Source organism: Cervus elaphus, chromosome 15, assembly GCF_910594005.1.
Source record: "Cervus elaphus chromosome 15, mCerEla1.1, whole genome shotgun sequence".
In the NCBI taxonomy this organism is placed as follows: domain Eukaryota; kingdom Metazoa; phylum Chordata; class Mammalia; order Artiodactyla; family Cervidae; genus Cervus; species Cervus elaphus.
The window spans coordinates 10,357,003-10,493,462 of record NC_057829.1 but is presented as its reverse complement, the minus strand read 5'-3'; the positions used below and the strand labels follow the sequence as shown (position 1 = coordinate 10,493,462).

Here is a 136,460-nt window from a genome sequence, read left to right as displayed (position 1 = left end):
TGATCTCCTTGTAGTCCAAGGGACTCTCAAGAGTCTTCTCCAGCAACACAACTCAACAACCTATTGTGCTAGTCCCAAATGAAATATTTTTTTATTGCTTTGACTGCTGTCCTGCTCTGGTTTTCCTTTGACCTAGGCTTTGCTCTCACCCTCTGCCCAAGGTCCTTCTGTGTGTCCCCAAAAAGCACAGGGTCTGCAATGCTGCCTCTGTGGTCCCTTTATCATTCAAATGCGTGTGGAATATCTCCTAGCTGTTTCATCTCTTGAAAGTGGACTCAATTCCTCTCTATTTCTTTATTTACTTCATTCCTTTTTCTCACCCCTTTCAGATTCATGTCATCTTTCCCCTGCCCTCTGTCCCTATAAGGCAACGCCCACCCCCACCAGACACACACCTTGTACTCTGTCGCCTAAATGCCAAGCCTCAGGGTCCTCCTGCTGAGTGAGACAGCCAGGCCTAGTGGCTCTGGACACGGTGGGAAACTCGTCTCTCAGGTTGCCACTGCTGTGCTGCTGTCCCAGACTTCTCACCATTCCTTTTCTGTTTTCTTATTCTTCTCGAAGGCCCAAGTCCAGGCCTTCTGTTCTCATCTTCCCTGCCTGAGGATCACCTATAGCAATGACCACCTCTCTTCCAGCCCTTCGCAAATGTGTTCCTTAGGATTCCAAGCAATAGTAAGTCAATGCTGTCCCTCAGGCAGTTGGAAGTCTTCATTTCCACCCCACTTCCAGGGCTGAGAGTGGGGACCTGTGGACTACACTTTGAGTAGCAAAGGTCTAAAAAGCAAAGTGCCCTGCAGAAATCTAAAGTCCCCACCGAATGATGTAATGAGCATTGGGGTTTCCTTGTAGCATCTTCTAAGAGGGGAAACCAGAACTTCCCTGGTGGTACAGTGGATAAGAATCCTCCTACCAGTGCAGGGGACACGGGTTTGACTCCTGATCTGGAAAGATCCCATATGCCAAAGAGCAACTAAGCCCACAGGCCACAGCTACTGAGCCCAAGTGCTGTGCCTTCTGAAGCCCATGAGCCCTAGAGCCTGGGCTTCATAACATGAGAAGTCATCGCAAGCAGAAGCCTGTGCACCGCAACTAGAGAGTAACCCCCACTCGCCACAACAAGAGAAAGTCCAAGCGCAGCAGTGAAGAGCTAGCATGGCCAAAAATAAATAAATAATTAAAAAAAAAAAAAAAAGAATAAGGGGATGGAGGAGCTGGGAAGGCATGTGGAAGAGACGATTGAGAACAGCCACAGAGTGTTCCAACCATGATTTGCAGATGGCAAGGCCCCCACTACTGCTGCCCCTCCCTCTGGTTCAGGAGAAGGTGCTGAGTATACAGCCAGCCACCCTGATGTTCAAGGGCTGGAGCAGCAGGGCAGGCAGAGGGTCATATGCCCTATGTCTGAGCAGCAAATTTTATAAATCAGAGTAGCAGTTCTCTCACTTCACCGTAAAGAAAGAAGCACCAGTGGTGTGTATGGAACAATCTGATCATCTTTTTCCCACTGAATGTTTCTCTCTCTCTGACTTGTCCACATTTTCCAATCATACTTAATAGTAGAGCTATTGTTATTCCTAAATTGCATGCAGTATTTAAATTATACATTAAAAAAGATGTTTAAAAACTTGACTTCTAAAACAATGTGACTTCAGACCAGGAACTTTTGCAAAATACTGACTTCAAGTGAAAGTCTCTCAGTTGTGTCCAACTCTTTGCGACCCCATGGACTACACAGTTCATGGAATTCTCCAGGCCAGAATACTGCAATGGGTAGCCTTTCCTTTCTCCAGGGGATTTTCCTAACCCAGGCGTCGAACCCAGGTCTCCCGCATTGCAGGCAGATTCTTAACCAGCTGAGCCACTGAATTTAAAGAAGCATTTAAATAGAACATCACAAAATTTTAAAGCAGTTAATTATTTCCCCAAACTATTACTTATTCCTTTTAGGTAACCTTTTATTGCATTTACTTATATGATTCTAGAAATTGTAAATATCTGACTCAGGATATAAGTTGAATTTTTAAAATTTCCATTTCAGGTAAGTCAATTAATTTAATTTGTCAAATAATTTAATAAATTTATTTTGATTATAAAAGTCATAAATATCAACACAAAATATTTTAAAATAGAGAAAACATACACACAATGTATATATGAACATTTTCTTTTGTACAGTAATCTTTTCTCCATGCATCTGTGTACATACTAAAAACAATAGTAAAATTATTTCCATTATGTAATAGTTATTTTTATTATATAATAAAAAACAAATGTTACTCTGTAACTTGCCCCTTTCACTAAACAATATTAGGAACATTTTTCTAATTTTGCCAAATATTTTGAAAAATGATTTAATAGTATTTCTAAATTAGGGAATACATAATTTATCCAATCAAACCCATATGTTGGGACTTTTATAAAGGCCAGAAGGAAGGTCCTCAGTAAAACTCACTTCCCGAAACCATATCCCCTGCTGCCCCTGTGGGTAGCTGGGTTTTGTACCTGTGATCCTGTCTCCTTGACTGGCAGCAGGGCAGGGCCAATCAGACGACTGCTTTTAGGAACCTGAAACTGGGACTCACAGACAGGCCAGACAATCTCTGGGCAGCAGAGACTGACAGAGAGAGAGGGGATCCTATTCTTTCAAAATGTGATTTTGAAAAAAAAAGAAACACAACAAAATGTGATTTTGAGAAAGAGAATGTAAACATCTGGCCTTCTATGAGCCATCCCCTTTCTTTGGGGCCTTTCCTAAGGCCTAGTGGTAGGAAGCACAAGGACGGGCTTCTGCCCTTGTAGGAAACTCTCCCCTTTCACCTATGGTTATTAAAGAGATTTCTGCTTCTTTTTTCTATTTTTATTAATCTGTTCATTTTTAACTGGAGGATAATTGTTTTACAGTATTGTGTTGGTTTCTGCCATGCTGTGTTGTGCTATGCGTAGTTGCTCAGTCTTGTCAGACTCTGCAACCCCATGGACTGTAGCCCACCAGGCTCCTCTGTCCGAGGGGATTCTCCAGGCAAGAATACTGGAGTGGGTTGCATGCCGTCCTTCAGGAGATCTTCCCAACCCAGGGATCGAACCCAGGTCTCCCTCACTGCAGGCGGATTCTTTACCATCTGAGCCACCAGGGTTTCTGCCGTGTATCAACTCAAATCAGCCTTAGGGATACATGTGTCCCCTCTGTCTTCAACATCCTTCCCACCTCCCACCCCGAAGCTTCTGTTTCTTGCCATTCAAAGGGCAAAATGACATAAGAGTAAACGTTTTTAAGGATATGACACATTGTCAAGCTTTCCTCCAGAAAAGTTATATTGTATGTTTATTGAATTTTGGTACAGAGGATCTTTACTGGATATAGTTCTTGCTAGGAAGCAAGTCCACTGTTGAATATTAAGTGCTACCGAAGGGAAAGTAGGAAGCTTATCCATTTGCAAGAAGTCAACAGAGCCTCAACTGCATTTCCAGGGATGCATGCTGTCATCATAGTGGACATGTGTAGGCACAGGACCCAGAGTACAAGTGGAATTTTCCTTGTGAGAGGCTGAAGCTGGAGTAATTTTCTTGACTCATCTGAATCCGAGAACCGTTCCTGAGAATTGCAGTAATCAAAGCCATTTGCAGACTGCGGGGCCTGAGCTGTCATCTAAGCTCATTTTAGCAACTAAAGGTTAAATCCTCATTCTCTGGTGAGGGGGTCTCTCCAGAGGAGGACTGAAGCCCAGGAAAGGCAAGGCAGCCTCTGTTGGCCATACCCATGGAACGGCCCACGGATGTCATTACCCTGTTGTTTGTGAGTCCTCATAGTCAAAACTTACATGACTGCTCTTTTATTGACTTGCCACCTCTTGCTTCTCATGATTTCTAACCCCACTGTTTGCTTAGTGAGGGGACACTCTGACTTCAAACCAAGGCATAGTGGAGAAAGGTGATGGAGAGCCTCACGTGCCTCATGGGAGACTGGCTAGGCCATACAGCTCAGCCTGCTTTCCTGACCTCCTTTTGAAAGGAGAAATTCCCCTGCAGCTCTTAGGCCCTCAAGTATCAGTCAACTGACAGCTGGTAAGAACCACGGCCCGTTTTACAAATAAAGATAAAAAATTTTTTTTAAATAAATGATATGAAAATGTATAAAGATCTTCAAAAGTGACACCAATAGTTTGTTTTTACAACTTGTTGCACTAGAGTAAATAAGGGATGAGGATTTGTTTTAGGATGAATTGGTAAAATGATAATGATTGCTAAAGAGGGCTTCCCTGATGGTTTAGCTGGTAAAGAATCTGCCTGCAATGTGGGAGAACTGGGTTCAATCCCTGGGTTGGGAAGATCCCCTGGAGAAGGAAAAGGCTACCCACTCCAGTATTCTGGCCTGGATAATTCCATGGACTGCACAGTCCTTGAGGTCGCAAAAAGTCAGACACGACTGAGTGGCTTTCGCTTCATTGCTAAAGAAGGAATAATTATATGTATACGTGTAGCTGGTTCACTTTCCTGTACAGCAGAAAGTAACATAACATTGTAAAGCAATTATACTGCAATAAAAATTATTTTAAGAAAATAATCTTTCTGTTGCCCACAGTTAGCAAGTCAGAGGATGCCTTTTCCCCAGCCCTCAAAACGAACTTATTCATAAAGTCCCAATATCAAATTAATGAAAATAAAGTGGAACCAGAAGTACCCACCAGGTGTGGACAGAGTCATTTGTCCGCATGGAGAGATGAACCGCCCTTTTCTCTACAGCAATCTCGCTGGGCCTCAGCCCCCAGCCCTTTTCAGCTTTGCAATTCAGATGTCTATTCCCCTGCTCTGTTGCAGCCCTTCTCTCTCTTGGCCATGATTACTGATTTCCTGCAGAGATACCTGCCACCTGCTGAATCTGAAGAAGACATTGGCTCTGGATCACATGGCCAAGGCTCAGATCCCAGCTCCGTCACCTGCTGGCTGTGTGATCTTAGGTGACTTTCTTAAAAAAAAAAAGTGTATTTATTTATTTGGCTGCATCCAATCTCAGTTGTGGGGCTTCCCAGCTGGCACTAGCGGTAAAGAACCCGCCTGCCAACACAGGAGACATGAGACATGGGTTCGATCCCTGGGTTGGGACGATCCCCTGGAGGAGGGCATGGCAACACACTCCAGTATTCTTGTCTAGAGAATCCTATGGTCAGAGGGGCCTGGTGGGCTACAGTCCACAGGGTCACCAAGAGCTGGACATGACTGAAGTGACTTAGCACGCACAATCTTCGCTGAAGCACACAGGATCTTCACTGCATCATGTGCGGCATGCAGACTCCAACTGTGGTGTGTGGGCTCAGTAGTTGTGGCACGCTGGCGCTCTAGTTATGGTGCGTGGGCTTATTTGTCCCACAGCCTGTGGGCTCTTTGTTCCCAACCCAGGGATAGAACCTGCACCCCCTGCACTGCAAGGGCGATTCTTAACCACTGGGCCACCACCAGAGAAGTCCCAACTTCCTTACATTTTCTCCACTTGCATTTTTCCATGCATGTTATTTCATTTCCCCCTCTACGTGTCTCATGTGAGAACTAAATGGGACGATACAAGTGAGTGCTTAGCACAGTGCCTGGACAACAGTAAATGCTCAACAAGTCAGCTCTGATTATTATGGTTGCTTGTCTATTTCCTTAACTCTACTGTAAGTGGGCAGAGATTGTGTCTTTTTTATTTCAGTTCCCCAGCATTTAACTCAGTATCTAGCACTTATGATGGGTTCTTAGTAAACATCTGTTGGTTGAATGGCTGGGATGAATGAAAGGCTGTTTGAACTCTAGACAGACAGGCTTTTGTAAGCAGCGTCCTGTGTCACATCTTGTTCTCCATTTTTTGTGCTGGAAAGACACCTATAACACTGAGAGCCAGGATAGGAAGAGGTTTCCTAGCATACATTCCTCTTCATCCTTATTTGGTGGCCATCGTGTACCTTGTCTACCATGTGATGGCCTGAAAATCATCTTTTCACCACAGTCACCAACAATTTTCCCCAGACAGAAACTAATTACCTATACTTATGACCAAGAAGTTTGAACAGATAAGAGCTATGGGTTAGCTACCTCATCAAAAACATGGTTCTACAGGAACTGTTTCTTCATTATGTAAATAGCTGCAGATATAGCCATGAGTTTGCTCCTTGGAAGAAAACCTATGACCCACCTAGACAGCATATTAAAAGCAGAGACATTACTTTGCCAACAAAGGTCCATATAGTCAAAGCTATTGCTTTTCCAGTAGTCATGTATGGATGTGAGAGTTGTACGATAAAGAAAGCTGAGCACCAAAGAATAGATGCTTTTGAACTGTGGTGCTGGAGAAGACTCTTGAGAGTCCCTTGGACTGCAAGGAGATCAAACCAGTCAATCTTAAAGGAAATCAACCCTGAATATTCATTGGAAGGACAGGTGCTGAAGCTGAAGCTCCAAAACTTTGGCCACCTGATGTGAAGAGCTGACTCATTGGAAAAGACCTTGATGCTGGGAAAGACTGAAGGCAGAAGGAGAAGTGGGTAGCAGTGGATGAGATGGTTAGATAGCATCACTGACTCAATGGACATGAGTTTGAGGTAACTCTGAGAGACAGTAAAGAACAGGGAAGCCTGGCATGGTGCAATCCATTGGGTCACAGAGTCGGACATGACTTAGTGACTGAACAACAACAACAACAAATGAACTACAAAGAAAAAAAATTGTTTTTTTTTTTTTTAGTTATACCAAAAGCATATATAAAGGAGAAACTACTTTAAATTAGCTCTGATTTTTCTGAATCTTCTCAAGTTAGCTACTTAGAGATCATTTGATTTAAGGATTTGTAGTTGGATCACTATACAATAAAATTTTTAAGGCCAAAAGAAACACTGTGGCTTGTTTAGGTTCACACTTTCATTTTCCATACGAATTAATGCCAGAAGAATTAAGTGATTTGGTTGGTGGTAGGCAGCAGGGCTGGTTCAGGAACCCAGGTCTCCTGACCGGATGCTGTGCACGGCTCACGTGGCTGCCTTGGTCTGAGTGCTGTCTCTCGGGATTGCTGACTGAAATCTCACGGGGTCCTCTTCTAAGGTTCTGAGCATGTGCTGGGGTTCCCTACATAAGGCACAGCATGTCTCTGTGTGCTCCCCGAACCGCAGACTCTGTGACACTCACTCAAAGACTGACCTTGGATGTGCTGGGCCATGCTTAGTCACTCAGTCGTGTCCGACTCTTTGTGACCCCATGGACTGCAGCCCGCCAGGCTCCTCTGTCCATGGGGATTCTCTAGGTGAGAATACTGGAGTGGATGCCATGCCTTCCTCCAGGGGATCTTCCCAACCCAGGGATCAAACCCAGGTCTCCCACATTGCAGGTGGATTCTTTATCATCTGAGCCACCAGGCAAGTCCATGAGGTGGCCCAGATTCAGCATCAGAAAGGCATCCTGATGCAACTTTCCCATCAGCTGTCATCCGCGTGATGATGAACTTCTCAGCTTTGGATGATGCAGTTGATAAAAAGAAGAGGTATATTCCAATATGGCAGAGTCTGCAATTTTGAGGTTCATGTTAGTGGTCCATTCTTCATGGGGTCAGGTTTCATCCTTTCTAGGTCTGTCCCAGTTTCCTCAGCAGAGCTTCTCCCAGGCTCTGTTGGCACCACATTTCATGGGCTGTGACCTCATCTGTGTTCTCACTCCTAATAGAGCCACAGGCTCCTTCAGGAAAGAGTTTCTTACTCAACTCCACCTCTAGCATCCAGGATACTGCTTGGCCTCTAATAGTTGCTGGGACCAAATGATGGCCAACTGGGTCTGGAAAGAAGTCACCATGTGGACCAAACAAGAATGTAAATTAACATTCATGTTCACCGAACAAAAGGCCACTTGTCATCAGAGGCACTGTATGAACTCTCATCTAAATCAGAGTATCTTTGAATGAAAAGGGGCACCATTCATAATGACAGTAGGGCAACAGGCATAAATCGAGATGGCTCTGAGCAAACTGGGGTGTATGGCCATCCATCTTGTAACTTAGGTTTGGAAAGTTTCACCTCTGGAAACAATGCTCAGATAGGAAAGATCAATTATTCTAAATACAGATAAAGGTATGACTTGAAACCACTAAGAAGAAAGGTCTGCTGAACAAAATTAAACAACTACATTCTCTCAAAGCATATTGGACAAGTTGCAGATTTTCAGCTCAGCAATGCCCATCCCCCTTTCTGCTGTTACTACATGGTCATCACAGGACTCTACTCTGTGGCCACCAATGATAGTTCCTCTATCAGTGGTCACCTGGCATATCAGAGTCCTTTCCCTGACACCATCCTCAAGTAGTACTGAGAATCATGGGTGTCTTTGGGTCCCCAACACAAAGCCTGGCGCTTGCAGTAGCCCCAAGCCCGCCATGTAGGGAATGAGGGTTTGCAGATAGCTACTGAAGAAGAGAAGGAGAACAGCACCTTCCAGCCCAGCCCTAATATTCTGAGGGCCTGAAACAAGGCTGTAGACAGAAGCCCATATTTCATATGGCTAAATATTTGGAAGTTATAAACCTATTGTCAAATAGAATACATTGTGTCCTTTTATCTTAGTACATTTCAAAAAACAAAAAAGGATAAATATATGTAAGGGTACAGGTTTTATATACTTCAAAGTTGGCAAAATACCAAAGATAGCTGAGTTTAATCATTATTGCATGTCTGGGTGTTCTCCACAGGCTGTGAAGTCTGCCTGAGTAAGAAAGATAAACATGACTCATAAATCACATTAAATCCACAAATTATCCTTCTTGACTTCAACTGAGCAAAGTCATTACGTTTTTATAGCCAGGATTTGCAATAATTTGTGCTCTAGTAATAATCTAAAAGGCTTCTCTTGTTGCTTGGTGGTAAAGAATCCACCTGCTAATGTAGGAGACATGAGTTCGATTCCTGGGTATGGAAGGTCCCCTAGAGAAGGAAATGGCAACCCATTGCAGTATTCTTGCCTGGGAAACCTCATGGATAGAGGAACCTGGCGGGCTACAGTTCTTGCAGTCACAAATGAGTCAGACATGACTTAGCAACTAAACAACAATAATCTAATAACAATAATCTAAAGGATTAAAAAATAAGATGTAATTGTGGTCAATGTACACAAAATTTGGATATATTTTATTATTAAATTATAATTTATTTTATAATTATAATTAATAAATTATAAATTTATTATAAATTAAAGTTAATGTAAAAATGTTTTAAACTTTGTTTCTAAGTTTTTCTTCTAAAATGCTCAAGGTTATCTAATAAAATTAAAAACTATACCAATTATAATTTATAAATATAAATTAAAGTCAAACTTAAAATCAAATGTCTTTAAATAAAGCAGAATTTTTCATTCCATTTTAAAATATAAGTTCAAGTTTAAATGTAAAAATCATTTGCAATACTAGTATTCAATATCCATTTGGTTGCCAGTATAAAGAACTGGCATCCTGCTCCCCATATCTTGTGCCCAGCAGTTACCATGTCGACTCACATACACTATATTGATCATGAGAACATCTGAAATCAGGACACAAAACAAATAAAAAGATGCTCAGCGCTACTGGGAAAAAACATCTCACCTAAATTCATTGCATTCATACCGTTTGAAGGAAAGAATTTGACAAGACCGTTTTTCTCTTTTATATAAGGCATTTTGATTGTTCGAAACAGTTTAGGAGAGGACTTCCCTGGTGGCTCAGTGGATAAGAATTCGCTTGTCAATAAAGGGGATATGGGTTCAATCCCTGATCCGGGAACATTTCACATGCTGTGGGGCAACTAAGCCCGCGAGCCACAACTACGGAGCCCAGTGTGCACAATTAATGAAGCCCACACCCTCGACAGGGTTTCCCTGGTGGCTCAGTGGTGAAGAATCCACCTGCAATAAAGGAGACCCTGGTTCAATTCCTGAGTTAGGAAGATCTGCTGAAGAAGGGATAGGCTACCCACTCCAGTATTCTTGGGCTTCCCTGGTGGCTCAGCTGGTAAAGAATCCACCTGCAATGTGTGAGACCTGCACCCTCTAGGGCCTGCAAGCCTCAGCTACTGAGGCCCATGCGCCAAGAGCCTGTGCTCTTTGAAAAGAGAAGCCACCACAGTGACAAGCCCTTTGATGGACATTGTGTCCCTTGTCTACTGTGTGATGGCCTGAAAAATCATCTTTTCACCTCAGTTGTTACTGCAACAAAGAGTAACCTCTACTCGCTGCAGCTGCAGAAAACCCATGCAAAGCAATGAAGATCCTGTGCAGACTAAATAAATAAAAGTTAAGGAGAAATGTAGCAGTGTGTTATCTCACTGCTTTCTGGTCTCATCCTGTGCCACCAGGGTCTTGGGAAGCTTGGGACTGCTCAGGCTGAACCAGTCCAGGTTTCACCAGGGGAGCTGGGGCTGGGCTACCACATGTGTGCATCACCAGTGTTAGAATACAGGTTAGTTGATCCAAAGGTGGAGAGGAAGAAGATATATAAAGGGAGAGTAGAGAGGTAAGTAACATGGGGATTGATGAAGATAGCTTTAATGAAGACATTCTTGATATGGAATCAATTGCAGAAGACATGATTTTACTAGTCAATAAAGGCACTTCCTGGGTGTTCACTGGGAGGACTGATGTTGAAGCTGAAGCTCAACAATACTTTGGCCACCTGATGCAAAGAACTGACTCATTTGAAAAGACCCTGATGCTGGGAAAGATTGAGGCCAGGAAGAGAAGGAGACGACAGAGGATGAGATGGTTGGATGGCATCACTGACTCAATGGACATGGGTTTGAGTAGGCTCTGGGAGTTGGTGATGGACAGGGAGGCCTGGCATGCTGCAGTTCATGGGGTCGCAAAGAGTCGGACATGACTGAGCGACTGAACTGAACTGAAAGGCACTTAAGCTGCAAATATTCAAAGATCAAGTATTTTAAAAATTACATAGGTGCATGGATTTATCTCTGGGCTTCCTATTTTGTTCCACTGATCTATATTTCTGTCTTTGTGCCAGTACCACACTATCTTGATGACTGTGGCTTTGTAGTAGAGACTAAAGTCAGGCAGGTTGATTCCTCCAGTTCCATTCTTTTCTCAAGATTGCTTTGGCTATTTGAGGTTTTTTGTATTTCCATACAAGTTGTGAAATTATTTGTTCTAGTTCTCTGAAAAATACTGTTGGTAGCTTGATAGGGATTGCGTTGAATCGATAGATTGCTTTGGGTATTATACTGATTTTCACTATACTGATCCTTCCGATCCATGAACACGGTATATTTCTCCATCTATTTGTGTCCTCTTTGATTTCTTTCACCAGTGTTTTATAGTTTTCTATATATAGGTCTTTTGTTTCTTTAGGTAGATATATTCCTAAGTATTTTATTCTTTTCGTTGCAGTGGTGAATGGAATTGTTTCCTTAATTTCTCTTTATGTTTTCTCATTGTTAGTGTATAGGAATGCAAGGGATTTCTATGTGTTAATTTTACCCAGAGGGATGGGATGGGGAGGGACGTGGGAGGGGGATTCAGGATGGGGAACACATGTACACCCATGGCGGATTCAAGTCAATGTATGGCAAAACCAATACAATGTTGTAAAGTAAAATAAATACATTAATTAAAAAAATAAAAATCACAAGTAAATATATAATGCCAATGATTATAATGACAGAATTAAAAATTGGCAGCATGAAGCCTAGAATAAACTTGAGATATTATAAGTTTTTCTCATTCAGTTCAGTTCAGTTTAGTAATTCAGTCATGTCCAACTCTTTATGCCCACATGGAATGCAGCATGCCAGGCTTCCCTGTCCATCCCCAACTCCCAGAGCTTTCTCAAACACATGTCCATTGAGTTAGTGATGCCATCCAACCATCTCATCCTCTGTCATCCCCTTCTCCTCCTGCCTTCAATCTTTCCCAGCATTAGGGTCTTTTCCAATGAATCAGTTCTTCCTATCAGGTGGCCAAAGTATTGGAGCTTCAGTTTCAGCATCAGTCCCTCAAATGAATACATAGGATTGATTTTCTTTAGGATTGACTGGTTTGATCTCCTTTCAGTTCAAGGGACTCTCAAGAGTCTCCTCCAACATCACAGTTCAAAAATGCTCAGCTTTCTTCTTCGGTGCTCAGCTTTATGATTCAACTCTCCCATCCACAAATGACTACTGGAAAAACCATAGCTTTGACTTATATGGACCTTTGTAGGCAAAGTAATGTCTCTGCTTTTTAATATACTGTCTAGGTTGGTCACAGCTTTTCTTCCAAGGAGTAAGCATCTTTGAATTTCATGGCTGCAGTCACCATCTGCAGTGATTTTGGAGCCCAAGAAAACAAAATATATCACTGTTTTCATTGTTTCCCCATCTATTTGCCATGAAGTGATAGGACCAGATACCATAATTTTAGTTTTTTGAATGCTGAGTTTTAAGCCAGCTTTTTACTCTCCTCTTTCACTTTCATCAAGAGGCTCTTTAGTTCCTCTTCACTTTCTGCCATAAGAGTAGTGTCATCTGCATATCTGAAGTTATTGATATTTCTTCCAGCAATCATTGGATTAATCCTAATAAGAAATCACTTATCAAGGGGAACTGGAAATGAAAGAATTCACAAGTTAAGTATAGCCACTAGGAGATCAGTGAAATCAAGAGGAATTCAGGGATGACTGACTCTGGAGGATGTGGGGTTGACTTTACCTGGGAGGAGTGGTAGCTCCTGACCCCTGCTCAGAAGGGAAAACTACCTGGTATCAGTGGGGTATCAAGTTAGCAAACCTGGAACAAAGAGAATCACCATGGACCTTAGAAGATGAAGTCACCCCAACCCAGAAACTGAGAAAGTCAATGATCATGTGCAGTCACACTGGTAAATCCCAAATATGCTGAAGAGGATGGAACAGTGTTATGAACAGAATGATTTGGGAATATTATTCATCAGAGCAAAAGTTGTTTTAAGGCCAAATCATGATGTGCTTCATTTCCACAGGAAAACTTCAAAATCATACTTAGATGTAGTCAACCAGAGTAGAAGATGTAACAAAAGGGAGCCTGCCGAGTTTATTGGAGATGGGAGAGCCTTTCTCCTTGATAATCATGAGCAAATTCATACTGAAATTAAATGTAAGCAAATACACAAAATAGAGAATGCCCATGAATGTACCGAATGTGGAACAGCCTTCCTCAAGAAGTGTTGGCTCAATGAACATAAGAGAATTCATACAGGAAAGAAACACCATGGATGTAGTATGTGTGGGAAAATCTTCTCCAAGAAGTTCAAGCTCACCAAACACCAGCGAACTCACAATGAAGAGAAACCCCACGTGTGAAGTGAGTATGGAAAAATCTTTTTCAGGAAATTTCAGCTTACTGAACAAAAGACTTCTATGGGAAATAAACTTCTTCATGTATGCAGTATATGTAGCGAAGAATTCTTCAGAAAGTTCAAGCTAATTGAATACCAGAGAACTCATACAGGAGAGAAGCCCTATGAATGAACTGAATGTGCACAGCCTTCTGTGAGAAGGAAAAGCTATGTTACATCTGCCAAACAAAAGAGGAGGAAAACCCCATATGTGCAGTGAGCATGGGAAAGATTTCTCCAGAAAATTGTGCTAGTTTTGCATTAGAAAGTACATACAAGTGAGAAATCTTATATATGTAGTGGGAATGTGGAAAAGGTTTCATACAGAAGGGCAATATTATTATATATCAATGAACTCACATTGAAGAGAAGTCCTATGGATGCAATGAATGTGGTAAAGCTTCAGTCAAAAGGCATGCCTCATGGCACATCAGTGATTTCATACAGTCAAGATATAAGTACATATAAGTACTGACTGTGGAAAATCTTGTTTGCAGACATCGGGACTCATTAAACAGAGAATTCACACAGGAGGGAAAGCCAGTGCATGCAGTGATTGTGGGAAAGAATTCACTACAAAGATGACTCTCGTCAAAGAACTCACATGGAAGAGAAACCCTATGGATGCAATGAGTGTAGGAAAGCTTTCTCCCACATGCCATGCCTGGTTAAACACAAGAGGACACACGCAAGAGAGAAACAAGAGAGAAATAGTGAAGCTGGAATATCCCTCCACAAAAAGTCACCGCTTATTAGATACTAGTGAATGAATTCTTGCAGGGGAGAAACCCTGTTAATATGATGACTCTGCAGATGCCTTCTGTGAACCCTCAGACATCATTGCACATCTGTGGGCTCCTAGCAGATAGGAGATGAACAAAATGAAAAGGCAAAAAGATATGACACTGAAAGGTGAATGCCCCAGGTTAGTAGGTGTCCAACATGCTACTGGGGAAGAGTAGAGAAAGAGCTCCAGAAGGAATGAAGAGGCTGAGTCAAAGCAGAAACAATGCCCAGGTGTCGATGTATCCAGAGGTGAAAGTAAAGTCCAGTGCTGTAAAGAACAATATTGCATAGGAACCTGGAATGTGAGGTTCATGAATTAAGGTAAACTGGAAATGGTCAAACAGGAGATGGCAAGAGTGAACATTGACATTTTAGGAATCAGCGAATTAAAGTGGATGGGAATGGGAGAATTTAATTCAGATGACTATTATATCTACTACTGTGGGCAGGAATCCCTTAGAAGAAATGGAGTAGCCCTCATAGACAACAAAAGAATCCAAAATGCAAAACTTGGGTACAATCTTAAAAACAATAGAATGATCCTGCTTTGTTTCCAAGGCAAACCATTCAATATCACAGTAATCTGAGTCTATGCCCCAACCACTAATACCAAAGAAGCTGAAGTTGAATGGTTCTATGATGACCTACAAGACCTTCTAGAACTAACACACACAAAAAAAGAGATGTCTTTTTCATCATAGGGGATTGGAATGCAAAAGTAGGAAGTCAAGAGATACCTGGAGTAACAGGCAAGTTTGGCCTTGGAGTACAAAATGAAGCAAGGCAAAGGCGAACAGGATTTTGCCAAGAGAACACACTGGTCATAGCAAATATCTTCTTCCAACAACACAAGACATGACTCTACACATGGACATCACCAGATGGTCAATACTGAAATCAGATTGATTATATTCTTTGCAGCCAAAGATAAAGCAACTCTATACAGTCAGCAAAAGCAAGGCTGGGAGCTGACTGTGGCTCATATCATAAACTCCTTATTGCAAAATGCATACTTACATTGAAAAAACTAGGGAAAACCACTAAGTCATTCAGGTATGACCTAAATCAAATCCCTTATGATTATACAGTGGAAGTGACAAATAGATTCAAGGGATTAGATTTGATAGAGCGCCAGAAGAACTACGGATGGAGGTTCATAACATTGTACAGGAGGTAGTGACCAAAACCATCCCCAAGAAGAAGAAATGCAAAAAGGCAAAATGGTTGTCTAGCTGAGAAAAGAAGAGAAATGAAAGGCAAAGGAGAAAAGGAAAGATATGCCCATCTGAATGTAGAGTTCCAGAGAATAGCAAGGAGAGATCAGAAAGCCTTCTTAAATTGAACAATGCAAATAAATAGAGGAAAGCAATAGAATGGGAAAGATGAGAGATCTCTTCAAGAAAATTAGAGATACCTTTCATGCAAAGGTGGGCTCAATAAAGGACAGAAATGGTATGGACCTAACAGAAGCAGAAGATATTAAGAAAAAGGTGGCAAGAATACAAAGAACTGTACAAAAAACTCTTAATGATCCAGACAACCATGATGGTGCAATCACTCACCTAGAGCCAGACATGCTGGAGTGTGAAGTCAAGTAGGCCTGAGGAAGCATCACTACAAACAAAACTAGTAGAGGTAATGGAATTCCAGCTGAGCTATTTCCTAAATCCTAAAAGATAATGCTGTGAAAGTGCTGCTCTCAATATGCCAGCAAATTTGGAAAACTCAGCAGTGGCTACAGGACTGGAAAAGGTCAGTTTTCATCCCAATCCCAAAGAAGGGCAATGCCAAAGAATGTTCAAACTATTGCACAATTGCACTCATCTCACATGCTAATAAAGTAATGCTCAAAATTCTCCAAGCCAGGCTTCAACAGTATGTGAACCGAGAACTTCCAGATGTACAAGCTGGATTTAGAAAAGGCAGAGATCAAATGGCCAACATATGCTGAATCATAGAAAAAGCAAAGGAATTCCAGAAAAACATGTGCTTCACTGAGTACACTAAAGCCTTTGACTGTGTGGATCACAACAAACTGGAAAATTCTTCAAAGAGATGGGAATATCAGACCACCTTACTTGTCTCCTGTGAAACTTTTATGCAGGTCAAGAAGCAACAGCTGGAACCAGAAATGGTTCAAAATTGAGAAAGGAGTATGTCAAGGCTGTATATTGTCACTCTGCTTATTTAACTTACATGCAGAGGACATCATGTGAAATGCCAGGCTGGATGAAGCACAAGCTGGAATCAAGATTTCCAGGAGAAGTATCAATAACCTCAGATATGCAGATGACACACCCTAATGGCAGAAAGCGAAGAGGAGCTAAAGAGCCTCTTGATGAAGGTGAAAGAGGAGAGTGGAAAACGTGGCTTAAAACTCAACATTCAAAAGACTAAAATCATGGCATCCGATCCCATCAACTTCATGGCAAATAGCTGGGGAAACAATGGAAACAGTGACAGATTTATTTTCTTCGGCTCCAAAATCACTGTTGATGATGACTGCAGTCATGAAATTCAAAGACACTTACTCCTTCAAAGAAAAGGTATGACAAACCTAGACAGCGTATTAAAAAGCAGAGACATCACTTTGCTGACAAAGGTCCATATAGTCAAAGCTATGGTTTTCCAGTAATCACGTATGGATGTGAGCTGGACCATAAAGAAGGCTGAGCACAGAACTGTGCTGGAGAAGATGTCATGCTGGAGAAGTCCCTTGCACAGCAAGGAGATCAGACCAGTCAATTCTAAAGGAAATCAGTCCAGAATATTCATTAGAAGGACTGATGCTGAAGCTGAAGCTCCAATACGTTGGTCACCTGATGTGAAGAACTGACTCATTGGAAAAGACCCTGATGCTGGAAAGACTGACAGCAGAAGGAGAAGGGGATGACAGAAGATGAGATGGTTGGATGGCATCCCGACTTGATGGACATGAGTTTGAGCAAACTCCAGGAGACAGTGAAGGACAGGGTAGCCTGGCATGCTGCAGTCCATGGGGTAGTAAAGAGTCAGACACAACCAAGTGACTCAACAGCAAAAAGCAGATAGGAACATAGTTTCTATTTACATCTGTATTTCTGGCCACAGTGTGTAGCATGTGGGGTCTTAGTTCTCTGACCAGGGATCGAACCAGTGCCCCTGCATTGGTAGTGTGGATTCTTAACCATTGAGATTCTCAAAAAACACAGTGGAATTTCTACCTAGTATATGGTTGGAAGCAATTGGTGCACTTTACAACTTTCTCTTCCTTCCTCCCTCCCCCCCCCCCCCTCCCTCCCTTCCTTCCTTCCTTCCACCCAGGTCAAATCCCTTCATCCCTGGGCCTGCTATGCTCAAGTAAGTTTTATTTTTCAGTGAAGCATGGTATTTTTCACATTTTACTTCCTTTTAATCCTTTTGCAAAATTGAAGTATAGTTGATTTACAATGTTTCAGGTACAGAGCAAAGTGATTCAACTACACACACACACACACACTGTGTGTGTATATATATGTGTGTGCTTTTTTGGAGTCGTTTCAATTTTAGGTTATTATAAGATATTGAATATAGTTCCCTGTGCTCTGCACTAGGTCTGTGTTGTTTAGCTATCTGACATACAGGAGTGTGTATCTGTTAATCCCAAATTCCTAATTTGTCCCTCCCTCTACTTTCCCCTTTGCTAACCGTAAGTTTGTTTTCTATTTATGTGAGTCTGTTTCTGTTTTGTAAATAAGTTCATTTGTGTCATATTTTAGATTGTACATATAAGTGATATATGATATATGTCTTTAACTTATTTCACTTAGTATGATCATTTCTAGTCCATCCATCATGCTGCAAATGGCATTATTTCATTCTTCTTTGGGGCTGAGTAATATTCCACAGTGTATAGGTACACACTTTTTTTTTACATTTTGATAAAATATTTTTACTTTAGGAATTTAAAGATAATCCATAGCAAGAAATGACAACATACTTTACTATATCAGTAAATCATCTGATTATTTTTAATAGATACGGAAGAGTATTCAATAAAAGTTAACTTTCCTTCACAATTAAACTAGAAGTAAAACGGAAACAGAAGGGAACTCTTTGGAGTAGTATATTTTGGCTGACAATCATTATTTGTCCCATTATTTAAAAAATTAAGCTTTTTTACCTTTATGATAAAATACAAATATTCTGAACATGATAATCAGCTGATTGCAAACAGCTGGCCAGCTAACCACATAAATTTCCAGAGAAATAGTTAGGCAGACAGGTTCTCCTTTGTTAGCTAAGCACCAAACTTTTTCAAGTTACAAAGTGCTCACGACATTCTCTCAAGCACTGTGCCCCACACCTTCTTTTCCCATTAGTCTGTCCATGGACACTTAAGTTGTTTCCATATCTTGGCTACTGCAAACAGTGCTGCTACGAACATTGGGATGCATGTATCTTTTTCAATTAGAGTTTCTATCTTTTACAGATATATGCCCAGGAGTAGGATTGATGCATCATATAGTAACCCTATTTTTCTTTATCTGATCGACTAAATAAGTGGACATATATTTAGGGGTTAAGGTTAACGGTGCTGGAACCCATCCCCACTGCCCCACTGCCCAATAAGTGGTAAGCACTTGGGCAAAATTCAGGAGTTGTATCGGCTAAGTCACTCCCCCATCTGAGCCATCAAAGTGGAGATAACACCGGTGCTTATGTCCTAGCGCTCTTAAGGCTATTAAATGAGCTATGTACAACACTTAGAAATACGTCAACCATAGTAAGTGCTCAGGATCTGTTAGCTTCCACGGGTTCCTCCCCCGCAGGTGCTTCCAGCCCCAAGGAGAAGGCCCCGCCCAGCACGGCTGGAGAGCAGAGGAGCCACAGCGCTCGGGGGAGCTTCCAGAGTGAGTGGACAGGTCAGCCCCATCTGGCATGCTCAGCACAGTCTCCAGTGGCCACCGAAGGGAAGCAGAGGTGGGGGCAGAGCCCAGGATGCGAGCCAGTGCCGGCCAGAGCAGTGATCGCAGACGCAGCCGCTGCCCCAGAGCCCAGGGCACCCTGCACCCAGTGGGGACTGACCACGGGGTGGCAGCTGAGCCGCCGGCGGAACAAGGCAATTTGAAACTGGAAACGCACAGTCACTGTGATTTGGGACGGTTTATACTTTTCATTATTGGTAGAAATTGGAGCCTCTGAACAGAGTTGTATTCAATCACTTACATATATATTTGCATACCCAACGTTCATGGACTACCAACTACACAATACTGGTAAAGTTTAAGCTTACAAATTGTAGAACAAAAGTGATTTTATATTTGTGGGAACATGGCTTGAAGAACAAAAGAACTACCATAATTCTCATCACAATTACAGTATTATTCAAGAAGATACTTGGTTCTATGGAGTTTCATAAAGGGGACAAAAAGAACTCCCAAGGCAGCAAAATGGGTTTTCACGTCCTAGCTTGTTTCTCATGTGTGGTTCCTGGACCACCAGTGTGTGACTCTCTTGGGGGAGGACCCTGACTTCAGGCCTCTCCCCAGGCCCCAGAGGCAGTCATCAGTGGATTCTTCAAGCTGGTGCTGGTGATTTCCTTTCTCCTCTCTCCCATTTATCTCCCTGCACTGCAATTAAACACTGTGGTCTTTACCCTAAATGCCTCAAAACCTGTACTCTTGCTTAAAACCACATGGACTCCCACTCTTACTTGTCTGATGCACAGGTGTGGAGGGGTGGTCTGTTTTCAGGGTAGCAGCACCGTCCAGGTACAACTTCCTGTGATGATGGCCATATCTGCCCAGTCAAATATGGCAGCCACCAGCTGCTTCTGAGCACTTGGGATGGTACAAGTGTGAGTAGGTGCAAGTGTGTACCTTCATTTATTCAACCACTTGAGATTTAAATTTCGGTGTGACAGTGATAATGGCTGGAAAGAGCACATCTGGGACATTTTAGATGTAAACTTGGCTGGACGGGCCAGACGCAAGGATGCTCATGAATACAGCCAAGTCTTGCTGGTCTGGGACACAGTAGGTTTCTTTAGGGGATTTTGCTGATCTCTGCTCTCTCCATACATCTTGCTTGGAAGGCAAACAATAGTGAGCTGGAGGTTATTTCCTGTCCCTCACACTTCAGTTCAGTTCAGTTCAGTTGCTCAGTCGTGTCCGACTCTTTGTGACCCCATGAATCGCGACACACCAGGCCTCCCTGTCCATCACCAACTCCCGGAGTTTACTCAAACCCATGTCCATGGAGTCGGTGATACCATCCAGCCCTCTCATCCCCTGTCATCCCCTTCTCCTCCTGCCCCCAATCCCTCCCAGCATCAGGGTCTTTTCCAATGAGTCAACTCTTTGCATCAGGTGGCCAAAGTACTGGAGTTTCAGCTTCAGCATCAGTCCTTCCAATGAACACCCAGGACTGATCTCCTTTAGGATGGACTGGTTGGATCTCCTTGCAGTCCAAGGGACTCTCAAGAGTCTTCTCCAACACCACAGGTCAAAAGCATCAATTTTTTGGCACTCAGCTTTCTTCACAGTTCAACTCTCACATCCATACATGACCAATGGAAAAACCATAGCCTTGACTAGACAGACCTTTGTTGGCAATGTAATGTCTCTGCTTTTTAATATGCTATCTAGGTTGGTCATAAATTTCCTTCCAAGGAGTAAGCGCAGAGTTCCAAAGAATAGCAAGGAGAGATAAGCAAGCCTTCTTCAGTGATCAATGCAAAGAAACAGAGGAAAACAACAAAATGGGAAAGACTAGAGATCTCTTTAAGAAAATTAGAGATACCAAGGGAACACTCCGTGCAAAGATGGGTTTGATAAAGGACAGAAATGGTATGGACCTAACAGCAGCAGAAGATATTAAGAAGAGGTGGCAAGAATACACAGAAGAACTATACGAAAAAGATCTTCACAACCCAGATAATCACAATGGTGTGATCACTCACCTAGAGCCAGACATCCTGGAATGTGAAGTCAAGTGGGCCTTAGAAAGAAAGCATCACTATGAACAAAGCTAGTGGCGGTGATGGAATTCCAGTTGAGCTATTTCAAATCCTAAAAGATGATGCTGTGAAGGTGCTACACTCAATATGCTAGCAAATTTGGGAAACTCAGCAATGGCCACAGGACTGGAAAAGGTCAGTTTTCATTCCAATCCCAAAGAAAGGCAATCCCAAAGAATGCTCAAACTACCGCACAATTGCACTCATTTCACACGCTAGTAAAGTAATGCTCAAAATTCTCCAAGCCAGGCTTCAGCAACATGTGAACCCTCACACTTAACTCATTAGAAATGTTCCACAAAAAATTCCTAGTTTGCTAACAGGTTTTACCTAGAGGATGTTTTAGTCTTTTGAAAGTTTAAACATGTTGTTGATAGGAGCAATTTTACAAATAGACCTGAGATATTCAGAAGAGTCTATAACAAGTTCAGTTCAGTCACTCAGTCTCAGTCGTATCCGACTCTTTGCGACCTCATGGACTGCAGAAAGTCAGGCCTCCCTGTCCATCACCAACTCCCGAAGTTTACTCAAACTCATGTCCATTGAGTCAGTGATGCCATCCAACCATCTCATCCTCTGTCATCCCCTTCTTCTCCCGCCTTCAAACTTTTCCAGGATCAGAGTCTTTTCAAATGAGCCAGCTCTTCACATCAGGTGGCCAAAGAATTGGAGCTTTAGCTTCAACATCAGTCCTTCCAATGAATATTCAGGACTGATTTCCTTTAGCATGGACTGGCTGGATCTCCTTGCAGTCCAAGGGACTCTCAAGAGTCTTCTCCAGCACCACAGTTCAAAATCATCAATTCTTTGGCGCTCAGCTTTCTTTATAGTCCAACTCTCACATCCATACATGAGTACTGGCAAAACCATAGCCTTGACTAGACGGACCTTTGTTGGCAAAGGTAATGTCTCTGCTTTTTAATATGCTGTCTAGGTTGGCCCTAACTTTCCTTCCAAGGAGTAAGCTTCTTTTAATTTCATGGCTGCAGTCACCATCTGCAGTGATTTTGGAGCCCCAAAAAATAAAGTCAGCCACTGTTTCCCCATCTATTTGCCATGAAGTAATGGGACTGGATGCCATGATCTTAGTTTTCTGAATGTTGAGCTTTAAGCCAACTTTTTCAGTCTCCTCTTTCACGTTCATCAAGAGGCTCTTTAGTTCTTCTTCACTTTCTGCCATAAGGGTGGTGTCATCTGTATATAAGAGGTTATTGATATTTCTCAGGGCAATCTTGATTCTAGTTTGTGTTTCCTCCAGCCCAGCATTTCTCATAATGTACTCTGCATATAAGTTAAATAAGCAGGGTGACAATATACAGCCTTGACATACTCCTTTTCCTATTTGGAACCAGTCTGTTGTTCCAAGTCCAGTTCATGACACAGTTAATTGTCACCAGAGAAAATCATTTGGGATTATTCCTGTGAAAAAGCTTATTCTAAAATCTAATTAAGAACTCTCTAGCTGTACTATCCCATGCAGTAGTCCCTAATGATGTATGGCTACATAAATTTAAATTCATTAAAACTAAATTAAACAGTTGCTCAGTCACACTAGCCCCAGTCAAGTGCTCAGCAGTCACGTGTGGCTGGTGGCTGCCATCCTGGACTGGGCAGATGCAGAACATCCTCATCATTGCAGATAGTCCCACTGGACACAGCTGAGTTAGCTGTGAGGTCCCTGTGGAAGGAAATGCCTCAGAGTGCTGATGGTATACAAGGGGAGCTGGCTGAAGAGTGCAGATGAGGGGAAGAGCAGAGAGAGGTAAGGCTGGAGAAACAGAGGCCACTGGGGGTGGGGGGTAGGGGGGGTGGCAGTACTGGAGGAGACTGGGTTTTGTTTCAGGGCAGTGAGATGCTGTGAGGGGTTTAATCAGACCAGCAGCAGGAAGAAAAGTCGGAAACCACAAAAGTGGTCGAGAGAGATCACAGTGCACGGGGGAGGGAGCAGTGGAGCTGAGGGGGAAGTGGAGCGATGCGGGGAGGGTGTCTTATAAGAGGGAGAGGAGAGCTGGCTTGTTAATGGACTGTATCCTGGATGACGTTTCTGGACCAATCCACAGTTCCCTCTAACACACACTTCAAGTCATCTGAGGGTAAAGGGATACTAAGATCAACAACTAGTAGGCAAATGAATGATTAATATGTGACAAATTTCTAATGGTAATAGTTGAAATACAAGAGAACTAAAATTCAGGGACGCAATTAAACCAACCCACAGAACAGTGGGAACCCAGCCTCTCACACTCAAATCTGACCAGGGGCAGGGAAGCCCCTCAAATCTGGTGTTTCCGGTTGCCATCTAAGCTAAGGGCTGGGGGAGGTAGGCTCAGGTACCACAAGCCTAGCAGGGGAGCTCCTGATTTTTTGCACCATGAGATCAAAAGGATCAGGGCATCTGATGAGATAAAAACCAAACACAGACAAAAGACAAAGAGCAGTTTTCGTTTCTTCAGTGTGATTAGAAGTTTGCAACATGAAATTTTAAGGATAAAGGCAAACCTGATTCTAATTTTAAAAACTTTTTTTTTAAGTTTTAAACAGAGGACAGGGACTTCCCTGGTGGTCCAGTGGTTAAGAATCTGCCTTCCAATGCAGAAGACATGGGTTCAGTCTCTGTTTCAGGAACTAGAATCCCACATGCCACTTGGCAATCGAGCTCTTACACAACTACTGAGCCCATGTGCTGCACCTACTAAAGCTTGCATGTTCTAGATCCCACGCTCCACAACAAGAGAAGCCTGTATCCACAATTGGAGAAAGCCTGAGGAGCAATGAAGAGCCCACACAGCCAAAATAATAAAGTAAAATAAAATAAAATAAAATAAACAGAGGACAACTTGTATGACGGAACTCAGATTTCTAGGTGCAATTTAACAGAAGATGTGATGAGAGAATTTTAAATATTATGGCATAAAAATGCATGCCAAAACTTCATGGCTTTCTTGAGACAAAAACCCTCAACGATGGAAGAGGAGCCCAGTAGACAGTATCTTCTCAGCCCCCAAACAAACCTGCTCATAATGTTCTGTTCAGACCACAGTCAAGTCGGCTCAAGTATTCTGGGACTCAGGCAGAAGATGGAAGGTTTTCCCAGAACATCCTGCAATCACAGAATTTAACGTTTCAGTATGTCTAATGATGCATGCATGCTCGGTCATGATTGACTCTTTGCAACCTCATAAACTGCAGCTCACGAGACTCCTCTGTCCATGGAATTTTCCAGGCAAGAATACCGCAGTGGGTTGCCACTCCTACTCCAAGGGATCCTCTCAACCCAGGGACTGAACCCACATCTCTCCCATCTCCTGACTGGCAGATGGATTCTTTACAACCAAGCCACCTGGGAAGCCCCACATAAGAGTTATAATACTTTCATGAGGAGAAAACAAACTATTTACATAAAAACTGAAATGTAGTAATTTGGAGTTGGTAAACTAAGTTTTAAGGAAAAACTACATTCTAACTTTGGGGTTTGGACATATAGTCAAATTTTAGAAAAGTCAGTTAATTTATTTGGACCATTTCCCTAACTGAAAAATGGGTGTCTCACAATTAAAAATTTTGAAGAGTTGGTGATAAAGTGAAGAAAAACCCTTGAAGAAGTTGAAAGATTTTGACTTTGGGATGATAGGCAAAAAGAGGGAAAAATTTAAAAATTTACTCATTTCTCCTTTGCTGAATCTCTACAATCCCCCTCTCACTTTGCAATCCTGTAGGCTATATCTGGATGGAGGTCAAACAGCAGGAAGTTGAGAGTGCAGAGCAATGTAACGGATCGATGGAGATTTTGCATGGAACAGGGTTAAGTATGCTGAATCTTGAGAAGAACCTGGGAATGAATCATTGCTGCCCTGAGACTGCGGCAGGTCAGGATAGGCCTTGGGGCCAGAAAGGCCTGGCTGGATCCTAGCACCTTGGCTTTGGGGGCACCTGGGAGAGTCATCAAGCTCCCAGAGCCTCAACCCTCTTATCTGTAAAATGAAGACAAAGACTCTGGGAAAGCTGACTGTGGGTGTGAGCTCTCTTTATAAAATGAGGTGTGCCTGACGATCACCATCCAGATGAGAGGAGAACACGAGCCACATTTCGATGTTTTGAAACGCACGTCAGTGCCCAGAACAGCACCTGTCCAAAGGGCAGGTCCTATCTGTCCAAAGAGCCGCCTTCTGCTGTTAACGCTGCAAGTGCCAGTGTGGAGTCTCTGCCGAGCATGGACGCCTGCAGACATGCAGACACTGCTGTGTCCTGCTCACAAGAGTCTGCGAGACAGAAACTAAATAACAGAAAGCAGTGACTAGCTTAACTTTTTAACAGAGAACAAAGAAAAATGAAAATGACTGGAAATGGTGTTTAACTGAACCCATTTATGCACTGTCATTTACCCTGCCTGCAAAAGAAAGTCAGCAATTTTCTGACTGTTCTTATACCTCAAAGTGAAACTGGTTCACAAAATAAAAACATACATAATCCAGTGTCAAAAACTGGTGATTTATAGAAATCACCCCGTTTATTTCTTCCAATAAAGAGGAAAAAAACAAATAAAACATGTTTCAATAATTCAGTGTTTGAGTCACTGGCAAATACTGTTTGTATCATTCAACGTAAGTGTCCCAGGTCATGAGCTCCAGGCATGCTGACGGCCACGAATCTTCCACGGTTCAAACAAAACGGAGAGCCCACACGTGAGGACGATGTCAGTTGAAAACAAGATGCCTTATCACAGTGTGCATAAAAAGGTCTTTGAAAAATATTCAGATCTTTAAAGGAATGAAAACACTCCTGTTTTGTTGTAGCTTTTGTTCCCTTTAATTGTTAATTTTTGGAGTAAACTTTTTTCGCCGTGAGGAAGGAGTCGTATGACTTTGTAAGTGGAAACCAAGAGGCCACTGGCTAAGGCAAATGCCTCCCCTCCCAGACACAGAGCTCTTCTGTCCCCTCAAAACCCTCTTTCATGATTTCTGTTATGGTTCAGAAAGGTAAATAAAATGATTTCAAGTATTCAACTCCTATCAAAAATTGGTATCAAAAGTAATAAAGGACCTAATTTCTTTATAATTCCATGTTTTAAAAAATAACTTAAGAAGCAAGAGGCCCGGCCCTTTACTTGTATAAATACCACAGCGTAACTAGAGTTTCTTAAGACAGCGTGGAGAGGAGTCTGTGTTTAGCACCTCGATCATCGATCTTAATGTTGGGAACGTCTCTGACACGGACGGAAGAGTCTTATAAGAAGGTGAAATACTGAAAGAGAAAAACGCAAAGAAACGGTGTGAAAATCAACACAATTTTACCAAAAAAGGCAAAGCTTACATTATATCAATTCCTATTACAATATTCACTTTGCAGTACTCCACATGTGTGACATCAGACAACATCACATATCAGGGGGACCTGTGAGCACAGCAGATCCTGTTGCAGCAGTCACTGGGGTATCAGCAGGCTCCCATCACGAGATGCAGGTAAATTCAACCAGTCTTCGGAAAGAAAACCAATCTCTGACTTACATAGTAAGTGTTGCCCACACACATCCCTCCGAGACACATGCTAGACATGGAACCTGAAGACACATGTTTTGGGTCCAGCCTTGATCCTTATCAGCTTTAGTGGTTCCTCTCAGACCCACTTCCCTGTATTTGCAGCAAGAAGGACAGTATTCCTAACTCCCAGAGTTACTTACTCCTGGTAAGGAGTATGGAATGGTTGTCAATTACATTGTGAACCTGTAGCTGCACAACATAAGGTGGCGTTGCTATTTTTTCCTCAAAGAGTTGTTGAAAGATCAACACTGTAAAATTATGCAGGAAACAGAGGCAAGGCCTTTGACCTTATGGTCATATTACTAAAACATATGTAAACTAGTAAACCCGAGACAAAAATACACTAGAAGGAGGTGTAACTGTTAAAGGAGTTTTTATTACAAAGCTAATGGAATACTTACAAATGGGACCAAAGTATCTTACAGAGACAAACTTCCGTTTTAAACAGAGCACAGATTATCCAGTGATTTTTAGAGTGGTTGCTATGTTGAACAAATATGGAAAAGCAAAACTGGAAGTTTCTATGATATTAAAAAAAACATGGAGAAGGAGCAAGAGTCAATAAGGTTAAATAGTGAAATGTGCTTAAAGATTAAAGGCAAAAGGAGAAGGTGGCGGCAGATGAGATGGTTGAATGGCATCATAGACTCAATGGACATGAATTTGAGCGAACTCTGAGAGATAGTGGAGGACAGAGGAACTTAGGGTGTTGTAGCCCATGAAGTTGCAAAGAGCTGGACATGACTTAGGATTGAACAACAACAAAATTAACTATGAAAGCACCTGTGAGTTTAATTTCAGCATATATATATACATATGTATATATATGCCCCTGTGGTGCTTTTGAAAACAAGAGTCAGGAAAGATCGTAGTACTGGGCCCTCCCACGGTAACCATCAGGAGTAATTTCTTGCAGCTTTCCCTGACTCCTATGTATTTTGTACCTAAATCACAGTGAAGCACCACCTTCCCCAAACAAAGAGCACAGGAAAAATGCAGCTGAAAGGCAGGGGCCACCACCCAGGGAACTCTGAGTCAGGCCCAGCTCAGCTTTCAAAAATCACTCCTGAATACTGACCCTGCAAGTCTGGGACAAAGGACCAATGAGCCAAGAGACAGGAATATCTGACTATATAAATGAGACATCTGTAACCCTTCCTTCACAAACTGGCTCCCTTATTTTATTCATTATTCATTTTTATCCATACACTCGCCTGTTAAGGGGTCATAAATGACAACAAAAAAACAGTAACCTTGAAAAGCAGATTAAATTCATTATATAATCATAGCCCATAAAAATGAACACAATTCCAGTTTCACTTCCTTTTGTTGACCCCTATCAAGCAGTTACCTTTTCAAGTTCATCCAGCTTTTAGCTATTTTGCTAAAGGCCTCTGAACCAGGAGCAGTCATAGCTTCAAAGTCAACCAACTGAAAAAGAAAGATTTAAGAATGTGGTTAAAGATGGAGGGGAGGTTCCCTTTGGGATTCAGTTCATTTGTGTGTCTTAACATAAAACTCCACAGACTGGGATTGAAACTGTTTCCCTTCTGGCTCCAGCTCCAACATACCTTCCCTTTGGGAATTTTTCCTGCTACTTCTTTTCCACTTGCCATCAGCGCTCCCACAATCACTGAGTAAGCGATCACACTATTCAGATAGAGAACAATTACCAGTCAGTCCAGGCCACAGACGGTTACCACATTAGAGCTCACCATGGATTTCCCATCCTAAAAGATGACATTGTATTTCTTTTAACAATTCTTTGGACATCAAACAAAAGAATATTTTCATTTGTTCTAAAAATATTTGCTAATACACTAAGAAAAATATTTACTGGTTTACTAATTTAGGGGTAAATGTATAACAATAATATTTTTCTGAGACAAAAAGTTTCTTTTAATGATGAGTTTTTTTAATTGGTTTTCCTATTCTTATGAAACACTGAATTAGAAAATGTGCCTTCTTTCTATTATTTTAAAAAATTCATTATCTGCCACATCACATGGCATGTGGGATCTTAGTTCCCCAACCAGGGACTGAATCTAAGCCCCCTGCATTGGAAGCATGGGGTCTTAACAGCTGGACTGCCAGGGAAGTCCTTGCTTGCTTCTATTTTTAACTGCATGAGGCTTGGATTTAAAATGCATATATATAATATACTTTGTAAACGCAAACATATTATTAGAGTTTAACAATAAAAACTTTGGCCCCAAAGAAGAAAAAGAACGCATCTCAGAAAGTACTAACAGACTGGTCTGAAGGCTGGCTATGTGCACTTCCTTCCTGGCATGTCCAGACTCACTCTGGGCTCTGACATTCTTATTATGACGCCAGCTGTGTGCTTTATGAGAGGCACCCCAGGACGGAGACAGCTAAGACAGAGCTCTCGCCTCTGCACGTGGCCACCAGCCCTGCAGCCACCTATCAGGGAAGCCCTCACAGAGGCCATGGACACATGCGCTCTGTCTTTGAAGGCCGTGGGCAGGGCAACAGATGGAGAGGAAAGGGCAGGAAGGGGGCTGGCTGGGAGGGGCAGGAGGTGTGTCGACAAGCAGGGGGTGTGGCAGAGGGGCCAGAGTCAGGATGGAGAGAGGGCAGATGACAGGAAAGGTGACGAGGCCACGGTAAACCAGGGCCGGGAGGAGCTGGCACTGTGCACCACGCCACTGGGTTGGCACCTGAGCCAAGGAGAGGTTTAGGAGGCAGAGTCAAGGAGACTTAGTCAGGGACCGGACAGGTGCGGGGGCTGAGGGGGAGACGGGGATGACTGGACCTCCTTCTCAGGTGACACAGAAGCCCACAAGCTGCTGTGTGAACACATGCATGCACAGTGCCTGCAAGTGGTGGATGAACAGGGCACACGGAGGCCCCTGCACGTTATAGATCTAGTTAGCATTCCTGTAACAGTTGTGCTGAAGGTACAATATTTCTGTTCCGATTTTACTTCAAGGCCACTTTCATTTTGTAAGTTCTAGGTGCACACTTGTCTACAGGACAGAGTGATCTCCACCAGCCTAGTTTCCATCCATCGCTACACAGTGGTGCCCAACTTCCAATGCTTTTTTAATAGTATAAGAAAACTTACTACCACATTTAGGAGTTTTACTTTCTAAAGTATTAGTCAGAGATCAACACACTTAAGTATATGATTTTAACCAAAACATCTTAAATTCAAACATGTGCTAACAACAGCATACGCCATTCACCTGATTCACTGTACATGGTACCAAATAAAAGAGAATGAAAAGAAAGCTCTACAGACACACCCTTGTTTGAATGACACTTGAAAGACTCCTAGTGAATTCGCTAAGTAGAATTCATTTATAACAGTAATAATACTTTGGGATGGTTGGTGATGCAAAAGCATTACACATTAGGGCTAAAGGTCAATTAATGGCCAAAATATGGGGGCGGCAGGGTAACAGTCTGGGCAAACACCAGGAATTAAAGCACAGTGAGCGCATGTGTGCACAGAGCGAGATTTGGATACATTTTTGTGAATGAATGAGCTCCAGCCTGTAAACACCAAGAACCTTCTACCAGAACTACCTTCCAGAATCCTTGATGACGCAGTAGATCAAGGACATCACTTTCAGGTGGACTTTGGAAAAACAAAGGGGGCTTCTCGCCATTGCTAGGATACCTGTACTCACACCCACACTGCAAATGTAAGCAAAAGGCGAGTGTTCTTCACTACAAAACTGTCAGATTACAGGCTATCACCCACCTGGATCCACGAGAGAGCGGCATTAAATTATAAAAATAATAAACTAAGGATAAGATTAAGTTGCAAACAGCATCAGCCTCCTAGGAAAAAAAGATATGTGCTCGTGAACTTAAATAATAGACTATAAACTCATTTTTATGAGGTGACAAGACACAGCAGAATCATTGATTAGGAAGAGGATTATTTCATTCTTCTCCTGCAAGGACGTACTTTTCATATCCCTGAACATTTTATACTCTTTCACATCTTTTTTTTCTAATGAAAGGATATATGTACAGTTTAGTTTTGAGCAGTATGCTCCCAGCTGCCTTCAAAACGGCAACCTTTTTCGGATAAAGGTAGATATCTGTTTTGGTCTATAACATTATTTGCAAAGTCAAAATATACATTAGGATTAAAATAAAACAAAGTGCTTATTAATATTGTATATACTTTCTCAAACTACAAGCCTCTCTACTCCAAGATTCTGATTAGCATCACCCCTCCCCCCACCCTCCACCCCCCTCCCGCCACTGAGATTTAGGTGATCAGTATACTTAATTATATATATGTGTGCATGCTAAATCTCTTAAGCTGTGTGTGACTCTTTGTGACCCCATGAACTATAGCCCACCAGGCTCCTCTGTCCGTGGGATTCTCCAGGCAAGAAAACTGGAGTGGGTTGCCTCCAATTATATGTATAAACTGAATAAAATCCAGAGAAATAAAGGAACTTTCCAAAAGCCATGGGCATCCATTCCAGAATGTGGATGGAGCACCCCACTATACTCTCCACAGTGACAGCTACAATCATGCAAGTGACATTGTAGCTCCTTGGGAGCAGGATGTAGCTCCCTGTTGAATCAGAAAGCAATGGTGGAGGAGGTCGCAGTCCAGGAAACAGTCCCGTCCATCACGGACAACCTATACACTTAAATATTGACAAGGCTCTAATTTATGATAGTATAACACAGTAACTACATACATTCCACTTTCTCAGTTTCTGTAGTTATTAAATACAGGAATTGTCTCTATAAGAATGTTAAAAGAAATGTTTAAAGCTTATTTCCTTTTACTTCTTATTAAATAAAGGTTATTTAAAGCTGATTTCAACCATAAATGTACGATTCCAATGAAAGAGGACAAAAGAATCATAAGCAGCGTGGATAAAATGAAGACAAACAGAAACCTACCCCAAATTCTGATGAGAGAATCAGTACTTTTCCTTTTGCTGTTAGATCTTTATAAAGTGCATCTATTTCGGCGTGATACAATTGTGTTCTCTCTTCTGTGGTTTGAGTTTCCACAGAAAATAGTATATTGCCAACCCTAAAAATACAAGAATGTATGTCAGAGGCATGTACTATACAATTATAAACACAGGGGGTGGCGGGGTGTGGGGGAGCAGCAGGGTGGCACTCGGGGACGTGGCAGGACACGCAAGGCGTGTCGGCGCCTTTCTGAGCAGACTGCCGAGGCATGGCTCCTAACAGGCGGCTTATTCACAAACAGGTTTTGCTCAGTTTAACCATATGTACTTTTTAAAAAACACATGCTTTTAATTTTAATTTTTAATTGGGGGATAATAGCTTTACAACGTTGTGCTGGTTTCTGCCATACAACAACATGCGTCAGCCGTAAGTATGCGGACATCCTCTCCCTCCTGAACCTCCCTCCCACCACCACATCCCACCCCCTAGGTCACCGCATGGCACTGAGCTGAGGCCCCTGTGCTCCTCACCAGCCATGTTTTACACACGCTGATGCACACAGGTCAACGCTACCCTCTGGATTCGTCCCTCCCTTTCCTTCCCCTGCCGTGTCTGCAAGTCCTTGCTCTATGTCTGTGTCTCTGTTCCTGCCCTGAGGACAGGGTCATCAGTGCCACCTTTTCAGATTCCATATATATGTGTGTTAAAACAAGACAGCTGTTTTTCTCTTTTTGACTTAACTTCAATCTGTATAATAGGCTCTAGGTTCATATGTACGTCTTTTACGAGCTTAGGCCAATGGAGGAGGAAATAACTACACAGAGTACAACATATTTCAATGTGTTTCCATTTTATCAGACAATCACCCTATTACATCAGAAGAGCAGGAGCCGGGGCTGTGCACAGAAAACAAGCTCTGGGCCTCCACGCTTCCATTGTTTAAAGCTCTGCTGCACGTGCAGCTCCATGTGAGGCCCTGTGGAGGATAAAACTTCCACGCAACAGGTATTTACTGTATAACACCAGTACCAAAATGCTGAAGATAGTCCTTAGATGCTTTGAAGAACAACCAGGCAAAGCAGCTGTCTTTATCGAGGAAAGGAGGGGGAAACAAGGTCACAGATTATTAGCAGTCCATGCGTAAGGCCATAACAGTTGATCAGAGGTTCAGAGGAAAAAGTTGATCTAATTTGGAAGATGTGGAAGAAAACAGAAAATGCTTTGTGGAAAAAGGGGCCAGAACTTGGGTCTTCAAGATGAGGATGTGAGTGAAAGAGACCCAAGAGGTAGGAGGTGACCTCGGGGAATAAGTCATCGAGGCAGGCCTGGTTCTGGCAGGAAAGTGCTTCAGGTAAAGCAGGAAGTTATTGTTCGAGGCCATTACTATAAAAGGATTTGCCTGTCTGGCAGGGGAGATGATTTCAGTGTCAACAGGCAATGGCAGGGTACGGACTAGGGAGGGATTTTTGGATCCAGGGAAACACCCAGTGGGGTGCAGCCCACTGAAGCACTGGTCAGGCACCAGGAGACCAGAGATGGAGATACGAGTCATGAGTCCTTGTGGGGGTCAGAGGCCCCAAGCAAGACTGACAACAAATGGAATGAAAAGAGATGGCTGAGGAAGATGCTACGTTTGGGGGAAGGATTTATGTACTCTAACTTAGTAGTTCCATTTCAGCTGGGAACTTCATCATGGGTGGGTGAACAGGAAGGAGAAAATAATTTTACATCAGTAGAAAACCCTGGAATTCCTTTTATGTGAGGAGAACCATCTTTATTGGGAAGGTGCTTTGATAAGTGGCTTGGGGTAGAGATGGAGACCTCAAAGAAATGGAAGAGTCACAGCATCTTTGCTAAATGATGTTTCTCCCTGAAGGCTGGTGTGAGTTCTGACAAGGAAGCAAGAGGCCAGGAGGCAGAGGGGCTGAGAGGACGTGGGGCCCAATGCTGAGCTGCCAGACACCCCTGAGGCAGATGTGCTGGAGCTCAGGGCGGCAACCGAGGAACACGTGTTGTGAAGGGGGCAACGACTGGGGAGGGTCAAGATCATTCCACCCAAGCTCAAGGATGTGGAGGCTCCGAGGTGAAGTCTGTATTTCAGACGGACATAAAATGATTATTAACACAAATTTTCTTTTGGTGCTATTATATAAGCTGAAAGAGTGGGAAACATCCTAAATGATCAGTGACAAGTATCCCCAAAATAGAATACTATGCAATTTTTAAAAATGCTTTTAAGAATAAGGTATGGGAAAACATTCATAGCAAGGGTAGAAAAGAAACAGGTTATAAAACAATATGTACAGTATAATCTCAGTTTTTAAAGGGAACAATGATTTAAAATTTTTTCTCTTTGCTTATCTATATTCTAAATTTTTAATAAAATATACTCCCACAATGAATTAAAACTATACTTAAAATTCGAATAACAGCCTTCAATCTGCCAATCTCTCATCTTTTTTTCACTTAATTGGTAAAAGTCTTCCTCACAACAAGCTTCAAAAAAGCCGGTTCTAGTGATACACTGGACCTTGATAATCTCCATTTCAGGAGACAGCGAAAGCCCAGAATGTCAAACCTCCTCTGGCAACACCAGGCGTCTGCACGCTTTCTGACGCCTGCCCCCCCCGTACACCCACACTTAGGAAGCACACATACTTGTCTCCTGTAATCGTAATCGTGAAGCCATCATATTCCTTCCCTTGGTCTTTGAGGCTGGGAACTTTGGTGTTCACAGTGAACCCATCCTTTGTTTTAGTATTAAACTGCTTTCAAGGAAAAAGAAAATTCACATTACTAGTGAGATTCATTGTAAATTCCCAATCTGCAGCGCCAACTCTGACTTTGATGTTTCTAAGAAGGCTCAGAGAATGCAAGACATCGTGTCCTCTGTCCTGGCAGTTAGTGTCCAGGATGCCTACGCCTGCCCGTATGCCCCCATCCACTCTCTCAGCCCAAGTCACACTCCCCACCGCCCCTGCCAGAGGCCAGAAGAGAACCTCAGAGCAAAAGGCACATAGCCTTCCTTCAATGGCAACTCTCACTCCTGAGAGCTCCCTTTGGGTCTTTTCTCTTGTTCATCTTAATTGGCAGAAACTTTTGACACTTAGCAGAATAGCCGTATTCAACATCCTACAATTCAAAATAGCACCATGTATTTTTGCTAGTGCTTCTTCCAAGTAGACTCCTATCTGTCTGAAAAGTACTCAGAATTTTGTCAACCGAGAATTTTATACACACACATGCACATACCCCAACTGCGCAGACCACAGAGTAACAAAGCAGAGTATTCTAAAGGAATGAGAGGTGAGAGTGGCTCTTAAGGGTGATGAGTATGAACACAGCTTTCTGTTTAAAACACTTCTGACAAACTGAAAGCCAATAAACAGGTGTTGTCATTGCTCCAGAGACACCCTCCCCAAATTCGGTTACTGAGTGTAGCTAACAGTTTTTAGGATTGACAGACTTGAGTAAGAGAATCGATGGTAAAATAAAAACAGGTTGTGCTTCACAAAACACACTGGAGGCAAAGGCTGTCTGAAAACAGCGGCCAGCGGGCATCATTAAGGTGCAGGGAAGGGTGACGATGTGTGGATGTGGGCAGGACGGCTGGCAGCAGGGGCTGAGAGAGATGTCTTTGTATGGGGACAAGGGCTTTCAGCGGCAGAACGTGCTAACACTTAAGGGTGTGCGTCAATTCTCTCTAATGCTCCCAGCATGCCTATGAGACAGGCCACGATCTCAACCTCACAGGTGAGGAAACCCAGGTGGTGAGATGAGGTAAGCTGAGGTCCTGCCTGAGCTGCACATGGAAACAGGGGTCCAGGCCCTCAGGACATCCAGTCCCCTAACTCACTAACCAGTTGCCCAGAGGGGAACTGAGGTCCCTCTGAACTTGGCTGTTTGGCAGAAGCACATCGTGTATCTCAGAAGAACCTGTCAGGGCATCACATTCAACAAGCACTTTAAACACAAAGGCATATCTTTATTTACTTCTGTGTGTGCCTTTAGGAGCACCAGGACACACGCAGCCTGGGTGGAGGCACGGCGTGCAAGGCCACAGTCAGATGGCCGTTCCCAGATACAGCCACACCGGCAGAGACTGCGCTGGGAGCCGGACACTGGGTGGGCGGGCGATGCTGGGCCCCGAGCAGCTCTCCACACAACTGAAGCCATTTGCGCATTATGCTTTTCTTAATACACACACACACACAGACATACATACATACATACATACTATGGGCTTCCCTGGTGGCTCAGATGGTAAGGAATCTGCCTGCAATGCAGGAGACCTGGGTTCAGTCCTCGGGTGGGGAAGATCCCCTGGTGAAGAGAATGGCAACCCACCCCATTATTCTTGCCTGGAGAATACCATGGACAGAGGAGCCTGGTGGGTCACAAAGAGTGGGACATGACTAAGAGACTAACGCTCTCACTTTTCACTTTCATATATATGTGTTAAAATATCCCTGAACAGATTCTGTATTCTGCCTAATATAGTAAATTTAAATGCTGAAAATACCCATGGGAAAGCTAAAGACTAAAATCTGAGTCAGGCTCCAGTTTCTTTGTCTGGTGCATCTAGCAGTCCTTGGTGGGACCATTCTGCCCCCTGGGGGACATTTGGGGAATTCAGGGGAGAGTGTGGTTACAAAGTGCAAGGAACAGTCACACGGGCATGACTCCCACTGGATTTGCACATGGATGAAGAAGTTGTTTATAATGTAATAATTACCTAGGCCTGGAATCAGACTCCATTTTACACTCAAATGCTAAATATTTGTTACAGTTGAAATACCCACTGACTTTTTTAGAAATGCAAACAGCATATAAACTGAGGAAAGTATATCTGTATATTGTACAGAACTTTATTAAGTGTGGTTAACCATTATGGAAAACCATATCACCAAAGTCACAGCTCATGGTACTTGAGTCAGCAAATGACAGAGAGCTACAGGGCTGCCTCTGGAGCCGTCACACTCACCAAGACTTCACACACATGTGCAAGCAACGGGCTACTTCTTTGTGGCTTCTCATGAAGACATGCCTGAATGCTGACATACTGCTTCTTGCCTATAAACAACTTACCTTCCAGAACTCCTTTACAGCATGTGGTGACTTTCCAAAGGATTTTTTGAGTATGTGGGATACATTCTTATGGATTTGATTTTAGTGCAGTAAAGGGGCCATCTGAACATGTTTGCTGAGTTAAGACAGGTTTGAGAAGACTGAGAGCCACACCTCAGTTCACGAGACCCTCAAAATAACCACGTCGGCCAGACTCATCAGCACACAAGAACCTGGAGTAGAAGCACGAGAGACTACCCAGCCCAGCAAGCAGGCTGCACCCGGGGCGCGGGGTCAGCTCGTGGCTTTGTCCATGAAGTGATGCCTCCTGGTTATTCTTTAGAAATGCATAAGCCTTGTCACGCATAGAAATTTCTTAACATTCACTCGATGTACATCAGTCTTATCTACTATAGCTACAAGGAGAATATTATTCAAGTTTTATGCTAAAGGTCAAACTACTAATTGAGAAAAATCAAATGTACCTGCTGTGGGCACATTTTGGGTAGTTTGGAGAAAAGGTTCATAAAGTTCTAATTTCTTAATGGATTATACTTTTAAAACAATATAATTATTTCCCCCTGATGGGCCCTTTATCTTCAATTCAAATACTTCTGATACTGATATTGCCACACCTGCTTTTCTCCAGTAGCATTTACCTGGCCGACCTTTCAGCCTTAAACTTTTTGAATATCATCTTGTTGCAGGTGTTTCCAGTGAACAGAACACAGTTGGGTTTTCAAACACCGATCTGAGATGCTTGCTCTTTCAGGGAGGGAATCCAGTCACTCAAGACACATCACCCATTACACACATTCCCTCCTTATCTTAATTTTCTTCCTTCTCTTTCTGTAAACCTTTAGTTGAACTGACTTTGTTTACTTTATTGCATTTTCTTACCTTCTAGGGTCTGCTTTAATTTTGGTTATTATTCTGGTTATTATTCAGGATGTGTTTTTATCAGTGTTTTTAAGTGGCACACTTTATAAAACTTAAAATACTAATAACATTAACAAACATGCCTCTAATGATAATGAGTTCTTTCTTTCAAAGAGTGCTAATTCTTTCCCCTAAAAACACCTACTGTGGTTTTGATGATAAATTTACCTTCATAATTGGAAGGAGGTCTTCCACTTTGTGGACCTTTTCCAGAGCTTCTCTAACTTCCAACAATCCTTTAGGATTATTAGCTCTTTAAAGGGGAAAGAGAGAGAGATAGCAATTAAAATTAACACAGAAATCAGTAAATTAATTATGCTATTACCTTTAATTTAGATAAATCCTTAATTACAACTGGCTCAATATTCAAAATGGTGGACCACAACCAAAGTACCGAAATACTGGAATAGCTTAATCTAGTAAGTATTGGGCTACAGATGAGAATTAGGGAAACAGCAGTCTGTCCAGATGTGAAACAGGGAAAACCAGAACGGATGGACAGCCAGTGTCTATGTGGACACACATGGGTCTGGGCTTGGTTAGAAAACTTTTGATTCTCCTATTCCAACTATGAAATTAGAAGTGTACGTTTTTTTATTCCTAAAGTTGCTCAAATGGAAGTATACTACTAGGCTTTTATGCCAATTTTATATTTACTTGGTGACAACTAACCTTCAGAATCCTTTTTCCCCGGCCTTTTGTCCACTGTCCCATCTACACTGCACAGCCTCTCAGTTGAGGGAAGAATGAGTATTAAGGTGGAAATCCACCATTTAATCCCTAATTAAGAAATTTAAAGAAACATCCTGCTTTCATTGAATTCAAAGACAGGAGAGAGGCTAGAAAAGCCACAGCACTTCAAGATTAAAAACACTCAGTTGAGGTCCATGGATTTTGTAAAGCTATTAAAAAGGAAGTTGATAAATGATTATGAAAGGCTTTATGATTCTAAACACTATGTAAAAATGTGATATATTTTGTTCAGTCTGTCAATAGGCATGGTTTTCAAGTTTCATAAATATAGTTAATGAGAAATATATAAAATCTATCCATTACCATGAAAAAGAAAATTGAAAGATTACCCATGATAAACTAGAATTCTATCTTTAATAAAATGAAGAATTTTCTCAAAATATTCCAGGTATCTCATGTTGATCACCTGACCCCTGTTAAGAAAAAAATATACGTTGAGAATGTTTTTACATTGAGATATGTTCATTGCAACATTAACTCAAAAGGACAGTAAGAGAGCTGTGAGAATAATGTAGCCAAGAGGTTTGGGGCATTGGTTTGCTTGCAGTCAAAGAATGGGAGAAACAAACGCCTGTCTGAGCAAAACTGATGGTCAGCAATGGAAAGTACTCTGGAAGAAAGGTAAAAAAACTCAGTGCCGAGATGCCAAAGCAGGAAGAAAAGTTCTCGAGTGCTTCAATGAGGCTCAGGCTTATTTGCCACTTTACAGTTAAGAATCCCTTCCCTTTACCAGCAACATGCCCCCTCCCTGTCCTGCCATATCACTGTTCTCAGTGTTCCTGACAGCGTTAGCTGCTAACAGTCCTTCTGACTGTGTAACTCACTAGCTGTCTTCATCCCCTCCACCACTCTAAGTAGTATTTTCCTCCCATTTCTACCCCAACCTCCATTTTCAAAACTATCCCAAGACTTCCCTGGTGGTAGAGTGGATAAGGATCCACCTGCCAATGAAGGGGACACAGGTTTGATTCCCGGTCTGGGAAGATTCCACATGCTGCGGACCGACTAAGCCCGTGTGCCACAACTACTGAGCCTGTGCTCCACAACGAGAGAAGTCACTGCAATGAAAACTCCGTGCATTGCAACTAGAGTAGCTCTCACTCGCTGCAACTAGAGAAAGCCAGCCTGTAGCAATGAAGACCCAGCGCACCCCAAAAAATAAATAAATAAATTATTTTAAAAACAGCAGCAACAAACCCTCCCAGAACCTCATGTAGAGCCAACACGCTGACGCATGCGTCCAACAGCACACAGAGCCAACTACTCCCTGGACACAGCTCCCTGGGCTCCCCACTGGTGCATCAAACATCAGGTTCAGGAATTCACTCCAGCTCCCAAACATGTTCACCTGCTTTTTGCCCTGGGGCTTCCTGGCCTCCTGGGGCAACCACATCCCTGCAGCTGCATGCTCACCCCCACTTCTAACCCACCACCAGTGCTCCAACTCTGCCTTCTCGTGTTCACTCGTCCCCTCCGGCTCACTTTCACAGAGCTTTCCAGACCTTTGCACCAGTGCACCCAAACGTTACACAACTTTCTAACCACTCCCTATCCCTCCAAGGGAAGTCGCTGCCTTTGCCACCTGCGGCCAAAGTGATCATCCAGATGTACGATTCTGTTCAGGTCACATCTCTGCTTCTGAGCTCTGAATGGCTATCACTTCCAGACAGAAAGTGACTTTGCATGGGTATGTTAGTTATTTGTTGAGGGAAAAAAGCTATTTATGTTTTGGCTACTGCTTATCTTTCTAGGGTTGATTTCTGACAGTCCCCTTAATCATAAACTAATCACAGTTGTACTTCCCTGACCATGCCTAACTCACTGGTGTCAGGGTTGGCGGTGGGGGGTGGTTGTTCACGTGTCATCCACCTCTCTCTGTTCTCCATCTATCCAAACAGCATCACCTGAGGCTGGACTGGGACCCCCGGCACCCTGTACACATGAGCAGCACAATCTCAGCATTAAAGGCAGCTCACTGGCCTGCCTCCCTCACTGAACTACGAGTCTTCTGAAGTTAGGAGCTGTACTTCACTGCCATATCACCGCCATGCAGCACAGCACATGGGGAGTGGCCTTCGGTTAAAGCTAGTTGAGTCTACCTGTTGACGTCACAGATTATTCTGTAAGAAACATGAACACACAAGTCACAGGGGAAAGGAAATTTATTTTCTAGAAATCAAAGCAATAAATATCCTAATAACATTTCCATTAAACTCAAATGTTGAAGTTGTGTAGTAGAATATTTTCTTGATTCAGGCTTCTGGAATTAGAAGCATTTTAAATGTGATAAAACTACCATACTTGTAAAATTTAGCTAAAATTAAATTCAGTGGGTCCCCTTGGAACTGCTGCTCTTTAATATTTGCTCATCATTTATTGAGAGGGTGGGATAACAGGGTGAACACTTCACCCACACGCCCAACTTGTCAGAAGCCTCTGGACAAAACAAAAGCTCTCCAGTTAACCTGGCTCAACCTCCCAAGAAGGCAACTTAGCACCCAGTGTCTTTGAACCAAACCCTTTTGTGTGTTACAGGGCGGCGCAAGGGGGAGGCCTTCCCCTCACTCCAACAATTCTTTGAGCCACAATATTATAAGTATATAATATAATGGTATTGTAATGTCGTCCATCTAAGTCTTTCTATGACAATAGATAACTTTCTAGGGCCATTTAAAGATGGACATCTAGGCAAAAATCTGGCATTCTACCCTTCAACTGAGCTCTGCATCAAAGAGATTGGAAAAGGGGCACAACATTTCTTTTTGCAACCAGGCCAGTTCAAAGGAACGCAAGCAGGACCCTGCAGGTACAGGGCTAATTTGTGTCCAAAGGTCACCAAGAAAGGAGAAACGGGTTGCCTGCAGTCTCTGTAAAGTGATTATTTAAGATAATAAATAATCCTTTATTTAATTATTTTAAATTAAATTTTAATTTAATTTAATGTAATAATTTTAAATTATTTAATTAATGAATAATCCTTTATTTAATTATTTTATTATCCTTAATTAAAATAATCCTTTAATAAAAAAAATCTCCTTGGGCCTCCCTGGTGGTCCAGCTGTTAAGAATCAGCCTGCCAATGCAGGGACAGGGGTTTGATCTCTGGTCTGGGAAGATCCCACACGCCTCAGGGCAACCAAGTCCACGAGCCACAACTACTGAGCCCTCTTGCTGCAATGACTGAAGTCCGCACACCCAGAGCCTGTGCTCTTCAACAAGAGAAGCCACTTCTCACTACAACGAGAAGCCTGGGCACCACAACTAGAGAGAGTCTGCATGTAGCAACAAAGACCCAGCACAGCCAAGACTAAACTAATTTTTAAAAAACTGCTACGAAAACAGGAAAGATAACCAGAATGTTCATACCTGATTAAATTGATGTGGTTGTTAAAACCTCTGCTGAGACTTCGTGCTGGCATTTGATCCAACCAGAGCACTGGTTGGTCTGGGTCAGCAATCCTATAAAATACAGTTTATTAAAAATGAAGACCTTATAAAACCTAGAAATGTTCAAAAGCATTAAAAATAAAACATGTACAAGTCTTTGTGAAAGTGGGGAGAAAACAACTTCTCAGCCCATTACATCTAAAAGTATGAAACATAAACCTGCAAATTCCAAAGATATTCCAACTGGACCAAGTAAGAAGTCAGTGCAGGTTTACCAGTAGAGCAGTGTTTTTCTCATGAAAATGAATACCAGCAGGAAACATAACTTATAAGGTCTACTATTAGTTAATAAAGGAGGAGGAAATAGCAACCCACTCTAGTATTCCTGCCTGGAAAATCCCATGGACAGAGGAACCTAGCAGGCTATAGTCCATGGGGGATCACAAAGGGTCAGACATGACTGAATACACATGCACACACATTAGTTAATAAAATGGGATTCAGAATCCACTAACTAGAGGAGATTTAACATCATACTACATTGATTAGACTTCTGGTTTATTTTCATTTAAATGCCAGTTACCGTCTCCATTTTACTGCGATGTCAAACATGTCTCTCCACTGCATCAGCCGTGTTTTCCCATTCATTCGAACCTTTGAATTTGTCCACGTACGCTGTACAGCTTGCATGACTTCTAATGCTGCCAAACCCATGGCTAAAAGAAGGAAATATGGGGAAACAGAGTTTGTAAGTACCCTTTAGAGGGAATGATCTTCACCAACAACTCAATGAACAACTCAGGAATCATTATATTAAAAGAGAATTACAAAAAAAAAAAAGAGAATCACAAGTATTGGTAATTCAACAAGACCAGAGATGCATTACCATCATGACGGCCTAACTAAAACTCAGCTCTATTAGAGGAAACTGGAGACAAATGCAGACTTATCTCCTCTCAATCCTGAAGGAACTGAGGTTCAAACCCCTCCTCACCCTACAGGAAGGAGATGGCTTTGGTGGATGAGCTGTCTGACTTAAAGCAATAACTGACGACCTACGTTCCACACCTACACCAAAGCAACAGCCTAAGAGCCAAAGCCAGAAGCATTCTTCCCTCAGAATTCAGTATGAATGAATCTACTCATTTCTGTTCTTGTCACATGGAGATTTTGAGTAAGCACAACAAACGATTCTTTTTCAAAAGTACAACACAGTTTAACCATCCTTGCTCCATTTTCAGATCATTTTAAAATACCTCTGTGTATTCTCTTGTTTGGCAGGAAACCAGGAGTTTCGTATTGCATCAGGGATCCCAAACGATCAGCCACACAAATCAACTCCTGGACCTCAGGCTTGTAACTCTCAAAATTCTGATGTAACACATCTCTGGAAGAAACGTTACGTACACAATAAAGACAACAGATACCTGGTTATCCAATTTCATTTGAAAAGCAGTCATTTCCTCCAGTGGAAACATAATTGAGAAAATTCTGACCACATCATCTTTACTTCAGTGCTCAGTACCCAACCAGACACAAGTTAAAAGGACTCTTTATGACTGTGTGCACAGTGACTGTCACAAGCTTGTTAGTAATGCTGGTAGCTAGTTTGCAATCAATTAATTATTTTGTAAACTGCTCCAGAACACATAACCTGCACGGACTGCCTCTTCTGACAAGTAACCAATCAACCCCGACTAAGTCCATCCTCTACTTGGGCTCCAAGTTATATTATGCCAAGTGTACCTGAGGGTGTATGTGGCTACTATTGTTTAACTGTCAACCTGCTAGAAGTTTTCTAACAAAGTCGGCAATTCTAAGTTACAGGCTGTGTTGGGGTCTCCAAGACCCCCCTGGGTTCAGTAATTCACTAGGACTCCCGGGCACTGTGAGAACGCAGCACAACTGTCAGAGGGAAAAGCCATGGAGAGGGAGAACGGGGAATGAAGGCTAGAGGAAACCAGGAACACTTTCAGGACCCTGGGGAGACACAGGGCGCTAATTCCCCGAGTGAGATGCTCATGAGATACTCTGTACCGGGCAGTGATCATGTGAACACACCTGCCCGGCAGGTACCCCAAGTCCCCAGAGGAGAGGAGATGTTCAGTGTGAACCACACTGCTCACACACAGGACGCAGGCACTGGGGAGCCACTCTTAGCTCTGGGCACTTAGGGTGGGAGGAGATTCTGAAATCCCTGTTTCCAGACACCAGCCTGGGGCCAGCTTGCTGACTGGCTTTCATACCTGCTGCTTTCCTGCACCGTGTGTTTCTCTAAAAGGGGGTGCTGGAGAACATATATAGCCCTTTGAGCAATCTATTTTGTTTTTATTATCTTAATTATTGAAACTTACAAAAGCAGACAACCTTATTAGTCAACCGAAGAACCAGAATAATTATGTAGCTCCACCTATATGTGTACGTCACGTTACTATCCTATTCTCCTGCCCCCCAGCAAGAAGTTACTTACGTTGAATTTTCTGTTCACAATTTCTTTACCGTTTCCTTTTAAAAAGATAGGTTACATATGTATATCTTTATTCAATAGTTTTGCTTATGAGCTTTATGGAAAAAATGATGTGACATTGCAATGTACCAACTTGCTGTTCTTACTCAACATTATGTTGCAAAATTAGTCCACACTGTTACTCGGGTCATTTGTTTATACTGCCGTAGAATACCACACCGTGCAACACTGCCACATGTGCCCATTTTTCTGCTCATAAGCATTTGGGATGATTTGGTTTCCAATCGTGAACAAATACTGCTATCAACAGGTCTCCAAGTAGTTATGTGCACAAGCATATGGTTCTGTCCTGAATATACAAAGGAACAGAATGGAAAGACTGTAGGATATGCAAATATTCAATTTTACGTGATAATGAAAAGTGCTGCTGGCACTGAATGGAGTAATCTATAGCCAAGTATATAAAATTTCCCCTTGATCCTGCTTCTGGTCAATATTACTATTATCAAACTTTGCAACATTTGTTTACCTAAGCGGGTGAAACATCTCATGTGGTCTTATGTTTGCCATTCATGTTTTCCCCTTGGTAAGATTATACCTATTCATGTCTTTTTTTTTAAATTTTATTGGATTTATTAGTTGCTTTACAAAGCTATGTTAGTTTCCACTGTACAGCAAAGTGAACCAGCTGTATGTACACATACATCCCCTCTTTTTTGGATTTACTTCCCATTTAGGTCACCGCAGAGCATTAATTAAGTAGAGTTCCCTGTGGTATACAGTAGGTTCTCATTAGTTATCTGTTTTATACATAGGATAAATAGCATATGTGTGTCAATCCCAATTTCCCAATTCATCCCACCCTGCTTTCCCCTCGGTATCCATACTCGACGTCTGTGTCTCTACTTCTGCTTTGCAAATAAGACCATCTATACATTTTTCTAGATTCCACATATATGTGTTAATAAATGATATTTTTTTTTCTCTTTCTGACTTCACTCTGTATGAGTCTCTACAAATGAATCAATTTCATTCCTTTTATGACTGAGTAACATTCCATCGTATATATGTACATCTTCATCCATTCTTCTCTTGATGGACATTTAGTGCTATAGTGAACATCAGAGTGCATGTGTCTTTTTAAATTATGGTTTTCTTGGGTATATACACAATAATGTGATTGCTGGTTCATATGGTAGTTCTATTTTCAATTTTCTAAGGAACCTCCATACTGTTCTCTGTAGTGGCTATATTAATTTACATTCCCACCAACAGTGCACGCCCTCTCTAGCATTTGTTGTTTGTAGATTTTTTGATGATGGCTATTCTGACCAGTGTGAGGTGGTATCTCATTATAATTTTGATTTGCATTTCTCTAATAATTAGTGACATTGAACATCTTTACGTGTATTTGTTGGCCATCTGTATGTCTTCTTTGGAGAAATGTCTATTTAGGTCTTCCACCCATTTTTTTATTGGGGTGTTTGTTGTTTAGATATTTAGCTGCATGAGCTATCTGTATATTTTGGAGATTAATCCCTTGTCAGTTGCTTCACTTGCAAATATTTTCTCCCATTCTGAGGGTTGTCTTTTCATCTCGTTTATGGTTTTCTTTGCTGTGCAAAAGTTTTTAAGTTTAATTAGGTCCCACTTGCTTACTTTTATTCTTATTACTATAGGCGGTGGATCAAAAAAGATCTTGCTGCAACTTATGTCAAGGAGTTTTTCTGCTTGTGCTTTCCTCTAAAAGTTTTATACTGTCTGGCCTTCCATTTAGGTCTTCAATCCATCTTGAGTTTATTTTTGTATATGATGTTAGGGAGTGTTCTAATTCCATTCTTTTACATGTAGCTGTCCAGTTTTCCCAGTATGACTTATTGAAGAGGCTGTGTTTTCTCCATGGTATATCCTTGCCTCCTTTGTCAAAGATAAGGTGCCCATAGTGCATGGGTTTATCTCTGGGTCTTCAGTTCTGTTCCACTGAATCTATATTTCTGTTTTTGGGCCAGTACCATACTGTCTTGATTACTATAGTATAGTCTGAAGTCAGGAAGGTTGATTCCTCCAGTTCCATTCTTCTTTCTCAAGATTGCTTTGGCTATTTGGGATCTTTTGTGTTTCCATACAAATTGCAAATTTTTTCATAGTTCTGTGAAAGATGGCATTGGTAATGTGATAGGGATTGCTTTGAATCTGTAGATTGCTTTGAATAGTATAGTCATTTTCACAATACTGATTCTTCCAATCCAAGAACATAGTATATCTCTCTGTATCATCTTTGATTTCTTTCATCAATATCTTATAACTTTCTACATATACATCTTTTGCCTCCTTAGGTAGATTTATTCCTAGGTATTTTATTCCTTTTGTTGTAATGGTAAATGGGATTGTTTCCATCATTTCTGACCTCTCATTGCTAGCGTACAGGAAATTCAAGAGATTTCTGTGTATTAATTTTGTACCCTGTCACTTTTCTAGATTCACTGGTGAGCTCTGGTAATTTTCTGGTGGCTTCTTTAGGTTTTTCTATGTATACTATCATGTCATCTCAAACAGTGACAGTTTCACTTCTTTTTCAATTTGGACTTCTTTTATTTTTCTTCTCTCACTGCCATGGCTAGGACTTTCAAAACTATGTTGAAAAATAGAGGCAAAAGTGGACACCCTTGTCTTGTTCCTGATCTTAGAGGAAATGCTTTCAGCTTTTCACCATTTAGAATAATGCTCGCTCTGGGTTTGTCATATATGTCCTTTATTATGTTGAGGTAGGTGCCCTCTACGCCCACTTTCTAGAGAGGTTTTTCTTTTTTTTTTTTAAATCATAAATGACTACTGACTTTTGTCGAAAGCTTTTTCTACATCTATTGAGATAATCATATGGTTTTTATTCTTCAATTTGGTATCTCACACTGATTTACATCCCTAGGATAAATCCCACTTGATCATGGTGTATGATCATTTTAATGTGTTGCTGGATTTGGCTTGCTGGTATTTTGTTGAAGATTTTTGCATCTATGTTCATCAGTGATACTGACATGTAACATTCTTTTTGTGTGTGACATCTTTGTCTGGATTTAGTATCAGGGTGATAGTGGCCTTGTAGAATGAGTATGGGAATGTTCCTCTCTCTGCAGTTCTTTTGAAGAGTAAGGATAGGTGTTAGCTCTTCTCTTAATGTTTGAAAGAATTTGTCAGTAAAGCCATGTGATCCTGGACTTTGCTTGTTGGAAGGCTTTTAATCACACTTTTAATTTCATTACTTGTGATTGGCCTGTTTATAATTTTCTGATTTCTTCCTGGCTCAGCCTTGTATGTTTCTAAGAATTTGTCCATTTCTCCCAGGCTGTCCATTTTATTGGCATACAGTTCCCTGTAGTAGTCCCTTTAATCCTTTGTATATCTGTGATGTCAGTTTTAAGTTCTCCTCTTTCATTTCTAATTTTATTGATTTGAGTCCTCTCCTTTTCTTGATGAGTCTGGCTAAAGGTTTAACAATTTTTTTTTTTTTCTTCTCAGAGAACCAGCTCTTAGTTTTACTGATCTTTGCTATTTTTTAAATTTCTATTTCGTTTATTTCTCCTCCGATTTTTATGATTTCTTTCCTTCTACTATCCTTGGGTTTTATTTCTTCTTCTTTCTCCAGTTGTTTTAGATGTAAGGTCAGGTAGTTTATTTGAGATTTTTCTTTCATGAGGTAGAACTGTATTGCTATAAACTTTTCCACAAACTGCTTTTGCCACATCCCATACTTTTGGGCAGTTGTGTTTTCACTGTCATTTGTTTCTAGGTATTTTTTATTTCCTCTTTGATGTCTCAGTGATCTCTTGGTTATTTGGTAGGAAGCTATTATTTAGCTTCCATGTGTTTGTGTTTTTTACAAATTTTTCCTGTAATTAATTTCTAATCTTATAGTGTCACGGTTGGAAAAGATGTTTGATATGATGTCAATTTTCTTAAATTTACTGAGGCTTGATGTGTCACTCAAGATGTGATCTATCCTGCAGAATGTTTCATGTGCACTTGAGAAGACAGCATAGGCTGTTTTCAGACGGAATACCCTATAAATATCAGTTAAGTCTACCTGGTCTAATGTGTCATTTAATGCTTGTGCTTCCTTATTAATTTTCTATCTGGATGATCTTTCCATTGGTACAAGTGGAGTATTAAAGTGTCCCACTATTATCGTGTTACTGTCTGTAGATTTCCTCTTTTATGGCTGTTAGTATTTGCCTTATATATTGAGGTGCTCCTATGTTGGGTGTAAAAATATTTCCAATTGTTACACCCTCTTCTTGGATTGATCCCTTGATCATTATGCTGTGTCCTTCTTTGTCTCTTGCAGTAGTCTTCATTTTAAAGACTATTTTGTCTGATACGAGTATTGCTACTCTAGTTTTTTTTAATTTCTATTTTCATGGAATATCTTTTTCCATTCCCTCACTTTCAGTCTGTATGTGCCCGAGTTCTGAAGTGAGTCTCTTGTAGAGTGCACACACACAGGTCTTGTTTTTGTATCCCTTCAGCCAGTCTGTGTCTTTTGGTTGGAGCATTTAATCCATTCTCATTTAAGGTATTCATTGATCTATATGTTCCTTTTAACATTTTCTTAATATTTTGGGTTTGTTTTTGTAGGTTTTCTATTCTTGTGTTTCCCACCTAGAAAAGTTCCTTTAGCAGTTGTTGTAAAGTTGGTCTGGTGGAGCTGAATTCTCTTAGCTTTGGCTAATCTGTAAAGATTTGATTTTTCTATCAGATTTGAATGAGATCCTTACTAGGTAATCTTGATTGCATATTTTATTTTTTCATTACTTTAAATATGTTCTGCCACCCCTGTCTGACTTGCAGAGTTTCTGCTGAAAAATCAGGTGATAACCTTATGGGGATTCCCTTGTATGTTGTTTTTCCTTTTCTCTTCCTGTTTTAAATATTTTTTCTTTGTGTTTAATTTTTGTTAGTTTGATTAACATGTGTCTTGGGTTTATCCTTCTCCTAGGGTTCTTCTAGGGTTTATACTACATGACACTCTCTATACTTCCTGGACTTGGGTGACTATTTCCTTTACCGTGTTAGGGAAGATTTTGTCCACAGTCTCTTCAAATATTTTCTCAGGCCCTTTCCCTTTCTCTTCTTCTGGGAACTTTATAACTCAAATGTTAGTGTGTTTAAGTTGTCCCCTCTGAGACTGTTTTTATTTCTTTTTTTTTTTCCAGGTTCATAATTTATTATACAAATTGAGTATCACATGATGAGTTGACATTAGCTTCTTCAGGCATGGGAACTTAACAGATAATGTACAGTTCAGAATCTGTTTATGTTGCTTTCACAGCTGGAGTTTTTTTAGACCTTAACTTGAAGTATAAGACTATCAAAGCAATACTTCCATATGTGGCCAGCACACAACTCATTCTCCCTGTGAGAGTGTAAGAGTTGAAATATTTTTTGATACCAGTGAAATGGAACTGGGCATCAGCTTCTGGACCTGCCATGATTTCAATCTTTCAAGGGGTTCAAACTCCACGGCCTATGTCCTTCACCGTACGCTGCTACCCCTCGACCCTGCCCTGTTTTTATTTCTTTTCATTCTTTTTTCTTTATTCTGCTCTCTGGCAGTTATTTCTACCACTCTATCTTCCAGCTTACTTATCCATTCTTTTGCCTCAGGTAGTCTGCCATTGTTTCTTTCTACTGTATTTTTCATTTCAGTTATTGTGTTGTTCATCACTGACTATTCTTTATTTCTCATAGATCATTGTTAAACATTTCTTGTATCTTATCGATAAGTGCTTCCACTCTATTTCCAAGATCTTGACTCATCTTTACTATCATTACACTGAATTCTTTTCCAAGTAAGCTGTCTATTTCCTTTTCCTATTTATTTGGTCTGTTGGGATTTTATCTTGCTCCTTTGTCTGCAACATATTTCTCTGCCATTTTATTTTGTCTAACCTGCTGTGCAGGGTGGCTGTTCGTTTTGCTTCTGCTGTCTGCCCTCTGGTGAGTGAGGCTGGTCCAGGGGCTTGTGCAGGCCTCCTAGTGGGAGGGGTTGAAGCCTGTGCTCTGGTGGGTAGAGCTGAGTTTTTTTCCCCCCTGATGGGCAGGGCCATGTCAGATGGGTGTTTTGGGGTGTCTGTGAGCTTAGTACAACTTAGGCAGCCTGTCTGCTGATAGGTGGGGCTGTGTTCCTGTCTTGCCAGTTGTTTGGCATATCCAGCATTGGAGCCTGAAGGCAGCTTGGCATTGAGATGGATACCTCCTGGAGAGTGCATGCCAATTACTATTCCCTGGGGTCAGGAATTCTCTGGTGGTCCAGCATCCAGGATTCAGCACTCCCACTCCGGAGGCCTAAGCTTGAACCCTGACCAGTGGACCAAGAGCCTGCAAGCCATGCACTGCAGCCAGAGAAAATAGAAAGAAAAAAGAAGAAAACAAATAACACCCAAGACAAATAGCCAAAACCAAACCAAACACACAGTACCGACAACACAACACACACACAGAAGAAAAAATAGAAGAAAACCATTAAACAGACACACCAAACCCAAGACAAATGATAACAACAAAACCAAACAGAAACAAAGAGGCAGACAGAAAAGAATAAAAGGGAAAAAAAAGAGAACAGAGAATTAAAAAACAAGAACAATCAATAAGGACTAAACTAATAAAAACAGAAAAAGAAAACAAACATAGAAAGGAAATAAACAAAAAACTGAAGATAACATAAAAGAAACCTATAAAAACAATCAAAAAGAAAGAGGAAAAAAATAAAGGAATAAACAAAGAACCAAAGAAAAAAAAAACACAAAACATCAAAAAAGTAAAAATGGAAAATAAAAGTATATATTAGAAAAATTGGTAAATAAAAAGAAAACACTATCACCAGCAACTGAGCAAAATGAAACAAACAAAAAAAGAATAATAGTAATAAGAATATTTTCCTGGGGCCTCCTCTGTCAGTATCCTTATTCTCACAGTGGGCCAGACCCAGTCCCTGCCTCCCCAGGAGGCCCTCCAATACCTCTAGGTAGGTCTCTGGACCTGCTGAGGGCACTGTGGGGCTAGCTCAGACTCTGACCTGGCCTGACTCCTACATGTACTTACCCCCAAAGTCCACTGCTGACTGACCTCATTTGTGGGAAGAGTTGCTGTCTACTCAGGTGCTCCACAGACACGGGATTTACCAAGCTGATCTCAGGAATTTAATCTGCGGCTTGGGCATCTGCACAGAGAGATTTCTGCTCCTTTGCCTTAGTTGCCCCGCCCCTGGGGCTCAGTTTTGGTTTTGGCCCCAACTCTGAACCTGTGCCACCCTCTCACATCTGTTTCCCGCCTAGGTGAGAAGGAAGGAAAACTGGCTGATTGGGACACACTCCTTCAGGCTGGTGAGGGGTACAGCATCCACAACTAGGGTTTGCATGAGTTGCCTACAGTGGTAGGGACCAGAAGGCAGTTGCCACAGACTAGGGTGCAGTCACTCTGGTGGGGGTCTCTCCCAGTGCTGGTGGAGGCAGGGGCTGGCATGTGGGGGGAGGTAGCAGGCCCACTTCTTCCATGCCTCTCAACAATGATGCCTCGTTTCCTAGGCAGACCATGCTTCCGCTACGGCCATTCCCAGCGATGGAGCCCCTCACTTCTGTCCCCTGTTGTATCTGCTCAGCCAACAGTATTCCTTTCCCCAGGTCTGCTCTCTTTTTAACTCCAAGCTTTAGCACTCAGCCTCTGCCAGCATTGGTGGATTTTTGTCTCAGGCAGGAGCACCCAAGGAGGCTTTGGCAAGGGTACTGCTTCAGACCCCAGAGCCTACCTGGGCAGAGGAGGCCTTGGCTTAAGGGGTGGGCCAGCCTGCTCAGATGGCTGCCCCTTCCAGTGCCTGCAGAGGCATAAGCCAGCAGGTACGAAAGGGGGTTGTAATGGCAGCCCTGCCCCTTGCACGCCACTCAACAATGAAGCCTTACTTCTATGGTATCTTGGACATGTTCCACAAGCTTTCCCAGTTTTGGAGCCCATTACTCCTTTCCCTACAGGCTGTCTTTTCAAAGACAACAGCTGTCCCCTCCCTGGGTCTCCATTCCAAACCCTACTTTACCGCATGCATGGCTCACAACCCAGGCTGGGAGGTGCAAAGCTGCCGCACAGGCCGCGCACGCAGTTCTTACTCTGTCCTCTCTTCGACAGACCATCCGTTGTCTTCTCCTTTGATCCCCTAGAGGTCTCTTTCTCTTCCCAGCTGATTTCCCCACCATGAGGAAATTTGTCTGAGTGTGGGGACTTCCCCTCACCTTCAGCTTCCCACCAGGGTTGCCAGTCCCTTTTTTGATTCCTCGTTTTTTTTTTCTTTGTTCTTTCATCCTACTTGGTTGTAAGGGCATTTTTCCTGTTCTTTTAGATGTCCAAAGTCTCTCACTAATGTTCAGCAGGTGCTCTGTGAGAACTGTTCCATTTGTAGATGTATTCTTGATGCACTTGTCAGGAGCGACAAATTGCATGTCCTTCTATTCCACCATCTTGACTCCCTCCTACCTGCTCATGTCTTTTGCACTTTTTTTTAACTGGAATGGGTTGTTTGACTTTTATTTTCTAATTTGTAAAAACTATTGGTGTTGAAAGGTTTACAGTCAGTCTAATAATTGACCCTAGGTGATACGACTTTCCTGTTTTTAAGGTTTTTCTCTTTACCCTAGGTGTTCTCCAGTTACCTATCATGTATCTGAATGGATTTCTTTGTATTTACTCCATGTTTTAAAAAAACTATAGATTTACTAACAAGTTTCCTTTGTCCTGAAAAATTCTTGGCTATTATTTCTTCAAACATTGCCTCTCCTCTATTTTCTCCTTCTGAAGTTTCAATTAGATACATGTTAGCCCTTCTTACATTTTACACACCTTCTCTCTTTCAAGTTTTCTAACTCCTGGACTCTCTGTGCCCCACTCTGGATACTTCCGAATGTTCTATCTTCCAGTCCTGCAATTTCTTCTCAGCTATAGCTAATCTGCTTTTTAGTCTGTATACTGAATTCTACATTTCAATAACTGTATTTTCTATTCTGAGAGCATCTAACTATTTTTTTTAATATGGTCTTTTATAACCTCATGTTTCTTGCTCATGTTTATGATTCTCCATAATTTCTTTAAGCACTTCATCTGGAGTTATTGTAGAGTCTGTATTTAACAATTTCAATATGTGAAGTCCGTAATGGTTAATGTCTATTGTTTGTTGCTTCTGTTGATTCTCACAAATGGCTTTGGCCATCTTGGTTTTGATTCTCATACTAATGATCGTAAGCTGTGGGAATACTTGAGGGCACAAATTGGCACCAATTTCTCCCCAGGAAGGATTTGTATCTCCTCCCACTGAGATCCTGGGAATGCCTCCAATACTGGATCACTTTAGCACCTGGAAGGTCAGCAAACCCATCCTGCTCATGCTTCAAGGCACTCCACTGGATAGGATATCTTTTTCCTTTAATATGTGTTTACCACCCATCACTCTGGTCTGGATATCTTCTCTTTTTTTTTAAGCAATGAGGGGGCTGATCTTTATAGATTTTTCCTAATTTTCAAGGCAGCTAGACACCCAGGAATTAGTTTCTATTCTAAATCTAATTGTTCTAAAATGAAATAGCCTTTTAGCAGATCTCTTCTGCCATACTGCAGCAGTATTGGCCAGCACTCTAATTTCAAACTTTTAATATGTTAAGAAATTTGTTTTAAAGTAATATGGTAAAAAAATTATGCATATCAAAAGCTACCAAGAATTATAAGTGCATCTGAAGTCTGAAAGTACCCTAAATTACCATGGAATGTTGGGCTAAAAGAAATCATATTTGCAGCGCAGGAACAGAGACAACAGACGTAGATAAAAGGACTTATGGACACAGTGGGGTGGGGAGAAGAGGGTGGGATGAATTGAGAGTAGCACTGACATATATACAATATAATGTGTAAAACAGATAGCTAGTAGGAAGTTGCTATTATAGCACAGGGAGCTCATCTTGGTGCTCTGTGATGACCTAGAAGGGTGGGAGAGGGGGTGGGAGGGAGGCTGAAAAGGGAGGGGATATAAGTATATATCAGCTGATTCACATTGCTGTATAGCAGAAATCAATACAACATTATAAAGCAATTATCTTACAATTAAAAATTTAAAATTTTTTTAAAAAGGAAATCATATATCCAAAGGTAAACTGAAAGAAATATTTCCAGACATATCAAATTCAAAAATAAATTCATCAGAAACATGGATAGAAAGCTATTATCGAGCAAGAGATGTTATGATGAACTTAACAGCTTGGTGTTAAAAAAGAAAAAAAAGTCTTCATTTAAATAACTCACTTTATGTGGGGTTGCAGCCCTGGCTGCTCTTCATAGTCTTCTATGAGGAAAGGCAGATTCTTAGCCCAGTGGTCTTTAAAGCTTCCAGGCAGATCCACGTCAATGTTATATTCCGTTAGGGGAGTATCAAGATGTGCATGAAGATATCGAGAATACTCTGCAGATAGGAAATGAGATCTGACACACCCAAATATGCTGACACAGTTTTTACAGCTAACTATAATTTTTATAGCCAATCTGTACAAAGTACAAATACTTCATAACAAACTGTTATTTAATTACAAGAATTCTAAGTGGAATCTCCAAATTTTAGGAAGTCACTATTATATGATAATGGAGGTAGCCTGCCGCTGACTTAAGTTATTACCAGGGGCAAATACAAACCAGTCCATCTGGGTCCACTTTGCCTAAATTTTAACCACTTTTCCATAAGCAATACGAAAGATCTCACTATTCAATTCCAGAGTCTGGGAATGCAAGTTCAGTGTTAGACAAAGCCTGGTTCCTTGTCAACTGATAGATGTAATGACTATGTATGCAATTTCATCAACTGACTGACCAACTGCTGCTTATCTATAGGGAAGCAGTGTACAAAGAACCAGGATATGGAGCACCCCCATCTTCAGTCTATAGCTCACAAGTCCAAGTTCTCCTAAACCAGGAAAAATGAGGGAATTACAACTTAAGAGTAAAGAGCTGTGCTGTCCAAAAGGTAGCCCCTAGCAGCTGGCTATTGAGATCTTGAGATGTGGCTGAGAAACTGAACTTTAAATTTTACTTAACTAGAAATTTAACCTTAAAACTGATGTTTTATTCAATTATTAGAAAACTGCAGTATGTTTGGAATAACTTGCATATATCAGTCTACTTTTCTAATTTTAAATTTTATTAAATCTAAATTCAGACCAAGTATTTCCAATGAAAATTTAGCATCCAAATTGAGATGAACTATAATATATACTGTATTCAAAGACTAGTACAAAGAAATGTAAAACAGCCGATAAATAGCATTTTCATAATAATAATAATAATATGCTGAACTGATATTGTAGAGGTACTGAGTTAAATAAGACAGTATATTATTAAAATGAATTCCACCTGTTTGTTTTTACTTTTTTAACATGGCTACTAGAAATTTAAAATTATACACATGGCTTGCAATTTTTTCACTTGGACAGTACTATAATAGAGGGCTAATGAAAAAGGAAAGTGAAGAAATAAAAGTAAATATCTGAGCTTTATATGAGAAATAAAAATGTCTATGTATAGCAGAAAAAGGGTAAGACTGACTAATAAAAGGATAACTCAAAGAGTTGCTTTCTTTTTCATCTCAATTTAAATTCTCCAAAATATGTGAGAATTCTGATATGAAGGAATGACAGATCAAAGATACTAAGTTCTTATTTAACAGTGAAAACTTAAGATTACTTTCTTGTCATTCCTATATTTTTGGATGAGATGTGACAAGACAAGGATACCCAGATGACTGTCATATTTAGTTCAAAATACATTGTTTTGGCATAAGTAAAATTTTTTAATTTTAGAAAGAAAAAATGTGAGAAAGGGCAAAAAACAAACAAACCAACCAACCAAGACTGGCCTTTAAGAGATATGGGCTCTCTCTAGTCCAGATACCACCACTAACCAGAGGGTGGCTGGGGGCAAGTCACCCAGCTTCCCTGAGACTCAACTGCCTAACAGGTAAGACCAGAGATGAGCAGTATGGTTCCTGCAGCTCTGAGCACTCACAGAGTCAACAACTGCAGCTGTCGGACCTACCTCGGAGATACTTCACTTTAAGGTACTCTGGGCTGGCCTTCTGGCCTGGGAGAGGGTCATTTAGCATAACTTTAGTTTGCGCTTTTATCCCTTCATAAAACTGTCCCATTGCCACGTGGCTGAGTCCTTTCATGTACTGGCACACCTCGTTATATGGCTCCAGCTGCAGACATCGCTGAGGCATTGAAGGAAAAAAGGCTGTGTTAGAATCCAGACAGTTTAGGAACCCTTAAAGTGCTTTACTCTTTCATCTTGAATTATAAACTGGAGTTAGGAAAGTTTTCCCTCCAGGTTAAATCAGACCAAATACATACTCTGTAAATCAGTCTGTTGGTCAAGGCAATGGTTCTTTCCTCTTTCTTTTTGTTGAAGTCTAAGCACTATTCTTGCCTGACCCCAACGACTCCATTCATTTCATGAACCTTTGTAGAAGAATAACACAAAATTGCAGTTCCAGTGCTTCTCTCTTATGGATGCTCACCTTGAAGTTCTTAAGGGCTTCATGTAAGCTGCCATGGTGATAAAGCATCATTCCGCGGAGCTGGAGGGTCTGCACGTGATTTTGGTTGAGCAACAGAGCCTTCTGAAAGCTTTCGGTGGCTGCTTCAAAATTGCCCAGTTCCCTAGGTATTTAACAACAGTGATGAACATAATACAGGCGTTTTAGTCAACATACAGAATTAAGTTACCCTCAGAATTATGATCCAATCTATAAATAAGATACTTTAATGTGGGTGTTTGCTTTTTTATTTTACCAAATTCTTAGGTTTAAAATTTATTTTTTCTGTTGTTTAAGTTACTTCACTTAAAATCGAATAAATCATTATCTAATTTAAATTTAGAAATAAGAAGTATGTTTTAGAATTGTGGTTATTTCAGAGTGAAATGGTTATTACTGACCAGCCTTGTCTTATTTTGTATATTAAAAATTTTATAAATAATAGAAGCTTTAAAATATCCCATGTCAATTTTATATAAACAATAAGTACATAAAATATATATATAACACCCACTTACATTTATACAGCACTTTACTATTTGCTAGGTGTTTCCAGATCTGTTTTCAACTTATATTCCCAACAATTCCATGGGACAGAACAGATAAATACCATCCCTTAAACCTAGAATGAATCCAAACACACTTTCTCCAAGTCAGTATAAGAGACTTTTTCTAACTATGGAGTCAGACAAAAAGCTCTTGAATTAAATCCTTTTTGAGTAAGGCACCTAACAGTTTCACAGGAGATTTCTGTCACTATCTTTCTCTTTCCTAACATTTATAGTACCTTTATACAGGTCACAATGCTAAAAAAATTTTTTAAACCAAAAGTCAGAATAGCTTTGATGGTAGTAAGGAGGCCAAGCACTGCTGCTTATAGAGATGCAACATACTTGTAACATTTCCATCCCACAATTCTAGGATCTTTAAACAGATCCTAGTGATGTGGGTATTAACATTAGTTACTGCCTTAAAAAAGAAGTTATCATCTGTAACTCAACACCTTAGAATGCCATTATTCAAAGCACCTACGTTTGAAGGACTAAAGTTTTCTCGGCCAATATATACAGACCAAGGCTATTTTAGGGCACAGTAACATGCATTATGGTATCCTCTTACCCGTGTTTTTTTCTATGCCCAGAGAAAATCTCAACAAGTATGTGAACACCTATGTGATTTAGAACAGCCATCTCTTTCAGCTAAGAAGCGCATTTTTAAAAACCAGATCCCTATTACGAGAGGCTATCCCACTATACACCCTCCCTCCTACCCCAACTATTAGTGTTTTACTCACCTGTAGGCCTGTCCCAGGCTTTTATACGCATCAATAAAATCAACTTTCTGCTTCAGAGCTTCTTTGAAGGATTCAATAGCTTCCTATAAAAAGAACACAGAAAATTATTTCATTTGCTTAACTGTTAAAATTGAGTTTCTCTCAAATTACTAAAGGACTAATACAGTATATATAAAATACATGGTCTCTGAATGAATTTTTCAAAATAGGAGGATTTAAAGAGAGAGAGAAACTACAATAAACTATGAGTCAGGAGGATTTAATTTCAATTGTAATCAAATACATTACTATGAACAACAGAGCCTTAAGTTTCTCCTTTCAAAATGGGAAAACAGCTTCTGTTTCTCATTAGAACTTTGACTACCAATAACACCTTCATTTTAATAATCATTTACTTGATAAAGACTCTATGGAACAAAAGTAAGCCTAACAGCTCCATGAAATCATCTAAAATGATCACAACTGACAGCATTTGAAATTAAACCAACAAGACAGACAAAAACGCAAGCCCAACACGAAATTATTGATAAAACAAGAAAACAAGCTCCTAGGATAGCTACTGAAGGATTCCCATGATCTACAAGGGAACAGAAAGCATAAAAATAAAAGAGAAACCTTCAGGTTGGGGGTGGGGGGGCCTGGCTCCTCCCAGCACAGCTCCAGGAGGCACTGAGGTTCCAGAACTGCCCATACTATGCTCTTGTGGGAAGCCCTGGCTGCAAAGGGACTCTGTGGAAACCGGTGATAAAACATGCCACTGTTTCAGAATAAACATCCCAGGCTTACACTGGGTGTTCAATGTCTTTTCATTATTATGTTATTTATTGTAATAAAAAATTACACAGATATTTCACACATTTCCCAAGGAAAAGACATATTTTACTTAATGGCTGTAAAATATCACAACTTCTAAGAGCTTTAATTGAGAAAAAACTTTAAAACCTCTGGGATCGATCATTTCAACCCAATTAGATAATTCATAGCAGAAAATCATTAGAGATATCAAATGCCTTGCACATGGTAGGCACTCAATAAATATTTAATGCCCTGGTAGGCACACAAAATAGTTTTGCAAAAGTTATACAATATTGAGTCTTTTCAGAAAGTCATTTATCCCCTGCTTCTTGATTTTCTCAGGGGTGGCCAGCAGGGCAAGAGAGACTGGCTTGGAAACTCTTCAAAGGCAATACTGGTGACAAAACCTCCTCATTAAGGAATCTCACTGCATAGCTCTGTTTGGGAGACAGATGAAAATGGGTAATTTTTTAACATTGAAGAAATGTTAAAGACCACTCTTAATTAGGGCTATCTGCTGTGACATAGTCTTGTCTTTCAGGATTTTAACAACTGCATTTTTAATTCAACAAACATGTATTGAGCGCCTGCTATGTGCCAGGGACAGCAGGAGGTAAGGGGACATGAAGATGGGCAGGTCATTCTCTCTGTCCTCTAAGAACTCGCAGTATCATTAGAAAGCCAACTATGTAACCAGGTTACTAGAATACAAACTACCAACTACAACAGCGATATGAGTAAAAGTCTCTGGGAAAAAAAGGGAAAGAAACAACTGACCGAGCCTGGGAGGGCAGAAGAAGCTACAGGGAGGAGGTGACAGCTGAGCTGGGTCTCAAAGCACAAGGAGCTTGGTAAAGAAAGACGGCATCTTGGACAGGGGCGGTGGGACCACACAGGGGTACAGGGCGCTCGCTGAGGCGGGGAAAGTCAGAGGGGGAGGGGCGCGGGGTGCACGAGGCCAGAAGGGAGGGCCTCTGCCCTGCTCCGCAGTCTGCGTGCCGCCCGGAAGCAACAAGGACTGAGGGCGGTGAGGAGGGGGCCACCTCACAACGTTTACTCTTCATAGAGGTGAGAACTGCTGGCCAAAGCAGAAAAGACACACTGGAGAGGTGGGAGGATGGAACCCAGGTAAGAGGCGCCTGTAGTGGTCCAGGCAAGAGAGAATCAAAGCTCAGACTGAGACAGTGTCTCTGAGGAGAGAAAAGGAGGGTCGGATTCAGGAGAGATTTTTAAAACGGCACACTAAGACAGAATGTGGTGGCTATCTGGGGATAAGGGAGCAGAGCGGGCAGGAAGAGCTTAGGCTGGGAGCCCGGGTGTGAGGAAGTCTCGGAAGACAGACAGCCGTGGGGCGGGGGAGGGTGTGAGTCCACTGGGATGTGTGAAGTCTGGAGCATTTGTGGACGTCTACTGGAGATGCCCAGGGGACATCTGCTGCCCACTGCACTTACAGCATGCTTGGACGCCACAGTTCTTCAAAGTCTGACTTCTCTTCAGCTTTTAAGAGTCTTTGGTTTCGGGGTTCCTGTCTAATCACTGCACAGCTCTCTACCTCATTCTGCCAAAGAGGGGACATAGCAGAATCAAGATTTTAAGCCATTGGGAACAAAGAAACTACGTTTGTTGAACCTATCTCTAAGCATGTGAACTGGCTCTGAAGTCGTCTGCATAGCAAATGCAATCATCACCATTTAAGTCGCCATCTTCCTTACTAGCTGGGACCGTTCAGCATAACTGAACAGAACCATAACAGGTAACCCTCAAAGTAAAGGCTTATAAAAATGTGTGTTCAGAATATACCATTTTTGAAACATCCTTACAAAATGAGTAGAATTCAACAGAAAAGTTTCTGCTGTTTTTATTACCTAGGAATATCAAAAATGTCTGATATATCTACTGAATTGGACAACCGGGAAATTTGTCATGTAATATACCCTAATATATTTCTAATGTATTATAATCATAAATTAAATAAGCAACTGTCCACTTAACTTCAGGACTACTGACCTGGAGAGACCACCCTTAGGATACAAAAATAGCTCAGACTGGTTGGTCCATTTAATACTTTGTCTCTACATTTAACAAGAAAAAGACAGATATCTAAACTAGGTTCATTAATTTAATTAAGGCATTTCACCACTCAGTTTTCCAATCTCTGTAACGGGGACACCCTCTGCTCCTTCTATACATCATGGGGATGCCGTTGGGATGAATGAGACAATACGTAAACACTCTGACTTCCTCGGACAGCAGATCTACAAAATGCAAAAAGAAAGTTCCCGTCTATTACACACATCACGGCTGTGTTGGTGAGCGTGGTGAAAAGCAGGAGAGCCCAAATCACTTGGTGAGACTGGATCACCAAGGGGCTTCTAACACTCAGAGAACGAAAGCATTGCTTCTAGGTTTTCATCGGTAGATGTGAAATAAACCAAACTGAATTTTAGTCCATGTTCAGTTTCTATTCAGTGTCTCTATTACCACTCTTTTCTGAAAAAATTCTTTTTGAAATAACACAAAGGGCCCTTCTTGCCTACATTCCTAAATGTGGCTTAAAAATGAAATCAACTGTTTACATTTGTTTACTTTAAAAAAATATTTTTACCCTCTCAGTACTGATAATTGGCATTTTTCTATTTCAAATTTCTTTCTCCTTCATGTGATACTTGAGGGATAGATTCTGAACACAGTATTCTAATTCTGAATTTTTTAATTGAAGGTGACTTGAAGGTGAAGAGAATATGAGAGGAATACAGGGCAGAGACAAAATTAACTGGAAGAAATCATCTGGCAGCTGCTGAAAGCACATTTTAAATAACTCAAAGCCTGCACCGCCTGTCTGAATCCTGAGGGGACAGAAAGGGTCCTTGTTAGGACCACCTCTACACACTTGCAAAAATGGAGATGAAGTATATGAAATAAGATTTGCAAAATTAATTCCTTCTAGTTTGGTTTTTAATGGATGAGAGTTTTTTTTTTAGAGTCTATAAGACTTCGATTAAATCCTCACATGGAAAATAATCTGTAATACCAGATTCATGTTTACAGTTTATAAAGGACTCTCACACATTTTATTATATGTAATTCTCACTTCCACTTCAAGAGACAGAGAGTAGCGTCATCTCTACCTGATAAATGTGGAAGGAAAGGCTGAAAGAATTGAAGCAGCATGTCCAGCCGTGCAGATAATAAGATTCAGAGCAAGAGCTCAGGCCACGACCTTCCAATTCAATGCTCTGCCCTTGAAATTTACCCCACTGATACTTATTGAGCACCTACTATGTGACAGGCACTGTCTGTAACATAGAGGATTTACAACTTGTGGCCTTTTAAAAGGTAAACCTTCTCCCCACCCTCCAAGTGAGTGTGTTTATGTGTGTATCAGATCCTCAGAGCTATTTTCAGTAACATCCATGTATTCTTCTCTGCTATGTGCTACTGAAGCTCTTCCCACCTTCCAAAGTTCAGGTTAAGTGCAACCTACTCTGAATTCTCCACCTCCTGGTCAGAATGAGTGTCTTCACCTAGCCGGGCGGACTGTCTGTGGCTCTCAGGCCAACCTGTCTTCAATCAGGCAGTTTGGAAGTGCCAGGCCTGGGGTGAGAGCCAGATGTCCACCCTCAGCTGTGTTTCTGCCCCCTGCCCTGGCAAGAGGGAAGCTGCTGCAGGACAGGCTCCTGGAACAGGCTTGGAGAAGGCAGAGTCCCAACCAGAGGAGGGGCGGGCAGCTGGTGGTGACTTTCAGCCCCACTCAGCTGAGACAGAGCATCTCCTTTGTCCCTCGACCCCTCCTCCCGACAGCAGTCTTCAAGCAACAGTGCTGGGACCCCTCCTGCAGCCCCCAGAGGCCCCCCAGGCCGTCAGGCCACTCCTGCCCTGAATGCGGCAGCATCTCCTGGTCAGCCCCCGTCCCTACCCTCTTCAGCCACCGCCATGTCAGCAACCATTTCCTTAGTACAAATTGAATCTCAACTGTCTATTTCCCCCAAATCTAGACTTCAGAACTCCTCCAGGCCTACCAGCTAAAGTCAAAATGCTCAGCAGAGCACTCTTGACCTTCCAGGACTCTCTTCCCGCGGGGGGCCCAGCCCCAGTTCCTCACATGCGTGGGTGTGTCTCCCAGGTCATTACTCACACCTTCCTCTCAGCCTCAGAGTCCTTCTCCTCAGCCGTGCTCTGCTTTCCAAGTCAAGATGATGTCCACTTATTCTCTGGACCTTCCTAACTCCTGAGTTCAAATGAGAGCTTCTCACCATGGCTTCCAAAGCACACTGCTGACATTACTTTCTTTGATTTATTCACCACGTGATAAATTATATGTGGAGAAAGGCTTTGTAAACTGTGTCTGTCCTAAGTATAAAGCATTATTTCTCCCTTATAACCTTTCATCCTCTCCCCTTTCACACTTTCCTCTAAGTACGTATCAGACAGTAGGAGCTCAATAAATTTGTTGATTCAAACTACTGTCTAAAATAAACCAACTGGACATGTGAGATGTCATTTTAAAACCTGCCAAACTAAACCCCGGCTCAATTCCTCCCACCACGAGGGAGATCTAGCATCACTGTAGGTACACATACTGCACAGCACTTTCACCTTCAGAAGTCCTCTGTGAAAGAAAGTTAAACCTTTGTATAGCATAGCTATGGGCTGGTTTTTGTTCAGTTCTAAGGACTGCTGAAAGTCTTCGTGGGCTGTTGCATAGTCCTACAAAAAGGAGAATGAAAAAAAAAATAAAGTAGTATTCGTTAGATATTGGACATGTCCTACTTTTGATTGATAGAGGAAAAAAAAAAATCCCAATTTATTCTGCGCCCTTTCTGGCTTTAAAGAAAACATTTCATGACTACCAATATTAGAAGCATGCTTACACTGTTGAAAGAGTTGATTTTAATTGATGAGAGAAACTCACAAAGGTTTAATTTAAGCATACTGTCTCAACCACAAAAGAATGTTATTTTAAATACTATTAAAGTCATAACCTGCTGTAGATACTTTACAAATTATTTTAGTACTAACATTACATTATTTTGAAGTCTAAAATAATTATGATATAGATCAACCTTAAAATGTGTTATACTGAGGTTTTTTAAAATTTTCTTTTGCAATGGAAAATTGTTATTGAAATGACTGTAAACCAACAAAAATAGCTATGGCAATTATAAATACCACTCATAATAAAAGGTAATCTTGCTAGGTTGAGAAGCTACAGTCTGGGAAGCCACATTAGTTCAGGTGATGATTCTTGGGCTGTGATACCCAAAGAAATTCAAACTGTACCCCTAAGTTGAATGATCACATTGATAACATGCATACCTGCTTCTCTACGCTGACATTCCCAAGAAAGGTTAAGGTATAATCTTTAAACCCAATTTTTCTTCTTCTGTTTCCACTCTTTCTTTTTTCCCCTAGCCCAGAATTAGTTACTGCTGACAGTTCAAGCAAGAAAATGTGTTTCTGGTACTTAATATTTCTCCACTGGGTTCAATTTCAGCTACAGAAAATGCTTTCATAATTGTCTTATACCACAAACTATTAATCTACAGCCCCAAACCCCAATCTACCAAATAGTAGCTTTCTGAAGTAGAAGGAAAGCTGAAATTTTTACCACCATGAAAGGACACATTTCAAGGCAAAAGTAATTCACCTCTGATATGAAGTAGAGGGTCCCACGATGTCTGTACAGCCGTGCTGAGGGCTGAAGTTGAATAGCTTTAGTGAGATCATTCACTGCTTCGTTAATTCGTCCCAGAGGGGACAGAATCTATAAACCCAAAAACGTAATTAGGGGAGAAAAGCCCCAGCGATTGCCCCTACAACTGCCAATGCTTTTGACTTTTCAAGTCTGCTTCACCACCCCACACTTACAGTGCGACTCTCTCAGCAGCCTAGAACCCTTGACTCCACATCCTGTGCAGTGAGACTCAAAGTCAACAGCTGCGGGGCTGCTGACCTTGTCTAGTCAAGGGGATGCTGAAGAACTGTGACCATGGCAATTGCCTTGTCACCGTTTCATGTTCTGTGTCATAATAGATGTTGCTTTTCTTGAAGTGTGACCATTTTTCCCTAACCTATCATTTACCTTTCGGAACAAAATTTGGCATGTCAAATTAATCTGAAAGTTAACTCTAAACCATTAAAATAGAGGAATTGATAAACACAGATTGGAGTCCCCCATGGCATCTAGTTATGCCATCTGTGGTATTAAGTGGTGAATGGCAATTTCTGGGATTCCAGGTGTTGTGTAAGCCCTCTGATGTGAACAACTCTCAACTCATCAGTTATGATCTGGAAGGCAGTGAAAAAACATCTGCAGGCCTGTTCTGAACACTCTTTTGATCCAGCAATCAGCTGTGTTCAGGCAACAATGACAACACAGAAGACAGCTCAGAATGCAAAAGTTCACCCAAAAGATGTAAGATAATCCAAAATGGGTATCAGTATTCATGCAATCAAGCTCAAGCAATTCATCCGGAACAAATGTTCTTAAACTACGGTTAAATCTGTTCTTATAACAGGTCATTTCCATCAAGTTTTACTAACTGGTTTCCTCCTCTGCAGGACTTAAAAACCAGCAAGAGAGAAGATTGAGGCAGGCACACCACCAGTTGCAAGAGAGACAGCTCAGAGAGAGGAAAGAAATGGAATATGTGCCCTTAGAATTCAAGAAGCGTAGTGGTCTAGGGTTATATTTTGGAAGGAAAAAATCCTGACCTAGTATATTAGTATTAACATAACTGAATTATTGCACCCCAGCACAAAATCAATATGCATAATAATGACCAGAGTAATTAAAAAAGGTTAAATTACATTCATTAAATATAGACGATTTCAGAAAGTATAAAAGTGAAAAGTTTCTCATAAAACAATTTCTGACAAACAAACAGTATACTGTAATTTAGCTGGAAAAATCACTATATCATATTATTGCCTGATAATATGAAAAGGGGATATTGCTATATATTTTTAAGATCATTGGAAATCACTTTTCTGATTACCAATATCATTCTGGGTATACAATTAGCTTTTTATTAGATGTAAAAATTTTCCAAAGCTGCCAAATCAGTCTTCTAAGTGCACTTAATTAAATTCATGCTTTATCATAACATTTCAGCAGAGCATCAGTGTGATAGCAGGGAAAAACCCAGCACCCACTCCCTGGAGCAGAGTATCACCAAGTGAGCTGCCCAATGCTCACCCTAAAAACCAACAGGCCTCTCATGCAGCAGTGAACAGATTATAGTCATTCAACCCTTAGGGTAGCAATCCAAAAGAGACAAGAGATAATGAATTCTTTCATTATTTGAGAAAGAATTTCTTTCAGAAAGCCAAATCCCCAATAAAACAAAAAAACTCATTTTAAGAAACTGAACTGTAATTTAACACACTATAATTTTGAGAACAAAAGCATCACAAATGCAGTTTTAAAAATACTAAAACATTTAGCCTTCCCTTTGCTTGTTCAGCTTTCTCCCTCAAAAGAGGGAGGAAAAGTCATTTGTCCCTTTAGTCCAACTATGAAATCCCACCAGAACAGATAATTAAAAGTTAAGTTCTAAATCAGATTGAAAATATTAACGTAAATTCTAAAGCTCTTAATATGGTTAAATGTGCAATAAAATAAATACAATATGAAACTTGGACAGTTTACTATTGTTTAATGAAAATGGTAAAATGGACATGTTTCCTTTAAAAACATTAGAAGGGGTGCCTTGGCACACAGTCCTTTCTCTGGCCTGAAGACCCTTCTCCACTTTGTTCCCCAGGACATGGTTCCTACCAGCTCCAGCATCACCTCCTCAGCGAGGCCTTTGCAGATGCCGCCAATGCCTGTCCCCTTGCCAATCTGTCCCGGGGACCCAGCAGACCACGTTTTTCTGCTCCTGAACAAGCACCCCCTCCCGTGGTGTCCACTGTCACACACAGTACCTGGAACTGTCTCCCCTTGAGTCCTAAGTTCAGGCTATGGTCACCCTTCCCTAGTCTACATCTCTATGTAGATAGGTGTATCCGTAAGAACTAGATACAAGTGAGCGCGCACACACACAAACACGCTTCGAAAGGCTATAGACCTCGTTTGACCATACTGTCATACTGTTTTGCCAAATAAAGTATGTCATCTACACGGTAAACACGTATGTCATATTTTTCAGTGAACATGGACAGTGGTGGTACACATAACTGTATTTTTAATACTAAATGTTACTATTACATGTTAAATCAGCAAAGATTTAACATGGTAAATCAGGAAAGAGTATCACTTGGCCCATAGTTTTCTAGTAATTTCAACTGTTTAAAGGCATTATGTACCTATGGAGGAAAACACAATAAGTATACGGGAGGCTTAAAATTTATCAGCAATAAAATAAAAGGAAAAAAAAAATCTGAGAGTTTTTAAAATCCAATAACAACAGAGGGAAAAAGAAAACCACACTCACTTCTGCTCGCTGCTCAAATACCTCTGGACGATCTGGTTCCAAGGTAATTACTCGGCTCAGTTCGAACAGAGCAAGCTCAGCATTCTTAATGTCCTTGAAAAGGCATTAGCTCAGTATGAGATACACTGTTACTCAAAACCAGCTTGAACAGACTTTCTGAAAAAACTAATAATTTAGTAATGACATAGCTATTTATTTAGAAATAAACAGGAACTTAGCTTCTATGTAAGAGATCTGCCAAGTTAAGTAAGCTGTAATCATTTAACTCGCTCAAGTCTACCTACCCACACTGGACTTGGCTACCTAGCACAAATTCCACAGGTGGCAAGCTGTTTTCTCAATTTAACCTATTTAAACAGTACATCAGCCCATTTTAAGGGATGGGCATGTGGACACCAGTGTGCTAACTAGTGGCAATGTGGGAAGAGAGGAGCCAAGTTAGTGTCAGTCAAAACCCCTCTAGGCCTATACACCTACTCCTACAGAAGCCTAGGTAACCCTGTTCTCTTTAAAATTTACATATTATTTTCATATCAAAATACATGAGGATGTTACTTTTACATTAAAAGTACATTAAAGATACAAGCAAATTTCACATCAAGATATAAAATGAAAAGAGATGAGAATGAGGAAGAAGCAGTTTATCTCTAACCTTTACTAGGGTAACTTTGATCATTTACTGATGCCCTGAACCTAAGTAGGGCTATTTACTGATGCTCCCTTCCTAAACATCTTCGTCATTTCCAAATCTGTGTTCCTGTGCAGTCTGCTTTCTCATGTCTCAGAAGTATACATTATACAAGATTTCTCCAATAGGCCATCAGGCAACTAGGACAATTGCTTTTTAATTCACAAAAATACAAAGTGACATTTCTCCCTCAAAGCATAATTTCATTTGAATATTTTTAATATAAAAGAAAAAGGTTCATATATAATGTTTAAGACTGAAAATTTGGACATCTGACCTAGACCACTTCATTATTTACTATATAATCTCAGGAAAGTCTTCATTTTTACACCAAAGGGCCTTTGTTTGACCCAAAAATATATTTATTATAACCTTCTTCCCCCACTCCTCAGAGAAATAAGTGGAATAAGGCTCCAAAGATATATCTAAGAAAGAATAATATATAACAAATTTAAAATAATTTATTTTTCATAATATTTTACAAAAAAACTTCTGTTCTTCTATGCGACGTTTAAAAATTGAAAGATTCTAAGTACTGTAAACTGTTGATACCCAGTCTCTCTCTTATACCAATGAGTATTTCTCAGGGATTCTGTCAAGGTCTCATGCTTTTCTTGGCTTATGTTCAGTTCATCATGAACTAAAGTTTAGGCTGGCAAAGGCTGTCCTTTTGGAATAGAAAGTCAGGTGAAACTGACCTCAGAAGACCTGGGCAGAAATCCCCAGCCCTCTCCTTTCCAGCCACTTGACCTTGAGGAAGCCCCCTATGGCCACTGTCTCATCTGTGCACTGGGATACCACCACCGCTGTCCCATCAGAGCTGCGAGAGCAGGGAGGGGCTCCATGGAAACCCTGGTCTGAGTCCAGTCATGTAGACACTGTGGCAAGCGTGACTATTCCATACTCACATGAAGTCCCTTCTTTCCATAGGCTATCCCTCGGCCATAAATTGCACTAACCAGATCAGGCTCCTCCTAGTCAGACCAAAACAGAGACACGTCAAAAACTATAAACAAAACAAACAAATCAGTTTCTGCTTAAAGCACGTTAATGCTGCAAGTGACAGCTCTATGTTATGCTACCATCACTCGTGTCGATCAATACACAGTCCCCGACCAAAAGGGTCTACATTTTTAAAGCTCATTTGAATGAGGCATGAATAAGAGTTTTACCTTTTAAAACACTGAAAAAATAAAACCAATGTTACTGAGCTTTGTGCTAGTCTCTTTCACACAGTCATCTTACTTAAAATGTAATCCTCTCAACAACTCTATACCAGCAGCCACAGGCCAGAGAGAAAACGGATGCTCAGAGAAGCAGAGATAGGAGTAATGGACTGGGTGATGCCTCTTTCTGGTTCATCTGTTTTCAAATAGTCATGAAATAATCTGAGAAGGAAAGAAGCCGTCAGAGCCAGCTCAATGAGGAACAAGAGATGAGTTGGCTCCACAACCTATCAGGTATTAATATAACACAATCCTTTATTCTAATGGGTCAGAATAAGAACCAAACCTTTCTTGCAGCCTGCTCCCGTGTGCACTGGATAAAACGCCTCTCGGGCCCAAGGACAGGGCATCTGCTGCCCCTCCATCAAGTCCCAGACGCCGGCCAGCGGTATGCACTGCCTCCCTTGCAGAGGGAAACACCACCTGTCAGCACGTAACCCGTGCCACTCTTACCCTCCTCTTTGAACCCTTTCCTATACATTTGAGAAAGAAGAGTACATGGCCTCCGGCTATCAGGTCCTGAGTGAAGAATTTAACAGGACTATATCAGATGATGTATCTTGCATACCAATCTATAATCAGTTTTGAATCTGAGACTGAGTGTCTGCCAGTATTGCAGAAAAAGACACATCAACTTAAATGATGAGTAAATGGGAAAAAACAAAGGATAAGATGCTATTCACGGAAAAACAACGCCCCCCAAGAAAGGCTACCATAAACAGAATCAGGTACACCACATTAAGTAGTAAGTTGGTGCATCATTGGTTGGGGCTTCCCTGGTAGATCAGACAGTAAAGAGTTTGCCTGCAATGCATGAGACTCGGCTTCAATCCCTGGGTCAGGAAGATTCCCCTGGAGTAGGAAATGGCAACCCACTCCAGTATTCTTGCCTGGAAAATCCCATGGATGGAGGAGCCTGGCGGGCTACACCCCATGGGGTCACAAAGAGTGGGACACGACTGAGTGACTAACACACACAAAGCATCACTGGTTACAACCCAGCCAGCAGATGGACCTCACAGCCATTGAAAAAAGTCACGTAAACAAGTACAGATTTCTAGCTTCTCTTGGAAAGTAAAAAATCCAACAATGACAGACTCACATTTGGGCATGAGAATGTGAGAAAATGACAACAACAACAACAAACCCAACTAGCGCCAAGTACTGGTCGCCTATTTAGAGGAGGATATGTATTCACCGGCTTACCATGAGCCTCTACACTCCACCAAGTCACTTTGCTCATTTACTTTGCTTCTCTGGCTCCCACATTGTCTTGGATCTCTGATTTATGACATGTGTGTAACTGACATGAAAGGCTGCCCATGCTATTCACTAAATGGAGAAATGTACGAGTTACAGAACGACAGAAGAATGGTAGTCACCTCCTATAAATAAGGCTTGTATATGATTATGTGGGTCAGGATGTGCATAGAAAAATGCTCTCCAAAATACTAACAGTAATATTCTCTGGGAAGTGGGATTACTAGTTATCTTCCTATTCTGCTTAATACACTGATGCATTCCTTTTAATTGTTTAACACACACATACGTTTATAATCAGAAAAAAAAATGTTAAGTAAAACATATTACAGAACGTAATAGAAAACTTTACTATAGTTGAAAATATTGTATTTAAATAAATTAAATAGAAAACTTATTATAAATTATAGAAAATTTAGAAAATGAAGAAAAGCACAAAAAAGAATGTAAAGGGCACCCTGTAATTCTGTCACCTGGAGATAAAACTTCAACATTTGAATATTCTTCCTGGCTGAAAGAAAGGCAGAGCAAGTAGTTTGGGAGTGGGATCCAGGACCAGAGGGTAAGGAGAGGCAGGAAAGAGAGTTCCCCACTGAGGAATCAAACTGAGACAGTCTTCACGTGTTTCCCTAGGACCAGCACCTGCCAGAGGACAGCAGAGTGACAGAGCAGCTCCCCGTCCAGGCTGGGGAGCGGGGGGCGGCTGATGATCCCATGCAGCTCACGCCCGCTGAGGACAGGCTCCAGCGAAAGGAAGCTCTACTTTCAGATTTGTCTCAAAACACACCATCCAAGAAGCTTTTCTTCTCAACTGAGAAAACGTTTATAATAAATGACAAGAGGTAAATTAGAAAAAGATATGCTTAAATAAAGAGTTATGGTACTGATGACCCTTTCTGTGGGGCAGGAATAGAGACACAGACATAGAGGATGTACTTGTGGACACAGCAGGGGAAGGAGAAGGGGATGAATCAAGAGAGGAGCACTGACATATGCATACTACCATGTGTAAAACAGGCAACTAGCAGGAAGCTGCTGCAGAGCACGTGGAGCTCAGCCTGGTGCTCTGTGATGACCTGCAGGGGTGGGATGGGGAGTGGGAGGGAGGATCAAGAAGGAGGGGACATACGTATATTTATGACTGACTTGGGTTTCCCTGGTGGCTCAGCTGGTAAACAATCCGCCTGCAATGCAGGAGGCCTCAGTTCGATTCCTGGGTCAGGAAGATCTCCTGGAGAAGGCATAGGCTACCCACTCCAGTATTCTTGGGCTTCCCTGGGGGCTCAGATGGTAAAGAATCTGCGTGCAATGCGGGAACCGTGAGATCGATCCCTGGGTTGGAAAGATCCCCCGGAGGAGGACATGGCAACACACTCCAGTACTCTTGCCTGGAGAATCCCCGTGGACAGAGGAGCCTGGTGGGCTGCAGCCTGGGGTTGCAGAGAGTCGGACACGACTGAATGACCAAGCACAGCACCGCACACATGGCTGATTCGTACTGTACAGCAGAAGCCAATACAACACCGTGAAGCAATTACCCTCCGGTAGAAAAAAATGAAAAATAGTTATTCTTGTTTGACTGACATCTCCATATACCCTGTGGCCACACCAGCCACTCTAGGAGTCATCCTCATCTTCCCCGGCAACACACCTACTCAAGAAATCCTGGCAGTTTCATCTCCTGACCCAGCAGCCACCTCCTCTCATGTGGCTACTGCAACGGCCTCAACCACTTCCCGTTTCTTCCCACCAGTCTCCAGGCCCATATTCAGAGTTAACGAACACTAAGACTGATCACGACACTTCCCTGGCTGAAACTATTCATTGGCTTCCCAACACCTACAACAGCAAAATTCAAACATTTTTCCTTTAAGAAATACATTTTACACTGTAACCCAGTACACTCATACATATACACATAAATATACACACAAACACATCAGAAACAAAAGTTTCACTAAGTCTCATCAAGCCTTGCTGTACACAATGTTATCTGATATTTCCTTATCAGGTATATTTCATTTAAAAAATGTTAGTCTTGACTCACCAATTAATTTCAGTGCCTACTAGACGGCAGCACCTCAGAATTTGAAACACAGTGAGGTGACATCTAAATGCCTTTGCAAAAATCACTGATCACTTTTCTGCATCACCATTCACCTCCTTTCACTCCCCAACTCCCAGTTCGTACTCTAAAAATTGGCATTACTTAATAGTTCCCTAGATGCAACACAGGCTCCCAAGCTGGGTGCATTTGCAAATGCTCTCATCTGCCTGAAACACCCACCCACTGTCTCTATGCCCAGGAAAATCTTTCCATCCTCCAAGTCTCAGCTCAAACACTCCCTCTTCTCCAACTCTTTACAGATGCCCCTGGAAAACAGGTATGTTCTTCTCCTCTGTTTCCCTATATATCATATGGATGTTAGTCATTCTTTTAACAAATATTTACTCAGGGCCAGCTATGAGCCATGCTCCATCCCATGTGCTACAAATACCACGGTAAGAAAAACCAATACAGACAGCAAAAGATTCTTGCCTTCTTGGAGCACAGCTGAAGAACCACAAATGTAAATGTAAAGTTACACCCTCAATAAGTGTGAGAGAGATAAATGGTGCTTTATAAAATGTATAAAGACTTAAATACCTGGACTGAGATCTTAGGGGGTAGGGGAATCCCAGAATGACTGGTCCAGATGGTGCAAAGACTCTGAGGGAAGCAAGGAATACAGCGTCTCCAAGCTGAGGTTGGAGAAGCAGGTAGGAACCATATTAAAGATTTTTAGCTCTAACCTAAAACCAACAGCAAAGTATACGAGTGTTTAAAGTACATGTTTGTATGGTGTGCACATGTGCATGTGTGTGGAGGGTGTGAGGAGAGAAGCCAGGAAACGTTGGCCCCATCTGTCATCTGGCAGATCAAAGTGGCTGGCCATGGTTTGAATAGAGCTGGGAGCAGCAGATGGATGAAGGAGATACTTAGGAGATATACAGACAGAGCTGGTGATGAAGTAAGCAACACACATGTGTGTGAAGCATGTTGTAACCCTATGGAGGGCTGCCATTCATTGAGCTGGGCGACACAAGGGTACAACTAGAGATTCTTTTTCAGTTGTGGGTGGGGGGATGTGGCAGGTTCAGGGGAGAGCATGCAGTTGATTTGGAACCCGTAATACTAGGCTATAACTATGATAACAATCACAATAACTAAACATCCTCTGTGTTGTTGTAAATTGAATGGAGGAAACCTAAGTACTTTACAGATCCATGTTACTCAGGTTTCCTCTAATATTCAACTTATATTTTTCTTTTAGAATTCTCTTCCAACAACATAAAAGAATATATAATTATTGTGTATGGCGTACTAAGTTGCTTCAGTTTGTGTCTGACTCTTTGCAACCCGATGGACTATAGCCCTCCAGGCTCCTCTGTCCATGGGGATTCTCCAGGCAAGAGTACTGGAGTGGGTTGCCATGCCCTCCTCCAAGGTATCTTCCCAACCCAGGGATCTAACCCGCATCTCTTATGTCTCGTGCATTGGCAGGCGGGTTCTTTAACCACTAGCGCCACCTGGGAAGCGTCATATAATTATTGTGGCTGCTGTCATACCACAATACAGTCTAGTATAACAGGTTCCTAAATTTAATTGGTAGATTTTATTACTTTTTTGATTGATACAACTTTATTATTTTATCACGGGCTTTGGATGTTAACAACAAGACAGAATTCTTTATGAAATGTCACAATGAACTATTTTTTCAAATAAAAAACGTTTATTTCTAAAAACAAATTGAGCTCAGAATATCATTGTGAAGTATTTTTGAATACACAAGTCTAATAATATTTACACTTTATAACCTTTTCAGAATTTTAAATGAATTAAACTAATACTTCAATTGTCCAATATTATTCACTTTATGCAAATACAAAATCATGGTATAATAAGATAGTTAGCTTACTGGAGTCAGGTCCACTTAGATGTCTCAAATCTCAAGAAAATAAATTTTTTTAAACCCATAAAGGTCTAATTTACCAGCTTCATTATATTATTTACATAGTGATTTTAAAATTTACAAATATTCATTTTTCCACCGCAAGGTTGGCTTTTTGTTAAAACCTGCAAGTCACTGGATCGAAGACAAAGAAGTCAAAAACGACACTGCACAGCCATGTGAGGAGGACTGAGTTCTGTGTGAGTGGCAGGTGCACATATGTATGTACATAAAGTAAGGCTACAAGGTCACGAGCAGAGGAATGTTTTACATTTTGTCTGCTAATGTTAAAAAACAAATGAAGTTCTTTCGTGAATTCAGTTCCATTACAACCAGATCAGAATCAGATGAGTTCAAAGTCACACAACTAATAGCAAAGGTCAACTGCCTCATTGAACATCATCACAGCACTTAGGTCACCCAGCCCCGCATGAGCATCGAAGCAGCAGAGAAATCAGGAGAGTTTCCTGCTTTCAAGAACACGATGATGGGGGCACCAACACGTGTAGGAAGGACACAAAGACATGGACATGGAGACAACACCGACTGATAAGCTTTTAAAATCAAAAGTTTCCAACAAAGATGGACAGATCTAATGCATCTTGAAATTGTGTTCAGTTGGAAACTGTGATGCTCAGGGAATATTGTCTTCCTTTAGAAATGTGCCAAACAATCCATATTTAGATAAATATTAAAGTGAACACTTGAAACAACAAAGATTAAGGAAATACCCCGTAAGTTTGTTCTCTAATACTGCAACTAAGCCAAAGAGAAGGTATAAAAGCTTTACATCAAAAGGTCATTCTGGAATACAAGCATCCTCGTGCATAGATCCAAATTTCATATTAAATGATCTTATATACACGGTAAATATAATAAAATCCCAGCACCATGGCCCCATTTGTCTTAAGCTTTCTATGAATGGAATCTGATCCCGTGCATTGTTGCTTCATACTGGAGCTTGCAGGCTGTCCGAGAGAAACATTTTGTCAAGAGTTAACGAGCTAAAAAGAAAATGGCAACCCACTCTAGCATTCTTGCCTGGGAAATCCCACGGACAGAGGAGGTGGGCAGGCTACAGTCCATCATTTTGCAAAGAGTCAGACAAGACTTAGCTACTAAACAACAACAACAAACTAAAAAAACTGGAAAAGTTTGTCTGTGAACAGTTATCACTGAAGATCTGTTAAGGTATGTTTGTGTACTGGGTTAAAAATATAGAATTTGGGGGACTTCCCTGGTGGTCCAGTGGCTAAGCCTCTGTGCTCCCAACACTGGGGACCTGGGTTCAATCCCTGGTCAGGGAACTAGATCCCACATGCTGCAACTAAAATGTGATGCAGCCAAAAAAAAATACAGGGTTTTTGCACATGTAGAAGGTCCTGCAAGGAACAGATGGACATCTAATAGTTGACACAATGTATTGACAGAAATGACCCTCGAGTGATGCTGGGTTGAGTCCTAAGGAGGCAACTCTCCATGCCTGAAGAAATACTCTTCTGAATACTGGACAATAAAAATAAAAAGGACTGCTGGGCTGAAAACCAACTTCATGACTGCAAGACAAAGTACTGCTATATTTGCCAAAGAAAGAAAAGGAAGAGCACTTAAAGAATGGTTATACTGTAAAAATACAATTAAAGAGACTGACATGTAAATTCTGATTCATGGTAAGAAAAAGAGTTTCGATCAATTAGAGAAGTACCAATAACTGTTCTTTGGACATTCACTCCCACCTTGTTGTACAGTTCCTTGATGAGACTGGCTATCAAGAATTTGAAGAAATCAATGAAAAACTCTTTAGTAGGAATTATGTGCATCAGTTTCAAACATAAGGCCTAATATAGAAAAACTACATCCAGAAAAGCAGGATTAAGTCTTATTAAAATTTAAATAAGAATTTTATCATTTAATATCAAATCTTTGTATTATATAGTTATCACAGTCATATAACATAAAGAAAATGTGACAGATTTTCACCAAGCTCTACCTTGATGCCTTTAAATTTGCTCCTACTTATTATTCCAGTGTCATGAAAATATGATTTTCCACATGTCTTATGATGCAGAAAGGACTGGGAAGAACCAAAACAAAAGGGAAGAGAGACATCACCAAGAAGAGCACCAGCAGGAAAGCCAAGGGCACTGAGTTCTGTGTAAAGATGTGCTATGAATGATGACCCACCCAGGCCTGTCTTCCATGGGCCTGGAGCATCTGAACTTTCTGCTGCTCCCCTGACTTCCATTCCTGTCCCATCAGTAGTTTGGATTACCAGAATCAGCAGTCCAATTTATACTCCACACATTCTCAAAGAAAAATCTATCAGCTGAAAGCAACCCAATGTAGATTTGATGAAAATACCATATCAAACTTCAGTATACTAACATCTTTTCTTAGTACAAAGAGAAAAATTCTGATGTCTTTCTGAACACAACTGCAAGAGAAGTTTTACAGTAATAAATGGACACCAGACACAGAGTCATTAAAATAATAACTGTAGAGAAACATTGAAAAAATTTATAAAATTAAGTGAAAAAGTAATACAAAATAGTATATATATTCAGATTATATAAAAACAAATGCATACTTTGAAAAGGTCATAAACAAAAAAATGATGTTAGAGTGGCAGAATTAAGAAGTTTTTTATTAAAGTATTTTATTTAACATTGTTATATTGCCTTCAACTAGACAGATAATATTTTTCAAAAAGTTGAATGAACTGATAATACATCTGCAAGCTCACACTGTTGTCTTCTGGAGGCTATCATAAATTAACTGTTATGTGCTCTTATAAATGTATCAAAGTCCCCCTTTCAAACCAGCGCTTTCTTACCTTCTAAAATACTGCAATGCTAAACAAAAGGACGATTTTTAAAACTTTATAATCTACCCATTGTACTTTAAACTCCACTGAGGAATATTATCCCATACGACCACTCAAACACACAGGCGCTTAGATGCAAGGACTTTAATGTAATAACTATGAAAACATCTTATTGATTATTTGAGAGTGAAGACAAAGTTATCAACATAATTAATCCTACATTTAAAAAGAGAAAAGAAGAACAAAATCTTCAAAACTGATGTTTTAAAATTTAATCTGCCTGCTGAACTGTAAACTATCTATTGACTCTTACTGTATTAGCACAGATGAATATGCCAGAATGGTACTTTGAGTAGCTGAAATTAACTCAGCATGTACTATATATGCCAGGCATCTAGTAAAGTACTCTTTAAGATATTTCATTAAAACTGAACTAGAATATTTTTGGAGGTAGTTATTATTATGTCCATAATCCAGGAGGTTAAATAACTCTCTAGTGAGCAGCAGAGATAGATTAGAACTCACATATTTCTAACCTTACTTGACCGTCCTGAACAGATAATGGATAATAGCCAAGCATCTACCAGAATACAGTTAAATAATGACCCAAGATATATGGACAATGTCGTCAGGCTGCATTTTACAGGTCTCCTATGCAGCTCTTATACTGAGGTATTTAAGCACTTGGTCTGAACCAGACTTGAACACAGCCATCAATCAGTCAGCAGAGCTCCAATGCTCCTACTAAAGAGTCTTAAAGACGGTGAGAAACAAATCCATGAGTGGACTTAACCATGCAGATCAGCACCTGCACAGAGAGTAAACATCCGTAATTCCAAGAATTTCCAGTGTCTGTATCTCATGAGAGATATCAAGGTGGAGAGGAAAATGAACTGAAGCTAATGTTCGTCTTTCTGAAACTTGCATTTGAACCTCATCTCTGCCTGCTGATGGTGGGGAGACTTCAAGCAAATTGCCTGATGTCCTTTAAAATAAAGTAACACTGCAAAGATTAAATGAGAGCACGTTATGAGGCCTGCACCACCAAGAAGGGGCTCGGTCAGGGCTGATTTCCTTTACTTTCTTGTAAAATCTTAAAATTTATGTTTTTTTGCAGCACTTTAGTTACACATAAGTCCATATTTTTGTCATTACTATAAACTTGCAGTTATACGATTAAGAAGAAAAATTACCTGAAGCATTGTTGAGAAATGTCTTATTGCTTCATCATAGAGACCACTGCCAATCAACACATATGCAATAGCTAGGACAAAGAATACAGAAACATTAAAGGAATGAATAAAGGATCTCAGACTGAAATAGGCAACTAAATTCTTTACCAAATCTTAAAAGGCAGCTCCAAGGACTAGAAGCAGTTAAAGGAAACTTAGATTTAATATGATGTAACTGAATTCTCCTACCATTTGGTATTTGCTAGTCAGTCTTGCTCTATCTAGATTTAAATTATTAAAGCCATCTATAAAACATCTGCCTGCAAAAAGCAATTATCTTTGTCTAAGCCCATCACTCACTTTCAAATACCAAATAATCTTTATGGTATTTCCAATCTATATTTCAGAAGAGCTAGTAATAAGCCTGCATAATATCCATATAACACGGCAATGTGACTTTACTATGAACATTAGAAGAAATACCCAAAGAGCATCACGTATCTTGATATATGCAGGTGCTCAATTTACTGCCAATTACCCATTAAGAACAAAAAGAGAGGTTCTAATTACTGTAGCAATATATAAGTGTTAATATAATGCTTAACTGTAGGTATAATTCACACCACTGCAATATGCAGTTACAGTCTTTTCCCTAGTTCTTCTATTCAAAATATAGTCGAAACATTACTCAAAATATACTCTAAAGATCATAACAGTTTTTAATCAAACTGCTTATGTCAGTGGTATTTTGAAGTTAGAGTCAGGACAACCTGTTAAAACATGGCAGTATTTTGACTAAACTTTACCTGTCAAAAAAAAAAAAAAAAAACCCAATAAATTTTAATATTCTAGAATATATTTCCATCTGCAATATTTGCCCTAACACCCTAAAGCCCCAAATATTTCTGAAAAATTATATCCTTAATTCAATATTTGATCTATTTCTTTGCAAAAAATAAAAAGCATTATTGTGACCCTCTAGTTTAAGGACATAAGTGTTCAAGAAGATGGGCAACTGAAACTTTTAATGTCATTCAGTTTAAATTCCCTGAAAGTAAAAAGCAGTAAATACATTAAATGCAGAAAGAGATTTTATAACTAACCTCAGAAAAGTAAAGTTCAAAACACTGAGCATCATAATACTACAAGAGCTCTGGGGTGCATTCTTCAACATGAAAAGAGGTCTGCTTTCATCCTAATTTCTTTGAAAAAATAATTAAAGTCAAACTCATATTCAGAATAACAGGAGTGGATACTATTCAGATAGTTGTAGCAGATAATGGGCTAGCCAGAGACCTCTTTGGTGGGAATCAGGAGCATTAATAGTAAAAATAACAATAACAGTAATACTAACATGCACTATATTCTTAATAGGTGCCAGGCACAATCCTAACCATTTACATGTATTGTAACTCAACACTCCTTAACTGCAGTGAGATAGGTACAACTGTCACCCTCATTGGCAGACAAGGAAGTGAAGCATTTAAACTGTTGAACGACAATATGCAGTGAGACAAGGGAAGCAGGCTGCCTGGCTCCAAGACCACCATCCTAACCAACATGCTACCCTGAAAAATCAAGGATTCGCTGAAACTACTGTGCACTGGGCTGGACTCAAAAACGGTTTGAATCCCTTGAGACTGGATGAAAAGGGACTGAAACAGAAAACTATTTTTTTTGCATGCAGGAAGATACTTGAGAAAGCCGGGGTTTGGGCTCAGACTCTGGCCCTGTCACTCACTGGCTGTGTTACCATGGGGAAATTGTCCTCACTGGGTCTTGCTTAACGAGCCTGTAGAAAATTTTCTTAGATTCTTTCAGATCTAAAAATTTCAGAATTTCCTCTCTATCTTTTCATAATCTATTGAATGAACAAATGAATGTGACCCATGAAAACAAATACAGCTTTAGGGGATAAATATTACACTTAGGAACATGCTTAAATTGTTACTCATGGCCAAGGTGTTGAACTCCTTTCAAATAAAATCAAATGCAGCTCTCAAATCTTTCCATCTAAAAGTAGATTTTTTTTTTTTCTTGAGAAAACCCCAGGTAGCGCAGTGATAAAGAATCTGCCTGCCAATGCAGGAGACGTAAAGAGAAACAGGTTTGATCCCAGGGCTGGAAAGATCCCCTGGAGAAGGAAATGGCAATCCACTCCAGTATTCTTGTCTGTAGAATTCCACAGACAGAGAAGCCCAGCCGGCTATAGCTCAAGGGGTCGCAAGAGTTGGACATGACTAGCACATATATATGCATTGAAAAGTAATCTAAATCTTATACAAAAAATTTCTACTAGGATCTAAATTTGGTTGTGGGAGTTCAAAGACATAAAGTGAAAACTAGGATAAATGGAATCTCCCAGAAATTGTTATTAACCAGCAATTCCACATCTCCTTGTAACATGTATGCTTACAGAGGTCATTTTTCCAAGAAAAAAAAATAAATACTGACATGCAGAAGATCCTAAACCAGCTTAGAGCCTATACTATCCCAGGATGTACTAGGATTACTCTTAAGAGTACCAGGACAGGCCTGGTACATATTACGCTCTTAATTCATTATGTAATAAATGAATAGAAGACTGAGTAGAATCCAAGGATTACGAAGGAGACCAAATCTGATGCCTTAAAGGATAATTAATTCTCAAAGCTTACTCAAAGAATATAAATAAAAGGTGATTAATATTTTCAAAATAGTGCTCAACCTTAATATAAAATGGATATGGCAGCAGAAAGGATAAAACTAATTATGTGTAAATCAGACAGAGAAAAATTTCTTCAGGTGCTTTGGGCTACCAGGAGCACACCCTTCTGTGAAATCTGTCCAACGGCACTCTTCAGTCCTATATTCAATTTGTTTCCACTCGTTCAAGTGCAAGCTGATTAAGCAATGATGGAGACATACCCAAAGCATATCAGACACTGGCGAAACCAGGCTGTTTTAAGACATGCCTTGAACAAGCCAAACAGCATGACCCATTTGCAGATCAGAATGAACTCAATTTTCTATACCCATGAGTTTGGACCAACAATAACTGACTGGCCCCATGAATAAAACTAATCAAACCTAGTGATGTTATGACACAGAAGACTAAAGAAGGTGTGGTTCTCTTCTGCTTTCACTTCTTTATCGTTCATATTTGATGACAGCACACAAATAATCTTTTAATGGATGCTAATAGTTAGAACTCATACCATAATTATTAATTTCCATAGAAACACTGATTCCATCCAGACCTTTCATGACATAATAAATATCAAACCCTCACAAGGGCTGAATGACCTACCCAGGGTCAAACTGCTCATGCTGGCAGGGCCAGGCTCTGTGTCCTTTCTGCCTCACCATCCTGCCTACCCACTCTGCATCTAATCATAAATTCTAGGCAAATGCCCCAAGAAAAGTCCCCAAGTCAAGTCTCACCTAACTCTTCATTTGTGCTGTCATTATCAGTAGCAAATGGGAATCTCTTTTGTTCAGCAATAGACTTGGCCTGGCTCTGAAATAAAGACAAACATACATTTTAGCTTATCTCAAATGAAGAGAAACTTAGAGTGAAACCTGTATTTAAAAAAAATTAAAGTTACATTTAATTTATATGGAAGCAAGAAAACACTGACATTCAGTCATATCCATGATGTACTTTAAGACACATTTTGTGCTGTAACCGACTTGCTTCCTCCCCTTATCATGAGTGGTTTTCAATTTCCAGGAACACCTATCTTTTTACTTTCATGAGGATTCATCTTCCTGGCTGTTTCAAAGCTCCCTCCACAGACCATTCAATGACATCGATCACGTTACAAAGATCACATTCTAGTGACTGGTCTCCAAAGTGGCTTGACAACAGAACACTGCTTTGTAAACTGTAAAGAACTCTTTAGAAGTAAGAGACACACGTTGCACAAGGATGATGCCATAATAGGGCCAGTAAAATCTGACCAAGAAGCAAGATGCGCTTAAACAATGCATAGCAGGCAACGAACATAACCATCCTGCCTGACACAGTACAAGAAGTCACGCAGACACAACATATGCACACTTGGCAGAACAGCTAAAGTAAAAGTGGAAACTAGGGGAAAACAAAGTAGAGTTAATTTAGTAAGTGGAGTGATTTTACAGGCAGTAACGGTCCAACATACAAAATGATGGCTCTGTTGTGCTTTGGAGACAAATCATATCTGATGATGCAAACAGCCGTCACTTTGTCAGAAGGTTTTACTGTCGATGCTGTGGTATGATATGCTTGGCCTACAGGACACAGATTAAAATGATAACTTCATACCAGATTCATCTAAGATATGATTAAAACTTGAACACATAGACAGACAGGAAAAGCTAGGATAAAACTAAAGATGTTGTTTTTGGCAAAACTTCAGGATCAGAATTCAGCGACATCTCAATTATTTGAATTCCTCTTTTTTTTTTTTAATCTATCATATCGATGCCTACAGGCAGGTATGACAGTCAAATAATTCCCCTTGGGTGACTCTTCTGACTGATGGGTATGCTCTTTAGCTAATGATTGGTTCTCATCAGCTGTAGTCGCTTGGGCTTCACTGACTCTACAGAATAATAGGCATTTCCACCTATTTTCCCTATACTCTTGAAGTCCAGACTAATGTTCAGATACAGAGTGGTTTTTGGTTTGCCTACAAAACAGGTCAAGAATAAGCTACCTCTACTTAGAACACAAGCTAGAAGATACAGGTCAGAAAAGCATCCCACCTCAGAGGATTCGGGACTTCATTCCATTCAGGACCCCTCAATGGGGTCTCTCTACTCCTTTGGGAACATTTACACTTTATTTCTTCCAGTAAAAGCTTGATGGCTAGAGAGGAACTCTGTCAGCTCTCTCTGGCTTTGCTCTACAGCTGGGAGCTCCCATCCATGGGAACCAGATTCCGTTTCTTTTAGAAGCGACAGGCTGAGCACCGCGCGAGGGCAGCACAGTACTGCATGTGCGGCCAGGTGCGCCCGGACACAAGCCCTTCCTCCTCACAGCTGCTGACACACAGACACACAGGCGTAAAACATTTCTCTAATAAATAAATTGTGTAGGGTCAAGGAAAGCAGTCTATAAACAATGCTTTTTAATACTTTAAAAGCCTTATTGTTTCATCCAGTATTCAATGAGGGTCTACCATTTGCCAAGCTTTCATGCAAAAAGATGGGATGAGAACAGAAATGAAATCTCATGAAAGTAAATCATTTACCAAGCAACTGCCTGAATATACTGAAGTGCACACAGCGGAGCGGCGATGGGGGCACGCACTGTGCGAACCGGAATTTAAAAAAAAAAAATATACATATATATATATATATATATATATATATTTATACTGAAGAGCATATCTGAGTTTAAAGTGTTTCTATTTTATTCTATAACAGAAGCGGGCAGGAAAAGTGTAATATGGACAAATTATTTTCCTGATCAAAAAAGAATCTCTCCCACTTCTAATATCATACCTATAGATATCGTCTGTGGACAAAGTGGGCAGCTATGATCAAAGTAGTTTACACACACAACCCCACACTGTAGTAGGTTAATTTTAATCCACCTTCCAGGTCCCTATTTATCTTTCAAATCCTGAAAGCTGTCTTGCCCGATTTCCTTGATATCTTCAGGAATACTGACCCTTTGTTTTTACTTCATATGATTTGCACAATCGTATTTCTATGTTTATTTGTATAATTATTTGATTAGTAGCTACAGGAGCCCTAAGTCCTGGGGCCAAGGCTATTGGGCTTACCATTCTCTGGCTAAGGACTTACTTAGCACAATACGTGGCACATATAGGTACAAAATAAATATTGAATAAATGAATAGTTTAACTCCCATATTTTCAACCTAGGGAAAATAAAAGGCCTAGATTAATAAGCTTTCTCCCATAGGTTTCTAGCTAGTGCCATCTTAAACTGGAAATGCAACTAGTAAATAATATTTGAGTCAGCAAGAAGGTCCCTAATAACTCATAATCTAATCACTTCTCCAAGATGGGGATTAACCAGTTTCTACTCAAACATCTTCAATGATGGTTAACTCACTACTTCACAAGTTAGCCCACTCTAATTTTGGACATGATTTTTCCTATATCAAGTTGACAGCTATGCAATGAGTTAGGTATAATCAGTTGACCATTCACTAATTTGCAATTTCTACCCATATTCTGCAGTTCTTCCATAGTTCTTTCCAGAGCTTTGTCTGGAAAATAAAGAGTATACTAAAGGGAAATTCTGAAGCAAAATAAGCAAACAATCTATGTGGATGTTGAAGGAAAAGGTCTGGAGGAAACATGTCAACCTTGGGCACTGAAAGGAGAACAGTCGCCCAGAACTAAGAGTGAACGAATACCCCTTGAGCCCTGAGGCCGCCGGGCTGGAGGGGCGCACACTAGCACAAACAGGCACACAGTGCCAGGGGCTCATCTCCGGAATGGAGAGCCTCTTGTACAGGTTGGTTGGTACTGATAAAAAACAGACATAAAAGATACACAGGCAAAGGCTAGAAAAATACTACTACATCATACTACATACATACTACTACACACATACTACATACATACTACTACATACTACTATATACTACATCATACCACAATCATACTACACCTGCAAATCAAAAGGCTCCTAGAAATAAGGTTATTTATTTTTTATTCCTTGGAACTTAAAGGTAAAAAGTCCTAGGTCCAGAATGACCAACCATCCAAGTCATAAGACATAATGACTCAGTGTGACTAAACAACAGATGACCTATCTTTATCTTATGCAACTGGATTCAACTCCTGGTTGATAAACAGAGGCCACCTTTGCCTTATCATATTTCTATGTTTATTTGTATAATTATTTGATTAGTAGCTACAGGAGCCCTAAGTCCTGGGGCCAAGGCTATTGGGCTTACCATTCTCTGGCTAAGGACTTACTTAGTATCACAGTTTATCACTGTGTTTCCAAAACAGGAGGCACAAAAGATACGTACCAGAATCTTTTCAGTGTTAAGGGAAAGCAGAGAGTCACAGGGTGGTGATCCTTTGGGTTCACAGTCGGAGTCATGGAAATTCAAAAAGGATGACTCTGAAAAGCAAACAGTCCTTGTTATTCTCCTCACTTTAGATGTATGGCTCTTAAGCACTTAACTATGCACTGCAATGTGAAGAATCCAAAACCAAAAAAATGACAAGCATAAAAACACTGAAAGGAGCATCCCATCTTTCAAAATCTTTACAACTGGGTAACATTTCATAGTTTCCAAGAATCTTACACACACATCAGGATTGTCCTCACAACAAACACAGTGGTTAAGATTCTAACATGGAAAATCCACTATTTGGCAGCATTTACCAGAGGTTAAAAAAAAAAATCACCAAGAGGAGAGCAAAGTTAAGCCAGGAAGACCTAACGTTGAAAGATATGCGCTAAGGAAATTTCACGGTGGTCCAGTGGTTAAGAATCTGCCTGCCAGTGCAGGGGACAGAGGTTCTATCCCTGGTCCAGAAAGATTCCACATGCCACAGAGCAACTAAGCCCATTTACCACAACTGAGCCCACACTCTTGAGCCTGGGAGCCACAACTACTGAGCCTGTGTACTGCAACTACTGAAGCCCATAGAGCCCAAACATCAGACGAGAAAGGAGGCCCCACTCACCACAATCGGAGAAAGCTCACGTGCAGCAATGAAGACTCAGCGCAACAAAGAAACTAAATACATAAATTTAAAAATTTTAAAAGATATATACTAAGGGTCTAGTATCTAGAATATATAAAAAAATTTTTTTAATTCAACAAAAAAGGACAATCCTATTTAAAAATGAGCAAAGGACTTGAATTGGCAACTCTCCAAAGATATACAACCAGTGAGTACATGAAAAGATGCTCTGCATCATTATTAATCAGTGAATACAAATCAATGAGATATCACGGCACACCGACTAGGATAGCTATAATTTTTTTAAATGGGAAATCACAAATGTTGACAAAGATAGAGAAATTGAACCCTTGTGCAATGTTGATGGGGATGTAAAATGGTGTGATCACTGTAGAGTTGGGTGGTTCCTCAAAAAGTTAAACAGAATTACCACCTAGTCCCACTACTCCACTCCTAGGTGCGTACCCCAAAGAACTGACTAGTGGGACTCAAACAAGTACACATATGCACATGTTCATAGCAACACTATTTACAATAACCAAAAGGTGGGAACAGCCTAAATGTCCATCAACAGATAATGGATAAACAAACTGTGATATATACATACAATGGAATATCATTCAGCCTTAAAAATGAATGAAGTCCTGATACATATTACAACATGTAAGAACCTCCAAAGCAAAAACTAAGTGAAAGGAACTAGACACAAAAGGTCACATAGTGTACCATTTATACGAAATACCCAGAATAGGCAAATCCACAGACACAGACTGCACCTTGGAGGGGAATGACGTGGGAATTTACTTTGGAATTATGGGAAATGTCTTAGGGTAACTGCACTAACCAGTGAATGTACTAAATACCACTGAACTTGTTCACTAGAGAATGGTTAATATTTTGTTATGTGAATTTTGCTTCAATAAATTATTTTTTTAAATGTGCTCTAATTCAGCAGTCATGTTCAAGGAACCACAGGACCCAGTTTAGCTGAAATCTCACATGAGCCCTGGTGGGGAGCGGAGACTGAAGCCGGAATATTGTCTCACAAATCACAGTGGGGTTTCAAGGATGGATGGGTTCAGACTGGGGTGCAGAAAGGGGAGGAGTATTCCAGGCAGGAGGAGTGGTATACAAAAACAAACTGGCAAGCAAATGCAAAGGGGCAGTGGACTGACAACCTTAGCTAGGAGGGGGCTGCTGGAAAATAAAACAATGTGAGTTTAAAAGGTAAGTGGTCAGACTAGGCTAAGTAATGGACCCAGAGAAAGACTTTAGTCTGACAAGAATGAAGAAGCAGTAATGCTTGTTCATCAGTAGTTGAGTATGCATTAATTTATAACCTATCTCTCCTACCTTTTAAAAAAGGTACAATTTGAGAACTTACCACCCACTGAGCACTGTGCTAAAGCACTGCATAGAAAATGGGTGTATTCTAACAATCCCTCCACTTTGCAGAATTCTTTTCAGTTTCAACAAATAAACATCTATATAATTTAAAACAGCTATACAGCATTCCATTGCATAGAATTTAACCACGCTCCTCACATTGAATATTTAAGATGTCCTTTCTTATTTCCTTAATATACTGTTTCAGTGAGTATCCTTGGGCTATATTTTTCGCAAATTTAATTTACTGGGCAATTAAAGTATAACATGTGTAATTGCTAAGGCAAAAATTTTAACACTTTCCATTATATTGCTCCATTTCCATCCCAATACTTAAAAGTAATTTCATTCCCATTTGCAGTGTATAACATCACTCTCTCTCTCTACTTAGAGTACTGCCATTCTTTTTATCTTTTCCAATCTGAACACAGTACTTGTAAGATTAACCTTTTGATTTATTGGCCATTTGTAGCTCTTTGTAAATTGCTTTTGTTGTTGTTACTGTTTAGTCACTAAGTCATGTCTGACTCTTCACAACCCCATGGATTGTAGCCCACCAGGTATGAAATCCACAGGATTTCCCAAGCAAGAATACTGGAGTGGGTTGCCATTTCCTTCTCCAGGGGATCTTCCTTACCCAGGAATTGAACCCACACCTCCTACATTCATAGGTGGGTTCTGTACCACTGGACCACCAGGGAAGTCCAAATTGCATATGTCCTTTGCTAATTTGTAAGTCATATGATTTATCTGGCCTAAGATATAGGGAATAATTTCTAATTATCTATTTTCCAAATGGTTAGCCAGTTGCTTCAGCGTCACTTATGAAATTATCAATTTGAATGCCATCTTTGTAAGACATGTAGACACTGGGATCTATTTCTAGACCAGTGCTGCTGCTAAGTCGCTTTAGTCATGTCCGACTCTGTGTGACCCCATAGACAGCGGCCCACCAGGCTCCTCTGTGCCTGGGATTCTCCAGGCAAGATACTGGAGTGGGTTGCCATTTCCTTCTCCAATGCATCATGCATGCTAAGTCGCTTCAGTCATGTCCGACTCTATGCTACCCCATAGATGGCAGCCCACCAGGCTCCCCTGTCCACAGAATTCTCTAGGCAAGGATACTGGAGTGGGTTGCCATTTCCTTGCCCAGGGATCTATTTCTAGACTTCTTTTTTACAAAAAATCTTTGAGATGATTTATGTGAAAGTCACTCAGTAGTGTCTGACTCTTTGCGACCCCATGGACTGCAGCAGGCCAGGCTTCCCTGTCCATCACCAACTCCCAGAGCTTGAGAGTAAAGGCAGATCTAAACAAAGTTAAGGATTTGACAGGTGAAGGTCCATGGGAGACTGGCAGGACTGGGAGAGCAGTCCAGGCAGAGATACAGCATGCTGTCAATCTTTCGTCTTCTTAATTGACTAGAGGTGAATATTTTACCTCCACATTATTATTATTTTTTTTTTTACCTCCACATTATTGAACTTTTAACTGCTCTATTAATGTCTTACAGTGGATCACTATATCAACTACACATAATTGTATCAAAGTCTTTTTAATATTTATACTCACTTAGCATCTTATTGTACTGGGTAAAACCTCCCCAAAGTGCTCAACAACACTAGTGATAAAAGGCACGCCAGATTATTCTTGACGTTAACACGTCATTTGATGACCCAGAATTTCCTCAACTTCTGAAAATAATACTTTTTCATTTAACATTTTTAAACATCCAGGGGGAAGCTGCTCTATGTAGCTATTTTGAGATTGATATATTTTACCATATAAAGGAAGAATTCTCTGCTTCACCAAAAATTTTAAATCCGGAAAGGTGACTGAAATTTATCGGGGTTTTTTTTTATATTTCTCTATGCTAATCATATGATTTTTCTCCTCTGATCTATCAAGTGATCAAAGTGGAATGTTCTTTTGTACTTCTAGAATAAATTAATTGATCAAGGCAGATTATTCTTTTATTTGCTGGCTTTAGTCTACTAATATTTTACTCAGGACTTTTATAACTATGTTAACAGCTTTCTTTCCTTCCCCCACTTCCCAACTTTATCGGATTCTGGCATCAGTGTTGGTGGTGGTTTGGAAAGGTCTGTGATAGGAAAATAGTTTGTTCTAGTTGTAACTAGAGTTGTCTGGCCTAGGAGATTAAATTTGTTCTTTAATTTAAAAATATTTAATTCACTATGGAGTCAACTATCTTCTAATAATAACCTAGCTATATTTAAATGATATAGATTTCCATGAAATTAGGAAATGTCTATTTTTCTCATTGTTCAGGTCATACAAGTAATTTAACTGTGATTACTGCAGAAATATTCTCAAAACAAGAATCTCATCATTTTCTTCCACATCATTTTTCTGAATATTTCTCTATTGCTTCATATTTTTAACCTATTAGCAGAGATTTCTCTGCAGTTATCTCTTAATTCTAATGGCTTCTCCAGTGGTGCACATATCCCCCTCATTCATTACAGACAGTTGCATCTGCTCCCTATTCACATGTTGGCCTTCTCAGATTGATCTATCTTATTCTTTGTTTGAAGATGCAGGTCTTGGATCTATTGATCAATTTCACTGTTGCTCTAATTCATTTATTCTGGCTATGTTTTTTTCAGTCCTGCAATTCCCCTTATTTTCTCTTCTAGTTTCTCAAGCTTAGTATCCAGTTCATTTATTTCCTTTCCTCTTTAATACTAAGACGCCACAGAAAGCTTCAGCAGGAAGATCCCTGATGGTGGTGACAGGAGGCCTGGAGACTGGAGCAGGAAGGCCAGGTGGAGGCTATGACCAATTAAAGAGCAGGGAAGTCCCAACATAGGTAGAGGCCACTGGGTTAAAACAGGGTCATAGTCTAAAGAGATAGGAAGTAAAAAGGACAAGGCTTTTTGAGTAAAGCTGAGCTCGGGAAGAGGAAAGAGGCACTATGCCCAGTCTGTGCAGCTAGAAATGCGGAGCTGTGCCAGGAACTGAAGTTGGGAGTTTAAGAGGAGGAGTGCTTTTAGAGGGGAGTAAAGCGCTAACTTTGGATTTAAGCAAGTGTTCATGAGATGCTAAACCAGCAGCTGTCTTGTGTGTAGTAAGGAGATTTCAGAGAAAGAGAGAGCTACAGATATAAATTTGATAATCATTAATGGTGGATGATTAAGCAGGTGGGATCTCTAAGAAAGCTTAGGAAGCTTAAGTTCAATGAGAAGAAAAGAGCTGACCCTGATGGAGACAAGATATTTAAGAGGCAGAGGGAAAATAAACTTGGTAATTTACCTTTTTCTGAGGAGGGATCTTAGAATTGTTTCTTAGAATTGTTCTACATCTTTGTCATAAAGATATACGGAGTTACAATGATTCCTAAAGGGAAATACAATTGGGTCAGGGGTGCTGATCCTCCGTGCAGTTAAAAAATGTGTGTGCAACTTATAGTTAGCCCTCTGAATCCGCAGTTCCACAGTCAGATTTACCAACCACAGATCATGTAGCACTGCAGCATCTCCTACTGAAAAAAAATCCATGTGTAACCGAACCTGCACAGTTCAAACCCACATTGTTCAAGGGCCAGCTGCACTTGTTTCTTCTCATTTTTCTTGATTAGCCTTGCTAAATTAGTCTCTAATTAATGTCTGTATTTTCAAAGAATCAGCTCTTCTTTTAATATTTAAATCTACTCTTTCCCTGACATCAAATGTAATTAATTAGTTTGGCAGCAAAGTAAGAGTGGTTCAGAGCACAGGATGACTCAGATTAGATGCCTAACTGGCTGTCTGACTTTCGGCAGGTTCTTGAAATTCTCTTAGCCTCAGTTTCTTCATTTGTAAAACAGGAATAAGTACCACCACATACCCTCATAGGGCAATTGTGAGGAATAGACATAATGCATACAGTTCACAGAATCACTGTGAAATGTTAGTATGTACATCTAGGCTAAAATTGCTGGTTCTTTCCTGAAAATTTCTTCCTCCTGCTTTCCTGAAGTTATTTTGATCTCCACAGTACTTTACAGCTTTCAAAATAATTTCACAAACTTTTTTTTTTTTTTGATGCTCCACTCTCTGAAACTGGTAGAACATATTTTGGGCTCATTGTACCCAAGCGGAATGACGATCAATGTTAATGGACACGTTCAAGGTCACAAAACAGAGAAACAGTGAGACGAAGATTTGCCACAGTTACGCTCCAGGATACTCCATGGACAGAGGTACACAGCACATTTGTCATCACTCATCATACCAATGCAGGGTCCTAGTAAAAATTTACTGCAGCAATGCCATCCAACTTCTTTCTTTTTCCTCCTAAACCTAATACACAGCCGACTTTAATAAGAGTGTCTCTGGTGAAGATATGGGACCTGACTGTAGGACAGGGAGACAGTGTATACAAACATCTTCTGTGAGCAATTCTGCGGTGAAAGTAAACAAAGAGATGAGGTGGTGGCTGGAAGGACTCAGTGGTCCTGTCTTTATTGCAAGATGGGAGCTATTATAGCCATTTGTATGCTGATGGAAGATGTGGAGAATGCTGCACGAGGCAGAGGCACCCTCCAAGACAACCGGACCGCAGCTAGGACGGTGGGAAAGTGTGGAAGTTCTCTCCTGATCACTTCCTTCTCAATCCATAAGAGGAGAGCGTTACCTCCTGCTGAGGGGAGCCGTGTCACTGGAAGGAGAGCGCATATGGCACACATTCCCGTCCTGCAAGTAAAAACTGAAAGTGTGCCAACAGCAAACCCCACGGCCGATCCCTGCAGGAAAATGTTTTATAAGGAATTCCACAGCTGCTGCCATGCTCATCACTTGACCTCTTCACTCTAGGTGTAACAGATGGTGGGCCTGGTTCACCTGAACACGCGGATGACTGGGCTTTTCCCATGGAGGAGCTAGAACTTGGAAGTCAAGTGCCAGACATTTATTGACAATTGTAGTCCCAACTGTAGGGTAACCTGTGGCTGGAGGAGCTTCCTGAAGGCCAAGCAGGTGCTACATGGCATTAACTTAAGAGTACCTTTGCTTTTATCAATTTCCACATTTGTAAGACAACCACTGTTGAGGATGAAATTGGGTCCCCCTAACACCAAGTTGTCCTGCCAAGTTTATGATTAACCTTTCTATTCAAAACTTTATTCTCTTTCTCATTCTGCCCGTTCCCCTCAAGACTGAGGAGCATCAAAGAAAAGTGGGAATTGTTGAAACCAAGTACAAAACCAGGTACAAAAGCCCCTCGATAGCCCCTTTTTCTTGTTTGTAGAAAAAAGGCTTTAGCTCCCTAGGCCTTCCCTGAGTTTCAAAGAGCAGATGCAAGCAGCAACCATGTAGGGAAGTGAGGGAATACAGAAACTAACAAAAAGCAGTCAAGCAAGGAAAGTTGTTGTTGTTCAGTTGCTAAGTTGTGTCCAACTTTCTGCAACCCCATGGACAGCAGCAACTGGTTTCTCTGTTCTCCACTATCTCCCTAAGTTGCTCAAACTCATGTCCACTGGGTCGGTGATGCCATCCAACCATCTCATCCTCTGAGGCCCCCTTCTCATCCTGCCTTCAATCTTTCCCAGCATCAGGGTCTTTTCCAATGAGTTGGCTCTTCACATCAGATGGCTAAAGTACTGGACCCTAAGCATCAGTCCTTCCAATGAATATTCAGGACTGATTTCCTTTAGGGTTGACTGGTTTATCTCCTTGCTGTCCATGGGATCCACAGAAGTCTTCTCCAGCACCACAATTCAAAAGCGTCAATTCAAAGCAAGAAAAGTAATGGTAGCGTAAATAATAGTTCAGCAATAAAAGTCCCAGTTCCTCCTGAAGGGATATACATAACAATCTGATGCATATCTTGGAGATGTTCTGCAGAAGGGGAGAGCCCACCCAGGTGGAGGATGGTGACTGCCTGCTGACCACAAGCCTGTAGCCCCAGGCTGGCTGGAACCAGAAGGCTGATGATTAAGATTCTCAAAACATCACCTAATTACCTCACCATCAACCAATCAGAAGAAAATCCACAGCCTATAACTCTCATCCCAAATGTTGTCTTTAAGACTCTTCCTTGAAAGCTTATGGAGAGTTTGGGTTTTTTGAGCATAAGCTGCCATTCTTCCTGGCTTCGTGCCCTGCAAATAAACACTGAACTTTCCTTCACGACAACCCGGTATCAGCAGATCAGCTTTGCTGTGCTGGGGGCAAGCAGACTCAAGTTCGGTTCAGTATCAGAGATGCTGTATATTAACTTCCTGGATGGTCCCCAGTGGTACTTTTCTTTCAGACCGTAATAACAGGAAAAGTAGTAACTGGGAAAATTCTCTTCCTCAAGAATTTATATGTTTCTTTTATTCTAATATTATTTATCAGTACCTGAGATGTGTAAGTTATCATAAAACAAATTGAAAATAGAGGCTGCCCACGGAGAATTAGATTACAAAGTCAACATATATAATTAATCCTCTAGAACAAGGATCTGAAAAAGCCATCTTAAAGAGACAATGACTTTTTAGCAAAACATGAATATAATCTGATTGAAGCTGTATTAACTCACATAAAAGTATTAACACATGTACAGAATGTATAAACCCAAAAGAAAAGGAGCTGGTCAGCTGCACATAATGGAAAAAGAAGCATGGAAGCAAATTATGCAGCACCAACTCAAGAACAGAACTGGGTGGCGGGTGCTGCAGGCCACCGACAGGGCAGCCGGCCTCACCCGCCAAGGCTGATCATTTAGCCTGGAGCTTAAGCTGGACTGAAAACACATCCGATGCGCAAAGTGTACTTTTACGAGCTGAAGACTTGTTCATAAGCCCACACCTACTGTCAAACATCATCATCTCTACTGGGGAAGCTGAAGCAGATCTAGGCAGTGATGTGAAACCATTATTGACAAGGAAACATGGTGTCACTTAGAACATCCCAAACACAGGCAGAAAAAAGTCACAAGAGAAGTCAGCTGATCTCCTGTGCGGAAGTGGTGCCAAGTAGAGGACAGACCTCCTTACACAGGACCCCGGGTGTCCATGTGAAGAACGCCAGCACCGAGCAGAGTCCATGCACTGTGACAGTTCCTGAGTCAGAGATGAAGCCACAGCAAATATTTCCCAATAAAACCAGGGTGACACAGAATAAGACTATCAACATGCTTAAGAACAGATAGCAGTTACTGGTTTGGGGTCCTATCTGATTAACCTCCATTACTCAGTTTGGGAAAACTTCGGGAGCTTTATACTTGTGATAGAAGCATTTTTCTGCATATGTCATATTTCAATAAAGAGTGAAAATAAAAAAGATAGCAGATGGAAAATGGTGGAAAGCATTAACCCAAAGTGAAAAGTATTAAAATTCTGCTTTGATAAATTTTGTACATATTCTGTCTGCAAGATAACAAGCTTAAACAAAAAGAAAAGATGACCTCTTGGAAACACTACATTATGAAAAGGAGATGCTGTATAAGTTGGTTAGTCAGCCAAGTATCTATCAAGTGCAAAGAAGCCAAGCCGTCTCTACACACTGTCAAAGACACTTCTTGAAAAGTTTTTACAGAGAAAGTGCTCTGCCACTTCGCGTAGTCATGCTCCACGCAGTTAGAGTTTAAAAGCCAGGCCATGAATTTTTTGCGGGCGTCCAGGGGGGAAAAAAATAACCCTTGTCATCCAAAAGTGAAAGTGTGAAAATGTTAAGTCACTCAGTTGTGTCTGACTCTTTACGACACTGTAGCCCGCCGGGCTCCTCTGTCAATGGATTTTCCAGGCAAGAATACTAAAGTGGGCTGCCAAGCCCTCCTCCAGCGGATCTTCCCAACCCATGGATTGAATCCGGGTCTCCAGCAATGAAGGCAGATTGTTTACTGTTTGAGCCACCAGGTCACTCAAAGCAGAACACATCTACCAGCGTACAGAAACTTGTAAAAAATAAAAGTAGTTCTTAATGACACCAGCTCTACAAGAAAAACCTAGTAAGTATGAAAACACCATTTGCAAATACCACAGTGACTGTAGCCATGAAACTAAAAGATGCTTGCTTCTTGGAAGAAGAGCAATGACAAACCTAAACAGCATATTAAAAAGCAGAGACATTACTTTGCTGACAATACTTTGCAGACAACGGTCCACATAGTCAAAGCTATGGTTTTTCCAGTAGTCATGTATAGATGTGAGAGTTGGACCATAAAGAAGACTGAGCTCTGAAAAATTGATGCTTTTGAACTGTGGTGCTGGAGAACACTCTTGAGAGGCTCTTGGACAGCAAGGAGATTAAACCAATCAATCCTAAAGGAATTCAACTCTGACTATTCATTGGAAGGACTAATGCTGAAGCTCCAATAATTTGGCCACCTGATGCAAACAGCCAACTCATTGGAAAAGACCCTGATGCTGGGAAAGATTGAAGGCAGGAGGAGAAGGGGATGACAGAGGATGAGATGGTTGGATGGCATCACCAACTCAACAGACATGAGTCTGAGCAAACTCTGGGAGATTGTGAAGGACAGGGAAGCCAGGATAGCTGCAGTTCATGGGGTCACAAAGAGTAGGACATGACTGAGCAACTGAACAACAAATGCAAATACCATAGGATATCAGCTTCACTGGCTGCTCACTACAAAGAACCACCCCTAAATCAGATGATTTTCTGAAAAAAAAATTTTTTTTCAAAAAAAAAAAAAAAAATCACCTTCCCAGTGATCAGTGGCCTGGGCTGGTGAGGTAACAATACACGGATCTCTTCATCATTCCAAGCCTCAACCTCTGTGCTTGAAATAAACTAGCTCCTTTACACTGGCAAACTTGTTTGTGTGCTTTAAAAAGATCAGAAGAGATCAGCCACAAAACTGTGTATGATAAATAACACTGAAAATCAGGGCCAAGGGAAGAAGGGGTCAAGGAAACACTGCAACTGAAAGAGTTACTTACAGCTGCCATGACTGGGCATAAAACTTGGCTCTCAACTTCCCCGCAGCCAGAATAAAAGAGGAAACGGCTCTCATTATAGAAGCTTCCCTCTATTGATTCCTTACCACCTTGAAGACACGGCCATAATTTAAGGCTGTGAGCAATAAGATCAATTTCATGTATTTAAAAAACCAATTCCTCAATTAAGAGAGAGACCATAAATACTGACAATCTTTAAGTCTGTCTGACTGTCGAAAACACAGAGCTACATTCACAGCTACTTCCTTGTTTATCTGGCAGTTAAAACTCCCAAATCAGACAGACATTAATATTCAGTTCTCCATAAAGAACAGTGAGAAAATGAAATAAACTCAAATCTGGGATTATTAATTTCAACAAACTAAAGAAAATTACTTCAGGTTGTAAATTAATCACTGGATTTGATCAAGGCATTAAGCATGGATAGTTGCTAACACCACCAGTTGGATGAAGGTGGCTATCTGAAAATGACCATAAAGACATCAAGGACTAAACCACCTCACCTAGGAGTAGACAAAAAACTCTCAAGAAGACAGTAGCAAGAAAAAGTCACATAAATTTACTGTTCTATTAATACATTTTCAAATAAGGAAAACAAAAGTATTTTTGAAATAAGTACTAGAAATGTATACGTTTGAAGTAAAATACACCTGGGCCTTCTATAAAGAACATGTAAAGACATATTTAATACAGATGAATGTCGCATTGGAATGAGATGCAGCTTAACTTTGGTTGGAAGAGCAGAAATGAAAACCTGGTTTCTTGAATCAATGGACAAGTGACAATTTAACTAGACCTTACTTTACCAGATCTGTGACTTCAGGGTGTCAGGTTAAGGATACCGCGGTTCCCTGATGACTCAGATGATAAAGAATCCACCGGCAATGCAGGAGATCCGGGTTTGATCCCTAGAAGATCCCCTGGAGAAGGGAATGGCTACCCATTCTAGAATTCTTGCCCGGAGAATCCCTGCCAGGCAAAAGAAGCCTGGCAAGGCTACAGTTCATGCGGTCACAAAGAGTCAAACAGGACTGAGCGACTAACACACTTTTCAGATTTCTCCAAGTCTCACTCCATCTGAGCCTCTGCTCCTGTCACCTTAGCGGAGGCCTTCCCAGGGCTTCTCAAAGAAGCATCCCCACACGACTCTGTTCCTAGAGGCACTTTTCACCAGGCCTATCGCATGCTGATTCCTTATTCCAGCAGAACACAGGCTCCATGGAGGAGCTCGAGGAACTGTGCTGTAACCCCAGCACCTACGACACTGAGGAGCATCCACGAGGCAAACACGCAGATTTTCAGTTAAAGAACACACCAGTCCCCTCTACAGTCCAAAACGTTAGACTCAGTGGAGCAACCCTGCACATATGTAAACGTAAAATCCCAGGACAAGCCACCTAAGAATGTAACTCTCAACAAACAAAGCTAAAGGGCACGGGACTTTATCAATAATATTAGTAAGAAGGTGGCACTAGTGGCAAAGAATACTTCTGCCCATGCAGGAGACATAGGAGACACATGTTCAGTCCCTGGGTGGGGAAGATCCCCTGCAGAAGGGAATGGCAACCTATTCCAGTACTCTTGCCTGGAGAATCCCATGGACAGAGGAGCCTGGTGGGCTGTAGTCCATGGGGTTGCAAAGAGTCGGACACAACTGAAGCAACCCACACAAATTATACTAATATGCAAATATTACTGACGAGTAGTTCACAGACAGGCCAGGTTCAAACCCTGGCTTGACCCTCTACTGAGTAACCATTCTTAACTTCTCTTTGCCTCGGTTTCCCCCTATGTAAAATGGAGACAAAAACAGTACCTGCTTCAGTGTCAAGCACTGTGTTAAATAAGGATGCAGTGTTGACAAGTATAGAACCAGAGGAAACAATTCGGGGTGAACTTCTGTTCCTTATTTCTTCCCACAATTCCAAACTACAAACAGGGCAAAGATAACAAGGAAGGGGAGGAGCATTTACTTTTATTTTTAAAAATATGTACATTACAGTATTCATTTTTTAAAAGAGTAAGATGATTTTCACCATAGGAAAACAGAGTATCAAGTTTGTGGTTACACATGCTATTCAAACAAAATGCAAAATGTAAAAACGTGCTAGAGGAGAAAAAGTTGAAGGGGGGCTGGGGAACAGGAAAGCCAGGCTGAGTCCCATGGCACTGAGACCATTCAAGCTTGTCATCTGGGCAACCGGGCCTCCCGAGGCTGCTCCCTGGGGCCTGGATTCCAGCCACTGTCCTCTCCAGACCGACAGCTCCCACCAGCCATTCTCCTCAGCCCTACACTCACTGAAATTTCTGTCTTGAAAGAATACGTACACAGCTCATCCAAAGGTGTGCAGATTCAGGCTCATGCAGCCACCAACTCAGTTATTTTTATCTAGCAGTAGTGGGAAGGCTCCTGAAAAGCCACTGTGTGGCTGTGTCCACCTTCTGAAGAGGGGCTGGCTTCATTTGGGGCTGGATAGTCCAGTGACATGATTAATAGTTGGTGAGGTCATATCTTGATTTTGAATAACTGATTAGTTCTGGATCCTGGCACTTGCTTAGATCTGATCCTGATCATCTAGGAGCTTCGTTCGGATGCAGAGCATGAGCCCCTCAGGCTATGTCTGGCTCACTCTAAATCCTGAATTTGTTGCTGCATCTGTTCTTCCTGCAACAGAGGGACTGAGGTAGGTTTCACTTGCTTCTACCTGCTTGTCTAGGACAAGGATGGAGAAATAAGAGAAACATTTGGGCGAGCTTCTACCACAAAAGAGAGGGCTTCTGTCACATACTGCAGCCAGTAACACTAATGGGAATGCCTGGGGACCCAGAGAGCATAAGCAGCTGACCCCGGCAATTACTTCCTGGGGTGACAGCGGCAGCAGCCACGCCACTCCAGCTGCTACTGGAACCTTCATGTTAGCCCAGGGGAGGCTGTCTGGAAGATTGAGAAAGTAAGCATTACACAGAGGAGATAAAGAGAAAACTGAAACATTTAAATAATGCTTAAAGCCTCTGTTCATCCTCTGAAGCAGAGAACATTAGGCTCTGTATGTGAAGGCATGGAGGATGAACAGGATTCTTCCAAATGCCCTGGTTCTGAAAACCGACATTTATCATTATTTGGGGGATAAGCATAATACAAGTCAGAGTTGGCTCCAACGAGGACTCTTAACCATTGGAAAGAGCCTGATGCTACAAAATGAAAATGTGTCATCCAGATCAACAAAATCAACTGATTTCATAATTAGATTGATTTATATCCTTCACTGCCTAGAATCAGGGTCTCCTTTAGTCACTGAGCACCATATGAATACAGGAGGGAAAGGAAGGGAAGGTTTATACACTACTTTCTCTATGCCTGTAAATATTACAAATGTGTTTAACCACTGAGTGTTTCAGACAAACTCTGTCAGGAGTCTGACTAACTGGGCTCCTCCCTGTCCTACTGTGGGCCCTCAGGAAAGTGATGATTTCACTGTGCCTCCGTTTTCTCCTCCTAGAAAAGGAGCTACCATCCAATGGCATAGTTACCGGGGCTCTAACAGACTAAGAGAACTGTCTCACCAACTTAAAGTTCTTAAAACAGCACCTGGCACACAGCAAGCACTGCATACGTGCATGACAGCTATTCCTCCTTTTCCTCACAGCATCCTTGTGAAGAAAATGAAACCCTGTCATTAGGGAACAGTCTTCAATTTACAGAGGAGGCAATTATGCAAAGACAGGCAATTAACCTGATCAGAGTCACAGAAAGTGACAGAGGTAAAATCTATTCTCTTTCCACTGTGCATTTATGCTGTTACTGGCCATGGCCTACTACAAAATACAGAAGTCACATAGCCCTCAGCGAGTAAGACTTCCTCAAGGAAGTCAGATTGTGCTGAAAGGAAATCACACTGTGCTAATCTCGACATTTCATCTCAACCAAAAATACTTATGGCCTTCCTAGGTACACAATGCCAGACGGCTGTCAGACCATAAAACCAACCAGCCAGCTCCTATGAGTCAAGCAGACCCTGACGTTTCAAAAGCAACCCTTAAGGGAACTCACACAGGCCAAGAGGAAAGAGGAAGGAGAAGGGAGGGGACTGAAAGGTAAAAATGCCCACGAAGTGAAAGTGTTAGTTGCTTAAGTTGTGTCTGACTCTTCGCCACCCCATGGACAACTGTAGCCCACCAGGCTCATCTGTCCATGGGATTCTCCAGGCAAGAATACTGGAGTGGGTAGCCATTCCCTTCTCCAGGGTATCTTCCCAACCCAGGGACTGAACCCAGGTCTCCTGCATTACAGGTACCAGCGAACCCAAAAAGGACCCACTACAGAACTTCAAAAAATGGACATATGTACCCTGCCTCTGAGGAATAAACTGAGGCCAATAGTGCCCAATGTAAATGAATGAGCTGGTCCAGTGCCAACACACACACACTGCTCTGACATACACGGGCGCCCGCAGGGCTACTTTTACTCTCTGTGAGACACCGGAGAGACCACAGGTCAGTCTTAAACAACTGGAAGCAAGATGTCAGTGAACAGATACAATGAGGTTACTCTTCTGTTCCCTCCTTTTTTTTTTCCAGGGATCAAATTCTCGGAGGCTATGTATAATACAAAACATCAATAGGGAGGTCAGCAAATCTGATTTCCAGACCTAAGATGAGCCAGACATCCCCGCTCCGGGCGCGGGTCCGGCCCTTTTTGCTCCTTCCCTCGCTCACACAGCACCCGCAGGGGGCCGGAGCGAGACTGAGGCTGCCCCGGGCCACCTGCCATCTCCTCCTCCACCCTTTCAAAAGTTGCTAGGGCTGCAGAGAGCCCGCCCCGGCCTCGGGAGAATGCTGCCAGCTTTTTTCACTATTCACTGCCCTCCCCAAGGCGGCCTCGGGAGGAGGGCGCGCAGCGGCGTGGGTGCGAGCGGCGGGAAGCGGCCCTGGCGCAACATTTCGAGAAGCCGGCTCCCGCAGGGGTACACGCCGCGGCCGGCTGCAGCGAGGCCAGGGCGGCCAGCACCGCCGCCAGGGCCCGCAGCCCCTACGGCCCAGCCGCGCAGGCGCTCCGCCGCAACCCCGACGCCCGCCCGCCGCCCCCCACTCACCGCCGCACTCGGCAGAGTACTGGTCCCCCCAGTCCCCAGACTGCGGGCTGCAACCGCCGCCCGCCGGGGCCTCCTGCTGCTGCCGGTGCTGCAGCTCCTGCTTGAGCAGGGACAGCGGCGAGTAGTGCTCGGTGGCTAAGGCGCCGGGTCCCGGCCCGGCAGACAAAACCCCCAGCAGCAGCAGCACCAAGACGCGCCGGGCGGCGTCCGCGGCGGCCACAGCGCCGCCCCAGCAGCCGCCGCAGCAGCAGCCGGCAGGTGCCATCTTCCCTCAAGGCGCATGTGCGGCGGCCCTCACGGCGCGCGGCGCCCTCCCAGCCTTAACCCGCGGCGGGCAGGTGGGCTGTGGTAAGGGGGCGGGAGAAGGGGTGGTCACAGCACTGCCCGCTGGGAGTTGTAGTCCCAGCTCAGCCTAGCCTGAGAGCCCCCTTTCGGTGCTGGGACTGCGAGTCCCAGCAAGCACCGCCCGGCGCAAGACTTCCGGTCTGCCGTCTGACGTCTTCCCCCGCCACTGAATCGGAAGTTCTGGCTGGCAGTTGCGTGGAAATGGGCACCGGTGGGCGGAGTGGGCTTCGGCCTGGCAAAGGGAACGCCGAAGGGGTGACAGCGGGAAAGGGGAAGACGGATGAGGCGACAGTGACTTCGATCACTGCTGCCTCGGCCTCCTGCCAGTACAGGTGCATCGAATGCAACCAAGAGGCCAAGGAGCTGTACCGAGACTATAACCACGGCGTGTTGAAGATAACCATTTGTGTGAGTTGTCAGGTGTGGGGTGTCCTTGGGGAAAAAATGGCGCAGCGAGATCTGGGGGCCGTGAGATGCCGTGGAATCTTTGCCAGCTTTCTAGGGCGATCAAAAATCAACGAGTTTCAGAGTGCTCTAATACAGACTTCAGTTCGATGCTTGACATTTCCGTTCCGGCTCAGTCGAACCTTTGCGTGAATACCTGTAGTGGTAGAGAAGTGCTCCCTACAGCACTTTTCTCACACGGCTCGTGTTTGCTGACCCGGGCGAACAAATCCTCCGACGGAGATGGATGCATGCGTTGTTCAGAGAAACTTAAAGATCGGATTAGGCTGACATTTGGGCTCCCGTCAAAACTATTTCATTCTTATTCTCCCTTTGATTAGACAGATGTTACCGTCTTAACACTTCATCACCTACAGTAAATTCTCCTAGAGTATTTTTTCAGGTTTCATGAATGTACACTATTATGTACGAAGCACTATGCTGGACGTTGATGATATAAAAACCAAAAGCGAGGAAGTGAAAATTCTGTTTTCGAGGTGTTCCGTAGTCTATTTACAGAGAATATGTTTTTAAAAAACACACAATTGGAGGTTCTTTTGGGGGGGCCATTAGGAAAGAATCTGTCACAATATAGGCAGTCAATACATTTTTGTCCCCTTTCTGATCTCCTGATGACTTTTTAATAATTCTCATTTCAAAAACATGGCAAGAGTAATTTGCAAGGGAGTCAACAGTGTGAATGTGTATCTGTTTCTTGTCAACCATTATGTTAATATTCTTGTGCCTGCACTCTCAATTTCCTGCTCTTCTTTCAAGTTGTTTCTCTCATTTGGCAAAATTGAAACATATTGCCTATCTGACCCTACACCCTTGCTGCTGAGCTTTGCTGGGGAGAAAACACCTTAAATTCATGACCGCTAACCTCAGGTAGGCGTTGATACCATCTGTTCATCATGATACACTTCACTAGTCCATTCATGTTCCCACTCCTCTGAACAATACCCTGTCTCTCCTCAAGTTTCACATATATCCTCTCCTGCTTCACTTAGAGAACTTCCACAAATTATGCAACCACATAAACCCAGTACTAGTGTTCGAAATGCATCTGGCATTAGGCTAACAAAAACAAAATCCCTTTCAAACCATCAGACACTGGCTTCTCTATACCTTTATTTATGTGAAGATAATTATTGGATAGCTATTTAGGTCAACAGCTATACTATCACCCACTTCCCTCCATCCCCAGACCCCCAGGATTACACTTTCTCACCCAGGAGACAGATTTTAGAGTAATATTTGGAATATTGAATGGTGGTATACATTTTGAATTATTGTACACAATCATTCCATAATGAGATGGAGTTTGTGCTAACCTTGTTTATATTTCACTAATGCTTAGTAATATGCATAATTGCATTACTCAGAAAAATCATTCATTTGGTGCCAGACTCTGAAAATTAAACCATAAAATAATTAATTTTTTAAAGGATGTCCAAAAGTCCTGAGATTAAAAGTAAAAGAGTTTTAGATATCATGCTGTTTTTTATATATGATGAAGTTACAGATTTTTAAAAAAATTTTTATTCTTTACTTATTTGTGGCTGCGCTTTGTCTTCATTGCTGCATGAGGGCTTATTTGCGGTGAATGGGGGCTATTCATTACAGTGAGCGGACTTCTCATAGCGGCAGCTTCTCTTCTTATGGAGCATAGGGCTCCAGTAGTTGGAGCGATTGGGCTTCAGTAGTTGGGGTGTGCAGGCTTAGTTGCCCTGCAGCATGTGGAATCTTCCCAGACCAGGGATTGAACCTGTGTCCCCTGCATTGACAGGCAGATTCTCATCCACTCTGCCACCAGAGAAGTCTAATATCATGCTATTTGTTGTGGGAAAAGTATCCAGTTTCTAGGTGGTTACAGTCAGTAACTAATACTAATACTTTGGTCTCTTCTCTGCTGAGTTTGGAGTCAGCAGTATACTCAACCTGATCACCTACCAGTATTTTTCATTCTAATCTCCCTTCCCTTTGCTCTTCTTGCTTTTCTCTTGCCATTCCTTCCAGCTTGCCTATCTCTGTTTCTCTAATTTTTTCTAACGGAAGCATGTCCCTTGCTTTTAGTCACTCTCTCTGCTTCAGCATCTCACAATTTATTATAGTTATGTTAAAGATACTGTACTTTTAATATCCTGTAGAGCCTGACCTATTTTAACTGCTCAGATATTTGTTAAATCCATTATGGTAACAAAACAAGACTCCTTTGACATTGTCCCAAGTTTTAGGACAACAGGAGGCAGCTTTCACCCCTGGTTGCTGGGTGCAAAGATGAATGACAGCACTACCCTCGCAGGAATGTAAAGTTTCATCGGTTTCACTTTTCAGATATGTGCTTGCTTATTGTGGAGCTAAAGTTAAAGAGATTTGAGAATGAGTGGGGAAGGGAATTGTCCTGGAGATGATGGGAAGGAAGAAGCAGCAAGAATATTCATGGGGGAAAAAAAGTGACCAATTCATATTCTGAAAGAGATGTGATTCATTGTAGAATTAGAGAGCATAGCAGCAGAAACTAAGTCATATCTATGTGAAGACTGAGCTGGTGGAAGCAGTATTTGAGTTTCCTGGGTGTTCATGGTCCCTGTGCTGTAGGGATTTCTTAGAGGACAAACTTCTCTTTCAGGATACTTGACTATTAATAATGATATAGAAGGGAGCAGTTTTGCCAGAATCATTCAGTTCAGTTCAGTCGCTCAGTCGTGTCCAACTCTTTGCCACCCCATGAACTGCAGCATGCTAGGCTTCCCTGTCCTTCACCAACTCCTGGAGCCTGCTCAAACTCATGTCCATCGAACCAGTGATGCCATCCAATGATCTCATCCTCTGTTGTCCCCTTCTCCTCCTGCCTTCAATCTCTCCCAGTATCAGGGTCTTTTCCGGTGAGTCACTTCTTCGCATCAGATGACCAAAGTATTGGAGTTTCAGCTTCAGCATCAGTCCTTCCACTGAATATTCAGGACTGATTTCCTTTAGGATGGACTGGTTTGATCTCCTTGGAGTCTTCAACACCACAGTTCAAAAGCATCAATTCTTCGGTGCTCAGCTTTCTTTATAGTTCAACTCTCACATCCATACATGCCTACTGGAAAAACCATAGCTTTGACTAGATGGACCATCATCAGCAAAGTAATGTCTCTGCTTTTTAATATGCCGTCTAGGTTGGTCATAGCTTTTCTTCCAGAAATAAGAAAACGTATTTACTCAATTTAGCTATCTCCCCATAAGATGTTTTACTACATTTGTGTGTGTGTGTGGTTTTACTCATTACATTCAAGGTGAAGGAAGCACTCAAATGAAAAGCAAATAATAGAGGCAGAACAAGGAAAAAATTCAGCCTAAACTGATAGGGAGGGAACCAGCAGACTTAAATGAATTCTCAGTATTTCTAAAATCCTCAGCATGCTAGGAAGGGAAGCTGAGCATAGCACATAGCATGTCACGTGATACCAGCAGTCGCCCCTTCTGTTTGGTTTATGTCACCTGCTTACTCCACTGTAGCACTTTTAGTAGCATGTTTATTTGCCTTCCCCTTCTAAACTGTCTGAGCCACCAGGACAGCACTTCCTGGGTAGCTCAAAAGGTAAAGCATCTGCCTGCAGTGTGGGAGACCTGGGTTCAATCCCTGGGTTGGGAAGATCCCCTGTCGAAGGAGATGGAGACCCACTTCAGTGTTCTTGCCTGGAGACTTCCGTGGACGAGAGGAGCCTGGTGGGCTGTAGTCCATGGAGTCTCATAAAGTTGGTTGACTGGCCGACTTTCACTTTCACTTTCACTTTCTAAACTGTAAGGTCCTTGAGATTAGAGCTTATGTCTCAGGGTAGGTATCCAGCACTGTGGAAATGCCTGGTGCATAGAAATGGCTAAGTAAAGAGAGCTATTGCTCTGAGTGTAATAGTCATTCCAAACACATTTGTCAGGTAAGTGATTGCAGGAGGAATAGCCACGCTGCGCTGTCCCCTGCTGTTGGTTTCTGCCTCCCTCCTTCTAAAATACGTCCAAATCCCATCTTAGACTTTTGATGCTGTCAGGAGATGGGTTTCAAAGAATTTTTAAAGGACAGAGAGAAGGTCCCTGACCAGTCTCGGTTTCATCTTGAAATGAAGTAGCATCTCTGGCCTTCCATTCTTATTTGTATAAAGACAGGACGTGTTCTCCACGTGAGTAGCACAGGGAGAAGATCTAGAAAACCGCTGTGTTGGGTATGTATAATTTCTGATTCTGTGGCTTCTGTTTAGACACTGGCTTTCTCTTTGCTCAGCTAAAAAGCCTAACCTGTTACACCTCAGATCTATTAGGTGCATTTAAATTTGGGGTAATAGCACATCTCCCTTCATTGTTTCACATGATGACGAGACAAACATACGCACTTCTTGTAATGATGTGAGTGAAACGGAGAAACTTGAAATTGGAATTGAATCTAACTCGTTATAACACTGGGAGTGCAGGGTTACTATTCTTCAGTGCACTCCATTTTTCTTCTAGCACTTAGATGTAATCAAAAGGTCCTCCTAGTATGTTTGCATATACATCACTTCTTGTATTTCTCTTTTATCCTCTCAGAGTTTTGAAATTGTTTTGTTTTTTTAATTGTAGCCATTAGTTTATGCCTTGACTAGTAGCCCTGCAACTTTGTAGCTAATACTGATTCAGATGTTGCAATTCTAATGAGCTTGTTCCTATACCTGCATTTTGTATGTTCTAATGGCCCTGGGATTTCATAACATTGTAATCACGTATCCAAAAAAAAAAAAAAGCTATTTAATAGGAATTGCCGAGAGCCCAAGGGCCTTGATTTGGGCAACTCAGAACCAGGCAGCACAACGCAGTTCCTTACATACAGCCAGAGGTCTCCAGGGTCTACTGTAGCCCAGAAAGACCATTTTCTTGCCATGTTCTCAATGGAGAAAAAGAAAAAGACAGGCTCTTTTTGGTAGGTGCCATCCCAGGATTCCTGCCCACCTGTAGCTCTCAGTTCTAGGTGTAGGGTTACTTTTTTGAACCCCTTTCTCCAAATCATATTTCAAGAAGCACAAAGTTGGGGCCATCTAGTCAACGGGCAATGAAAGTACATTCTGAACTTATTTATTTTATAACAGTTCCTACAAACTGAAAGTAGCATTTTCTGAGATATTTTCCTGCCTGAAATGTCTTTAAATCAAATATCTTTTTTAGCTTTTTAATATGAGGTTAAAAGATTAATATTTTTACCCTAGAAGATTATATTTACTCATTTGAAGCCAAGGCTTGCATAGATGAACATTTTATATCTGAATGGAAGTTTCCATAAATGCTCATGCTTGGTCGCTCAGTTGTGTCTCACTCTTTGCGACCCCATGGACTGGAGCCTGCCAAGCTCCTCTGCCCATGGAATTTTCCAGGCAAGAATACTGGAGTGGGGTGCCATTTCCTTCTCCCAGAAATCTTCCCCAACCAGGGATCAAACCCACGTCTCTTGTGTCTCCTGTATTGGTAGGCAAATTCTGTTACCACTAGCGCCACCTGGGAAGCCATCTAAATAAATGCTGATACAACCTGATTGCTATATAAATCCAAAATACAATCTGCTGCTTTGAAATCCTCTAAAATTTCAGAATGTATAAATATATTTTTTCTAATATTGTCTTGCATTATTTCAGAAATCCTGCCAGAAACCTGTAGACAAATACATCGAGTATGATCCTGTAATCATCTTGATTAATGCTATTTTATGCAAAGCCCAGGCCTACAGGCATATTCTTTTCAATACCAAAATAAACGTAAGTTGTGATAATTTTTTTTATTTTCTAATTTTACTTGATGATTTTGCATTTTGAAATAATAACACTTTTGAACAGAATTAAAGAATATTATTTAAAGAAAGACATTCTAACAAGAGTGAGTCTTTTATCAACAATGTCTGGAAATTTCTGGAAATAGCAGGCATTGCTTTTTAAAAAGGTATGCAATGTCTAGTGTGTATTTAAGAATATGGTCACTGGCAGGAAGTTGATAGACCATCACCTGGATTTCCTTTTTAGTAGGTTACCTTTTGAAACAGATATCAGTAATTTTGAACAGAATAAAATTAAATATAACCTGGTAGGGAGAGAATTATCCCTAAAAGAAGTAAGCAAACATTAAAAGAAAAATATCTTTAAAATGTAATGTATTGCATGGTATACTCTACTGTTAAGGGAATGGCTGATTGGTTTAGTTGCTATGTCTTGTCGGACTCTCTGTGACCCCACGGACTGTAGCCCACCAGGCTCCTCTGTGCACGGCATTTGCCAGGCAAGAATACTGGAGTGGGTTGCCATTTCATTTTCCAGGGCATCTTCTTGACCCAGGGATCCAACCCACATCTTCTGCATTGCAGGTGGATTCTTTACCACTGAGCCACCAGGAAGCCTGTTGAGGAAATACATGAGATGAAAACTCAGAAAAGTCCTAATAGATACAGTTGAATTTTTTTTTTTTTTTGAAATGTACAATTTAATGAATTGACTTGTATACTCTTAATAATTTGGCTAGGATTGACAGATAAAATACAGGACAATTAATTAAACTTGGAAGTCAGATAAACTGATTTTTAGCATATGTTCTAAATATTGTGTGGATCATACATACACGAAAAAAGTATTTGTTGTTTATCTGAAGTGCATAGTTAACTGGACATCCTGCATTGTTATTTGCCAAATCTGGCAACCCTAATTTTGGGCTAACAGGGACAGTAACAGTGCAATTTATTATCCCTGTCCTCCTTCCCCCGAGTTAAATAACCCAGGCTGTTTTGTAATCTAATTGAAGTCTCAGACTTGACTACACATTAGAAACACCTAGGGGAGTGGGTGGGGGCAGCAGTTAATTATTCCAAGCTGAGGCCTCACCCAGAACCAGTTAAATCAGAATCTTTGGCAATGGGATCCAGGCATCGGTATTCCTTAAATCTCCCTGCTGCTGCTAAGTCGCTTCAGTCGTGTCCGACTCTGTGTGACCCCAGAGACGGCAGCCCACCAGACTCCCCCGTCCCTGGGATTCTCCAGGCAAGAACACTGGAGTGGGTTGCCATTTCCTTTTCCAATACATGAAAGTGAAAAGTGAAAGTGAAGTTGCCCAGTCATGTCCAACTCTTAGTGACCCCATGGACTGCAGCCTATTAGGCTCCTCTGTCCATGGGATTTTCCAGGCAAGAGTACTGGAGTGGGTTGCCATTGCCTTCTCCGTAAATCTCCCTAGTGGATGCCAAAGTGCAGCCAGGAGAACCAGTGTGCTAAATGGGGTAGCCTTAGAAGCTCACAACCATGCATATCCCTGGACCACATCAACTTTGCACACAGTTTCTCTTCCCCACTTTACATAGATAAATTTCAATGAGTAGGAGAAATATATAGAAAAAAGCCAGTTTTTGTTGCCTAGCATTTTCTGTTTTTGCCAAATTTCAGACTCTTTTTTTAAAATTTCCAGAAGATTTGCCACCTTTAATTGCTGTCTTTCACTATTTTAGTTTATACTCATCCAACCTAGAGGCATTTTTTTAAAAATTCATGTTCAGACTAATAGTATCTTATGAGGTGTCATGAAATCTTCAGATTAAATGTGTTTATTGCTGCTTCCACCCATCCTGAGTCACATAAATTCTTGCTTAATTCTGTGTATCAGACAAATGTTGAGAATATAACAGGATGAAGTGAACTGCTATTTAAAGCAGTGATTCTTAACTAGGGGTGCACATTACAGCTCACCCTCTGCCTGAGTGTTTCCCACACAGTATGCCTGCCTGGGATTTCCTTCCACAGATTCTGAATCAGGACTGGGGCCTAGACATTTGTATTTTGAAAAATCTCCCCATGTGATGCTTCTGCTGAACACTGCTGATTAAGACCTAGTGGTTATAGACTGAATACAATTTGCATTTAACTGGGCAGTTTCTGAATTTGAAAAGCTACTAGATTGGACAGTCTTCAGAACCCACAAAAGTTAGCTCTGTCTGTGCCTCTTGATATTAAGTAGTTGTTTCTTTACCTGATTGAATGGCAATGTCTTTTGACAGATGCACGGAAAGCTCTGTGTATTTTGTCTGCTTTGTGAAGCGTACCTGAGGTGGTGGCAGCTCCAAGACTCCAGCCGAAGCATTGATCCTGACGACTTTATCAGATATGCTAAGGAGTGGGATTTCTACAGAATGTTTGCGATTGCCTCTCTAGGTAGGAAGAAGCCATATATTATTTGACCGACTATTTTGATTTTAAAATTAAGGTGCATGGTTTTAATCATTGGTAAGAGGAGCTAGCTAGAGGATTTGAGACTAAATTTCAGCTATGCCACTAATCTGCTAGGTGAGTTTGTCTAAATTACTTGCTTTCTTACTTTTATTTGTTTCTTTTCTTTTCTTTTCTTTATTTTTAGTGCTTGCATGGCATATATTCCTCCTTTACTTTTTTTTAAAATTAATTAATTTATTTATTTTACTTAACAACATTGTATTGGTTTTGCCATACATTGACTTGAATCCTCCATGGTAGTACATGTGTTCCCCGTCCTGAACCCCCCTCCAACCTCCTACCTCCCTCCCCATCCCATCCCTCTGGGTCATCCCAGTGCACCAGCCCTGAGCATCCTATATCATGCACTGAATCTGGACTGGCCATTCATTTCACATATGATAATTTACATGTTTCAATGCCATTCTCCCATATCTTATCCATTCACCTGCTGATGGATATCTAGGTTGCTTCCATGTCCTGGCTATTATAAACAGTGCTGCAATGAACTTTGGGGTACAAGTGTCTCTTTCAATTCTGGTTTCCTTGGTGTGTATGCCCAGCACTGGGATTGCTGGGTCATATGGCAGTTCTACTTTTTTGGCAGTTTTTTAAGGAATCTCCACACTGTTCTCCATAGTGGCTGTACTAGTTTGCATTCCCACCAACAGTGTAAGAGAGTTCCCTTTTCTCCACACCCTCTCCAGCATTTATTGCTTGTAGACTTTTGGATAGCAGCCATTCTGACTGGCGTGTAATGGTACCTCATTGTGGTTTTGATTTGCATTTCTCTGATCATGAGTGATGTTGAGCATCTTTTCATGTGTTTGTTAGCCATCTGTATGTCTTCTTTGGAGAAATATCTGTTTAGTTCTTTGGCCCACTTTTTGATGGGTCTTTTATTTTTCTGGAATTGAGCTGCAGGAGTTGCTTATATATTTTTGAGATTCTTTGTCTGTTTCTTCATTTTCTATTATTTTCTCCCATTCTGAAGGCTATCTTTTCACCTTGCTTATAGTTTCCTTTGTTGTGCAGAAGCTTTTACTTTTAATTAGGTCCCATTTGTTTATTTTTGCTTTTATTTCCAATATTCTGGGAGGTGGGTCATAGAGGATCCTGCTGTGGTTTATGTTGGAGAGTGTTTTGCCTATGTTTTCCTCTACGAGTTATAGTTTCTGGTCTTACATTTAGATCTTTAATCAATTTTGAGTTTATTTTTGTGGTGTTAGAAAGTGTTTATTTTGTATGGTGTTAGAAAGTGTTCTAGTTTCATTCTTTTACAAGTGGTTGACCAGTTTTCCCAGCACCACTTGTTAAAGAGATTGTTTTTTCTCCATTGTATATTCTTGCCTCCTTTGTCAAAGATAAGGTGTCCATAGGTATGTGGATTTATCTCTGGGCTTTCTATTTTGTTCCATTGATCTATATTTTTGTCTTTGTGCCAGTACCACACTGTCTTGATGACTGTGGCTTTGTAGTAAAGACTGAAGTCAGGCAGGTTGATTCTTCCAGTTCCATTCTTCTTTCTCAAGATTGCTTACCTAAAACAACTTGAAAAGGAGGAATTATGAACCCCAGGGTTAGTAGAAGGAAAGAAATCTTAAAAATTAGGGCAGAAATAAATGCAAAAGAAACAAAAGAGACCATAGCAAAAATCAACAGAACCAAAAGCTGGATCTTTGAGAAGGTAAATAAAATTGACAAACCATTAGCCAGACTCATCAAGAAACAAAGGGAGAAAAATCAAATCAACAAAATTAGAAATGAAAATGGAAAGATCACAACAGACAACACAGAAATACAAAGGATCATAAGAGACTATTATCAGCAACTATATGCAAATAAAATGGACAACTTGGAAGAAATGGACAAATTCTTAGAAAAGTACAACTTTCCAAAATTGAACCAGGAAGAAATAGAAAAGCTTAACAGACCCATCATAAGCATGGAAATTGAAACTGTAATTAGAAATCTTCCAACAAACAAAAGCCCAGGACCAGACGGCTTCACAGCTGAATTCTACCAAAAATTCAGAGAAGAACTAACACCTATCCTACTCAAACTCTTCCAGAAAATTGAAGAGGAAGGTAAACTTCCAAACTCATTCTATGAGGCCACCATCACTTTAATACCAAAACCCGACAAAGATGCCACCAAAAAAGAAAACTACAGGCCAATATCACTGATGAACATAGATGCAAAAATCCTTAACAAAAGTCTAGCAGATAGAATCCAGCAACATATTTAAAAGATCATACATCATGACCAAGTGGGCTTTATCCCAGGAATGCAAGGATATTTCAATATTCGCAAATCAGTGTAGTACACAACATTAACAAATTGAAAAATAAAAACCATATGATTATCTCAATAGATGCAGAGAAAGCCTTTGACAAAATTTAACATCCATTTATGATAAAAACCCTCCAGAAAGCAGGAATAGAAGGAACATACCTCAACATAATAAAAGCTATATATGACAAACCCTCAGCAAATATTATCCTCAATGGTAAAAAATTGAAAGCATTTCCCCTAAAGGCAGGAACAAGACAATGGTGCCCACTCTCACTACTACTATTCAATATAGTTTTGGAAGTGTTGGCCACAGCAGTCGGAGCAGAAAAAGAAATAAAAGGAATCCAGATTGGAAAAGAAGAAATAAAACTCTCCCTGTTTGCAGATGACATGATCCTCTATATAGAAAACCCTAAAGATTCCACCAGAAAATTACTAGAGCTAATCAATGAATATAGTAAAGTTGCAGGATATAAAATTAACACACAGAAATCCCTTGCATTCCTACACACTAACAATGAGAAAACAGAAATTAAGGAAACAATTCCATTCACCATTGCAACGAAAAGAATAAAATACTTAGGAATATATCTACCTAAAGAAACAAAAGACCTGTATATAGAAAACTATAAAACTGGTGAAAGAAATCAAAGAGGACACAAATAGATGGAGAAATATACCATGTTCATGGATCAGAAGAATCAATATAGTGAAAATGAGTATACTACTCAAAGGAATCTATAGATTCAGTGCAATCCCTATCAAGCTTACTTTTATTTGTTACCACACATAAGGCATGGAAATGATTATGCTTATCAGATGCAGGTGTTTCATAAAGTATTTTGAGACATAATATCTTGGGTAAAATTCTTCACTTTAAGTTATGATTATCCAATCTGAAGATTCCTTGAATCTCATCTTTATTAAAACAGATTAATAACTGCCAGACATTATTCAATGTATTGTACTAATTACTATTATTACTAATTATAATAAAACTAATTATTATACTAATTACCTACTCATATACTAGGTGCAGGGAAAGGGCTACTCCCCAGAATTCTTTGAGTTCTGAAATTGTTTTTCTACAGAATTTGAAATTTGTGACTTAGGTCAGAATTGGGTTGAATTAATTTCTGTGACTATGTTATTACTTACTGGTTTCCATGCTTTTCTACTTCTAAAATCTTTTTCCTTATATTGAAATATTTTAGTACTTAAGTCTCCATGCCTGCATGCTAAGTCGCTTCAGTCATGCCCCACTCTTTGTGACCCTATGGACTGTAGCCCGCCAGGCTCCTCTGCCCATGGGATTCTCCAGGCAAGAATACTGGAGTGGATTGCTGTGCCCTCCTCCAGGGGACCTTCCCAACCCAGGGACTGCACTCAGGTTTCTTACTTCTCTTGCATTGGCAGGCAGATTCTTTACCACTAGTGCCACCTGCACACCTCTCCAGTGTCATATTTCTGGACTGTGTCCTCTTTTGTCCCTCATTCTTCTCTGGCTGCCCTCATTTCCTTGGCCCTCTCATCCAGTCCCAGTGGTTTTAAAATTCATTTGTCTGCTGAGAATTCCCAAATGTACATAATATTAAAAACTTCCTTGAACAAATCACCTAAACCAAGAGCTAGAACCTAATATAATTTTAAGCTTTAAAGCAAAGCCTCTTAAAATTGCTTTGTGTGTATAATTTAAAAAAAAAAAAAAAAAAAAACAACTAAGCTTGTTTTCAAGTAGTTTGGAATTTCTGTAGCACTTAACTCTATAGTGGCTGTTTTGACACTTGAGCAGAAATTTTTTCTCCTATTACATTTATATGTGTCTTAATCTAATCCCTAGTTAGGTTGCAGATTCCTAAAACAGCTTATAAAGAATGTGTTATACAAATCCAGCATCTTATAACTTAAAAACTGTTTTTACAGTACCATCAACTCAGTTTTCACAACCATCCTCTTTGGTAGGTAGGTTGGGTTGCCTTCCCCATCTGCAGTTGTCAAAGCACAAGAACAAGAAGGGCCCGTGGTCTCCCTGAAGTTCCCCCAGCAGGTTAGCCTCAGTGCAGAGCTGGGGAAGGTCTCCCAGGGCCCCATCTCTTGTTTTCCCCACTGCGGCTCTTTCTCCACTGCTGCTCCTCCTGAACACATCTGATGTGTGAGAGCTCTAAGGGCGAGGGCTCTCTAATACCTGCCTAGGAAAGGCTGTGTGGAGCCCAAGGGCAGGTGCAGCTTCCTCAGTCTCCCAAGTTCTAAGCTAGAAAGGTGTGTGATGTAGTCTGCTGTCCTCTCCAGTGCAGGAAACCCTTCTCTCTTGATTCCTGCAAGATTGTGTCTCCAGTGACAGGACTGTCATTTAACAATAACCCACCACTGTTAGATGGTTCTTGTGAGGAAGTTCTTTATTTTTGTTATTCTCATTATTATCAGTTAAAAACCCAGGCTATATAATCTGCCTGTTTGAACTGATCCTTGCAGTGGACAAGCCCTTCAGTCATTTTGAAGGGAGATGGTGTGTCTCCCCTGAAGACTATATCAAATTCCATGGGGGCTAACCATCCTAAATTACGTTTATGGATCCTGAAAGTGAACGTCGCTCAGTCGTGTCCAGCTTTTTGTGATCCCATGGATGATACAGTCCTTGAAATTCTCTAGGCCAGAATACTGGAGTGGGTAGCCTTTCCCTGTTTCAGAGGATCTCCCAACCCAGGGATCGAACCCAGGCCTCCTACATTGCAGGCAGATTCTTTACTAACTGAGCTATCAGGGAAGCAAACAATCAAGAAGGTCCCACTGAGATGGGATCCTAGTTATGGACCTTAATTGACCCATATGAATCCTAATTATGGATTATGGATCCTAATCACCTATATTTGGAACCTCTTTATTTTGGCTAGATTCAGTTATAGAACATTTTAGAAGGAATACAGTTATTTCTCCTATGATACAATACATGTCTTCCAGAAAAGAAAAAAAAAAAAACGTGATCCTGTAGAAAGCTTATAGGAGAAAATCTTTCTGCCTTTTCATAATATGTTCATGGGAGTCTCAAGGCAAGAGTGCTGAAGTGGTTTGCCATTTCCTTTTCCAGTGGACCATGTTTTGTCCACTTTGATACTTTTGAACTGTGGTGTTGGAGAAGACTTTTGAGAGTCTCTTGGACTGCAAGGAGATCAAACCAGTCAATCCTAAAGGAAATCAATCCTGAATATTCATTAGAGGGACTGATGCTGAAGCTGAAGTTGCAATGCTTTGGTCCCCTGGTGTGAAGAGCTGACTCATTGGAAAAGACCATGATGCTGGGAAAGACTGAAGGCAGGAGGAGAAGGGGACAACAGAGGATGAGATGGTTGGATGGCATCACCAACTCAATGGACATGAGTTTGAGCAAGTTCTGGGAGATGGTGAGGGACAGGGAAGCCTGGCATGCTGCAGTCCATGGGGTTGCAAAGAGTCAGGCATGACTAAGTGACTGAACAACAACATAGGAGAAAATAGAATTAGGGACAAACCAATCAAAATGTATGCATCTGGGTAGTCAGAGCACTAACAGTCTTATTAATAACAATCTTAATAAAATAATGCAGTTAAAAGATATTGTTAAACTCCTAGTTGGGAACAGAACAGATTGCAGTCTGTTCTGACTGTGGGATACCACGGGAACTATTGCTTCTTTTAGTCTGGACTCTGTCTCTGCATACTTCCTGAAGGATATGGAATTACACTCAAAAAGTTTGTTAAGATGAATAGGGGATGTTTTTAATTTAGGTAACAGACTATTCAAGGTCTTTTGGCTAAGAGGCAGTCCATAAAAAAGTAGGTGAATCAACAACGAAAAACACCTTCATATGTAATTCCTAGGCTGTGTCCCATATACCAGATTTAAAACCTTCCATTCTCCTGTCCGTTTTCTCTGTGGAGATCTCTAGGAGTGAAAATGCTTAAACAACCTGATTTCCTAAAAGGAACTTCAGAAAGTTGATGATTACAATTCTCCCAGAATTACTTTTTCTCCAGAGAGTGAAGTACTTCATGAAAGAATTACCAAAATATGTTTCAGAAATGATACCAGCAGGATTTGACACAAAAGACAGGGGTTACTTAAAAAAAGAAAAAGAAAGTTTCTTTTTTTATTATTAATTTTTTTAATGACTGGTTTTTAAAATTTAATTACTTAACTTCTGTCTGTGCTGGGTCTCCGTTGCCATGCGGGCTCCTCTCTAATCGCAGTGACGGGGTCTGCTCTCTTTGTGGGTGGGCTTCTCGTGGCAGTGGCCCCTCTTGTTCCTGAGTGTGGGCTCTAGGGCACAAGGGCTGAATAGCTGCAGCAAGTGGGCTCTAGTCATGGCATCTGGCCTTAGTTGCTGCATGGCGTGTGGGGTCTTCCTGGACCAGGGATCAGACCCACGTCTCCTGCTTTGGCAGGCAGATTCTTTACCAGTAAGCCACCGGGGAAGCCGTTGTTATTAATAGTAGTACTTCCTATTATTTTGGTTGCACTGGGTCTTCGTTGCTGTGCTTGGCGGGCTTTCTTGAGCTGCGGCAAGCGAGGGCCGCTCTGCATTGCTGTATGTGGGCTTCTGATTGCTGCGGCTTCTCCTGTTGTGGAGCACAAGCTCCAGGTGCCCAGGCTCAGGAGTCATCACACACAGGCTTAGCTGATCCATGGCAGGTGGGATCTTCCCAGACAAGGGATCAAAGCCACGTCCCCTGCCTTGGCACCTGGATTTTTATCCACGGCCAGGGAAGTCCAGAAAATTTGATCCTGATAAAGCATTTCTTTTGTCATTAGCTGATAGGCTGTATTTTGGAATTGTGGTTTATTTGTTTTTAGGGGCCTCTGGTTTGGATTGAGACATTTGTATCTTTATTTTTCCATTTCTTCCTTAGAACAGACTGCCTATTTTATTGGCATTTTCACTTTCCTGTGGATAGAACGACCCATAAAAGTGAAAGAAAAACTCAACTTCACTTTGCTGCTGAAGGCATTATTGTTATCTAGCTACGGAAAACTCTTGCTGATCCCAGCTGTGATTTGGGAACATGATTACACACCCCTGTGCCTCAGACTCATTAAAGTGTTTGTCCTTACATCAAACTTTCAGGCAATCAGAGGTATGTTTACATCTTACTGTTTTCTCAGCTTTCAACCCATATACTATCTATAAAGCCTTGTTTCTAGGGTACAGTTTTTATATAACCTATTAAACACTGGAACTGTTTGTAGAATAATAACAATGCCTAACATTTTCATAGTGCCTTATCCATGGCACATGTTCAATATTCGTTCAGTTTAATCACATGGTACTTTTTAGTTTTCAAAATGGTCCCTTATACATTGCATCCATCCTGTGGGGTCAGTCATTGTTGTTTAGTCATTCAGTCATATCCAACTCTTTTGCAACCCCGTGGACTACAGCCCACCAGGCTCCTCTGTCCTTGGGATTTCCCAGGCAAGAATACTGGAGTGGGTTGCCATTTCCTTCTCCAGGAGTCTGCCTGATCCAGGGATCGAACCTATGTCTCGTTCATTGGCAGGTGGGTTCTTTACCACTGAGCCACCAGGCAGGCCCTGTGGAGTCAGTAGGGCAACTATTATTACCTCCACTTTTTGAGTGAGCTCTTGGCGACTTGTCCAAAGTTACATGGCCAGGCAGTTGTCAAGCCAGGCTAGAATGCCAGGTATCTGCCTCACAGCTCAGGAGAATTCTTACGACATTGACGAAGGGTAGAGCAGCCCTGCATGTCGTCACTTATCCCATACATTGTGAGAAGTGCTATTGTAAATGAACGTATTAATCTGATATTTCTTATAATGCCTATCATCTGGTAAACCATAAAACCAAGAGTATCCATTTTTTTCTGCTATTCTTTTTATAACCTTAAGATCTAGCTTTTATTTTCCTGTTTAATATTCATGTGAATCTGTCTTGATGAGAGCAGGAGAAGTTTGGTGTTTTTGTCATCAGCAGATGTTTTGGTTCTCCCAAAAGCTTTGTAGATGGAAAAGTAACAACGTAGATTAATAAGAACAAATAGATTTTCTAAGAAACAGTTTTACAAAACCATTCCATTCACACTGCCACACAATTTACATGCCAATATCATTTAAACTCTTAAGAACTTATCAGTTGCCTTTTCTTTTTCAGTGACCCTGAACATCAACCGTAAGCTCACCTTCTTGGCCATCTTGAGTGGCTTACTGGTGGAGAGCACCATGGTCTATTTCTTCCAGAGGATGGAGTGGGCTGTTGGAAGTGACTGTGCCATCTATAAATCTCAAGACTTTTGAAGAGGTACAGAGCATGTCTCAGTGTTCTTGCACCCAGACAGGTGTCCTTCTCAAACCAGACAGATGTCATTGCAGCAAACATAACGCCCCCACCTGCCCCCCAGCACCTGGGTACCTCGAGGTCACCTCTGGGTACCTCGAGGTCACCTCTCTCTCCCTCGGGGACCCTAGGGTTCTGCATTCTAGTTCTGTTGTCAGCCTCAGTGACATCAGCAGCTATGTTTTTGTTGTTTCTGGGTCCCTGTTCTCACAGTTCTCTAACACCTCCATTCCAGCTCACTCCTACCAAAACCTCAGACGCTGAGGTCTGTCCCGCTGACCGCTGTCTACCACCCTTTCCAACCATTCTGCTGCCTCCCTCCCACCACCTCTGCCTTCTGCTGCCTTTTTTACCTCTCTCTCCCAAACCTCTTACTTTCCTTTATTTCTGTCCCATTTGCCTCTCTCTTAACTGTGCCTGGAACTTATAGGCAGCTTGCGTCACCCTCCATTAATGCCTTGAAACAGCTGGGTCCCTGCCCTTCTATCAGCCTCCCCGTTGGAGCTCTCGGGGTGAGTCCATCAGCTCTTTTCTCTGCTGAGCTTGGCAGGTCGCCCCTGCGTCTGCACAGAGCACAGCTGAGGGTGCTCCTCTGTCTTGAGGTCACCTCTACGGACCCCTTTCCCTCCCCCAGCCCCCACCACACACACAGTGGCCTTGGGGCAGTTGTTCCAAAGTCTTCCCCGCCTTACTTCCCCCTGTGTCTGCTCTCACTTTGCTGAGAATGGAGACTTACCACAAACTCCCTGAGTTTCCTTTTCCACTTCAGCACTTGCTTGGTCATCTGCTTTCTTTCTTCCTTCCCTCCCTTCTGTTCCTCACCAGAGCTGAGTACAGCCTGAAGGTATCCTCCTGCCTGTAGTCACTGTCAGGCCTCTGGACCACTGCCAGCCCCCCACAGTCTGTGTTGGGGGAATACGTGATCGGGTAGACTTGAAGGAGTGGCAGCTGGTGAGGAGGGGAGGGAGCAGGCAGGGTAAGCTGAAGCAGCTCTCGGGCACCCTCCTCATCCCACAGGCACAGCTCTGAGCCTTCTCTGCCTCTCCTGGCGCCTCAGCAGCCCTCCTGCCCTCCATGCTCAGCTCACCCTCTTCCTCTCCGGGTCCTCAGAGACACCGCTCCTTCCTCACCCTCTCTCCTCTGCAGTGACTCCTTCCCCTCTGCCAGCACACATGGGCAGCTCTTTACTTTAGACAGGCTGCTCTGAGCCCATTTCTTCACTGCCTCTCCTCTTTGTAAAACACACTTTCTGCCCAGTTCCCCAAGCTGGTGCTCCTGAAAACAGAAGGCAGCCAGCCCCCAGCTCTGCCAGGGCCCTGCTCGCTGCTCTGCTCTGGAAGCTGCTGCCTTCCCAGACAGGCTGCCTCTGCCCTTCCTGGCATCAGACCTTCCTTGTCCACTGACCCTGTCTGTCTCCCATGTCTTGCCTCAGCCCTCCACTTTTCTCTCCTGCTGTGCAGACACTTGGCTTTGGCAGCAGCATGGCTTGATCCATCTAGGGCAGATTGCTTCCAGATCTTTCCAGACCCAATACCTCCAGTCTTCCCCCTCTGCCAGGTCACTCATGCCCTTCCACTGCCTTCAAGATAATTCCAGGATGGCCTGGCTGTTACCTCTAAAATTGAACTCAGTATCCCCAGCCCTCACCAAAACAGAACCTTCCTGATAGCTTTTTTTGTTGTTCTTGGTTTTGTTTTGCTTTTCTAATATTTATTTATTTTTGGTTGCACTGGGTCTTCTGCTGTGCGTACAGCTTTCTCTGATTGCAGCGAGGAGCTACTCACGGTTGCAGTGCTCGAGCTGCTCACTGCGGCCGCTTCTCTTGTTGAGAGCTCAGGCTCTAGGTGCGTGGGCTTCAGGAGTGGTAGCGCTCAGGCTCAGAAGTAGTGGCGCACGGGCTTGGTCGCCCCATAGCATGCGGAATCTTCACGGACCAGGGATCTAACCTGTGTCCTCTGCTTTGGTAGACAGATTCTTATCCACTGCACCACCAGGGAAGTCCCCTGCGAGCTTTTCATCTTGTCACTCAGCCCCCAGCTCAACCTTCATCATCTCCTGCTTCAAAGTTTGTAACAACCTCCTCAGCAGCCTTCAGCCTATCTTCACAGAGCACCACTTCTGGTGCCCCTCTGGATTTTCCACCACTTCTTATTGTTGGCCAGAGTTTCAGTCTCTTCCTGAGCAACAACTCTCTTCCTGAGTTTTCTCTGAGCGTTAGTGCTCATTTCTCCTCTGCGGGCAGGTTTCTGCCCACGTTCTCTACTGCCCTTTCCTCATCTCCAGATATATCACACTCTTCTCCACTAACCAGATTCAGTCACCCCTGCTTCTCTGTGGAATGAAGACTTGCCAAAAACTTGCGTCTGTCACGCTCGCTCCTTCCATTGAGCCCCCAGGGCCCAGCTCAGTCACATTCCCAGAGCTCCTGAGACTGCCCCAGTGCTGAAGGCCTTGCCCCCACTCTTTTTAGTGCTTCTGCCTTTTGAGCTTTCCAGTATAATTTCTGTGAAGAGAAGTCCCCTGTCTTTAACAGCCATTTGAAAACCATTATCCTCTTCATGTTGTATACTTGTTTACACTTTACATTAAAATGCCATGTATTTATGTCTGACTCCCTCAACCTGGTTTGGTGCCAGGACAGACCAGGCCCGAGGTAACGGTGTCCCTGTAGTACAGAGCCTGCCCTAATAAGTATTTGTTGATTTGATTTTTAGTGGAATGTGCCACTCTAAATACTTTTTTTTATTATCCACAGTTTCATTTTTTACTGTCTGTGGCATGACTGGTTGCATCTGTAAAATAGAAGACATAAAAATACAAACCAATCTTCTCATTACTGTTGTGTAAAATGAAGCAAAGATTTGGATATACTTCCTGAAAAAGAAAGCAACGGTTATTGCATTGGGAACTGCTAACCCATGTAGGAAATAGCTAAACCACATACAGAAACACTCACACAAACACAAGGAATGTTGCTGCAGGAACTAATGTATGCAACTAGTGAAGATTTATACATTATAGACAGTTCAGGTAAGCCCTGGAATTGAAGGAACATGAATTCATGAGTCACACATAAGAAAAGATCTTTGTTCATGGCTTTGACATATTTATATCTTTTTATTTAAATGTTAATGGTTAAAATAATACTTTGTGTTCTTACAAGAGAAATACTTTTCTCTCAATAAAGTCACAATAAACTGAGCTTTTGTGAATTTTTAATTCAGAATCTTCCCCTGTAACTAAGTTACTCTTTAAAATCAGCTGATCCGAAAATAAATAACTAAAAACAACTGAATTGTACATCTAACATCTTGAGAGTTAATTACATCTCAGTAGAGCTGTTACTAAATAAATAAACATCGCTTCTCTCCTTTTCTCTCTGCCTGCTTCACTCATTTGTTCTTTCACTTATTCATTCCATAGATACTTAGCTCCTAGTCTGTTAGGGTCAGACACTATGGATACAGTAGTAAAAAAGACGTGGGACCTGGCCCTCTTGACATTTACTGAGTAGTGATGGATTTAGAAATAGGAGTAGGTAACTGCAGCAGTGTCTTTTTATCAAGCAGTGAGTATAAGCTATTCGGGAAGGGCAGGGTGGAAACAGCTGTTCCAGTCAGAAGTCGAAAAGGTCTTCCAAGGAAAGGGGAAGGGACAGAGCTTTCCAGTAGCCTGGAAGAGAAGACAATGCACACAGACTCGTGGAGGGCAGAGTGCCAATGGGCATAGGCTGGGGCTGAAAGCAAATGGTCCAACTGGGTAGAGTGTGAGCAGTGGGAGTTCCACAAATGATACATGGAAGATGTGTACAGTTCGGATTAAGAAGGGCCTCATGAGTTGTAATTTATCCCAAGGATGAAGAAACCAAAGTTGAAGAATCCAAAGTAAAATGGGCTTCCCATGTGGTGCTAGTGGTAAAGAACCTGCCTGCCAATGCAGGAGACAGGTTTGATCACTGGGTCAGGAAAATCTCCTAGAGAAGAGTATGGCAACCCTCTCCAGTATTCTTGCCTGGAGAATTCCATGGACAGAGGAGGCTGGTGGTGGGTCACAAAGAATCAGACACAACTGGAGCAACTTAGCACACACAGCTCAGCAAAGCAAAAAACAGGACAAAATCAATGCGAATAACATCAGAGTAGTCACAGCATGAAGAGGACTGTTGACCACCAGATGGAGCCTGTCAGTTTAAGGAGCAGAGGAGAAAACATGGTTCAAAGACACAACCAAAAGGGAAAAAATCAACTCTAAAACAAGTATGAGGGGAGATGACCTAAAAAATACACTGTCCATAGCTTCTCAAATCTTTGGCTAAGATAAATAAAGAGACTACATCATCTATTTATGAATTTATATTCCATACACCCCAGTCTGCCTTGATCACCGTAAAGGTATTTGTTAAGTTTTAAAGACAAACAAGTGTTCAAAAGCCCTTTCCTGGGTGCCAGTGAGGTGTCCATGAGCAGTAGATAGCTAAGTGCTGCAGAATGGGTGGGTGGGAGGGACTTCCAGGGAGACCCATCTCATCAGCTATGATCCTAGACTCCACTCAGTGTATTTACTTATTTTTTTAATGTTTTATTGGAGTATAGTTGATTTTCAATGTTGTTTGAGTCTCAGGTATACAGCAGCGTGAATCAGTTATACACAAACACACACACACAGAGTCTATCCACTCTTTGATTATTTTCCTAGATAGCCATTACAGAATATTGAGTAGAGTACTCTTTGCGACCCCATGGACAGTAGCCTGCACCAGGCTCCTCCGGCCATGGGATTTTCTAGGCAAGAGTACTGGAGTGGGTTGCCATTTCCTTCTCCACACTCAGTGAATTTATCACATCACTCGTTGGAGTGAGGAAAGAAAGGGCAAGTCTCCAGGAAGAAGGCAGAGAGGCTGCCTTCCAGGTCATGTTGAGAGTGATCAGTTCTCCCATCCCCAGGCCAGGCCCCACTGCCCAGCCCAGGAATTCATCCTTTCTTTATGCTTTTTCCACATGTTTTATGAAAAATTTCAAAGATACAAAAACATTGAAAGAATTGTACGGTGAAAACATCTATTCACCACCTAGATTTTACAGTTGTTAAATTTTGCCCTCTAATTTCTGAGATGGCAGAACTTAAGAGTTATACTGGGAAGATGAGGTAGGGGTGATGCTTGGTGCTTTAGAATGATGTTTATTTTCCAAGCCATTCCTCTCTCCCAGTCACTGAAACATGGTCTGACAACAACAAAAAAGGTATTTATGTGAAAATTCTTATGAAGGTATAAAAGTTAAATTACTTTTAGATATCCACAATTTTAAAGAAAAAGCATATGCACCCAAGCCATTCTAGAAAATTGCCTTATAATCACAATCATGGATCAGTTATGGTCACAGTGGCTACCCAGCCCATTGATGACGAGTTTTCAACACACCAAGTACCAGAGAAGAAAAAAATTCTCAGTTTATGAGAGCACAATATAGATGAATAAGGCACAAAGAAAATAGACAAGTGGTCTTCTGTTAAAAGATTTTCTATCAGAGTGTTTGAATTCCTTCGAACTAAATTAGGAAGAAAACATCATAGTGTCCATGAGAGCCAAAGAAAGCATGTTTTTAGCTATTTACAACAAGACAAGGCAAACATCAATCGAAAAGTGGAAGATACTTTAGAAATCAGTCTTACATGAAGAAATTGAAGCTTAGAATGGTTCAGGGATATGCTTATGGTCACACAAGCATACAGTGATAGAACTGGGACTAAAACCTAGGTCTCTACTAGTTTAGTAGAGGATCCATGGGTCTCTCTTGGCCTCCACTTGCAGTCTAGTGGAGGATCCCTGGGGGATCCTTGGGTCTGTCTTGGTCTCTGCTACATAGTCTAATGAAGGATTCCTGGGTATATATATTAGTTTCCATTTTCAGTCTAATGGTGGGTCCCTGGATCTATATTAGTCTCCACCCCTCACCTAATGATGGGGATGGGGGTGGGCAACCAGGTCATTCTTTCTTTGCTAAGAAAAAAGGTAATGTACTTCAAATACAGTTAGGGACACAGAAAAGAGAGTTTTAAATAAGGAACTCAAATGCCTAGGACCAGATTAAATATTGGTCCTCTGGCTACAAGGAAGAAGCTGTAGAAGATGAGCATTTTATTGTATTCTTTCCTCAGAATTGCTGTGATCCTTAAGAGTTGTGTCATTACTTTCTGATATTGAACACATCTAACCCTAACCTTAAAGATGATGCTGTGAAACTGCTACACTCAATATGTCAGCAAATTAAGAAAACTCAGCAGTGGCCACAGGACTGGAAAAGGTCCGTTTTCATTCCAATCCCAAAGAAAGGTAATGCCAAAGAATGCTCAAACTACCGCACAATTGCACTCATCTCACATGCTAGTAAAGTAATGCTCAAAATTCTCCAAGCCAGGTCTTCAGCAATACATGAACCGTGAACTACCAGATGTTCAAGCTCGTTTTAGAAAAGGCATAGGAACCAGATATCAAATTCCCAATATCCGCTGGATCATCACAAAAGTAAGAGAGTTCCAGAAAAACATCCATTTCTGTTTTATTGACTATGCCAAAGCCTTTGACTGTGTGGATCACAGCAAACTGTGGAAAATTCTGAAAGAGATGGGAATAGCAGACCACCTTACCTGCCACTTTGGAAACCTGTATGCAGGTAGGAAGCAACAGTTAGAACTGGACATGGAACAACAGACTGTTCCAAATAGGAAGAGGAGTACGTCAAGGCTGTATATTGTCACCCTGCTTATTTAACTTACATGCAGAGTACATCATGAGAAACGCTGGGCTGGATGAAGCACAAGCTGGAATCAAGATTGCCAGGAGAAATACCAGTAACCTCAGATATGCAGATGACACCACCCTTATGGCAGAAAGTGAAGAAGAACTAGAGTCTCTTGATGAAAGTGAAAGAGGAGAGTGAAAAAGCTGGCTTAAAGCTCAACATTCAGAAAACTAAGATCATGGCATCTGGTCCCATCACTTCATGGCAAATAGATGGGGAAACAGTGGAAACAGTGGCTGACTTTATTTTTTTGGGCTCCAAAATCACTGCAGATGGTGACTGCAGCCATGAAATTTAAAGACACTTACTCCTTGGAAGGAAAGTTATGACCAACCTAGACAGCATATTAAAAAGCAGAGACATTGCTTTGTCAACAAAGGTCCGTCTAGTCAAGGCTATGTTTTTTCCAGTAGTCATGTGTGGATGAGAGTTGGACTATAAAGAAAGCTGAGAGCCGAAGAATTGATGCTTTTGAACTGTGGTGTTGGAGAAGACTCTTGAGAGGCCCCTGGACTGCAAGGAGATCCAACCAGTCCATCCTAAAGGAAATCAGTCCTGGGTGTTCATTGGAAGGACTGATGTTGAAGCTGAAACTCCAATATTTTGGCCACCTGATGTGAAGAGTTGACTCATCTGAAAAGACCCTGATGCTGGGAAAGATTGAGGGCAGGAGAAGGGACAACAGAGGATGAGATGGTTGGATGGCATCACTGACTCAATGGACATGAGTTTGGGTAAACTCCAGGAGTTGGTGATGGACAGGGAGGCCTGGCGTGCTGTGGTTCATGAGGTTGCAAAGAGTCGGACACAACTGAGCGACTGAACTGAACTGAACATAACCTTATTTACAATACAAAGTTGGTGATTCATTCTGAAGGGAAAGTTAGTAACGCAAAATGAAGTTAAAATATTGTCTGGCTGACAAGCCAGTAGAGGAAACACTGCAAAAGCAGGAACCTCGGTACCCAAAAGAGGATTATATTTGTTCGTTCATTCCTATTTAAGAAGTTTTATATATACTTATTATTTATCTTGTGCCAGGCACTATTTCAGGGGTTTTATAATCATTAACTCACTTAATCCTCATGATAAACCTAGGAGCTGCCTCTAAGAGCCCACCAGGAAATGTTTCTGGGTATTTTGAAAGGGAAGAGGGCACAGTGTATTGGCAGGCAGATCAAATGCTGCTGTCCTGTTGCAACACAGATAAATAGCTAAATGGGAAGAACACAAGAGTGCCCAGAAAATCTGTGTCAATTTCCTGTGGCTGCTGTAACAATTACAGCAAGCTTATGGCTTAAATTTATTCTCTCACAATTCTAGAGGCAGGAAGGCCAAAGATAGTCTCTGGAACTTATATGTATGTATGTTAAGCCGCTTCAGTCGTGTCTTTGTGACCTTATGGGCCACCAGACTCCTCTGTCCATGGGATTCTCCAGGCAAGAATACTGGAGTGGGCTGCCATGCCCTCCTCCAGGGTACCTTCCTAACCCAGGGATTGAACATGAGTCTCTTATGTCTTCTGCACTGGTAAGCAGGTTCTTTACCACTAGGGCCACCTGGGAAGCCCGGAACTTGTAAATGTTACCTTATTTGGATAAAAAGTTCTTTGCAGATGTGATTAAGGATCTTGAGGTGACCAGATCACTTTGCGTACCCGAGTGAGTCCTAAATGCTATCACAAATGTCCTCAGAAGACAGAGGCAGAAGGACGACTTCCCATGTGCTGCGGTGGATGGGCATCTGCCTGCCAATGCAGAGGACACAGGTTTGATCCTTGGTCCAGGAGGATTCCCCATGCCACGGGCAACTAAGCCCATGTACCACAACCACTGAGTCTGCTCTCCGTCAATCAGTCTCACTGGGCCAAAGGCAGGGTGGACAGCCAGCCACCTCCCTCCCCCCAGAGGCTCTAAGGGAGAATACACCCCCCCCCCCACTTCCAGTTTTTGCTGGCTCTGCCAGTTCTTGGCCTGTGGGCACATCACTCCAGTCCACCCTCCGTCTTCACATCACCTCCTCCTCCATGAGTCAAATTCCCCTCTACCTCCCTCTTTTTAAATAGGATCGTCTTTCAGTTTTATTTATTTACTTTTGGTCGTGTTGGGTCCCCACTGTGGTGCAGGGGCTACTCTTCATTGCCGTGTGCGGGCTTCTCATCACGGCTGCTGCTCTTGCTGTGGAGCACGGGTTCTAGACGCAGGGGCTCAGTAGTTGAGGCTCTTGGACTCTAGAGCACGGACTCAGTAATTGTGGCACATGGGCTTAGTTGCCCAGACCAGGGATCAAACCCATGTCTCCTGCGTTGGCAGGCAGACTCCCATCCACCGCACCACCAGGGAAGTCATCCCTCTGCCTCTGTAGCCTGAGGACTCACTCGGGTGATGCAGAATGATCTGATCATCTCAAGATCTTTGATCACATCTGTAAAGAACTTTTTGTTCAAATAAGGTAACATTTATAAGTTCCAGAGACTATATCTTTAGCCCAGATATCTTTGGGGGGGTTATTTTTCAGCCTACCACAAAATTATCTGGCTAATAACAGCTCCACACCCAACACACACACTCACACATGTGCATGCTAAGTCACCTCAGTCATGTCTGACTCTTTGCTACCCTATGGACTGCCAGGCTCCTCTATCCAAAACAACAAAATTCTGTAAAGCAGTTATCCTTCAATTAAAAATAATAAAGGAAAAAAAAATACTGGAGTGGGTTGCCATGCCCTCCTCCAGAGGATCTTCCTGACACAGGGATCAAACCCATGTCTTCGGGGTATTGCAAGGGACTTCCTGCATTGGCTGGGAGTGGACTCCATGCAGCTCTGAAGTTCTCTCATGACATATAGAGAATGTCTTCTAACTCCTCCCTGTATTTTCCAGAAGTCACCTTGCTCGAACACATTTGGCAGGGAAATACCCAGGCAAACACCTGCTCTGGAGTTGAGCATTCACCATCGATCCATGGCCTCAATTTGAATTCAAGGTCAGAAACGCCTGCATTTATGTGCTGCAGGCGAATAGAAGGATGTGTCTGTCTAACAGCAGGTGCTTATTGTGCAATTTTACTCCTGGCTTCATCTTCTCTTCCCTGCCCTTGTACTGATTTCCAAACCCACTTTTCAAAAAAAATTGCTTGTATTGTGTTGTGTGAATTTTTACAAAGCAGTCTTAAAGAGTTTTTTAAAATATAATTTTACTTATTTTATTTTTGGTTGGGCTTCCCAGATGGTGCTAGTGGTAAAGAATCCACCTGCCAAGAAGGAGACACAAGAGACGTGGGTTTGATCCCTGGGTCAAGAAGATCCCCTAGCGTAGGAAATGGCAACCCACTCCAATATTCTTGTCTGGAGAATCCCATGGACAGAGGAGCCTGGTGGGTACAATCCATAGGGTCACAAAGAGTTGGACACGACCGAGCAACTCAGCATGTACACATTTTTGGTTGCACTGGGTCTTCATTGCACAAGGGCTTTCCTCTACTTGCAGCAAGCAGGGGCTACTCTGTTGTGGTGGGTACATGGGCTTCTCTTGTTGCTGAGCACTGGCTCAGCATGGGCTTCATGCTGGGCTTCAGTAGTTGCGGCTCCCAGGTTCTAGAGCATAGGCTCAATAGTTCGTGCACGGGCTTAGTTGCTCTGCTGCATGTGGGATCTTCCCAGATCAGGGATCGAACCCATGTCTCCTGCATCAAAAGGCTGATTCTGTACCACTGAGCCACCAGGGAAGACCTTAAGAGGAGTTCTTTAAATGAAGGTGGTATATAAATCATATCCATTGAAAATGATCAATGTGTGTGGCACGTGTCTGCACTAATGTGCCTTCTGCCCTGGGGGCATGTTCCCTCTCCTCCTTCCACAGCTGGGGGAGAGAAGTTCAACTTGCACATCTTCTACTGGGCTCCTTCCAACTCAAGGTCCCAGCACACTGGAAGTGCTCTGGTCCGGATGCTTGAGCTGGTGTAAATTACTGCTCAATGACATGGTCATTTAGGATGTGTCTTGATACTAGCTTGTTGAGAAAAGTCACATGGTATATGACCTCAGGGGAAATGAGTTGAATACATCTTCGCTAGTACTGGGTTGGACAGAAAGATCCTTTGGTTTTCCCCACAACAGCCTATGGGGCGGGTGGGGGTGGGGTGGGGGGGTGGGGGGGAAGGTAACCAATAACAAATCTTTTGGCCAACTCAGTATTTCTGCCAGGAAGGCAGATGGGGATCAGCCCAGAGTACCAGTGCTCAGTGGGCATGCTAGGGACACACAGTAGCTGCAGGTGGAGTCTGGTGAGTGAGCACCCTCCTCATCCCACAAATTCACCTCCATCTAGATTCCTGGGGCATCCTTGCACAGGACACATCAGATGAATGAGCGCTCTTCCCAGCCTGCCCTTCAACCTCAGATCCCCACGGTTTTCCTACCATTGTGCTGGACTTGGGAATTTCAGGGCGTCCTTTCCTCTAACACAGATGATGTTCTAGAGGCCATCTTAAGTGGTCTCCTCTTTGCCTCTTCTCCCTGAGCCCACCCTGGCCTCTTATCACCCTGAGGACAGGACAGACAGGATGAAAGGTAAGCTGCTCTCTCCCCTAAACCCCAAAACAAAGTCCAAATTCTTCTCTGACTCTGTGCCCTTGTAAGACAGGGAAGTTCTCTCAGGTCATACGGTAACTGTGCTTTAACCATGTCTATTTCTTTCTTTATTTTTAATTGGAGCATAATTGCTTTACAGTGTTGTGTTGCTTTCTGCCATCCAACAACGTGAATCAGCCATAAGCATACATATGTCCCCTCCATCTTGAACCTCCCTCCCACCCCCAACACCATCCCACCCCTCTACGCTGTCAGAGTACCAGTTTGATCTCCCTGTTATGCAGCAGCTTCCCACTAGCTATTTTACGCATGGAATATATATGTTTCAACACTACTTTTTCCATTTGTCCCACTCTCTCCTTTCCTCTTTGCATCCACAAGTTTGTTCTCTCTGTCTGCGTCTCTAATTTCTGCTGTGCAAATAGGTTCGTCAGTACCGTTTTTCTAGATTCCACAATATTTTTCTATTTCTGACTCACTTCACTGTGAACAACAGGCTTTAAGAGCCTGTACAATCATGCGTATGTCTCACACAAGTACTGCTCCCACCAAAAGCGGCCTTCCCATCATCAGTGCATTCTGTGTTCCTGGGACCGCAATGGTCATTGACTCTCTATTAGTGCTTCCTCCTTGGGGATGGAATGGAGAGCAGGGAGAAGGGTCTCTGAGTTTCTGCCTGAGGTTGGCAGTGTGTAATTCTCTCGTCCCCCTGCCCTCGCCTCTTACAGGCACCTGCCTCTCTAGGATCACAACTCCTCCTTACCTGTGACTGCTTCCTGCTTTTACTTTGTTAATTTTGCTTTGCTCATGTATTTAATAAGGGTTTTTGCTCAGCATTCCGTAGATACTTAACTTGCTTGTGCAAGTTCTTCAAGGAGTCAAGAGAACCAGGTTGGAAGCTGGGTATCCAGGGAACTGTCTTTCAGTTAACTGGTGGCCAGAGAAGTGGGGTGGAAAATCAGGCATCCTCATCACAGTTGATTAGCACAAAGGCATCAGGCAGGCTGTTGACACCCTCTCCAAAGCCCCCACTAGATGCTCGGGAGGCCCACAAGGCCCCAGAGCATTTTCACCCATGACACCCAACGCAGCAGGTGTCAGCTGTTCTTCAGGCGTAACCTCCAGATGCTATCTTCCAACGTGAGTTCTACTACCTCCATATATAACTGGCTCGGATACATGTCTGTGAACTGAAAGCACAGTCCATGAGGACAAGATGGGACAGGCTTGGGCTTTTACTTGCTGGGCCTGCAAATCCTCTGGAGCAGCAGCACCTCCAACCCCCTCAACTGAGCCCAAGAGCGCTGCCATGATCTGAGGTCTGTGGAGGCTGGCCCAGCCTGCGCCACTCCCCACCCCGCAGCTCCTTTGCATTTATTTTGTACCAAAAACTATGTTGAGAAGTACTCTGATGGAACACGCTCTTCTGGAGGAGTGACCGTCCCACACCCATGTGTACCAGAGGACAGGGTCCTGGCAGCTGCCCCAGCCACACAGCCCACTCCCCATGCTGCAGTGTTGTTACGTTTTAAAGGTCGTGTGTCCTCCTTCGCCCAGTCGGCCCTTCAGGTGCCTTCGACTCCCCCAGTGCCCAGGCCAGACCACTGGGGTTTCCTGCTGCAGGAACGGGAGTTGGGAACAGCAAAAGGGATAGTGCTCTGGGGGTGGGGGCAAGCGCACCATTGTCTGTGGGAAGGTCCACATTTGGGCCCACCGAGTTGCACTAGGATTCTTCACTTTGCCCCTTTCTTGAGAGCAAATAACATGGCAGAACCACATGGGTGTTTTAGTATATAGTATTTTAGTAAAATACTATAAACAAAATATATTTTAGTATATTTTATATACATATGGGCTTCCCAGGTGGCTCAGTGGTAAAGAATCTGCCTGCCAATGCAGAAGACGCGAGACGCAGGTTCCCTGAGTTGGGAAGATCCCCTGGAGGAAGAAACAGCACCCCACTCCAGTATTCTTGCCTCAAAAATTCCACAGACAGAAGAGCCTGACGGGCTACAGTCCGTGGGGCCGCAAAGAGTCAGACATGACTGAGCACACACACATACACACACACAAGGTTACAAACACTGAAGTAGCATTTGTCTTTGCCTTGTAACACACACACACATATAAAGAATTCTAATTTGCAAAAAAAAAAAAAAAAAATGGGACTCAATTGCCAACTTACCTACAGTGAAGTGAAGCTGGTTGCTAGAGTCTTTCAGTCACACATACACTTGGCATATACTTATTACCAGACTCTGAAAGAAATATGGCCTATGCATGTAGAAGTTAGACCAAGATCCTGCAGAAAGCACTACACAACAAATCATTAAATAATAAAGACTGTGACGAAGGTGAAGGGGCTATCCCAGACAATCTCCTTAGGTTTCACATTATACCTGCACCTGTTTGTGCCTTAAACATAAAGCACAAACTGTATCTGAGAACTCCAGCTCTGCTGTTATTTAGCCATGGTCTTAAGTAAGTGGCTTAATCCATTTAAATTATAGAAATGAAAATGTTTTATGAACACACACAGTACTGCACATAAATGTTTTTGGAGAATTTGTTTACACCATTCCTTCTTACTCTTTGCCTTTTGAAGAACTCACTCACCCTCCAAAGCCAGCTTAGATGTTATCTTCACCAACATCCTCAAGTAGTGGCTGAGTCTTCTAGGACTCAGCAGTCCATGATACTTGTCCTGTCACAATATTTACCATCACGTACTAGGCTATTTGTGGAAGTGCAACAACTGCCAGACGCTCTTGGTTATTCATCTGCTCTTGGCGCCTGGATCAATGTGATCCAGAAAAATGCTAGATAAATGTTCGGCAAATGAATGACATCACTCTAGGTTACAGAGAACTGAAAGCAAGGAGCCAGGTTGGTTAACTGTGAATTCCACTGGGCACTTAACAAGAACTGTATCATCTGTGAATTCCAAGACTTACACTAGCAACAATTCTGAGTTCGCTGCACTTATGCCTAGAAAGCTGAAGGTGTTTATCTTTAACTACTATGGATGTTGCCTTGAAAGTAATTCACAATTTCTTCAGCCTTCATCAGGTAACATTGGATGGCCTTATCACCTACATTTCTCTGCTGGTCACTGAGTACCAAGACAGACCCACTCTGAACTTACAGGTAATGATTTATGCCAGATAGCAAAAAAGGACACTGAAGGAATTTATTTTCTAATCATCTAAGGCACCTTTGTAGAAGGGTCTATTAGAAAACATTTTACAATCTGGGGAATCTTAACACTCCTTGCTGAGCAATACTTACAGCAGTACACTACCTGTGGAGTAAGAGAAGTTTGGGGTGGTTTATATATTAATATATTTCAAGCGGAGCATTAACCACCGCAGTGGTTTACGTGTATACACCACTTCACTACAGGAGCAAGGAACACGTGAGCCCAACAGGAAGGGAAGGGCCCCTTGCTCACCTTGATTCACTCTACCTTGAACTCTGACATACTATCCTGCCTTCAGAAACTCAGGCACCATGAGTCACCGCAGGTCTAGGAGGAGCCAGAGGCAGCAGACAAGGGAACACCTGCATTCTGCATCAGAGGGCTCCCTGCCCTGCAAGCCTGGCTCTCTGAGAGGACAGTGGCCCGGGGTTTGGGGCAGGCAAGCCAATTCTTTAGTGCTGCAGTGGGGCACCACAGCCCTCTCGGAGCAGCAGTGTTGGTGCTGGGCTGACTTAAAGCAGCATTCTTCTGGAACTCTGTGCAGAAGAACCATCTACACAGGAGGAATCTTGTCAAGCTGCATGCAGGACCTGGGGCAGAAGGTCGGGTGGGATGAGATTCTGTACCACATTGCTGGTGATGCCTGCTCCCTAGACTACACTTAAAACTCTAGATCACAACTAGATCTACATGAGAATCACCTGGGTGACTTTTATAACCATAGGGATGCCTAGGCCTCACTCCTTACTAATTAAATCAAAATGATGCTGGAGAGGGGACAAGGCCAAGGGGGAGTCTTGATACAGGTTCAACATTGTTCTGGGCTTCCCTGGTGGCTCAGTGGTAAAGAATCTGCCTATCAATGCAAGAGGCACGGGTTCGATCTCTGGGTGGGGAAGAGCCCCTGGAGAGGGAAATGGCAACCCACTCCAGTATTCTTGCCTGAGAAATCCCATGGACAGAGGAGCCTGGTGGGCTACAGTCCATGGGGTCACAAGAGTCAGACATGCCTCAGCAACTAAACAATGACAACAAACAATATTGTTCTAAAAGTTCCCCCAAGTGTGGTTCAAGGTTGAGGTCAGCTGGTCTCGGGTTCAACTCGCTGTGAAGCAGGGGCCAGCCTCAAAGAAAGAGGTTCCAGCAGACAACCAGATGTCACCTGGTTTTGCTGCTGTTGTTCAGTCACTAAGTTGTGTTCAACTCTGCAACCCCATGGACTGCAGCACACCAGGCTTCCCTGTCCTTCATCATCTCCCAGGGACTGCTCAAACTCATGACCATTGAGTCAGTGATGCCATCCAACCATCTCATCCTCTGTACCCCCCTTCTCCTTCACCTGGCTTTACCACTTTCAATTTTCCCCACCAGGGGGCCACATGCTAAAGGCAATTTACTGCCACCCCTCATTTCAAGGACTATTTTCAACATAGAAACACGAGCAGGAGAACTCTTCTTCCTCTGCTCCTCACCCCAATTCCCGACACAGAGTTGTGTGCATAACAGGCTGTCAACAGGCTAATTAACAATGGTGAGTTTTCCTTCCTCTCTCTGACCCAAAAAAAGGTGCTAATAAGCAATTATTGCACCAAAGAGAAGAGGAGCAAGGGGTCCAGAGTATGCAATGACTGAACAGCACTGAGACCTAAGTAGGTTGCAGTCTATTGATAAAACAACCTTAAGGATGGGCCAACAGAGGAACAAAGCTTCTTTCAAAATTCTTAATGGCAAGTGAAGAAACTGCAGTTTTCTTTCAGTCATTGATTGGATTCAATGTGTTTGAGTTATGAAAGTTGATGAGTTGTAACTCAGACCAAAATAATATACAACCACAGATAGTTTAGCCTTTTATCTTTACTTTTAACCTACAAAGTGTAAAGTTGTTCATAAAAGATTTTAATAAATATAGTAAGGCTTCAGGTGGTCACTGTTCTGAGTGGAAGAGTTTTCTTTCTAACATACTATATAGCTAACATACACCCAGAATCTTTAAAACCAAAAACGTTCACCACCTTACAGTGACAGATGCAACACATCGCTTGCCCCAGTTTTGTTCCCCAGCTCGAGGTATCTCTGTACTGTCTTCCATTCATCTCTGATGCACAGAGAATGACACAAACTATTTGGACGGGTTCAGAGAATGCAAGTCTCTTGATTGGTGTGGCCTGAAAGGTTTACTTTCTCAGTACAGTCTTTTTACTGAGTCCCCTGGACAATTAGTAATGCAGCTCACAAATAAATAAAGCTCAACCAAGTGGCTTCGAAGCTCATGAAACAGCAAGAAAGGCCGCAGAAGGTCCTGAGGAAGGGCAGCAGTGAAATATGAGCTCACACACTGCAAACTGGAGGCAAACCCCACCAATAGAAAAGTAACTAGCTACATACAAGTTGTTTCATCTTGCCCAGAATACGGGAGGTCTTCTCCACCGATCCTCTCGTTACTCTCTCAGTATAAACCCTTGGCCACAGGGTCTCAGGACCAGGGCGTGAGGAGACGGCTGAGCACCTCCAGATCACTCAGCAGAAAGTGGCCCTCCAAACAGACCACAGCCCCCACGCCCAGGCACATCTCCCCGCCTGCAAATTAAGCTGGCAGCACCGGTCCCACAGGCCTGAGGACCGTCCACAGAGGAGAAGCCCGTGCTGACAGTGGATGTCATCCATTAGAGGGACTCCAGGATCCAGTCACCACCGGGGAGTG

The 136,460-nt window shown here is 41.8% G+C and overlaps 4 protein-coding genes across 9 annotated transcripts in view; 1 reads left to right on the top strand and 3 right to left on the bottom strand.

Annotated features, from left to right (window-relative positions):
* Positions 1-25,576: 25,576 nt before the first annotated feature.
* On the bottom strand, positions 25,577-101,858 carry TTC13 (tetratricopeptide repeat domain 13). Of its 4 annotated transcripts, none has more exons than XM_043925140.1 (23): positions 101,509-101,858; positions 85,455-85,549; positions 81,899-81,974; positions 78,497-78,567; positions 68,910-68,975; positions 67,314-67,406; positions 64,523-64,639; positions 63,472-63,582; positions 58,081-58,163; positions 56,769-56,910; positions 56,288-56,462; positions 54,509-54,665; positions 42,969-43,099; positions 42,296-42,428; positions 41,692-41,784; positions 38,655-38,738; positions 37,741-37,825; positions 34,225-34,334; positions 31,549-31,684; positions 30,377-30,456; positions 28,218-28,296; positions 27,998-28,077; positions 25,577-26,350 (listed from the first exon to the last, which is right to left on the bottom strand). In XM_043925140.1, exons 1-23 carry the CDS (start codon positions 101,771-101,773, stop codon positions 26,236-26,238), a joined length of 2,577 nt encoding a protein of 858 aa, XP_043781075.1. In that variant the 5' UTR covers positions 101,774-101,858; the 3' UTR covers positions 25,577-26,235. The 4 variants fall into 4 exon arrangements, with proteins under 4 accessions (XP_043781075.1, XP_043781076.1, XP_043781077.1 ...); XM_043925141.1 differs by having other exon boundaries at positions 34,225-34,331; XM_043925142.1 differs by lacking the exons at positions 67,314-67,406; positions 68,910-68,975 and having other exon boundaries at positions 101,509-101,857.
* LOC122708725 (ATP synthase membrane subunit K, mitochondrial-like) lies at positions 49,375-49,746 on the bottom strand. The gene has a single exon (XM_043925147.1). It carries the CDS (start codon positions 49,663-49,665, stop codon positions 49,489-49,491), a length of 177 nt encoding a protein of 58 aa, XP_043781082.1. The 5' UTR covers positions 49,666-49,746; the 3' UTR covers positions 49,375-49,488.
* A 142-nt stretch (positions 101,859-102,000) lies between the features above and the next one.
* On the top strand, positions 102,001-129,060 carry ARV1 (ARV1 homolog, fatty acid homeostasis modulator). 3 transcript variants are annotated; one of them, XM_043925145.1, is made up of 6 exons: positions 102,001-102,261; positions 107,943-108,062; positions 110,336-110,489; positions 117,726-117,950; positions 118,985-119,131; positions 128,852-129,060. In XM_043925145.1, the coding sequence occupies exons 1-5, from the start codon at positions 102,055-102,057 to the stop codon at positions 119,125-119,127; spliced, it is 849 nt and encodes a 282-aa protein (XP_043781080.1). In that variant the 5' UTR covers positions 102,001-102,054; the 3' UTR covers positions 119,128-119,131; positions 128,852-129,060. The 3 variants fall into 3 exon arrangements, with proteins under 3 accessions (XP_043781080.1, XP_043781079.1, XP_043781081.1); XM_043925144.1 differs by lacking the exon at positions 128,852-129,060 and adding an exon at positions 121,923-122,368; XM_043925146.1 differs by lacking the exons at positions 107,943-108,062; positions 128,852-129,060 and adding an exon at positions 121,923-122,368 and having other exon boundaries at positions 102,006-102,261.
* Positions 129,061-135,593: 6,533 nt separating this feature from the next.
* FAM89A (family with sequence similarity 89 member A) overlaps positions 135,594-136,460 on the bottom strand; it is a 19,786-nt gene continuing 18,919 nt past the window's right edge. Inside the window, exon 2 of the mRNA XM_043926656.1 lies at positions 135,594-136,460. This exon is cut by the window's right edge and continues 226 nt beyond it. Within this exon, the coding sequence (XP_043782591.1) occupies positions 136,423-136,460 (38 nt within the window). The 3' untranslated portion in view covers positions 135,594-136,422.

Coding starts and splice junctions, on each gene's coding strand:
- ARV1 (XM_043925145.1), top strand. CDS start 102,055: ATGGGCACCGGTGGGCGGAGTGGGCTTCGGCCTGGCAAAGGGAACGCC. Junction 102,262..107,942: donor TGTTGAAGATAACCATTTGT/GTGAGTTGTCAG, acceptor GCATTATTTCAG/AAATCCTGCCAGAAACCTGT. Junction 108,063..110,335: donor TTTTCAATACCAAAATAAAC/GTAAGTTGTGAT, acceptor GTCTTTTGACAG/ATGCACGGAAAGCTCTGTGT.
- TTC13 (XM_043925140.1), bottom strand. CDS start 101,773: ATGGCACCTGCCGGCTGCTGCTGCGGCGGCTGCTGGGGCGGCGCTGTG. Junction 68,976..78,496: donor ATTTCTCAACAATGCTTCAG/GTAATTTTTCTT, acceptor TGGTCTGACTAG/GAGGAGCCTGATCTGGTTAG. Junction 28,297..30,376: donor CCGCTCTCTCGTGGATCCAG/GTGGGTGATAGC, acceptor CTATCTGAATAG/TGTGATCGCTTACTCAGTGA.
- LOC122708725 (XM_043925147.1), bottom strand. CDS start 49,665: ATGGCAGGTCCAGAAGCTGATGCCCAGTTCCATTTCACTGGTATCAAA.